This window comes from Maylandia zebra, linkage group LG9 (genome assembly GCF_041146795.1).
Source record: "Maylandia zebra isolate NMK-2024a linkage group LG9, Mzebra_GT3a, whole genome shotgun sequence".
Taxonomy (NCBI): domain Eukaryota; kingdom Metazoa; phylum Chordata; class Actinopteri; order Cichliformes; family Cichlidae; genus Maylandia; species Maylandia zebra.
In genome coordinates this window covers 19,263,553-19,376,562 of record NC_135175.1, presented here as the reverse complement: position 1 = coordinate 19,376,562, position 113,010 = coordinate 19,263,553, and the positions used below count along the sequence as shown (strand labels likewise).

The following is a 113,010-nucleotide window of genomic DNA, read 5'->3' as shown; positions in this document are numbered from 1 at the left end:
TGCTGGTGACTCTGTACGTTTATTTATCTAAAAATACTTGTATTGGAAGGTACACTAGGATAAAGGCGTAACAATTCGTGTTTCACGTTAGGAAATAAGGAAAAGGTTTTACTGTAAACAATTTTAGGTAGCGTGCAACTTTCAAAACTAACTAAAACAGACTAACTTAACTTAATGTTAAAAAAAGAAGAAAAGAAAGAAAAATCTGAAGTTACAACCCAGAAAACACTTAATAAATGTGGGCTGGCAGCCTTTTCTCAACATCTAGCTGTGGTTGAAAAACAGTTTAAAAATGTACATTTGAGGTTGCAGATGTTACCACGATGGTCACACCTTCAACGTTGCCTAAACATCCTTGTTTGACTTGCTTTTAAGTGAAAGTTTGTGTTCAAGAATGGCTTTTTACCATATCTTTATAAGAAGTTTCTTTATAGAATGAATAAGGCAAAGAAACAATCAGCACCTCATTATTGTCTCAACCTCATTCTCTCAGGTCTGTCATACGAGCTAACAGGTCCCTCTGAGCTGACTCACGTATGTAAGAGCATTCCCGAGTTGATGCCGACATCACAGGATCACAGATTCGGAGAGTCCAATGTTAGTTTCATCGTGTCACAAATGAAATAGAATTTAGATGAAAAAAAATGTACATAATGTTTTGTTTGTTTGTGGTTTTGCTTTTTAAACAGGCTGGTTATGTTAGTCTGTGTACTTGGAGGAGACGTGTTGATGACTGTCTTCAGCAGTCACTGTACACAACAATGTACCAAACATATTAATTGTCGTTGTTTTAAAGAATATACATTTAACTCCTTATTTACCTCTATTCTACACTCTACGGTTCAGTTTTTGGTCTAGTAGCACAGTTTTCATCAGGAAGATGACATCGGGATATCAACCATTTTTGGTGAGAATCATTAAAAAGACTATATTATAATTCTGTTATAATTATTAAAATAAATGGAGTCATAGGAGTAAATTTAGCCTTTTATTTGTAAGATGAAGGCTGAGCTATTTATTTAATCCAAGAAAATATGGGCAAGGAACTTAAACAGACATTGAAATTTGGATTGACCAACCAGCAAAGATCAGGCAATGTGATAGGGACGTTAATGGATCTGACCAATCAGCAGTGGCCTGGAGCATTTTGAACTCCGGAGTTTTTCAAGAATTTGGGAAACTGGGTTTTTTACACCTACCACAATTGTGGTCATAGCATCGAAACCAATTGTGGTAAACTGATGAAACCCATGCATTATACAGTTAAATAATTATTATAAATGTTGAGATGGGTGTTGTTAATGCTGGATTTCTAGAAATGAGTGATATTTGTAACATAAAAATGGTGGCACCATATTTGATCGTGTGCCCTGTTTACCTACCATAACAGTGATAGTCCATTTTTAGGCACCCACCAGATACATTTAAGGAGCCATAATTGTGTTATTTACTAACAAAAATACACTATTAAAATATAGACCAGTAAATGGTATATTTGGATGTTTCCTCTAATTTCTATAACACTATACAGTGATCGGATGAGAAATGTAACCAATTTTCAACATTTTCAGACTAGAAAGGGTACAGTGGGATCTTTTTTCTGATGATCTTATAGTTTAACTACTTAAATTGCACATAATGGTGTTTATTTTTACTTAGTGTTATTATTTTAAATTAATTTAGTAATTGGGTATTTGTAATTTATTTAGGAAAAATTGGTCCCATCAGTAGTTATTATGTTGAGAGACACGTATGTGAGGATGCTGTTTGTAGATTACAGCTCAGCATTCAATACCATCGTTCCCTCGAAGCTGGACAGGAAACTGCAGGATCTAGGACTGAGCAGCTCCCTCTGCAGCTGGATCCTTAGCTTCCTGTCTGACAGACGCCAGGTGGTCAGACTGGGCAGCATCACCTCATCCCCCATCACACTGAACACTGGTGCTCCACAGGGGTGTGTACTGAGCCCTCTCCTGTACTCACTCTACACCTACGACTGCACAGCCACTAACAGCTCCAACATCATTGTGAAGTTTGCGGACGACACTACAGTGGTGGGTCTTATCACCAACGGTGATGAGACGGCTTACAGGGAGGAGGTCAGTGCCCTGACCCACTGGTGTCAAGACAACCATCTCACCCTCAACGTCGCAAAGACAAAGGAGTTGATAGTGGACTTCCGGAGGTGCAGAGAAGTACACACCCCCATCACCATCAACGGCGCTGCTGTGGAGAGAGTGAGCAGCTTCCGGTTCCTTGGCGTACACCTGGCTGAGGATCTTACGTGGTCAGTACACACAAACAAAACAGTGAAGAAGGCCCAGCAGCGCCTCTTCTTTCTCAGGAGACTGAAAAGATTCGGCATGAGCCCCCGCATCCTCAGGACCTTCTATCACTGTGCCATTGAGAGCATCCTCACTGGATGCATCACCACCTGGTATGGCAACAGCACCGCCTACAACTGCAAAGCTCTCCAGCGAGTAGTGCGGTGCTCTGAACGGATAATTGGAGGTGAGCTTCCCTCCCTCCAAGACATCTACAGGAAGCGGTGCCTGAGGAAAGCGGGGAGGATCATCAAGGACTCCAGTCACCCCAGCCATAAACTGTTCAGACTGCTTCCATCAGGAAGGAGGTTCTGCAGCATCCGGTCCCGTACCAGCAGACTGAGAGACAGCTTCTTCCACCAGGCCATCAGACTGCTGAACACGTCATAGACACCTCAGCTTCACTACTGGAACTTTAACATTATGCACTCCACACTGTATATAAATGCCACTGTTTTGCACATATTCAACTCTGTATATTTTATATATTTTATTATTATTATTATTATTATTATTTTATTTTATTTTTTTACTATTTAATTTGTAAAAATGTGTATACACACACACACACACACACACACACACACGTAGGAAAATATTTAGTATACACATCCAGAAATGCATACACTATTATATATTGTACATATATTTATTAGTTTCAGGTTGGCCATTCTTGTATTTTGCTCGTTTGTGTTGTTGTGTTTGCACATCTCTGTTGCTTGTGGGGCTCGCACACAAGAATTTCACTCGCATGTGCTGTGCCAGTGTGCCTGCACATGTGATGTGACAATAAAAAGTGATTTGATTTGATTTGATTTGTTGTTGTTTTTTAACTTGTCATATATTTACAATTCCCATGTCAGTGTATTTTGTTTTCAGTAGCTCAACACTTCAGTGTTATTGTTTTCCTTCAATTCTGGCTGGATATTGACAAAAACCTGTTTTTCTTTTGCAGCTGTCTGCTTGGCTCTTTTATGGAAGTCAACCTATCAAGTGCTGTGCCATAAAATAGAACAGCCTGTATTAAGGTGTATACACATGCTCAGTTCAGTAGGTGACCTGAAATGAACTTAAATCTTTGAAGAAAATATCATGTTACCATGATACAGCATGTTACTATGTTACTGCGAGGCAGCTGCCTGTGACTGGTCAGGGCTGTGCTTTAATATGTTTGTTACAGTTTTGGACATTTCCATTGTGAATGAAAAGAAAATGCTCTTAAATAAACGTTACTTTAAATTAATGTGTTTTTCTATGTTTTGTATATACACACTTTTTGGAAAAACGTATACCCTAAAAGGGGCTGAGGAACCATATTATGGTTATTTCACTGAACTAGATTTGCCATAAAAATTAAAATACAATTGGAAAAAGGCACACAAGTAAAAAAAAAAAAGTCATGTAAGATGCTCCAGGGGTGAAATTTTGAATTTCCATGTGTTTCCATGAGTAAACCATAAAGGGTTAAAGATCGTGCTGCCTGTCATGAAAAACATTATTTTATAAGGCTACAATAAAATGAGCACAATATTCTGAGACTGGGAGCTTAGTCCTGCTAAAATAGACTAACAGAGGAAATAAAGTCCAGCATTTTGGACTAATGCCAACTAATCCAGTAGACAACCATTACAGTTTCCACTGATTCCTCGGGGATATTAATCACAGTAGGTATGACTCCCACTAAGTGACTTTTTGAATTACAACGATTGCAAAAGGGAAAGCGAGAGGAAGGGGATTTCGTTTTTGAACAAAGTGGGCTTTTAATATGAAACTAAATAAAAATGACCCCCACCACCACCTTCCTCAGCACATATCCTCCACGCCCCCCTCGCCGGTGCGTGGTGGTGTGGTCCAGGAAGCGCGCCTCTGCTCTCCTCTCCGGCTGAAGTGAATCAGCTGACGAATGGTATCTCCCTCCTCTCCCGGATGGATCGCGCCGCTGAAGCCGGCCAACCCAAGCGTCATACTGGCTGACACCGGAGCAGGTTGCCCACCTCTCGCTCTCCTCCTGCTGGATGTCACACGGACCGAGCCTCAAGTAAAAGATTCCGCTACTCAAAATTAAAAAAAGAGAGAAAGAGAGAGGTTACTTTATTTTTCTTTTCTTTTTCCTTCTTTCGGACAGGAAGCCGCCAGCTTCCCTCTCACCATGGCTTCTAACTTCAACGATATAGTCAAGCAGGGATACGTGAGGATACGGAGTAAGAAACTGGGGGTGAGTACTGTTGCACTTGCTGTATAGCGAGGCGGAGGAGAAACAGAAGGAGGAGGTAGTGTAGGAGGAGGAAGGAAGGAAAGGGAAGAGGACTTCCAGTTGTTTGCAGTCAAGGGCAGCTGGATTAAGAAAGAGGCTTTAATTGCTCCACGGGCAAAGCGTCCTGCTGTGAGCTCTTCAAGAGGGAAAACAGATTAGAGAAGCTCCAGCAGCCGCCAAGTTTCACTCGGTGCTTTCTGCACAAATACTTTGGAGGTGATGGTAAAGTCTGGGTGATTGACAGCCGGTGTCATGTGCCAGGGGTTTGTGAATCATACCCTGTGCTTGTTGTCAGCCATAACTTGGTTTTCTTCCAGAATGTTAGCCTGCAACTAGTCTTATGAATGTATAAGCTCGAAGAAAGGGTAACCAACTTGGTAGATTTAATCAGTAGATTATAGGGATATAAAAAATATGTAACGTTATAGTACGATTAGTCATATGGCATACATTCCTGTGTGTAATAAGGTAATGTTAGTCCCTTTATGGATGATGTATGGTAAAAATAAACACTCTTTCATACAGATGTTAAGATGGGAAATACTTGTTCCTACCTTTATCATACAGCACAGGCTGCGCTGTACTTTACCTCTCTTTCAGCCTTCATGAATTATTCCCAGCAGAATTGAAAAGTCTCATTGAAGTGCGCCTGATTCATTATGATGGCAGCTCCTCAATGCATTGATTAAGGATTTCTATTGAGATACAGAAAGGAGGAAAAATGGCTTGACTGCTTAAATTGAAATGAATGATATAGATTCAATTATGAGTGCCTTATTGTCTGACTCATAAAGCCATCTGCTTTTGTTCATACTTCCAGCTCATTACGCTAACAGAGCGGGCACACTCCCTCTACTCTGATGAAGTGTGATGATGGGGGCTAATGATGTCTGCCTCCCCTCATCATCACCTGGCTTCATCAACACTGTTCTGCCATTGTTTGCTGCTGTTCAGGATATCTTTGATTACTCTTTGATAGTAACAGTCGCTTTACAAGCCGCACGAAACAAATGAAGGCGCGAGACATTTCTCGTTGTTAACATGCAAATCCGCCTGCTCGTACACAGCTCAGTTGACTCAGTGTGTTTATTTCGCGCATATGCTATTAGTCAAATGTGGTCAGAAGATGTGGATAGCCTATGACTTTGCAAAGCAAGTGTGAGGACGCATGCTGTGTTGGCTGAGCTCGTGGTATGGATGCCATATCGCTGCCAGCTCCGCATCTCATCCTGCTGTTTGTGGAGAAAAGCAGTTTGTGTCCTGCTCGCCCACTCCCTCAGCCCTCCACCGCTTGCTGCTGTTTCATCATAGAAAAGTCATGCTGCGATCGCCTCAGAGCACCCTGGTGTGGGAAGATGGAATGCATTTATCTGTCCACGCTAGGGTTAGTTATTCCAGGACAATTCTCATTCGGAAACAGGCAGAACAAAACAACAAGAGCGAGCAGGATCGGGCATCTGTGTGCCTGAATCAACAGGCGATTTTTCTTCTTTTTCTGTTGCATTATTTTAAGTGTTCTTGGGAGGATTTGGAGAGGGATGAAAATGAAAATGTTATTCACAGTTGTCTAGAAATGTAAAAAAAAAAGTTGTTTTGCAGCTTTTCTCAACATAAACCAGAGATTCTATTAAGCTTAATTCATTATTTTTTCAATTTTCTTCCTGTTATCGATGACTCAACACCTCAGTAATGTTTATGTATGTAAAACAGAACACACGAGGAACGTACTGTACAGAGAGTCAGATTAGAAGGGTAAATGAATACACGTATTTGGATAGAGAGATGTATTTATCTCTTTGCTTCTTTGGGTTCTTCATCAATAAAATACAGGCAAATCTACATAATGGACCTCATTTCAGTGCAATTACACACAGCTCTGAAGTAATAAGAATACTTATTTCAGTATTTTGCAGTATTTTTCTTTATTTATATTTACTTCTGTTCACATTTTCTCCAACTGCATTCCTGCTGCAGCTTACCAGAACATGCAGAGCCTTTGTTTTATTTGAGCAAACTGTCTAACAGTTGTTCCACTTAATACTGTCAGACAACACGACAGTGTCTACACATGTGAAGAACTGGGACTGATGCCTTTTAGACATTTTTAGTTATCACTAAGGCAGTTTTCATTGTATTAAAGTATATTCTTGAATGCTAAATGTACAACCCAAATTGCGTCCCCAAAAAGCTGTGTAAAATGTAATTAAAAATGGAGTGCAATGATTTTCAAGTCTCATAAACTCACATTTTATTAAAAACAGAACATAGAGAACATAATTTGAGCTGAGAAAATGTACCATTTTATGAAAAATATAAGGGGGATTTAAATGTGATGGCATCAATGAATCTCAAAAGGTTGGAAAGGGTCGCGTTTACAGCTGTGCAGCGTCCCCTCTACTTTAACCAACAGTCTGCAAAAGTTTGGTAACTTAGGAGAGCAGCTGCTGGACTTTTGCAGTTAAGTTTTCGTCTGATATAAGACTCTACCTGCTCAACAGTCCTGGGTTTTGTTGTTATATTTTTTTCATTTCACGATATGCCAGATGTTTACAACTGGTCTAGGACTGCAGGTAGGTCATTTCATCATCCACACTCTTCTACTACAAAGGTATGCTGTTGTAATACGTGCGGTATGCAGTTTAACATTTTCTTGCTGAAGTATGAAATGCCTTCCCTGAAAGAGATGAGAGCATATGTTGCTCTAAACCTGTATATACCTTTCAGCACGGATGGTGCTTTTCCAGATGTGCCAATGTGTTGCCAAGTCCACAGGCACTAATGCACCTCCATACCATCAGAGATGCAGGCTTTTAAACTGAGCGCTGAACAAGCCAGATGGTCTCTCTTCTCTTTAGTTCATGTTTTCTATGAGCTTTAACCTGCATATATGGATATACACAGTGTTCCTGATCCCATGCAGTGATTTCCATGAAAACACCCTTTGCCGCTTGAGAGACCGAACATCACAGATATTGATTTTCAGCCTTTGCGCACAGAGATTTCTCCAGATTCTTGGACTCTCTTGCTGATATTATGTACTTTACATGATAAGATATTCAAAGTCTTTGCAATTTTAAGTTGAGGAACATCTGAAATTGAGCCACCATCTGTAGATCCAGGCTTTGGTAGATCATGTTACTGACCGATTGCTAAGTAAGCCAGTTACTTTCAAGCTGTTTCTTTTTAGTACCACCTACTTTTCCAGCTTTTTTGAGACGTGTTGTTGCCATCAAACTCAAAATGAGCCAATACTTAAAATGAAAGACTTAAGCATTTGATATGTTTTCTGTGTTCGACTGTGAATAAAATATTTAGTTTATGGGATTTGCACATCATTGCATTCTGTGTCCTAACTATTTTGAATTTGGGGTTGCATAAACATTGGTGAAACAGCCTCTCGAGAATGTTGCTACAGTGAAATCTAAAAGTGGATGTAAATAAGGATCTACTTGGTCAAAAATACTTGACACAAGTTGACAGTTGACAATTTCTGATGCTCAGCTCTGAAAATATATCGAGCCCTGCCTGTCAGCAGGCAGCTTTTTTTTCTTTTTTTTTTTGCGAACTGTCTCTGCTCTGCTTTAAGTCTAAGGTCGGAAAGGTTTCTGGTGTTTTCCTTCTCATGTGATGCTTGTTTAATGTTTTAAGTGCTTTAAAGGTCTCTGAAATATCACATATCAAGACTTTGCATCACAGTTGACCTTCTGGTGCTCCCACATCGGCCTCTATTGTAATGCAGTGCCATTTAAAATGTATTTTACTTTTTTAAATGTTTTTTTTTTTTTATTATTAGAAACAGTCCAGTGGTTGTCCTTATGTGATAGGTGTTAAAGTGGCCACAGCAACACCAACAGCTTTGGCCGAACTCATCAGCATCACTCACTATGATTGGCTCATTTTCAAACCCCATCATGTGTGAAGGTTGAGGCCATGAGGTCAGGTCTGCTTCCTCTCTCGCCCTCTTTTTTTCTTATTGTTTTGGAGGCATTTTTTGTTTTTGTCCATGCACATGAATGTCAACGATTTCCTACATTAGCCAACGTCTTTGTCTCTGTGTTGGCTGAAGAGACAATGGTGCAGTGTTCTTGAATGCACAAGCAGTCGCTCTTTCCTTTCCTTTCTCACATCCCCCCTTCCCCACCTCTCTTCCTCACCTCTAAACCCATTCTCTCACCTCTCAGCTCCCAGTATCTCACCTGTACTCCCCATGCGGAGCAGTGACGCTCTCATCTCCTCTGCGCTATTTTATCTCCCTTGCTCTTTTCTTCCCCTTTATTTGGCTATCTCTCTTACCTTACCCCCTTTCTCCCTCACCTTTCTCTCCTTCACTGGTTTGTAGACAGCTGTGGGGCCGAGCACAAAAGCATCCTATTCATCACCCCGCGCTGCACCCTCCATAACCCCAACAGGCTATTCCCCCTGACACAGTGCAAAGGCACACACACACAGACACACACACCAAGTTGGCTTGGTTCGACATTGAATTGGCACACACATGCACCCGACAAACAAGTAAACAATCTGCTGCCAGAGAACAGTGTGTGGATTCTCAATTAATTTTAATCCTGTGGCTTTGTACCATACAGTATTTTTTATTTTTTTTACAACATGAAAATAAACTAAATCCTTACAAGAGCCAGAAACAAGTGAAGTGCTTCAGTGCAGAGAAAAGCAAAATCTAGCAGCGTCTAAGAAACAGCAGTAGCGATATTTCTGTCATCAAAACAGGTTCTTTGTTTCCTTTCAGTAAAAAACGGCTGATGCTATCAGTGGGATGGACTCCTCTTGAAAGGCTGAATAAGGTGACCTTTGAGTAATTTGTGTGTCAGTCTCAGTACAGTACATGTTTCCCAAGCTTAGGAACACTGCGGTAAATATAAAAGGTCAACTTGTGAATATTTTTCTCCTCCCCTCTGCGTCTGTCCAACTTTACTTTGAGTCTTAGCAAAAGCGGTCAATTTAAGTTTGCTGGAGGTGAGTTTGTCTGCCAGTCTCTGTATTCACAAACATGTTTTGACACTTCAAAGAAGCTGTAGAACAGATCCTGGCTCACAGGTAGTTGGGTAGTACTTTAAGAGGACACAGAGTGCTTCTCACTTCCTTTAAATAGTATTGGTTCTTACCACATGAAAAAAACAACAACAAATGACTTCTTTTTCATAAAACCTTAATTTTCTTTTGTTAGCACTAGATCACATGACTGCATGTTAGGTTAAAGTAGCCGCTCACATTGAACAAGCGTACTGTCATTATCATGTTTTTTTTCCTCTCTACTGAGAGCAGCCAAGGCAAAACAGTTAGCTGGAAGACGATATAAAGCTGCACAGAGCTGAGTGAGTGTAAGGAGTTATAATTCTCTGCGGGTATGTGACAACAAATGACCCCATTCACATTACACATATTCATTCAGTGAGCTGGAATAAGTTCCTGAGATTAAGAGTGCTGTTGGAAATTAAAATCAGCGAGCGTACCTTCGTTGTCCCGGACTGCACAATTGGTCAACTTTCACCTTTAAATTTAAGCACAAATAAAAAGATTGGACCCCGCAAACTAACTTCGATCTTTAAAGCACAAATAATATATAAGCTTTGCTGTTCGTGCACGTCATAATAGCAGTAATAAAATTGAGAGGGACAGCTCTAATGCCATCTAAGTGTATTTTTGAGAGTGCCTTGGTCCAAGCACAGCATTAAATGTCAAAGCAGAAAACACATTAAAAATGCATTATGTCTGGTCCGGAATGAGGAGTGAAAAAACAATCAACCAAAAAGTCTGAATATAAACAAATAATCAGTAAACCAATAATCTGGGCTGCAGACTGAGAGCTTAAGTTATTCATCATCCTAGCACAAGGATATCATTTGTAAAAAGATGAATACAGTCCTGTTTATAGATTTGCAGAAGTGATTTGAGGTCTTAAAATGAGTTTTTTATGAGTGAACCATTTTGCAATCTTGTGCATGCATACAGTTTGTTTTGTTGCAAATAACCCTTTGCGATCTAGAAACTCGAAAAAACAAGCAAACAAGTAACAACTGCCGGAGTTTATTGCGTCTTAGATTTTCACCACCTTTGGTGTTGGTGGGGGGAATTAGATTTCAGTGTTTGATAGAAAAGACAACGGAAAGATTTGTTAGAAACTGACAGAGAGGAATAATTTGTTGTGATTGAACGCATGACATTACATGGAGTAATACTTCCATCAGCCGCACTGGCTCGGGGGTTAGACACTAATCATGAATGCTTACTCATGGGATAAATGTAACATTCGTGAATCCATCCGTATTTGCAACACTGGGCAAGAAACGAAGGCTGGAAATAGAGCTGAACGGGAATTTCCATTCAGAGCTGAAAAGATTAGCAATTTCATTGTTTCGTCCAACAAAAGCAACCTTTTTTTTTTCTTCAAATATAACAAGACACTCTCCAGTTTCACCATCTCACATGTGACGAGCTGCTTTTGGACCATTTTATGCCTGCTTTCTATCAACAGCTGTGATCAGAGGTATTGCATTTTAAGGTTTTCCATCCATCAAATTTAGTACATCTTCTTAAAATGTGGCACAACTGTTTACTTGGTTTTAACAATGAACTAATTATAAGTTGGTCATCCATGTTAAGGCCGTGCTAAAACAAGATTTTTGGCTATGACTCAAAGATTTGTACTCTTGCTACAGCAATATCTCTGAAAATGGTCTAACTGGATAAAATTATGTCCAAAAGGTCAAACATCAACTTACTTTTCTGGCCATCATTCAGAGCCACAACTCAACAGCACAGAAGATTGTGGCCGTATTTCACTTTTGGTTGGGTCTTGAATTAGAGACACTAATCTAAACATATGAAATTCTTTCAAAGTGGTTATATATTAAATCTATAGCTCTGGACAGATATTGATTTGTACTGGCTGGTAGAAGCATATAAGCACAAGGCGAATGGGATTGTGTTTTTCTTTTGGAATAAAATTTCCTCTGTGCTACCAAACCACATCTTTAGTAAAACAAAAACAAATGCTTCGCTTGCAGCTTAAAGTGCACAGGGATAAAGACGCTAACAACACAAACAAAGCACTTTTGCTCTTTTTTTAAACACTTAATATAAAAGAAGAGAAGAGTTGTTACTCTTTAAGTACTCCTCTGGACTCTCTACCCATCTCAGCGTACAGTCACTCCCTCCATTAGCTGTTATCAACGTCCCTCCTTTCTCAGTCGCCGCTGTTTTTGACTTACAAGTGGGTATTTGTGTCCAGTATCAGTGGCCTTTATGTGGAAAGCATGTATTGTGATGGTGTGTGGGTATGTCCCCCTCCCCTTATTGCCACACAAGCACCCACCAAAGCAGAAGCAAAGGAGTGGAGAACAATGTGTCTATTGTCCAAGATGGCACAGCCATTTAAGATAGGATCTTGCCACTTCCATGCACTCACTATTAACAATGACAGGCTGTCCAGAATGGTGGATGTCAGGAGATTTTTCATCCCAGGAACTGTACTTGTCAGTGGAGCGTAGAAAATACACTGTCAGCTGTGTTAGACTTGCAGCAATTGAGACTTCCAAACAACATGGATAAATGTGGCTGAGGTTGTGCAATGAAGTCAGGTTATATCAATTAGCAAATCAGTCATTCTTTACATCCAGTGGGCAAAAATTAGCCGCATTCTGCACTTCGTCTCTGATTGCCAAAGGAAATTGGAGCTGAAGAAGACAGAGGATTTTTAATATGACTAGTTTTGCTTATGATTTTATTTGTGCCTTGTGGGTGCATGCAGCCTACTTTTAGCTCCTCTTTTTTGTGATAGATCATTTTGGACTCAGTGCATTGACTCACAGATATGCAGAGCCATACGTTGTGTGTTCATTTCCATTGGTTTTCATCAGCTTCCTCCATCAGATAAACCCCGAAGACAAATCGCCACCTCTTATTGGCCCTGATGAATTGCGTCTCTAACAAGATATGGGGAACAACAGCCCAACAATCATTATTCATGCTGAAAAATGGGCCTCTATTATATAGTCACGAATAGTCATGAATAAATCTTTGCCAGGACTTCACTTAAATATTTTCACATTATTGATTTCAGTTGTTCCTAATTATCAAAAGAGGTTTTTGTCATGGTAGGGGACGAATGCTATAACTAGTTTGTCATTAAAGCCACTCGAATGATTACGACCAGCAGAAAGGTTTTTTTTGTTACAAATATCCATTATATCAACACTGCTTTTTTTCTGCTACTCCTTTTTTCTCTCTCTATATATATATATGACGTTAGATTGTCTGCTGGACTGTGTCTAGCACTTTAACCCAGACTGAAAAGTCTTCTATATATACTCACCGGAAACTTTATTAGTTACTCCCATTCAGCTGCTTTTTAACGCAAATATATAATCAGCCAATCACATAAGAGCAATTCAATGCAATTAACCATTTAGAAATGGTCAAGATGACCTGCTAAAGTTCAAACTCATCATCAGAATCGGAAATAAAGGTGATTTATGTCTTAAAGTTCTGCATAACTGCACAACTTTGAAACAGATGGGCTTCTACTGTGTGTAGAAGACACACAGTAGAAGATCGTAAAAAAGTTGCCCAGCCTGAGTCTTGATTTCTGCTGCAATATTCAGATTGTAGGGTTAGAATTTGGCATAAACATTATAAAAGCATGAATCAGTGCTGTCTTGTATCAACAGTTCAGGCTGATAGCGTTGGTATAAGAAAGTGGGTGATATTTTCTTGGTGCACTTTTGGTCCCGAAGTGCCTGCTGGCCCATCCCTTTATGACCACAGTGTACCCATCTACTGATGGCTCCTTTCAGCAGGATAATGTGCCCGTCCTCAAAGCTCGAGTCATCTCAAATTGGTTTCTTGAATATGACGAACAGCATAGCTTATGCAAATGTCACCAGATCTCGATCCAACAGAGCACCTTTGGGATGTGGTCGAACAGGAGAGTGTCATCATAGATGTGGAGCCTACAATACAAAACTGTAGTAACTGTTATGCCATCATAGACCGAGATCTCTGAGGAATGTTTCCACCACCCTGTTGAATCTATGCCACAATACTTACTCAATACTACAACACTACAATACTTCTATAATATATTTATAATCGCATGAATTTCCATGAAAATTGCAAATGCATGATCCAGGCATGTTATATACTTTAAAAAAAATATCTATTGTCACAATGAGAGCTGCATTTCTGATTTTGAATGAAGTATTAATTAGCTTTATAACCTTTGCCAACCTTATTCTCTATTGTGGTAAATTAATGCTGCTGTGCAAAGACCATTTAGAAAAAGTCAATGCAATAGAAGCTTAAACCAATCAAGCTAACACGGATAAATATATATTAAATAAATGGCAAACCATCCCATCTACCCATCTATCTTTACCTTAGTGTAAAGACAGCATGTTCCCATCTCTTCTTGGTTTAGTCTATTTAGCGATAATATATCCATTCTAGATCACATCTTTCTTTCAAGTGATACTTTTAGAGAAAATCTCAATAAAGAATAGCAATTTATTGAGATTCTCCTCCAAACTGCCTCAAGTCATGAACAGATTGGATGTTCCTGTAGAATCACTCAATGTGCTGTCATTTAACCCAAGGTATGTCTCTCAGAAGTGTTTTACAAGAGAACGTTGTAGAGATGTCTCAGTGAAATGAATTTTGCTTTAAACTCGAGCTTGTCTTGTGGCTGAAAATAAGAGCTATAATAATCTAATAAAGTGTTCACAGATACATGTATTCCTTAAATAATGGCTATAGTATGTTGCTCCATATCCAAGTCTATTTGATCAGCATCTCTCCCCGAAATTAGAGTGGGACTTTACAGTCCTCTGTAGTAGCTTTTTGCTACTTTGTGCCGATACACTGGAGACTCACCTATAAAACAACAGGCCTAGAGGAATCTGTCATAGCTCCATTAACACTTCTGCTTCAGCCTCCTCTTCTTACCTTCCTCCCCTCATTAATCAACAGACCAGCCCTCGGGGTGCAGCTCTGCAGCTACGCTCACTTTCAGTTTGTGTGTCCGTGCATGTGCGCATTGAGTATGTGGGCATTGTGTTTGCGTGCGTTCGCATGTGTGCATGGGTGACTTCACGTGGCAGCGTGTAAATGGCTAGTATCCAAAGGGAATTTACTGCTAGGTTTGTTAATTTTTGTGTCTGACTAGAAGTCAGAGATCCTGTGTCATCAGTCAGTCATGCTTCTGAAAGTGTTGCCAAATTCAGTTTAGCCATTGCGCGATCTAGAAAGGTTGTTTCAAATCCAATCTTCTGAAATGAGCTGTTAAAAAATGACATTTGTATACACGGATGCAAAAAAGAATCAGATGAAGTTATTCTTGGGGAGAAAAAGACACAGCAACCTTTTATGTTTGAATCACAATCTATAATGAGTTCTTCTCCTGCAGTTACCTTTCATCAGCCTGCTTGCCAAGCACATTCAGTACAGTGTACAGCCAAAGATAGCCTCAGCTGCGTGTGCGTATCTGAGCTAAAGGGCTTGTCTTTGTGTCTGCGTTCTTAATTTAATCACTGTGGCACATAGGTAAACATTATTATGGAGTTCTTTAATAAATATTTAAATATTACACCTGTTTTGCTTCAAATGCAGCCAAATAACCTTGTTGAATAATGAAAATTTTCCCATTCTGTCAAATAACACAATTTTTTTTACATGGCACTAATTGCTGGATGCTCTATTATTAATGCATTGTTCAAATAGCCTTGACCTTAGAGTCTCATGTACACTAAGGAAAAAGGAAGCAGCTCTTGTCACCCAAAGGTGTGGAAGCTCGTTCTTTCCTGTTTATTTGTGGCTGAGTTTGTACACTCTCCTTCCCTCCCTCTTTCTTTCTCAAGGGAGTTCTTTTAATAGTAAGGAGGTGACAGTTTACCTCTCGCTGAGCACCGTGGTGACAGTTTGGTACCTGCCCAGCTCGGCATGAAATGCCTCGACTGCCTTGCCTTCAAAAGCAGCCTGCTCTTAAAATTTGCACTCCCGTTCTAATGAGCCAAAATGACCTCAAGTGTAGGCCAAAGCAATCTGATCCCATTCCTATTAAACAGCTTTAATATTTCCGTGAGAATTATTGTTCAGGGAATGAATTTTGGGTAAGGACTGCCAAGGGAAATGGAGCACACAATAGTAGCCTTGGCAGTAGCACTTTGAGTGGATCATTTAAAGGTCATAATAGAGAAAATAGTGGCTCTTAAGAGTCATAAAACCATAGAAAACATGCAGTTATTGGACCAACTTTAAAGTTAAATATAAAATAAAAGAAAGAAAGGGAAGTTAATGTGTCAAACTCTTGACCCACGATGTACGCTGGCGGATTAGGATTGAAGTAATTTAACAAAAAGTAAGTTTGAAGTTTAGAGCAGGGACTAGGGCGCGCATTAGCTGCTGTTACACCCCCTCCCTATTTATACACATACACCCCCCTCCCTTCCCCTTACGTTCCCAATTGTTCTCTTTCATTTCAGAGAAATGTCTGTTGGGCAAAGTGATAATTGCATTCCTCAATGATTTCATGCTGAGACACAGAGTGACACTGAATCGTAGCCCACTTATTCCAAGGGAGTGTGTTCTTTGGGAGGAAATGAGACAAAAACAATATGACAAACTCCATCGGACCCCGTTCTTTGACATAAAAGTCCGCATTTTCCTCTCTTGCACACGCGCGTTTATTCCCCCCAATGTCCTCTTTGATTTCGCAAACCTAAATGTGGCTGAGTCAAGTTAGTTCCAGCAACACAAATCTCTTGCTTTCTGGTTGTGAGGAAACGGTCGTTGCAGACACAGAGCTCGCTGCTTCCCCGGCTAACCATATCAGAGAAGCAGCCTGAACATCAGTGAGCGAGTACCTCTTTAGAATTAATCCTCGGGGGGAATGAATGCACCAATGCATGAGGATTACTTGCTTTTAGGGCTTCTGATGAAATTCAAATAACAAACGCTTGCACAAAGTGTCCTGGAAAACACTTGGCGTTTCGTAATATCCTGCTAAACATGCAAATATTCGGTGGAACGCTGCACAGTGGTCTGTGCCTCATTTGATTTCACAGTCTTTATTGATATGATAATCAAGTGGTCAGCTAATGGTAATTAAGCTCAATTGGTGGAGTTGGATCATGGTTGTGGGAAAGGGAAAAAAAAGCTGCTTTCATCCCTTTACTTTATATCCTCTTCCCACAACATCTAGTCGGTCACTTCTGAGGCACTGTATTTCTAACAGCCCCTCACCTGTTGGCCTAGATGCTAATTTTGCCGGTCTTGAACCTGGCGGCGACGAGAGCACCAACATACTAAAGTGGAAAATAAGGCTTTGCCTACATTACATCAAGACCTCAGTAGATTTTTGTGCTTTTTCTGCATTCAGCCCATGCCCTCCTTCATTTATGGATTTAGTTCAGTTTAACATTCAGCCTGGCTACTGGATGCATAGCGCTGGACAACTTATTCTAGTGTTATAACAAAAATAACACTGCGTCGTATTGTTGCTCTCTGTCTGCAATAGCCTAAGTAGGCTTGTTGGTGAGGCCCACAGTCAGATTCTTCTTTGTCTGTGTGTTATTGTCTGTGAAAGCTCCAGCCTTGTACATGGATTAAATGGAAATTGTAGTGTGTGTGTGTGTGTGTGTGTGTGTGTGTGTGTGTGTGTGTGTGTGTGTGTGTGTGTGTGTGTGTGTGTGTGTGTGTGTGTGTGTGTGTGTGTGTGCAGAGGATTGCTGACTTAAGCTGTAATACATAAAGAGGTTTGGATGAGGGATGGTTTAAAGAGCAGGCAATAGTCATAATGATGACTTAAAGCAAAATTGGCCCGACAAAAAAATGTTTTACACATGCATGCAAGTCCAGCACTGCTTTGAACGCTATAGCCAACAGTGTCTGCCAACCTCAGTGTCACATTGAAATCAATAGCAGTTAAAATATACGATAGCATAACTTTGCTGCAGCAAGGAAAGCAACATTATAAAACTGTATTGGTAGATTATGGTCTTATGATCACAGTGTAACGCTTTATTATCTGCTTTCTTAATAAAACAGCGTTAAGTCTCCGTGAATCCGCTTGACACAAGCAATGCGTCACCCTGTTTACACCACAGGAACATTTCCCCACTACTTATCTTCACTCTTTCTCATACCTGGGAGAGAAACTTCAATATTGACCCACATCTCCTTCAGAATAATTTGGCTGCTATTTTTGTGCCGTGCTTTAAAAAAAGAAAAAGAAAGGGGGGAAAAAAAAATGCTCTGCAACAGTGGCTCTGACGCCTGAATCCACACAGTGTGTGACATTTTAACTAATGTTGTTCTGCTCAAGGCTGCGCAGCCCAGCATGGGTCAAACATCTCCCTTGTCTCTCTCTCAGTAATAAGAAATCAGCAGTAGAAACACTTTCTCTGCGCCCAACAGTCTTATTTGCATGAGAATTGGAAAGATTTTTTTTACTAAGACTGTTTTCTGGCTTTCTAGGATGTGAAAAACACTAGTGTATGTCAAGTGGCAACCTCTCTTTGGAGTTCCTCGAATAGCCTCTTGAGGCTTGCCCCAAAATTGACTCACTCCTCATAGACTTCCATATTAAAATGTTCAACAGCAACATGTTTTCCAGCCTGATACAGAAATGTTTTTTGGTCTCCATAGCTTTTTTTCTGCCTCATCACTCCTGTAAAAGGTCCACATTTTAATATAACTTACAACATTTTATCATTTTAGATGGTTTTTATTAGTGATGTGGCCACTTTAACTGTCATTTCATCTATTCAGCAGTCTTACTAAAACACTGAGCTGACATTTTCTTTTAATCCAAAGGTACCAGCTTCTTCTTTAAGGTGCTCCCTTTAGGGGATCATCTTCCTCCAGCTCACCCAATCCCTACTGTCCTCCTCTGTCACACCAACCCTCTGCATGTCCTCCTTCACTTCTTCCATGACTCTTCTCTGTGGTCTTTCTCTTTTCCTCCCACCTGGCAGCTCCATTTTTAACACCTTTTGTCCAGTATATCCACTGCCCCCCCCCCCCCCCCCCCCCCTCCCGCACATGTCCAAACCATCTCAGCCTTATCTCTCTGCCTCTGTGTTTGTGACTCCCAACAAAAATCTTCATCTCCATCTTCTGCCTTTTTGTCAGGGCCACCGTTACCAAACTATACATCACAGAAGGTCTCACTAATCTTGTAAACGTTCCCTTTCACTCTTGCTGCTATCCTTCTTTCACAAATCACCCCTGGCACTCATCTCCACCCACTCCACCCTGCCTGCACTCACTTCTTAACCCCTCTTTTGTACTGTCCACTGCTCAGAATGCTTGACCCCAGGTATCTGAACTCATCTACCTTTATTACCTCTGATCTGTGCATCTTCACCTTTCTGCCTGCTTCCTTCTCATCACACACTTCCATCCTGTCTTGTTTCCACTGACTCATTCCTCTTATCTCCAGAGCATACCTTTACCTGTCCATCCTCGCTTCTGCCTGCTCCCAAGTCTCATTGCTGATCATCAGTGTTGTCTGCAAACATCATAGTCCACAGAGACACCATGAATCGGTAAACTATGGATACACTTTGGTAAACAAGCTAGTGAGGCTGTTAGCTGTTAAGTCTCCAGCCTTACTTTCTCATTGAAATGCTGTCAGATCCATATTTGACAAAACTTAGTTGAACAAGGTCAACCAGTTCAACTGATTGTCATCACATATATGTAATAAATCTATAACCAAGCAGCAACTTAGTGGAATTAAGCTTGTGGACATGATTAAAACACCTGCTGAAGCTCAAACTGGGGTTTTCCCGCATAGTCATCTCTAGGGTTTACAGAGAATGATCTGAGGAAAGAAAAAAATATCCAGTGAGTGGCAGTTTTCTGGATAAAGAGGACTTGTTGATGCCAGAGGTCAGTCGAGAATGCTTTGACCTAATAGGAAGACAACAGTGACTCAAATAAGCATTCATTACAGCCAAGCATCTCTGAACACTCAATGCATTGAACCTGCAATTGATTATCATACATTCTTATATAGTTCTATATTGTGTATTTTGTTGTACAGTTATTTTATTTTCAACTTTAATTTATATATTTTATCTTATTCTTCCCAGTTAAATTTACCCTTCATTCTAATTTGTGTTGTACAGTTATTTCATTTTTAACCTTAATTTATATTTTATTCCTTCCTAGTAAATTTACCCTTTTTAATTTTTCATATTTATTTCCTATCTTATTCATAGCCTTTTCCTTTTTTGTTTTCTTTAGGTCACGAGCAGTTGTCCAAGCATTTCACTACATATCGTACTGTGTATGACTGTGTACGTGACAAATAAAAATTTGAATTTGAATTTGAATTTAAACGCAAGTATTGTTGCTGACCATGTCCAAATCCTTTTATGAGCACATTTGGGGTGTTGTGAAATGGGAGATTCACATCAGGGATTTGCAGCTGAGAAACCATCATCAGTGTGATGGTATCATGTCAGTGTGGACCGAATTCTCTGAGGAATTTTCCAGCACCTTGTTGAATCTGTGCTGTGAAGAGTTAAGACAGCTCTGAAGACAACAGTGATTCCAACCCAAGATGTACCTAATAAAGTGACTGTAAATATGTTATGTCTGTGATTCAGATTCTTTTAAACCTTACGTAAAAGAGGTCGCTATCAATAATTGTTCTTAATGTTTTTATCTCAAGTTCTATTTAAAAGTATAATTTATCTTAATGGAAAGCTGCAGCCGGTTGCTGCTGTGGCTCAGGTCTATTCTTTTTCAGCAGCTGCTCTCACCACCCTTCTGCTCTCCCTTGGACTCTCTATTTGCTGCTCTTTTTCTTATTTTTTCTATCGCCAGGCCTTATCCAATTTTCTCCATTGCTCTCTTTTATTACTGTCCATTACATGCTCTTTTAATACCGCCTGCCCTTGCGTTCTTTGTCATATTGGGTAGACGGACCCCTTGCTTTTGGCGAGGAATCAGCTGGAACCTGTTGTCCGTCATATTTCATGCCACATTGTGACTGGGATCCAGTTTTCAGCTATGAATACTCGACTATGAATACTGTGCGTAATAGCACACAGACATGGCCAAGGCTTTAACAAATGAAATAAGAGTTGCTAATACTCTGATATTACATTTTGGGACCAGTTTGGCTCATGAATGTTTGATGAGAATGTCCAATCATGCATAGACAGAAGAAAGAGATGAGGAATGGGAGAGGAGAAATTTAGAAGAGAGGGACAGGCAAGAGACAAATCAGGGGCTTGGAGAGAAAGTGAGGAGGAGAAGTGTGTGTATGTGTGTGTTTGGGATGGAAAGGGGGAAGGTGGGGGGCAGTGATTACTTGCTGCTGAGGTAGCACTGCATTACACATGAGGATTTGGAATGGCCCAGATAAAGTAATCTATGATTAACTGGGGCGCGGCTGGCTTGCCACCCTGCCAACAGCTGTAGTCAGGGGCGAATTACAAAATTATGGGATGTCCAAACATTTCAGATGCGGCGGGAAAAATATTTTGGTACAGGAGGCGAGAAGGTTGGGTGGGATGGGAGTTATGCATGAGGTCAAAGGTGACAGCCAGCGGCTAGAGGAGAGAGTGACAGAGGGCGCGGTGGTGCAATTAAGAGAAATTTTGTTGCAACCTTTGAATTTGGCTGAGAATTGTCAAAATGCCGGAATAGTCCTGGGAGGATTTTGGGAGGGGAGCCGCAGGCCGGGGTCGTGGTCGGAGGAGTGATCGCTGCGATGATTGCTGTAACAACTGTCCGACGGGATAACAAATCAAATTAGAAAGATGGACACCCCAGCACAGACCCTGCCGCCGTCTGAAATTGATTGCTAGCACTAGGAGCTGATATTGCGTGGTCTGGTCTGTCATAGTCCATCAGGCATCATTATCACCGAGGGAACAGTAAACCTTATGCAGAGCTGAATGAGGAGGGAAACTTCATCCACACCATGCTGCTGGCAAATTAGACAGAAAACAACAACACAGACAGAACAGTGCTTTTCCCAATATTTGTTTCTTAATGTGTTCTTATCATTTCAAGGTCAAATATAATTTCTGTTCGGGATGCTGTAGAGCAAAATTTTCCACACCTAAGCTGTGGCTAAATCCGGTCTGTTACTATTATGTCTAAGTGTCGCGGGCCTACCTTGATTGCAGGGCTCTTATGTCTTGTATTGCCTGTAAGTACAGCAGCAATCATCTTTAAATCATAGTTTGTAAGATATGAATCATCAAGAGGGTACAAACCCTGCCCACATTTGTCCCATCTTTCATCGAGTATCTGAGGGATAATAAAAGCATTTGTGCCTCTGAGGTATTACGATCGTGTTTCAGTATTCACTAGTTCTCCCAATCTAACAGTCAGCTATTTTTATTCCGCTGTGTGATTAGTCATTTAGCTGAAGCGAGCTGTCATTGGAAATCATTTTCACGTCTTTAGACAGTTCCTCAGTTCATCCAAATAACGAGTGATTTTGCCTGTGGGGGGAATAGGGTTCATATTTTATTGAGAGGCGAGACAGTTCCTCAATAACGTCACAAGTTTGATAATGTTCCATGAAGTGAATGGACTTTGTGTTCGAGGCCACTTACAGAAAATGTCTGCGGCTCAAAAGATGGCTCATTACTTCGTTCCATGAGGTGTCTGAGCTCTTAAATTCTTTTTCAGGCCTGTCAGTCAGGGCTTTATACACCCCTGCAGCTAAAAATCCTAGCGGATAGGAATCCAAGTTGAACTTTAAGGTATTTATGGCTACATTAAATGTCACTACATCATAAAGCAAAGTTATTTTATAGATAGACAGATCTGTTCTCAGCTTGCCTTTAAACCATGAGGAGTCTGCTTCCATGCGATCACACTTTGGCTCTGGTACTTCTTCCTGTTTCCTCATGCAAATCTCAGTTGTCGTACTCAATTTTGTACATTTATGGGGGTAACAAATCCACAGCTTTGGAGATCCACAGTTTCGGTCCATACCTCGTAATTTAAGTGGGATCCATAGGAGGAAATTAGGAAATGAACCTCATTTTATCACATGCATGATTACTTGATCACAATGAAATCAGTGAAGGAACAAAAAAACAAACCAGACCATACTATTTCCACTCCAGGCTTTACTTGAGGGACCTTTTAAACATAAATGCTTTAACAAGACTATCATCCTTTAACCTGGAGCTACTGACGACTCCAAAAGACTAACCGTCCTCTTCATCCTCCTGCTCTTTGCATCGACTGTTTAAAACAACATGTAGGACACTTAAACTGTCTGTTCCAACACAAAGCTTAACTAGCAGAGTTGTCCCTGCAATTACACAGCTGAAGGGAGTCCTCTCTTTATCTGACTTGGCTGTCACATAATCCCCTTGACGTGTTTGTGTTTACATCCATGAACTGAGTTTCTGCACTTAACTTTTACAACGTCTCTCCGTCACATGGCCAGCTATGTTAGTGAAGTGGGATGGCAGTGTAGCATGGAAAAAGGCAATCACAAGACAAGATTATTGAGGTTTGTATTGCAGGTTCACTAGCATTGCACCCTAAATACAATTCATACCAGCTATGATAGCACAGCTGGTGTGAATTGCATGCTTTGCGGTATGAGTCTCTGCATGTGTCATCATGGCAAAATGTTGTTCTGGAAAACGGATTGCTGCTGGAATTACAGTGGAGGGTTTTTCCTGACTTAGGATGCACCTTTGGGGGTGACAGTAAATGCAGCAGTAAGCATGAGATTGTTTTTAGCAATTGCGCAAATTCAACATAATTCTGTTCCTCTTTTTTTTTATGACAATTTGATAAACAAAAGCCCCATTATACTTAAGTATATGAAACCTCAATTAAAAAGATTTGAACAGTGGTGATTTTCCTGTGGTTCTGACTAAAACCTCTTTAGGGGCGTCAAAAATTCCCATAAGCAGGAAAAAATAAACATGCAGAGGCAGTTAGGAGTTTGGCAGCTGTTTCTATGGCTGTCTGTGGATAGACAGTGTTTTGCAACACTTTATTATTTCTGAAGATTAAAGATGGTTGTAGTCCCTGTAAGTCTTGAGGACACGTCTAATGATGTAGTAGTGACTATTAAGCAGTTTAAAAATGCATTCAGCCTGATGACTCCTCTCACATTATTTAGTGCATTGCTACCAGCTAAGTAGAAAATCTACTATATTTTATTTGTTGAGAGCCTGCAGTGTGGTGAAAATTACACATTTGCTCAAGGTCAATCCTACTAAGCCAGTGCTGTAAAAAGCCATTTTCAAGATATTCTATTATTCATCATTTTTAGCAGAACTGAAATTATGGCTTACCCACTCCACAGCCAATTCACTGCTTCTTTCACAGGTTGCTGAAAGTCATCCTAATCAAAGATCTTGAGCACTTTGAAGCAGGTTGTCATCAACAGTTTGCATGATATCACTCCATGTATTCTTTCCTGAATCCTTATAAGAGGAAGGATACAACTGACTGTTCTTCATGGTAGAAAGCTTACATGGATTAGGAGCTTAGCCTTTCTTTTTGTAGATCCAGACTGTTGCATTATAACTGAAGAGTTTGGCCTTTTTCTTTTGCTTTTTTTTTCATCTGACCTCAAAATATGTGCCTTAACAATGCCCCCATATGTTATTTTTGTTGTCACTTTTTTGAAATGCAACCTCTTTTTGCCTACTCATTGTTACCAACTTAGGAAATGAGAAAAGATCAAGGTCCTGTGGACAAACTCAGTAGGAGAGGTTTTTTCTGACCTTTTTGAACAGATATAAATAGACCTTCTGTTTATTTATACGTATTGTAAGATGGAAAATGCATTTTGTGCAGTGTTCAGTGCTATTGAAAATGAAGAACCTCTCATCAACATGCTCTCATGAACAGCGTTTCTACAATTTGCCATGCAGTTACATGCAATTCAAAAACAAAGTTTTGTTCCATATTTTTGTCTAAATTCATGAGACAACTTGAATTCATTTAAGGGTTTTGGATGTGTCTTTGGAGGACTCTTAGACTCTTAGAGTCAACCTCTGAGATTTCTTTTACTTTTTGGGTAAATTCAAAGTTCTTATAGTTAATAAATTTTTTAGATTTGTTGATGAAATACAATAAAAGTTGGTATGAGGTGATAAATCCATCATTTTGCAATAATTCACATTTAAATATATCTACAAAAGCCTATTTTAAACCAATAATCAAAAGATTTCTATTTGCTTTCTTCTGTTTTTGGTATGTTAATTTATGAATAAAGAGGACAGCTGCACACATACACACATATTACATAAAATCGTGGGCAACTTGTGTTGAAAAAATAATTTTCTTTCATAAATCATTCCAAGATCGTGTTAATGAAGTGTTAAATTTTTAATGACCCAATCTCGTCTGGATTCCAGCGGCCCTTTGGGTTCATCTCGCAGCCCCAAATTTAAATGAATACACAATAAAATGACTGCCTTAAATCTTCATATAAGCCTTTTCATTTTTTTCTGACCTTAGCAGGCTGATGGATATTGGGGTTCACTGAAAGCAGCATTTTGATCAGTGGGTCGTATTAATAAGAGACTACCATACAGGTCTGTATTTAATATATCTGAAAGCATTCTCAAAGCTGCCAATCAAGATTACGGGAAAGGTTCAGACACCAGATTTCAGTTAAGTCCTTGTTGAAGCTGAGGAGGTGCATGATAATTAGACTTGCTCTTTACTCTAATCTGTAAAGCTGAACAAATCTATTAAGACCTCGGTGTGTTCTCAGAATACTGTAAACTAATATGAGGAGAGCCTCTGTTGCTCTGGATATGTAGGCTATTTTCAGTGACATCTGCGCCATGACTACTACTTTACTGACAGGTAGATCTGCTTCTGGGACCCTTCTGAAACGCACCCCAGTGCATCTGGTGGAATAGTAAGCATTGTCTTGAGTGGGCGCGATCAGCTCCGGTGGCTGTGTCAGAATGCACTGCAGCTGTGCCTGGTGTATTTTAGGGTTTACTTACAATTGCAGCAGTTGAAGCCGTTTTATAACACAGATCAGTGAGCCTAAGATGCAGTAAGTGTTTTTGGACATTTGACCCATTTTTTGTTTGTAATTTTGTCTCTGTACACCACCACAGAGGATCTAAAATTAAACAACCAAGATGTGATTGAAGTCCGGACTTTCAACTTTAATTCCAGGGATTTTATAAAAGTACTGCATGAACTGTTCGCGAATTACGGCCATTTTTATAATATAATTCCCTATTTTCAGACGCTCAAAAGTAATTGGACAAACTAACATAACTTTAAAGATAAAGATTCTTTTTAATACTTGGATGAAAATCCTTCCTGGTTCCTCCTTTGAGATGCTCTGCTGGGCTTTTACTATAGTCACCCTGAGTCGCTGCTTGTTTGTGGGTCTTTGACGTCAGTTTTGTATTTAATAACTGAAAAGCATGCTCTGTTGGGTTGAGATCAAATGTCTGACTTGGCCATTAAAGATGATCTAATTTCTTTGCCTTGAAAAACTTTTGGGTTGCTTTTTGCAGCGTGCAATGGGGATCATTGTCCATTTGCACTGTAAAGCGCTGTCCATGGCTGAATGTGAGCAGAGAGTATAGCCCTGCAGACTTCATAACTCATCCTGCTGCATCGCATCATCAACAAAGGCCAGTGGAAGTAGCATATGCCCATACCATGACACTGCCTCCTCCATGTTTGGCAGATATTGTGGCTTGCTTTGGATCATAAGCTGTTTCTCTCCTTCCATACTTTTCTTTTCACATCAATCTGCACAACTAAATCTTTATGGCATCTGTTCAAATACTTTCTAGACCTGCAGAGGTGTTTTTACAATTGCTAGCTCACAGTGGGCTGTCTGATTGTTGGGGTTTTCTCTGAATAACCGTACAATATAAACAGTCTTAAGGTGACTGTTTGGCCTCAATCAAATAAAATTGAACGGATTCGAAAACTGAAATAATTCCTAAAGTTTTTATTAAAAAACAGTTTTAAAAAAAAAAACAGATGGCTTCCTTCACTTACACCGACATGACTGTGTAAGTGAAGGAAGAATGAGGTCTCTCCGGACCTCATTCTCCAAGTTTCAGGAAACGGCTACAGAATGCAAGTTCAAAACTTAGAATAAAGTCCAGATCTTGCATGTGCTTCATTTGTTAACAAATAACAAGGGAACAGGCCTCAGCTGGCCATGAAAATACTTGTCAGTCCAATTACGTTTGAGCCTCTGAAAATAGAGCACTGTGCATAAGAATGGATCTAATTCCTAAACAGTTAATGCTAATTTGTCAGACGCCTTGAATTCAAAGTCTGCACTTCAATCAGATGCTGGTTGTTTGATTTAAAATCCTTGGGGCTGCAGAGGCAAAAATACAAAAATATGGGTCATTGTCCAGAAACTCATGGACTTAACTGTACATTCAGGTCCATAAGGTTTTGGATAATCATAATGAATAGTTTTTATTTTTATCACATTGAACATACAGACTTTATTTTAACATGAATTAATATTCACAGGAAATTTTTTTAACCAAACCTGGAAGTGCTAATGCTTTGAAACTCTCCTAATTTAAAACAAAAATTAATGTATTCAACTTTTTATTTTAAGCCAACATTTCTTGAGTCAGAATTAAATATAAAGCTGAACAAAAGATGAGTTGTTTCGACTAAATTCCTGCATGACTCTTTTTTTTTTTTACAGTGCATAAATTTGCGCCCTGGTGTAGTCATTAGGAGACGTGGTATCTCTGTCAGCAGACGGATGACACACTTGATGTGGCGGCTTCTCTCTGTTTTTAGATTCAGTATTTCGGTGCCTGGATATTAAAACCCAAACAGGTTTTGAGGATTAAAACCGTCTGTTTTACAGCTCAGAATAAGAAAATTGGTACCAAATGTAATCTTGTTGATTTATTCTGTGCCAACAGGCAAGAAACCTAGTTATTGTGTGGTGAATGCCATCGCATGCTGCTTTTTATGATGATAATAAAGCACATTTAGTTGCCATCTTAGACGACGCAAAGAGACAGACTTACAGTTTTATTTTATTGCACATTTTTCCTCCCAAACTTTTACCCCTAAAAGTAAAAATACTCGTTCAGGTTAAACCATCAAGACAATAAAACTGATATTTCCTAGTTATTATTATGCAATAAGTCTAATGGGATTGACTTCCCACCTTCACTGAACAATATGCAGCTTAACCACTTTGTCTCTCGTCACCACTGTGGCAGCACTGTTGCTTCTACCCTTTAAAGGTTTATGTAAGTGAAGCCAGAGTCTCTTTATGAAATAACTCATCATTCTTGCTGATTTGCAATCTCTTTCCTGATTGGAATAAATTGGACTGATTGAAGGCGATGTCATTTCTGAAAGCAAGAAGTAGATTAACTTGTTAAAAGCAAGTGATTTGATGCACAAGTGACTTAACGTCAAGAGTCAATCACAATTATGCTGTCAGTAAGCAATCAGAATAACTGAGGATGAGGAAGCAAAGTTGGCAGTGCTCAAAGCGGCATGCAGTTGCTTATTTGTTATAGGTTTCTGAAAATCTGTGTAGTGCAAGCTTTGCCTATTTTGTGTAATTAGCCTCAGGTATTTAGTGGAGATGGATCTGCTCTAACTAATCGCTAATCAGAGAACAACTCAAAGCAAATCAAGGCTGAATTATTTTCTCTAGAACTGTCTTCATCATTGCATTATTTTTTTTTAAATTCCCTGAAACTGGTTACCGGTAATTGGTTTCTTGTGCCAGGCATTGTATTCCTCACTGTTCTGGCATTAAATGAGTCACACCAAACCAGCAGATAGTCTCATTCACGTCTGTGTAATTACAATCAGTGTAGGAGTGTCTCTGAATAAGACCCACCAGCAGCACCAGAGAATAGGACTGCCTTGACAAAGCATTGACATCTGTGGAACAGGCAAAATCCATTCATACCCCCTAATTCTTATTTTGCAGGAGCTATCTCACTGAGCTTGCTTTTGTGCTGGTATAATTACTTAATCTGAGCACTCCTAGGGTGAATTACTTTGTGTGCAGAAAGCAAGCACCATTGCTTTGATTCAAGCTCCCAAAGGGGAATTGAGTCTAGTTTTAATTTTACTGTTTTAAAGTTGCAAATGAATGTCCATTGTCAAAAGAGACTCACATATGTGTTTGTGCTTCTCTCCAAGCCGCAGCATATTTTTGATTTTCATCGTCATTATTATGGAAATAAATACAGTATGTCCCGTTTAGAGTAATATTTAACCCCTCCTTTGTTTCCTCACTTCTTTAAAGGATTTTATGGATGGTGTAGGGAATGATCCACAGTGCATTAGTGCAGAGTGTGTAGTGTGCTGTTTTCTGTTGTTTGCTGTTTATAATGGGCCTGTGCAACACTTAACTAGAATGGAGGCCCATCAAGGCAGACTGATAAGGACCTAGGGATCCACCATAGTCAATTACTGCAAAGTGCCAAGTTCAACTCAGCGGGCCTTTTATGAAGTACACCAGCTAAGTAAACAAATTAATCGTACGGCTGTGGTTCCCCAATCCAACCATGCGACCCAGGGCAATCATACATCAGACAGAGTGAGCGGCTGTCTCCACCAGGAAGGGTCCTACTATTAAAGATAGGCAACCACATAGGACTCATTAGCTATTGGCCATCGCACTTGTTTTGCTTCTCGACCGCACTGTTCTCTTTTAATAGCTTTTAACACCCCGAAACTGCCTTTGTATGAAGATGGAGGTGATGTTTAAGAATTCTGCCATTTCCAAATGCCTTGTCAGCACAGCAATGCCGATAAAACAAAGTAATTAGAAAAACATTGTCCTGCTAAAATCTACCGTTAAAGGAAAAAGAAATATTTTTGTGTGTATGTATATATATATATATATGTGTGTGTGTGTGTGTGTGTGTGTGTGTGTGTGTATATATATGTATATATATACACACACACACACACACACACACACATATATATATATATATATATATATATATATATATATATATATATATATATATATATTAGGGGTGCAACGATACACAAAATTCACGGTTCGGTTCGATACTTTGGTGTCACGGTTCGATATTTTTTCGATACAAAAAAATGTTCATGCCTTTTTAATTTGTCATTTATTAAAATTATAAATATATATTTTAACTCAAAAGTACAGTTTTTAAATTTAACCCTAACCCTTGTGCGCGTTTTTTATTTTGACAGCGAATGCGCACCTGCGGACCACTTATGTGCACCCCTGGTTATTTAGCTCGTCATATTGCAGCCACAGAAATTCTTTTGTCCATGAAACCATAAAGCTGCACTTTCTTTTTGCCTTATAGTCTCATTTGTCATAACTTCTCCGTTTTGTGGTAAGCTTTTCTTTGGCTGTCACTTCTTCACCCCGACCTGTCTTATTTGGCTCAGCAGAACTAAAATATATATACTGCTACTTTTACACACGGACTCACATAAGCTCAGCGATTCTCTGCGCGATCAACCTCTCACATGTTTAAGCTTGCTGCGGGAGATTTCACTTGTCATGTTTGCATAGTAAGCTAACGATTAATAAGACGATGTCAGAGGAATTGGTGCACAAATTATCATCACTCACAGATCAGTGCTGTCATTGCAAAGTGAAAGCAAAAAAACAAGCGCAAATTCAAACGCGATTTCAATATGTCACATATTGACAGTGGCTCACCGATGCCAATGACATAATTACCCAGCTACATTTCTGAAAGAATGCAAAAGCATCGACATATATTTTTCCTACAATAGCCCGACGGGCACGGCAGAGAGATTTTTGTAGCCCGACTGGAAAGATCGCTAGCTCCGGGACGTCGGGCTAGCGATTTTGCAAGCCCTGTATCTGATTGAGGAATCACTCATCTTTGGAAAAGAGAGTTTATTACAGAGAAATGTCTCTTTCCAAAATAAAAGCTATACTATCCGCTTCTTCTGGGCTATATTCTCAGCAGCATAAGGAGAATCACGTGCTAACAGCTGTCTAAATGACTCGGCTAAAGTTAGTAGCATGCTTGTTGTTTTTGTCTTTGCACTAGGATGATGTCGGCGTAAATGTGCAGTCATATTCGTTGTGTTCCCACTAGTGCTTTCAGGTTAATCTCGTTGAAATGACCTTAACGCCACAACACGGCAAATCTCCGTTAACGAGCTACCGCCGATCGCCCCGTGCATGGGGCTAGACGGCCAACACGTTAACGAGCTAACTGCGCTAACACACTAGTTCACACCAATGTAATTAAGCATTGCATGGCACATCCAACATACTGTTTTACTTTAGTCCATGACTCGCTTACCTTCAGGGTCATACGTCACATGAAAACCAAAATAATTCCAAACGCCAGATCTGAATGAGGGTGAGAGAGGTCCATCTTGCAAGGAGAGCTTAACTTCTGTCTCGCTAGCTTGCCCTGCGCTCTTCCTCCTGACTATGCTGTCTGTGTTGAGCGCTCAGTGGATCTGCGCTCGACAGTGCAGCCTAGGCGGAGTAGTCGAACGCAGATTCACTGAGCGCTCAACACAGACAGCATCGTCAGAAGGAAAGTTGATAAAATAAATTACAAATGTTGTATTGTTCGATACATATGCGTACCGAACCGAAAGCACTGTATCGAACGGTTCAATATCGATACGAATATCGTTGCACCCCTAATATATATATATATATGCATGAATCTGTGTTTTGTGTTCAAATGAAGCAAAGAAGCAGTTTAAAAAGTTCAATATACACTATAAAACCAAAAGCATTCAGTCACCCATCCAGATCATTGAATTCAGGTGTTCCAATCACTTCCATGGCCACAGGTGTATAAAGTCGCACAATCAGATATCGTCGTGTTGGCGTTGTTCCTAGATCAACATAGTAAATGTTGTTCCAGGATCAACACTGCAAGTGACCAATCAGAATGTTGTGACGTCATACTTTTGCGACTTTGGGAAAAACCGCCGTAAAACAAAAAACTACTTAAGCTGCGTGAAACCGCCTCTGTCCGCCGATCAACGGACCCTAACCCTTTAATAAACGCTAAGCAGAATTGATATTGTCCTTGCAACATTGGAATTTCATAAATGCACGAATGGCTTGGCGCACCAAAGAATAACGTCACAACAATGTGATTGGTCACTTGCAATGTTGATCCTGCAACAACATTTACTATGTCGTTCCAGGAACAACACCAACACGACTATATCAGATCATCCGTATAAAGTCAAAGACCTAGGCATGCAGACTGCTTCTACAAACATTTGTGAAAGACTGGGTCGCTCTGAGGACCTCTGTGAATTCCAGTGTGGTTCCATGATTGCAACAAGTTCAGTCGTGAAATGTTCTCTCTACTAAATATTCCACAGTCAGCTGTTAGTGGTATTATAACAAAGTGGAGGTGACTGGGAATGATAGCAACTCAGTCATAAAGTGGTAGGCCACGTAAAATCAGAGAGTTTGCAGAGGTCACCAACTTTCTGCAGAGCCATTCACCACAGATCTCCAAACCTTATGTAGCCTTCACATTAGTTTCATGTCTGGAATGTGTTTATGGTCAAATAAACATGCTCCTAAACCTTATGAAGCTGTTATATCTGCAAAGGATGGGACGACATCATATTAAACCCTATGGATTATGAATGAGATGACACTCAAGTTCATGCGTATGGAACCATTGCTTGAGGTGCAGACTGGCAGTAAATACCATAGACCAGGGGTGGCCAACTCCAGGCCTCATGAGCCGGTGTCCTGCAGGTTTTAGATAACACCCTGGGTCAACACACCTGAATCAGGCCTCTGGAGAACTTCAAGACATGTTGAGGAGGTAATTTAGGCATTTAAATCAGCTGTGATGGATCAAGGACGCATCTAAAACCTGCAGGATGCTGGTGTTCCGAGAAACCGTCCTACTCTTGCAAATTGTCCTACCTGTATTATAATTTGACTTTTGACTAATCCAAACCCTAACCATAAGAAATATTCACAATGGGTTAAAAAAATGATGTAAATTTGGGGTTTGTGTTACGCGCATGCACAGCGTATGTGCAGAAACAACGGGTAGGACGGTTTGTGAGGGAGGATAGATTCCCAGAACACCGGCTCTCGAGGCCTGGAGTTGGTCACCCCTGCCCGAGAGGGTTACCTATGCACTATCTAGTTGGACAATCTAATTCAGGGGTGGGGCACTCCAGGCCTCAAGGGCTGTAGTCCTGCAGGTTTTAGATAACACCCTGGGTCAACATACCTGAAACAAATGATTAGTTCATTACCAGGCCTCTGGAGAACTTCAGGACATGTTGAGGAGGTAATTTAGACATTTACCAGCTGTGTTTTAGACGCATCTAAAACCTGCAGGACGCCGGCTCTCGAGGCCTGGAGTTGGCCACTGGTGACATAGAGGGTTACCTATACACTATGTAGTTGGACAATCTAGTTGCAACCAGCAGCTAGCTTCAAGGAATAAACACCAAGCAAATGGCCTGTAGTGTGGATGCACGTTTAAACAAAAAAATATATAAAAATAATTAAAAAAAAACCCCATCAAGTAAAGCAAGGAAATATCAGGACGATATATACATTTTAAGTTATTTTGTTTTCCCTCAAACACAGTTATTTACCCAAGACTTTCTTTCTTCGCTATCTTATTGATGACAGCTGATGAACTACTACAACTTTAGTCTTTCCATTATTGGAACCAACTCAAAATGAGACTTTTAAATCATAGTTAAACACTTTTAGAGCCTCTTGGAGTGAGAAAATATAAGGTTAGTAGTCAGATCCCAGGTCCCAGCTTCCATAGATAATGACTGTTGCTTTTCAGCCCCCTCCACCCCCAGTAATCACTATAATGCACAGTCATCTCCTACACCAGAGAGGGCCACAGTACATGTCTCTGCATGAGAATATTGGCCCAAAGTTATCTGCAATTGCAATCACATTACACCAAGTTTAAACTAAGTTATAAAATTGCAATGCTTAAACAGCAGTTTGCAAACTCTAAGGAACACAAGTTATTTGTTGAGTTTGAAGTGTTTCGAATACATTATTGTTTATTTCAAGTTCTGCAACAATATGTGTTTGTGTAGGCACAAAATCTAAAGTAAAGCTTTAGCGCTGGCAGTTTTAGGCCATATTTGGCTTATTGATAATAAATAAATAAGCACAGCAGAGCACCACAGAGAAAATCTATTCATAATTGGATGAAAATATTCAGAATCTTGGATTTCAAAAAGGATTTTCGATTCCACCAAAACATTTTAATTTGATTTTCATTTCCCTCACATATTTATCCGCACAGCACCTTTGACAGCTTAGGCATCAGGACACTCATTTCTTAAATTATTACCTTTTCCCATTATTTCCCCCCCATGAGTAATTATCTTGGTTATTTAACAGTTTTTATCTGCTTTTATCCCCATCTGCTCTCTGCTCTGCTGTGAAAAGGTTATGTCACCAAACTGTGCGCCCAACAGGATTTAGCAACATTTTAATCTGAATCTGACGACAGCTGGATGGATGTTGTTTTCTGCCGGCGGTCATAAATCTGATCCAAACCACACCTTCGTAATCCCAGCGCAGCAGGTTTGGAGTGTTTACAGTGAGATTATGTAACCTTTCGAAGAACAACTCACAAATTCCTCCTACTCATTTCATAAACAGCCTTTTAGCTTAACTCAGCACACCTCGCAGTTTTGCTGCTGTAGTCTGGCATGACTTTAGATAGATACTACTATTGTTACTCTACATTTCAGCATCTTTATCTGATGCAGAAAGTTGAATACCCTTATTTAACAAGTAATAAGAAGATATATTTTTACAGGATTATATTTTTCATATATTTTTCAATAGATCGTCATGAATGTTTATTGCTATGACATAAAAAGTGCTCAGGGGCATTTAAAATATTGTTCTTCAGAGGAATGCAGATAATCTTACCATCAACATGAAGCTAATTAGATGTTTCCCAATGCTGCATCTCATCGGTAATTTGCTTGAGGATTGAGAATAACAGATCCTTAAATGTAGCAGGTCCAATGTCTGAATGTCCTCTGTACCCATAAAATATCAACATTACAAATCCAAGGCATGCACTTACTGGAGTTGCCACTGATCCAAGTGAAATCTTAATTTACGCAGTGGAAAAACTGCTAGCAACCTGTGTGGTCCTTTCACTCGGAGTGACCCCAGCGAAGGTCACAGGTTAAAGTTGTTCTTCATACCACAAGTGCTACTGTGTTGAGGTGTTTGACCTCATTTTGATCCTTTCATTCTCAAATAAAATAACATTTCCCAGAATTCATAGTGGTTAAGTATTCAGCAATCAGTGTAAGGATCAGTGTTATTGATTTTTTGTCAGCGCTTTCCAATTTTAAATTTGATGAATGAGCCCTGAGGTCAATCTATTTTTCCTTATATAATATCCACAGCTTCACTAATATATTTATTCACTTTGCTTGGACGTTTTGCTGGTTTTGGGATTTTTTTTATTGGCATTAACAGTATGTTTTGATTCCAGGATGATAGCTCATCTTGCTAATTTTTCTATCTAGTTGATTTTATTCTGGTCTGACTTTCATATGATGGTGTAGTTTTATATCTGCGGTTACCATAATATTTGTTGTCTGTTGTCAGATCTTCCGGAGGTGTTGGCTGGTGTTCAAGAAAGCCTCGAGTAAAGGACCCCGGCGGTTAGAGAAGTACCCAGATGAGAAGGCAGCCTACTTCAGGAGCTTCCACAAGGTAAACAAATGACTCAAAAACATCACTAACATCATTCCTTTTTTATTAACTGTTTGTCTTGATGTCTTCTTTAGTAGATAAAATGATTATTGAGTACTAGATCAACATAATTGATTGTGATTTTGATCCTATGGCTGTGACTAATACGAGTTGTGATCATCTATCAGTTACTTCTTGATTAATCTGTCCATCACCCTATGAAATGACAACCTCATATTCCCAGCCCAGTGTAATGTCTTAGGTTAAGACAAGGAGTTCAAAATATTTAAAATAATATGTTAAAATTGATCAGGGAATTTTAACATTTCTGATTAAAAGAGGAAATAAATAATCCATCTTCTTAGCTGTGGGGATTAGGATTACTTTTTCATATGAAAATCTGTGGCCTTATCTGTGGCTCAAAAAGGATTTTCTTTAAATCTGAAGATGTTTAAAACATCATTAAATAAATTTTGTAGAGACGCACCGATTGCAGTTTTCTCAACAGAATTAGGTTTCTGATTTTCCTCCAAGTTTGACCTGCTGATAACATTTTTTGCTGATTCCACCTTTACCTGACAGATTTTACTGAACAAAACCAGGTGCAACAGATTCATGTAGCACATTTTAGATACATTGTTTTCCAATATGTTTATCTCCATAATCTTTCTCATTACTGCTTTGATCCTTTCCTCTTTGAGGCTGCCGGCTTGTGGTTTGGGAAACACAACGGTTCACTTTAGCTAATTTTGGGCCTCCACTCGCTTCCACGCTAACAAAGTGGCATGTGGCCATGAGTGTGTTCTTTTCTGTTCTATTGTATGACACATTATGAACAAAACAAGTACTCAATAGTCACTCTGAACAACGTAACATATTACATTGTATTTATTTACACAGTGCTGACTTTTTGTGTGCTGGACCAGTACCACGCTGTGGTATTCCCAGTGTTGGAGAGAAAATTCTCATTGTGGGTGGTGAGGTTTAAGGATGCCAATGTCACTCAGTTCATTGGTCGATCATGATAATGCAGCATGTAGTGACCGCATTACCGTGAAATTAGGAATCAATATTCATAATCTCCAGAGTATGATTCGTGATGATTTAGTAACACCCTGACCTTTCGTCTAATGTAATCATTAGACATCACTTTGTATTTGACTCTACTGAAGTCGATGAAACTGTAGCCTCTATAGAAAACCATATATGCAACACCCAGTGGGTATTTAAGGTCATTAGAGGACCTTGAAACTAAAAGTTTGTCCGATCTTTGTCCTCTTGAATCCCAAAAGAAGATTAAACCTGCTGTGTGACTCCTCATGTAGCAGCCTAAGGTACTGTCTAAATGCTGATGACATTGGCATGCAGAGCACAATTACAAGACGGCAGCCGAGTTTCATTTTGCAGGTTGGCCAATTGGTGGAATTAATTTGCTTCAGCTGATAAAATCTGATGGAAGTGGTCCCCCAGTAAAAATGAGATGTCAGGAACTGTCCTCTTAAAATCCTCCTGTCCTCTTCAAACTACAGAAACAAATGTTCTGGTAAAAGTCTCATGTGAACTGATTTTCAAGATATATGTATATTTTTTTCAATTTCCAGCACGACTTCTAAGAAAAGTATCTGCTGCTTATCTTTTAAGAGTATATTACTCACAAGGTGCTTTTTACACTGAATAAAAAGATTATGGAATATGGTTGTGCACAACTGTGCCTTGTTTTCATCTTGATGTATTAAGTTCTGTCCATTGGCCTCAGATGATGAAGTTAAGGATCTATTAAGACACAGTTTGTAACTTTATCTTGTCCTTTGGGGCCTTTTTCCTCCCTTCAGAAAGTAATAATCCAGAGTATAATATCTCACTCCCTGCTTCTTAAGCCCTTTTGAAATACTCCAATTATGGCTCATTATCATGGTGAGTGGAGACGATGTTAAAGGAGTAGCACTGTGAACTATGTTTTATCATAATGAGGGGAGATAACTGCAGATAATAGGGGACTGTGACATCAGTTTCTCATAAGGCAATATGTTTGAGAGAAGATTTATTACTCTTTACTACTTGTGATTGTGAGTCAGCTGTGAGATTTTTCATTTTTGGTAGAATTTAACATTTTTTTCCACATTCCTGTCTGAGAAAGCTTGTATACAAGCTAGGTAGGTGTTTTTGATCCATTTCCTTAGCTCGCTTTGCTGCTACAGTATCAGCCATGTATTGTGAATGAAACATCTCTATGCCTACTGCATCATGCTGTCACATGGGGCATCCTGTGTGGCTGTAACTCCCCTCCCAGAGGGATCTCATACACCCAGTGCTGGAGTGAGCGATGAGTGCACACATGCACCAGTGTGCCTGGTAATGCATCGCCACAAAGATCAAGAAAGGTCCCGTCTGAGGGCTTCATTCAACGCTGCAGTGCTTTGGGGGGAAATAGGCTGCACTGGTGGCTGATTTACACAATCAACACAAAGGAGATTGGCTTTTTTTCCCTTTCTTTCTCCATTCCCTCTTCTCTCTCCCACTCGTCTCCCTCTCCCTGTGCAGTTTTTGCTGTCTGAGGAGCACTGGTCCACGCAGTAAAAAGTCCCTGAATATTTTTAGCTCTCTGAAAAGTTGTTCTCCTTTGTGCTACATTTCCTGAGCTCTCCTGAGGTCCTGACAGGAGCAGTTAACATGAAATGATGGAGCTGTAGCTAAATGCCTAATTTGTACACATGGATGTGGAACTAACCAGCAAAGCAGGGAGAGCTGAGCAGACTGAGCCTCACTAGTGCAGCTGGTTGTTCCTCCAATTTGGTCAAAATAGCAAAAATTATTGTACAAACTATGTTGCACTTTTATACAAAAGCCGTATGACTAAATTCATATTTTATGTCTGTTAAATCAGAACCAGATCTCATCTGAACAAAATCCTGTAGCATGTGTGGGTAGGGCGTAAAGTTTAAGCTCGCTATGAAACTCCATAATCAAGATTTGCTTAATCATCCGTTATCAGGGCGGATGTCAAATTGTTGAATCTCAGCTCCTGTGCATAGCAAATGGGGAAGGGAGCAAATACCACAAGATGATCTTTTTGTAGTCAAATGTCTTGGGCCACACATCCTTTCTTTATATTTTACTTCCAAGGAGCCAGCCGTTCTTGTATTGAGCACTAGTTCTCCAAGGTATCTGAAGGTGGTTTTTTTTTTTTTAGCTTAAACTATGAAAAATGCAACACATAGCATGCTATGAAAGGGATAAAATTGTATGTTTACACCATCAAGTTGTTTTCCAAAGAGCTATTAGCTAAAAACCTAGCATATTTGTCAGCATGGCATGCAGTTTTTTCTTTTAAAATGTAGGGAAAGTGGACAAGAGGACAACAAAAGAAGTGGCAGATCTAAAAATCTATTGACAGAAGATGAACTGAAAATCTTGTCCTTAAGAAACCGCAAAAAAATAGAGTAAAGATCTGACGCAGGACCTGAGAGATGCTCTGGACCTTCAGTTGATCCATATACTATTACCCAAGGTCTCATCAGAAGTGGTCTCAGTAGAAGGGTCCTTGACAATGAGTAAAAAATGAGAAAAGCTGACCTAAACACACAAGGGAACACTATCTGTCATGGATTGGGCTCCCCAGAGGCAGAACCTCAAAGCCCAAGGAGGTATTTCTGAAGACTACCTAAAGAAATCACAATAATGTTTCAGACTGTGTTGATCAAAGGTGGTCATAACAAATATTGACTGTCAAGCTTGTTAGACCTGCATAAACTCTTATTTTTGTCTTATATTTTTATTTTGCTGCAAATGTTTCAATAAATCACAGCATCAGTTGTTCATTTTTCTAGCAAAATATAAAGAAATGAGGGGTGGCTCAAATGACTAACAGTCTTCCCTGTTTTGCACAGTACTGTATATTCAGGTGGATGAGGACTTGAAGATCAAGTACATGTTTAGAATAAGAATTTATTTTTTAGAGCAATGTACAACTGCAACACAGTTTACATTAATAATCTCACTTTGGACACTGCAGAAAGAGAGCCAACAGTAATATATTCAACCAGCCAACATTGGTTACTTTATTGTTTATTATTTTCACAATAGGAAACTGCTGCTTTAGATTATAGCAGAAACACTGTAAAATTACAGTTCCATGCTGGAAAACCAATAAACAGTACTTTACTGTGATTTAACAGGAGAGATCGTTAGCCGCTAGAAGACGAAGCCACTTGATGGAGAACAGCTGTTCTACTCTAACACTGGCACTTGTAAAACTAGCTTTTAACCCCATGTCGACCGCTGTTAGATGGAATTCTGTTAAATTTAGTTCACAGTTCAACTTCAAAATACCTGCAAACCTAATTGCATTCTCTTTAACCTCAGCCGCTCTTTACGTTTCATGCTAATTAGCAAACATGAGCATGCTAGTAGGCTAATCTACTTAGAGAAGATGGTACCTTTTATTTAGCATACAAGTTAGATTACACTGAGCCACTAGTATGACTTGGGTTCCAGTTTTCCAAACATGAGATTTCTCTTCCACCTCATGTCTGCTATGCATGAAAGCTAAACATGAATAAAGATGAAGAGGAAAGAATGGGAGAGGAAATAGGTCTCATCAGAAATGATTCACTATGCTTGGACTAAAGCACCTCAGGCTGGGAATGCACCCAAATCTCTCATTTCACACACGCATCACACAGATAAAGACTAAAACATGCGCAGTTACACACTAAACACAAACAGGGAAAGAAAGAGATGAGAGGCTGGTGACATTCACTGCTTAGAAATTCCCAGCGTTGACGCTTACTTTGTGTCAGTTATGAATTGCCTGCCCGAGGACAAATTCATACCGTATCTCATATGAAATATTTAGATACCATCTTTGAGAGGGGATAAGAAAAATAAACAAACGGGACAAAAAACAAAGCACTTCTTATCTTTCAGTATTGTAGCCTCTGATTTACTTCTTCATCTGTTGTATTTCCAGTTGAAGTTCAATATTTCGGGGCAAATGCATTAAATCTAATATTATCAAACAGAAATCTCAAGTCCACATATCCTGTGTGTGTCTAAGGTCTGGTCCCTTAACTTTTAACAGTCAAGCTGTACTATACAGGGAGCCCAGCTAATTCATTCCCAACAGTCTGGCAAACTGCCCACAGTTAGCACACAATGGACTACACTAATGTAATGGGTCTTATCTACTAGGCAGAGTGAACACAGAGAAGACTGTTGAACAAAATGGCCTGTAAATGCGGTTTATATTTAATTAAATGTAATCTTCTCTTTTTTTCATTTGCTCAATCAATCTCCTGGTAAAGTGATTTAGATGCTTATGATCGCGCTCCTGTCTATTGACTGGAAGGGCAGCTTTGAGGAGATGAACAATAGATGTGCTGTGTATACCGAAAGAGCACCGGGTCATGTTTATTCATAGGGGAGCCTTTAAAATAAATAACATACTTACATTTTACACATCACGCTGCAGCAGGCTTTATGATGCAGGAAGCTGACACTGCGTGTGATTTCTTTCTGTTTTAAGATACTTTTTGTAATCAGCCGAATAACTACTTCTGTTTATGTATCCCTTAAGATCACCCCCATCGCCCTTTTTTGTTTTGTTTTGTTTTAATTCACCCCTTTAATGCTAAGCCTCTAACTGCTATTGCAATTTCAGCAAAGCTGTGCAAGGCTGCAATTAAACCATGCTGCTGCAGCTGCTGCTGGTAGCTGTGTTCATTCAAGGCAATATCCTCCTGCCACACTCTCTTTTTAGATCACTGAGCTCCATAACATCAAGAACATTACCCGGATGCCACGGGAGACAAAAAAGCATGCTGTGGCGATCATCTTCTGTGACGACACGTCCAAGACATTCGCCTGCGAATCAGGTAAAAATCAAAATTACTATTTTTTTTTTCTCTAGCCACTTCGGAGCAAGGACAGCACCAATTTCAAGTGTCATTTCTTATAAATACGCCGGTAGGTGTAAGGTGAGGACTGGCGGCGTGTTTCTTTTGAAAAGTTTGACGAGAAGTGGAAGGAGAGTGAGAAGTGAGAGGTTGAAGGAGAAAGACAAATAGAATGAGTGAGATGAGGGAGGCAGCGGAGAACTGGAGTTTAGCCAAGTGATGCTCATTTGCCGCTATATTAAGAAGTGGGAGGATCTGTTCTGAAATATTGATTTTCATAGTGCAGGTATGAAAACTGATATCGGGCATAATTTGCGGCGTGTTTCAACTCAATTATAGACTGTAACAATACAGATTGTTTCTAATACGTGGATAGACAGCAAAGAAGCCTCTGGATCTGCACACGGATGTGTTTTTTGTGCAAAGCTGAAAGCAGAGGGTTAGGTAAGGTGGATGCACCTTACTTAACATCTTAACTCTACTCTTGCAGGTGTGCATTTGGAAATATTCGCATATGACATGGAGAGTTGTGAACTCATATCTTAACTCTCTCCTCTGCTAGATCAGTCCTCTCACACCACCGTATGAGTGTCTTTTTCCCCTTTTTTGACCATCAACCTTCCACATCTGATATCCTTCATTTCTCTTGCATCACATGATATCCACAAGTGTTAAATTTGTGGAAATTAGCAAAAATGTGGCATCCTGTAAATAAGAGGTTCAGGTTGTATCAGATTTAAATTTGGCATGCTGCCTATTTTCTACAGTGCAACAACAGTGAGTGTATGGATTTAAAAACTGGCATTTTTAAAGTGCAGTCATTTCTTAACCCTTGGGGATCCCTAAAAAAGACATCCACCTTGGTCCCTAATGGACATAAATGTCCATTCCCCAAAAAGTGCAATAAAAATATTATATATTAATATTTTTTTCCACTTTAAATTGGTCAGTCTTTTAAAACTACTTCTCCCTGAAATATTCATATAAAGTTTTAATTATATTTTCGTTGTTTTAACCCTTTAAATCCCAGTTTTACTTCATGAGCGCCCTGTTTTTTTAGCCCCCAAAAACAAAAAAACTCAATATTTAAAAAAAATAACATTTGAAGTAATATTTGATTGTTATTATAATTAGGCCTTTAGATGGGTCAAAGATTGGCACCAAAATTCATTTTGACCTGCCATTATTTTTTTTGCAGGAGCACATTAAAAAATGCATGCCTAAGGACAATTCCCCAAAAAGTGCAATAAAAATATTAAATATTAATTTTTTTTTTCACTTTAAATTGGTCAGTCTTTTAAAACTACTTCTCCCTGAAATATTCATATAAAGTTTTAATTATATTTTCGTTGTTTTAACCCTTTAAGGCATTCATACAAATGTGCCAATAATTGGATGTTCACTGTTTTTTAAAAGCAAAGAGAAAAAGCAGATAATTAGGTCTCATGAAGCTCTCTTGATATTTTAGTTTTTTAAAAATAACCATTTTATGCCTCCATCTAAGCAGTACCGTGTTGTTTGGTGTGCTGTTGAGGAAACACGGGATGGAACAAAGGAAAAATCATTTAAAATTCCTGACAGCTTTGGGTGCATCTGACAAATATGCACATAAGGAGAGATGAGCATGACCTGAAGAGATGAGAATCCTGTCAAGTGTGCCAACTCTTTAAATTCCACAGCCGAATGGGGCCTGACAGCACGTATACAAGTGGATATACATTTTGCATTTGTCTGGATAACGGCACCTTCTCCCGAAACAGGAAATACAAAGAAAGCTCGACTGTCTTTTGATTTGATTCTCACATATACTGTCACTCCAGCTTCATCTTGCCAGCACATCCATCCTTTTCCACAGCACACCTCCACACTGAGACATCCTCCCGCAACATCTCTTCATGCATGGCACATGGAGTTGCGAGGTTGCTTCTGTGCTGATGAACTGTTTGCTTAGCTGATTTTCCACTCACTGGCCTTAAAAAGTGTGGGAGTTTAGAGGCCAAGAAGGCCATGGCAACTGAATGAGAAAAGCTGAATCTGGGGAGGCATGAGGAAAGAGCTCAAATTCAGAGCTGCTGGTGCTGCCTGTAAATGTGTGGCTCCAAAGTTTCTCTTTTTTGTATGTGTGAATGAAGCGCTCCAGGCAGCAGCAGACCTTTCCTTCACCCTGCAGAGTAATGTAGATCTGTCCCATTGACAATGCTTGTCAGAGCTGAGCTGACAAACAGGTTGTCTTGCAATGGCGGCAAATACGCCAGGAAGACACGCCAATGTTCTCTCGCATTTTACACGAGTGCATGAGGATTTTTTCGTAAGCAAACACAGAAACATGGTAGAATTCCCACACTTGCACATGTGTCTCTGTACACATGAGTGGCCATAGTTACAAATCCCAGTGCTCTCCAGGGCCAGGGAGCTTCAGAAAGATAAACAACTCTGGCGTTTGCCTCATTTCGCACTTCAGTGACTTTCACCAAACGTTCATGTAAGACAATTGGAAATCTTCTGCACTGTAAACACAATTTTTCTGACTTAACAGGAAGGAAAATTGGTATTCACACGTAACACACTGCCACACAGACTTCCAGATTTGATTCATGAAATCATTTGTTTCCACTTAGCCTTAAATTAAAAAATCTGTCTCACAATAAATGTTCTGCTTCGTTTCTGACTTTCATCCGTAGCAGGCGCAACTTCTTCCACGCAGCTCATTTCCTTAATCCAAGATTGTTGTTTTGGAAGGAAACAATAATTGTCCTAATTCCCTAAATTTCTCAAAATTAGCCAACAATGCTCATTCACTGTGGCTCTATGTTACTAAACATAAATTTGGAAGTTAAAGCCCCAACACAAGACTCGTAACCCCGTGTGCCCCCAAAGGTGTCCTGCTAAGGCACCTTTGGAGACTATTAATACCACCTATACATTAAATATGAATACAGCTGGTTAGCTCACCTCATTACAGCATTTCAGGGAGTTATTGGATCAGATGATTCTGTGTAAAACCTCAGCGGCACTTAAAGCGGTACCTTAATTTGCTTTCTGTAGGAATGAAATAAAAAAGAAATGGTAAAAAAAGAGCCCTCAAATCTTAACTTCAGCATTTTGGATACATTCTTAATTTCTCATTGAGAGAGGGAGTAACAAGGGTTTGGAAAAAATAATAATGTCACGTTACTAAGGTGCTCATGTGCACACTTGTAAAGAGAGACGAGATCCTGGAGTTGCATTTCAATCAAATCCAAACATTTTGCACTTTAAAGGACTGTTTATGTAGGAATATAGAAGATGAATGTTGCATGTATAAAACAATGAAATGGAACAAAAAGCAGCAATTATTCCTTTAGTGGAAATTAAAATACCACGAGGGAAAAAGTCATTTACTCTGTGGCTCTGGACCTGCTGCGTCTCTGATTCACTCCTCCAGCCAATTGTTGTTCCTTGTGAGTCATGCATCCACTTAACCTGCTAAACACAACCCAATCAGAGGCACTGCAGGGCGGTCCATTAGCCTTTTCAAAGTAAAAGCCATCTGATGTGTTACACATTCATGCTAATTTTGACAACCTTATTTTGGAAAATGCAAAATGATTGTAAACTGCCTTTCTACACTAAATATGACTCTATAGCCAGGTTATATGTTTGATTGCTTATTGTGGTGGAAACATCCACCCTAACTATGTCTGAAGGGAAAGAGAGTATAAAACTTAAAAAAAAAAAGTTGAATTAATGTATTTCCTTTCCAGCTAACAAGCAAAATTCCTTCTCCAATTTGGGAAATAGCTTATTGATTACCTGAGTAGATTATCGCTAGTTTCAGATTTACTCTGGCCATATTGTTTTAGCTGTGCTACTTATATTTTATAGCCTTAGAGCTGAGTATTGGCAGATAATGGAGGAGAAACCCCGTCTTCATCTGGACAGAATCCACTGCCTTTTTTAATCTGCACCAAATCAATCAGACTGATCCCCCCCCCCCCCCCCTTTCACTGTTTGCTGTACTGTTGCCTTGTGCATGTAACGCATTACTCCTGAAATTCCATGGATGGTTTATTTCGTATGTGTAACATGTACAGTATGTGTTGTCGTGTATGTGTGTGGTTAATGGTGGACATTCCTTTATGCTGTGCTACTGTGTGCAGAGCTGGATGCAGAGGAATGGTGTAAGCTGCTGTGCATGGAGTGCCTGGGCAGCCGTCTCAATGACATCAGCCTGGGAGAGCCAGACCTGTTAGCAGCGGGGGTGCAGCGGGAGCAGAACGGTGAGTGCCCAATTAGTCCCTGCTAACACGGGGCTAACACAGACAGCCATTCAGGGTCAATCTCGCTCACTCAGCCTGCCACCGAGCAGTTAGCTGATGCAGTCCAGGCCTTTATGTGTTAAAGCAACTAAGACCTCAGAGGGTTAGGTGAATGGAGAACAGCCGCTGTCCAATTAGGCCGGACTAATAATGGCCTTTTTCTTTTTTTTGCCAATACCTGATTCGATGTCCCATGTTACAGCCCATACTTACATTAGCACACACAAGGGTTCAACTTAAGACTTCAGAAGAATGTGTGTGTGTGTGTGTGTGTGTGTGTGTGTGTGTGTGTGTGTGTGTGTGTGTGTGTGTGTGTGTGAGCGTGAGCACAGGTCAGTCACAGGCTGCGGCCGGGGCTCTGTTCCAGGCCTAATGAGAAGTGCTGTGCATCACTGGCTTCCCTCATAATGAAGCTTGTCACAGAGATGGATGAGATTATGGCTCCTAAAGCCATGTGAAAAAAATCTGCCTCCCCACATATTCCACTTACAGGAAATGAAAATGGAAAAGAGAGGAGACAACAGGGCTCTGCTATCACAGTGGAACTCATTCCCTGTGTAATTTGTAAAGTCGTGGAGGAAATCGAAAAGGCAACAGGCAAAAACGAGCAGTTTAAAGTCGAAAAAAGGGGGCGAGGAATTGAAAAGAACCTGCCGTCATTTCGACCCATTACATCCCGTTGCGGCTGCAGAGTGAAATTGTACTCCTCAACATGAACTTGGCTTCATTCGTTTACGGTATCAATACGAAACGTTTTGACTGTGCCGGGAGTGGGGAGCCAGTTGAACTGTAACACTCGCTCTCTCTTCAGCTGTGGCAGAAATCCTGCTGTTTGTTGCTCCTACAAAGCTTTCAGCAAAGTGTTATGGAGATTAACTGAACTCGTACCTCTCCGCTGCCTCTTTGAGTGAATGAAACAAAAGGCTTTAGCCTGCAATTTCAATTAGTAGCCCTCCCCAAACAGCAGGGGCTGATAATTAGATCAGAGTTCATTTTCACTGTCCCTAAAAATACGCCACACCATGACACTGCCATTCTCTATCCACTGCAGACTCATGGCTTATTTTGAATCATTAAGTGTAATTAGTGAGAACTAATTTAGATCATGGAGGACTCCCCCCCCCACACTGTCTCTCTGACTCTCTCTGTCTGCCTGCCTCAGAGAAATGCTTTAATATGAATGGGCAGATCTGGCTCACTGATTCCGGTGCAGCTCACTGGATGGCCGGTTAGACCCACTGCAGTTGAAGTCAGTAAAGTACTGCTTAAAATGCCTTCTGCATCGTAGTTTTTCTCTACTTCTGCGATAGAAGCCATGTTCAGTAACCTTGCAATATTTCAATAATAATAATTCATAACCTTTTTAAAATTTAAACAAAACCGCAGCCCCCGACTAGTCACCTCATGTGGCTTATATTTTATCCACCCTCTAAAGCACCATTTGCTGTTGCGAATGACACAACCCACATCTACGCTCAGTTAAACCGCACTCTTCGCTGTGGGATCCCACCTTCAAGTAAGTCTGCTGTGAATTGTTTCAGAACGCTTCAACGTGTACCTAATGCCCACCCCCAACCTGGACATCTACGGGGAGTGCACCATGCAGATCACTCATGAAAACATCTATCTGTGGGACATTCACAACGCTCGCCTCAAACTCGTCATGTGGCCCCTCAGCTCCTTGCGCAGATACGGCAGAGACTCCACCTGGTTCACTTTCGAGTCCGGAAGGTGCGTGTGTGCGTACGTGCATGCAAATATTTCATGCCTGCTGTTGTCTTACGTGTGATTGAAATGTTAGCAGTGGGAGTGAAAAACTTAGTTTTGGAAAGGTTATAAAAACTTCAACAAAGCAACTTCGGATATCCGAAACATCCCAGGATATCAGCATTTGCCACAGAGCCCTTCAGGCGACGATGTGACAGGTGCCTCTGTGAGCGTGTGTCTGTGTTTGTGTACTGTATCTACTCACGCATGTGTTTATGTGTTTGACTCCAGCGGGCTATTATAGTGTCTCTCTCTCTGTAACTGAACAGTCAGCCATGCATATTTGTAGATCAGCAATCTGAGAGTGAGCGCGATCAAAGTGGGTCTCTGTGTGTGTGTTCCTGGCGCAGGATGTGTGACACAGGAGAGGGTTTGTTCACGTTCCAGACGCGGGAGGGGGAGATGATCTACCAGCGGGTCCACTCGGCCACGCTGGCCATTGCCCAGCAGCATGAGAGGATGATGGAGGAGATGGAGAAGAGCTCCCAGGTACATTTGTGCTTTTTTTTTTTCTCTCTCTCTTCCGTTGTTTATCTTATATCCACCAGCCACACTTGATAAGCCCGACAACTGCCTTCTTGTACCGCCAGCATAACAAGCGGCTAATAATCAATGCTGGTATCAACATGAAGTTGTTGTCGAAATAATTACGTATCACTAACATAGTGAGCTTCGCTTTCTGTAGTTAAAGCATCCTGCTGAAATTGATGCCAGAAGAAACACAAAGACTCCATCTGTGCACACACTTAGACACATATTACTGTAATTTAATAAAACACCTTTCTTCCTCTGGTATTTCTGCAGCTCTTTCCCTGCCTGTTTGAGGCTGATCTGAGGAGCATTTCATTGAGGCTTTTTGCAGAAAGCAGGCAATAGGTCATGATTTTCACACACACAACACACATTTCTCTCTAGGTACTGTATTGCCGCTTTGGACCAGGAGCCCTCTGACACCCCGCCGTCTTGGCCTCGGTTTCCTCCTTCCACCACAACATCATCCCGTGTGTTTCTTCCTTCCTCCCATCCTCCCTGCTATCGTCTGTATTCTTTATTTATGTAGGCCTGCCTAGTGTTTGATGAGCCTTGACCATATGGTCATGCTCCTGGACCCCACCATTTGGGAACTTTTCCAAATGCAGCTACCCTTAGCTCTATAAAATGTACGCTCAGCAACAGAAAACTGACCGCTCATGTAGCAGAATGGGGGAAATGGCATGTTTACTGCTGGGTAAATCCATATTTTTTTCAACACTTAATGTATTTCAAGCTGCTTTTTCTAGACGGGAGTCTTTGGTTTCATGTTGAACGCAAAAATATAAAACGCATCATTCCCTGGCAAAACAACACGGGGACCCCGAACGAGTGTTCATCTCACCCATCACGCAGCCATTCATAGCAGAAACATGCCATTCAGTCTCTAATATGCTGTATTACCCATGCTGTTTGTTTACTGACTATGCAGAGCAATATCACCTGTTGTGAGCGACTGACTGAGAGTGACAGAAAAGTGAGAGACACTGTATGCGTTCTCTGTCTGTTCCAGAGCCACTCCAGAGAGACGCTAACTAAGTCCATCTCCCTGCCACGCAGCGCCTACTGGCAGCACATCACGCGTCAGACCAGCGTGGGGGATCTGTACAGCTACCAAGGTACAAACAAGAAGTCACTAATTGTCATATGCACGGGTTGGGGTTTTGGCTCACCGGCAAGACTGAAAAACTGCTAATGAGGATTACACGACAGTTATGGCTTTAGCTTTTACCTCTGTGTATTTCAGCACTATATACTTTTACAAATATGTACTTTTTAAAGAAATTACTGTTTGTGTCTCGTGCATTGGCTGGTAGTTGCATTTATCTCATGTCTGGCATGCAAACTCAGCCTTATCTGATGCACATCTGATAAGCTTGAGTTCAAGAAAATGAAAGCAGATGAGTTCCACTCTGTGTAAGCACCAATGTTTATAGTCACAAACTCAACACAAGCGGGTGAGCTCTCTCCGCTTTGCTATTAAGATCTTTGGTAAAATGTTAGGCTCCTGTTGAGTTTAATCATACAGAAAAATTAGCCAACAATAATGGAAAATATCCAGATTTAGGTTCAAATTTGTCTTAAGGTAGTCAGATCATAATCTAAGCTATGAATAAATGTATTTATTTTTTTATATCTAGAGGAAATTCACAACCATATTCATCTCAAAGCGTGTCCTTTTGTCTTAAACAACAACTTACAAGTCGAGCTAGGAGTTTCTGTCTCCTGAGTCTGAGCTGGGAGCTGAGACTCTTCCTGTTTTCTTAATGACACAAATTATTTTTTATCGCATAATCACGAATTGCCTGCGCGCTATTGTTCTTGTCCGTATCTAATACATAAATGAGACTAGGTTGTAAAGAGAATGTGCACCCTTAGGATAATGGCATCAGCTAAAGCTAATTGGATTCAGGAGTGAAATCAATGAAACATGATATATGGTGTGAATCAGGGATATTAGAGACTTTTGATCTTAAATAGCAAATTTTTTTATGAAGCTGGGGAATGTTACAAAGTTATCTTCTTTCTTCCACTCAAACAAAGTCAGTACAAATGGATATAATTTAGCTCTTTAGCTTCTCTCTAGAAGTGGATGCCTAAATAGATAACTTCAAAAGCTCAGAGACTTAAAAAAAGAAGCCCAAAAAAGGCTTTAGGTTAACATCTCTGTTCCACTTTGTGAATCTGCCGTATGCAAATCAAGCGGAAAGACTGCACGGTGTCCTTGGCAGAACGCAACAGAGCAAGTTGCTTAAAAAAGAACATCACTGCACACCTTAAGTTGCCACAAAGCTCCTTCATGCTGTACTGCACCTGAAAAATCTTTTGTGTGCTAATTAAACTAAGGTTAAATTGTTTGGGAAGAACACGTTGCACTATGTATAGCATGAAAAGGCCCTGCATGCCAACATGAAAACATCAAAAGGTGAACTGAAGCGAAAGGGGGGCATCGCGATTTGGATCTTCTTTGTCGCCTCGGGGATTGGACGGCTCGCCGTCATTGTGCGGAAAATGAATTCTCGAGTTTGTGAAGGTATCCTCCAGGATAATGTCATGTTGGCTGACCAGCTGAGGCTCGGGAGAAGAAGAAGCTGGGCGATGCAGTACAAACATTAAAGCAAATCTACTACAGGCTAAAATGTAACCCAGTGCACATACGCCCAGGAGAGCGGCTCACACCTGAATATTGAGAACACTCGATTGATTCTACATATGGATCTGATTATTCACCCATTCTCAGTTGATTCCTGTTCAATATTCTGTGCTTGGAAAAGAAAAAAAAAAAATAGGCCTACGCAGGTTTTCAGTGTCAACCCAACTGTTGTGTTATCTCAGTCTAGAAACACAGCAGGAAAAAAAAGGCTTTGTGACTCACTCCATTGCCACGAGTTTGACGTGACTGTTTTGGGATGCGCAGCTGTCGGAAAAACACGGCGGCATTGATTAAAAAGGAATCGGCGAGCTTGGAGGTTTCCGGTGGATTTGACTATTTGGAACCTGTTCTTGATTTCCATCCCCGTTCACACCCTCCTAAGAATTTGACTGATGTTCTGAGCTCTCTGAGGATGTCTTTTTCTTTGATAACTAAAAGCAGAGACGCACAAGCATATCTAAATTACAGTATAAAAGACAAGAATGATTTGTGAAAGAAAGCACATTCGTGTTTGCGCACGTGTGCGAGTAAGCGAGAGCGTCTCGAACCGAGTGCATTAATAATGCAGCAGGTGGTCCGTATGCGTCCAAGCTCAGCCCTGTTTGTCCTCTGTGTGAACTTAATGTACACGTATACTTCAGAAGGAGTAAGAGAGTGTGTGTATGTGTGTGTGTTTAATGTCTAGATGTAGACCAGAGGCAGAAAGGTGATTAGTGAGCTGATGCGATTATGCTCTGTCCGTGGTATTAGTTGATTAGTAGACTTATCTGAGGATTATGGGCCTTTTGGCTTTCACTGATAGAGCTAAACAGAAAGCCAGGCTAAGATGGAAGTCGCTCTGACGTCATAATTTTCTTTTGAAAAGCTAAGGCTGGGGTGTTTTTTTTTCTCTTTTTTTCATTATCATTTAATTGTGGCCGATAAGCTTAAAAGCAAAACGCAAGTCTTCCATTCCAAACATCAACATGTTTTTACTCATATACACTAAACGGAGAAGCTTCCACCTTGGGGTCATTATTTATAAGCTCAGTCACTGTAAAGTCTCCTTTTAAACTCTTCCTCTCCAAACTCTGGTGAGCAGAGGAGCTTCTCTCTCATCCATCACCTTGGCATATCCACTGGTCCTCCCACACTTTCTCTGCATGTCGGTCCACGTTTGGAACAACCCTCCACCTTCTCCTGCTCGTGCACATTCTGCTGTGCTATTATCTCTCCACCCTTTCCATGAATAAATTGAATGCATCAGTGTGTTTGAGGACGTTTGAGGTCTCGTCAGGCGAAGAGGACAACGAGGTTGTTCTGGGGAGTGACGGGAGTTTAAGTCCTGTTGCGACATGGGATGTTTGGGATGTCGGACGGGGCGGGGTGGCGATTCGCTTAACATGGCTGTAAGACATGGATGAGGACGGCCTCGCACATTAATTGCATTGATTCCTTATTGGCAGGCCTGCACCTCCCTGGAGGTCAAAGCATCCTTTCATTGACATGTTCCAAATTTGTTCAACTGGTTTTAACAATTGATTGCTACAGCCAGGTAACAAATTAAAGGAAAAATCAACATACAGTGTATAAGTAATTTGTTAGGTGACCCACTGACTCTCATGAAGGTCTCTGGAAGTCAGCTGGAGGAATGAACATCATTTTTCCTGAATCGCCCGTAAATGTTCAGCTGGATTAAGATCTGATAACTGTGAAGCCATAACATCTTTATGCTCATCACACCTGCTGTCCACTCTCTACATAGCTGGGTATAAATGTGTTCAAGCTTAGCAGCTTCATAATGATTTGATGCACTGACCCTTCTCTCTTGAAAATATTTACTCTCAAGACACATTTTGGAGCGACTGTTGACCCCCAAAATCTGAATGAAGCTGCAAACCATAATTCAGGGATAAATAATTTAAATCTTTACCACATCCAGTGGGATATTTATGATTATTTGGAACTTTAATTTGTCATTTGTTATCTATGAAATCATTTTACCAAAAAAAGAGTTTTTTACTAATAAAACTGGAAAAACTTTGAAGTGCAGGAAAAAATATTTATTAACATGTTGAGCACTTAAAAAAAAAAAAAAAAAACCCAGTCACTGCACTCTTTGTCCCAGTGAATCAAATTAAAACTAGCCTGTACTTTTGTAACATATAGCAGTCGAATAGAAAAAGTGATGATAAAAAGGCTGGTTTCAGTTTAGTTTAAATTCTAGTTACTGATAAAGCGTGCTGGTAATCGTTTTTTTTATGTCCTTGTTAGATCTGTGCCGTAGGCATGCCCTCTTTAAACCCCACGCTTTGACCAAATATAAACCTAGCTAGAAATGTAATCACATGTTGCTATCGACGACAGGTATAAAAGCGGCGATACCAGTGGACTACATCATAGGCTCTATATATAGAGTGTAATTCAGGCATAAGCAGCAGCAGTAAAGGAAACAGGTCTGTCCACTGATAAATCATCTGTTTTCCTCCATGACCTTTTGAACTTGGAATCCATAAGTAGATGGACTCAGTACTACACATGTATGTGTATACATCCAGCGTTACTGAGGTTCAGCAAATTTAAAACAATAATGCACTGAGTGATAGACCCAGAATGCAACGCACGTTTTAGTAACAAAAACAAAATCAGTGTGAAAAATCCACATTTTTTTTCCCCATTGGAAAGAACCATTTTAAGTGATGATGAATTAAAGGAAAATGTTTTTAGAAATTCTGTTCTTCGGTACCATAGTCGTATCAGAGAAATGGAGATGGGCACAAGAACTCCAGATGTGAGACCCCTGGAAGAAACCATGCTGGAAAAATGCCCCACAACAGGATTACAGAGCCACCAAATCCATTCATGGGGGGATCAGAACAAAACTGTCTTTGATTTGTTAACAAAATTCTTACTAAAAGAGGCCACTGCAGCAGACATGGCATCCACTACTTTGAGTAATCTGTTTTCAACCATCTATTCAACAGCTAAACACACAGCTTAGCTTGGTTGCGTCTTTATAAACAAAGGTTTGAATATGAATATGCAAAATACGGAACACGATTTATGATCCATATATATAACATGTAATCAGACTCTGATTGCATGCAAGGAACCAACCCTGTTGTTTCCCTGAATGCAGAAGAGCAAAGCAACAGTTAAATTTTCCATAATAACATCTTGAAACCTTTGGGGGGTTTCTTGCTTTTTTTTTTTTTTAAAGAATTATCTGCGTTCATGAACAATGGACAAGATATCTTGGCCGTGATATCTGCTGGCTACACCGGAAGCTCTGAAATGCTGGCACTCGTTCCAAGGGACTGAGTCATCAGACAATAGCCAATGGGTTCCCAGATTGCAGCTGACTCATTATGTAGTTATCACTGTTAATTAACAATATTTTTAAAAATCAGACTAAGTTGAAATCGGTGCCTAAAAATATCTTAGAAGCTCAAAACAGTCTGTCTTTCAGTACACAGACAGATTTAAACACCCTCAGTAGACATGGCTGCAGGTTGTGAGTTTTTCTTTTTTTAATAATTATGCTATTAGCTCCCAGAATAATAATTTGGATCCTAATATAGGTAGGAAGTCAGATTCTTGGACCATGATACAGCTGGCTGTGTCTGCTTCCTGGCTGTATCACTCTGTGCATGATGAATATCCAATCAGCACAGTCAATTTGCTGAGTCATGCTCGGGCTGCTTTCAAATACCCTGCGGGTCCGGTGGAATAATTAAGGAACACAGTCCCCCCCCCCCCCCCCCCCCCCGCTGAGGTTTATTCACCTATTTGTTTATTTCTTTGTGTCAGTAAATGTGTGGACTTGGCAGTAAAAGTAGTGTCACTCTTTTATTCAAATATATTTAACATCTGCTTTTTACTGAGCTGGAATTGTCTCAAAAACACATCCCAAAAGCCTTGTTTGCTGTAACTGACAAAGATAATGCTAAAATGCATCTTGTTTAAAAGGAAAGAGAGCTTTTCATCCGTTTTCAACTAAATCCAGCCCCATCAAAGCATTCAGCTTTTTTAAATATGACCTTAGATTGGTGTTTTCATCTTCACAAGATACGTCATACTGAGACAGGTTATGGTTTATACCGCTGGTTTACTCTCTTTACTCTAATGTTATTCACTCTTTTGGGTTTCGGTGAAACTGCCGTGTCCTCCGAGTTTGCTGATGCAGAGGAAGTGCACTTTAAAGTTTCCGAGTTGAAAAAAAGCGAGGCGCCACACCTGTCGGAAATGGTTCAATTACCAACTCTAATACTGGGAAGGAAAGGGACGGGGATGCTTGTGTTTTGGCGTGTTCCCATTTTTGTGTGCGTGCGCGCGCATGTTTCGCCTGCACGCCGTCTTTCTCTCTCTCACGCCTGCATTTTATTGTGCTCTGTAGTTTAGTGATGTAGCATTAGCAATTCTAATGAAATAGAGAGCTGTACCCAGTTTGATCGGCCGGGTGCGATGCGAGGGGATTTTTTCCGAGAGGTAGCAAGTATCAAAGGGACAAGACGATAACCCCGTCTTATCTGCAACAGGCAACATGAAGTATTGTAGATGTATAGTAAATGCAAAAACTGAACCCCATGAAAAATTTATTGCAGGTAAAAGTTAGTTTCTTTCTTCTTGGTGGACGTCACCGCACATTATATGAATCAAAGCTTAAGTTAGCGACCTAGTCTCTAGGCTGGATCAGATTGATATTTTATCACTTACAGCCTGTCGTTACCCCAGCGGCTTTTTACTGCCCAGGAGACGCAGCCGTGCATGTTTGTGGTACGTTCAGCCCGGGTTTCTCTGGTTACAGCTGTTTCTAGGATGCCATCTGCGTTGTTGCACTTTAAGGAAAGAAGGTGGAGAAAGGTGCATGCGTGTGTCCACACACACGTGAAAAACGGCCTCTGTATCCGGCTCTGCTATTCTGTCAGTGTGTGAGAGGGCCCTCCCCCGCCTGTACTGTCTGCTCCGGCCCAGCAGCTGCCACCCCAGGCCAGATAGAATGACATGACCTTCCCTGGTAATGAAAAGGCACTGACAAATCACTGTCTGCTTCTCACAGGGATAGACGAAGAGAGGAGATGCTGACACCATCATCACTCTCAGTGCTTTTTATTATTATTATTTTATTTATTTATCTTGTAAGAGTGTCTGCTTTACGAAAGCGTGGCTCTCGTCAGGGGTCTGGCACCGCACAACAAACACCACTGTTTACCACTGAGGAGATAATGAGATCCACTTTGCCCTCTCTGTCTGCTCTGGGCTCCCTGCCGCCCCCCACCTTTTTTTTTCCCTCACCCAGTCTAAATTGGCCTTGGTTGAGGAGAAGGATTGTCTTGGCAAAGATGTGAAAAGGATATGCCTGGTTGCGCACCAGTCGTTGCAGCAATCTATTAAGTACAACGCTGAGGAAAGACAAAGTGCACCCCCCTCCACCCCCTCATTTTAAAACTTGCAGTGGGTTTTTTTCCCCCCTTTTCCTACAGCATGGACACTGTTACATTTAAATCCTTAAGCTAGAGCCTTATGCTATTCTTTTCCTTCATTTCAGGGAGTGGTGGAAAGGAAAGACTAGCAGACAGAGGTGTGTATGTATGACTCACCTGTTATGGCTGATGCTGTGTTGGTCTCATCCTCACACCCACACAGGCCCCTCTGTGCTTCCTCCTGCAAGCTGTTCCCTGAACTCGCACAGGAAAAATGCCTTTTCTGTGTTTTCCCTTCTCAGTATCTTTCTTTAACTTGTGCATCTTTTCTTTTTTACATGCCTCCATTTTTTTAAAACAAGACTTCTGTCTCTGTGGTACTGATGTACGCTCACAATTGACATTGATTGCCAGGTTGACTGGGTCATGTTTTATATTCCGCGTTGTGGTGAAGTGGCAGCGTGTCTGATCCCAGTTCCCTTTGGGTACCATGATATCTGGTGCTGCTGGCTGTGCGCGTGGGTTCTGGTATGTGTGTGTTCTCTGTATAACAAATGGTTTGCACAGCTTAAAGTCATATCTGCTAAGAAGCATTTCAGCACCAATAACAGTTGTAAGAATCACGACTTTATCCATGCCCCTTGGGAATATTAAAAGAACAATCAAATTTTAATTTGTTAATCAAATTTCAATTAGCCTGCATAGGTGAATCTGAAATGCCTGAAAAATATTGACAGCAGCAACTTCTCCCAGCTGGCTATGTTAGCTGGCCCCGTGTATGCTGTAGGTTAGAGTTGATTACAGCGTTGTGTTAGGTTTCGCACCTCCTGCAATATTGATCATTGGCCACTTCCTCCTTGTTTGGTGCATGATCAGCAGCTTGCCAGCCACTTTATCCCCAACCTACCTCCGTGTGCACGTCTCCAAACCGCATTCTAATATATTATTAATGGCCCCGCGGTTGCACAAGAACAGCACTCCACCCACAAGTATCCATTACTCACTTTCAGTGCATTTTACCAACACAAACTGCACAACAAATTGGGCCAGTTAATTTAAATTAAGGTGGAGAGGGAGATGGCAGGGGACAGAGAGAGACGACAGCAGTCGAGGAGGATGAGAGGGCCGAATGAAGTTGTTTATCTGAGATGAAAGGTTGCTTTTATGTCACATCTGTTACTATTATACCTGTTAGGGTTTATAGATTTTGTATATCTGAAAAGGACCTTCAACTTCATCAAAGGGCTTTAAAAGATTGTTTTAGCAAAATTGAGAAGCGTCGTTCTTTAATCTCCATAAAGATATTTCCATGGACAGTAGCTAAGCAACAGTTGCACTATGACTATATAGTTTAAGAAACAATACTGTGTTGCAGTGGAGTTCCAGATAAATGAAGCAGATCGGCTAATTTTACTCCTCTTAACAAAAAAGAGGAAATAGAGAGGGAAAAAAAAGTGCTCACTTGAAGCTTTTCTTTCTCCCTCTCAAAGGAACGGGCCTGATGATGACTTTCATCCCGAGAGCACAGACCTTCCCCAGCTTTCTGTCTGATGAGCCTGAACAGGAGGAGAGCCAGCACCAGCGAGAGGCGCCGTCGCCCTCTAGTGGCTGTGAATCTAGTTGCAGCCTGAGACCCCTTCAATGACAGAGAATTGCTCCATCGACACTGGACTGAACACTTTACCCACTGCTTTAGAGAGGATGTAGAAATATGTATAGCGACATGTGTAATATATCATTTTATGGTGATAACTTACAGACAGTAGTGTCAACTGTAGAGCGATCGGTATGCGAAAAAATGATCTCGAGGAGGATTGTACCTATTTTTTTGTGCGACGTGCGACAGCCGAAGTAGCTTCAAAGATTGTACCAAAAGGAAGAAAAAAAAATCCTTTAACTGTCGTTTTCAAGTGTTTTATGTTGTCATTATCCTTTTAAAGCCAGCATGATTCTCCCCATCCCTGTTTTAAAGCACTACATCATACCTTACAAAACCTAAAAGCTACTAACACACCACAGCCCGCTGTAAACCAGTGTCAACTTTTATTACAAAACTCCTGAAATGCCATCAGGCTCGCTCCATTGATGTGCAGCCTCAGCAACCAATTCATGAGAAATTCCACCAGTTTTGACTCAAAATACTCCCACACTCGCTGCTTTGACCTTTTTTTTTTTTTTCTTCTCAAGAATGTGAAACTGATCAATGCCTTACACGAAAGACGCTCGATGCTGACGCCAGTGATGGATCAGCTAAAGTCCTGAATGAATACAACTGGCAAAGGGAAATAGTCATTCAGATATGTGCTTGAAGGATGTAGTAATGGACCGTCATGTCAGAAATGATCCAATGTAACCTTCGCACAGCATCTGCTTTAAAACTGCCAACCTTACCTTTTCACCAGAGCAATTTGATTTTAATAGCCACCAAGCACGTCGTCGTCCAGTTCCTCTGAGGACTGGTTCATTTGCAAAAAGGTGTAAAGAGAGCGACCTGAGGGAGTAAGCTACGCAGAGCAGAGGTGATATTGGCATTTTGGGTCCAGGATGTGCTCTGTGGCAATTAAACATCATAACTACTTTTCATTCAACTTAATAACACAGTTTAATTTTGGGGAAAATAGATTAAAATCAGTGCATTTCTTTGAGAACATATACTTTGTTATAAAGTTACTCTACTGCCTGGCACTCCCATTTCACAAGCTCAGAAATCAATCTTCCAACTTCAGTATATTTGTCCAAAGCTTATAAAAGTCTGTTTTGCTTAAAAATGTTGGTATCACGTTGTCTCAACTTCAAACAAAGTTAGCTAAAATAATGATAAAAACTAGACTTTTGAAAAGAATTAAAAGTAGCTGAAATGGTTTTGTGAACTCATAGTTTTACTATTTGTTAGTTCAGTAAAAGCTTTGATGGATATGTTTATTGAGACTTTGAATGGCTACATGATGGTGAACAGCTGCCTTCAAAAAATGGGGTTTTGTTATACCTATATCGATTTTTCTTAAATCTTGCCTTTCACATATTCCCGACACACACTGGTAATTAAAAAGACTAAAGGTCAAACCGAAACAAATGTACCCTAAACTACAGTGAAACATTCTCCGACAATAAAAACTGAACTGAAACAAGTAAACCCACTCTTAGCTCTATGAAGGAAACTGATTTTGTGTATCAGCACATTATTTCTTTTTTCATGGGTTTTTTTTTTTTGGTACAGAGGAAATGAAACAATGTAACAAGTTTGAAACAGTGAGGCTAATGTTTTTTGTTTCCAGGCTTTGTGATTGGCTGATGGCTTTGGAAACAGATCTACTCTTTTAAAGAAGACAAAAACAAAAAAACGCCCACGCAGTTTCAAACCCAGCAGCCTAACAACTAACTACCCCTGCTAGTTCCCTGCAGCCCCCTTTTTCCATCCGCTTCCATTCCTCTCTGTAGCATGACGGAAACACTGCTGTGATTATGGTTTCTGCATCGTCCTCCTTGAGTAAGAAGTGCCTTCCGACACACAGACCGTGGATTGTGAGATCTAACCAAAGCAACGTCTTTGGGTTTTGAGTTTACCATTGCTGACCGGAAAGTTTACTTGGAATCTTCAAAACCGCTTTGCCACATTTCCTTTTTTCCCGGCTGTGAAATGCCATGTAACAGCATCAATACCGAGTATAACCTGTTAGCCGTGGGTGGCAATCACTAGACCCGAATTCATCTCTAAATATTTGTGGTGGTGTTTTTCATACATCAAAATTATGACTTTTTTTTTTCTTGTTCATTCTCCAATACTGAAATTACAGCATTTTGTGGGTTAATCACAAAAGTTTCCAATGACAATCAGTTTTAGGCAACATGGGAGTCTCTCAGTGTCAAATGTAATCATTTTTAAAGGTGGGTTGTGTTTTTGTTGTTTGTTTTTTGGCACTGATGCTCTTTTGTCTTGGTTTTACATTTGAACAGTTTCTAAAGTACAAGCGCTTATTTTGTGTTTCGCTGTCGTCACTTTATTTTGTGCAAAATATTATATTAAAAAAAGAAAAACCGCAATCATGTAATTAATTTTATTAATTTAAGCCACAGATGATTGTTAGCCTGCATCACAGAGTCCACTGATACAGTTGCTGGCCACATTTAACTAAGCTGTTGTATAACTGAGTTGAGTCTTAGCTCCAGTATAGTAGTTCCATTGCACTGGCAGCTGTACTGAGAGGACTGGAGAAACTTCTAGTTGATTGTGTTTGTCATTTGCCGTTTTATTTTCGTTCACTGTAGCTATTCACTTGTTTGTAGAAGTGTCATGAAAAGTTGTTATCATTACTATATGATTGTGTTTGTGTCTGCCATGTTTTGTTCTCATAGATTATAATAGCACTTTTAATACATGAGTGTAGGCCTACAGTTTTCACTAAATGTACATATGTAATGTTTTTGATGATTAAAAAAAAAGGTAATAAATTCAATGTTCTGCCATGTATCAGATTTTTTTTGCCCTTTATGCCATCAGGATTCTCATTAGGTACATGAGAATCCTGTACTTTTTATTCTTTACGCTTTAGTTAAGCTTTAGAGGAAAACAATATTGTAATGGGGAAAGTTTTGCAATAACACACAAGAGGAGTACAGTCATGTGAAAAAGAAAGCACCCCCTCTTTCAGTTCTAAGGTTTTACGTAGGAGGGATTAAAAAAAATCAGGTGGTACATAACAGGTCTTAAATTCGGGTAAATGCAACCTCAGATGAATCAGAAGGCACTGCATGTTACCCTGGCATATGTGTTGTTATTCATTCGATAATGGCTGAGCCAAATTCAGAAGCAGCGTGCGGAAAAAAAAAAAAGAAAAAAAAAAAAAGTACAAGCTTACTGCTTCCACAAGAATTATGAGGTTCAGTAACAGTGATCATCGGGAACTGCGAACCTCTATGAAAGCTGATGTTTTACTATTTAGCTAAGGACAAAAGACGTCAGTCATTTTCTTAGGGTTATATTTCCAGACAATTTAAAGTCCATGATTCTGCAGCGAGAAAGATGATTCACAACAAGACTGCATGTCCCAGCAAATTCACCACGAGGTCAGGCTGTGCAGCGCTCACTGACACTGCACCCAAGAGCTACCTCTCAGACTCTACAGACCTCAGTTTATACATTAAATGTTAAAGTTCATTCCAACAAGACGGATGTGTGGCTTGTTTACAGGGAGTGCAGAATGATTAGGCAAATGAGTATTTTGTCTACATCATCCTCTTCATGCATGCTGTCTTACTCCAAGCTGTATAGGCTCGAAAGCCTACTACCAATTAAGCATATTAGGTGATGTGCATCTCTGTAATGAGAAGGGGTGTGGTCTAATGACATCAACACCCTATATCAGGTGTGCATAATTATTAGGCAACGTCCTTTCCTTTGGCAAAATGGGTCAAAAGAAGGACTTGACAGGCTCAGAAAAGTCAAAAATAGTGAGATATCTTGCAGAGGGATGCAGCAGTCTCAAAATTGCAAAGCTTCTGAAGCGTGATCATCGAACAATCAAGCATTTCATTCAAAATAGTCAACAGGGTCGCAAGAAGCGTGTGGAAAAACCAAGGCGCAAAATAACTGCCCATGAACTGAGAAAAGTCAAGCGTGCAGCTGCCAAGATGCCACTTGCCACCAGTTTGGCCATATTTCAGAGCTGCAACATCACTGGAGTGCCCAAAAGCACAAGGTGTGCAATACTCAGAGACATGGCCAAGGTAAGAAAGGCTGAAAGACGACCACCACTGAACAAGACACACAAGCTGAAACGTCAAGACTGGGCCAAGAAATATCTCAAGACTGGTTTTTCTAAGGTTTTATGGACTGATGACATGAGAGTGAGTCTTGATGGGCCAGATGGATGGGCCCGTGGCTGGATTGGTAAAGGGCAGAGAGCTCCAGTCCTACTCAGACGCCAGCAAGGTGGAGGTGGAGTACTGGTTTGGGCTGGTATCATCAAAGATGAGCTTGTGGGGCCTTTTCGGGTTGAGGATGGAGTCAAGCTCAACTCCCAGTCCTACTGCCAGTTTCTGGAAGACACCTTCTTCAAGCAGTGGTACAGGAAGAAGTCTGCATCCTTCAAGAAAAACATGATTTTCATGCAGGACAATGCTCCATCACACGCGTCCAAGTACTCCACAGCGTGGCTGGCAAGAACGGGTATAAAAGAAGAAAAACTGACATGGCCACCTTGTTCACCTGATCTGAACCCCATTGAGAACCTGTGGTCCATCATCAAATGTGAGATTTACAAGGAGGGAAAACAGTACACCTCTCTGAACAGTGTCTGGGAGGCTGTGGTTGCTGCTGCACGCAATGTTGATGGTGAACAGATCAAAACACTGACAGAATCCATGGATGGCAGGCTTTTGAGTGTCCTTGTAAAGAAAGGTGGCTATATTGGTCGCTGATTTGTTTTTGTTTTGTTTTTGAATGTCAGAAATGTATATTTGTGAATGTGGAGATGTTATATTGGTTTCACTGGTAAAAATAAATAATTGAAATGGGTATATATTTGTTTTTTGTTAAGTTGCCTAATAATTATGCACAGTAATAGTCACCTGCACACACAGATATCCCCCTAAAATAGCTAAAACTAAAAACAAACTAAAAACTACTTCCAAAAACATTCAGCTTTGATATTAATGAGTTTTTTGGGTTCATTGAGAACATGGTTGTTGTTCAATAATAACATTATTCCTCAAAAATACAACTTGCCTAATAATTCTGCACTCCCTGTAGAAGGGATGCCAGAAGAAAGCCTCTCCTGTTTAAAAGGAGCATGGCAGCACTGCAAGCTTGGATCTAAACAAGCCGAAGGACTGTGGACAGATGAGACCAGCATATCAGCACACCTCATACCAACTGTCAGACGCAGTGGAGGGCTAATGATTTAGGCTCGTTTTGAGTCAACTATGAACTCTTCTGTATACCAAAGAGTGTAGAGTCAAATGTGAAGCCATCTGTCTGACAGTTGGACAAACTAGGTCATGCAACAGGACAATGATCCCAACTACAGCAGCAAATCTACAACACAATGGTGGAAAAAGTAACAAATCAACATGTTGCAAAGGCCGAGTCAAAGTCCTCAACCTGGTTGAAATGCTGTGTTGGGACCTTAAACTAGCCGTCCATAAACAAATGCCTTCTTTATAATGAAGAGCGAAAATTACCCCACAGTGAGAGATGAACAAAAACAGTGTTTTCACACTTTCTGCAGTTTCGTTCAGATGAAAAACACGAGCCCCTTACTCTACTTTTTAACATTGTTTCTGTGCATGCTGTGCTAAAAGCCAGAAAGCGCCTCTTCAGATCATTAGTGGCTTTGCGGGTGGTGGTTAACACACTCTTCTTTGACTTACGCTTTCAAGCTGAGGTTTCAGATAGAAGCAAACACCTCATTCTTTGCATCTGTCATTTTGGTTCACAAACAGATGTACGGCACATTTCTTATCTTGGCTGTTTCATATGGTGGTTTGACAGATCGTTTTGTGTTTCTTTTTCAGAGAGCCAACACTAAAAAGTAAGCAAAGGGTTAGACACTGAAGTTACAAATTTTATTTAGAACGTAACCTAAATTTGACAGATTACAATGAAAATGTCACCAACGGGAAAGAAAAATCCACCTGCAGTAAATTATATACAGGCGTTCAAATTTGCAGACATCTCGCAAATTGTCTGATGAAATCGAACAGACTCTGCAGTCACTCGCCGCTTTGCAAAATGCTGGATTTTTATGCGGGCTGCTTTCCTTTTTAGATCATCACGGCTCATCTTTTGCCCACGTGTCACCTGGTACCTCTTTGTGGGTTACAGGAAATGATTTGATTTCTTAGAAACGACTACAGTCATCGATGATTCTGTCCAATTAGTCTACAAACTCAACTACACCTAACACAGGAAAACAAAAGGAAGCAGAGGCAGTGACACAGTTTTATTCGTACCACATGAAATCGTTTACAGTCACACACAACAGTTTCAGTATGGTTGGTCACGCTCGCGTCATCTTTAGTGCCATCCCAGAAAGTACAGCTGCAGATTCTTGAATTGGAAGCGAATTGAAAGCAAAAAACAAACTGATTATATTGTCCCTTTATGCTCCACATTTGTCTTGTTCTTAGCGGAATAGCCCGCATATCCATTACTGCCTCTGCCACTGCCTCCACTTCTATGGAGATAAATGAATTAGATTACACAAACAGCACACGGCTTAACAGTGCTACAGCATCATAAACCCTAAATATTGATTTACGAAAGCAAGCTCGGAAAAACTCTGGAAACAAAACAATAAATACAGCTTGGAAAACTTTTGACAGCTTATCATAAAATCATTTTTACAACAGGAGAACAACGACAGGAACAAACACTCATCAATAAACAGCAGGCACACAAAGTCTGAGCAGCTACAAAGTAAGCACAGGATTAGCTAATTAGAGCTTAGCTCCTGCGCGCAGAGTGTGATGTAACTAGAATGCAGCCATCCCAGACACAGAGCCCGTTGGGGTAAGTAACGGTCTCAAGTGATGGTACAGTGCTGAGTGACTGCTTTTCTCTTCCGTTAGATGATTAGACACCATTGTCAATCCCTGAATGGAAACCAGGAGGGATGAAAGTAAAAAGGAGGGCAATTACAAAGGCTTTTGTCAGTCGTTTTACTCGGGGGTTAGAGAAGTAAAAAGAACGATTACACGGCCCTTTGTCTTGTCTTCTGCGTGATTGTTACTGTCAAATACTGTTATGGCCAAAACAAATATTTCCTCAACAGTAATTATGCAGTACATACTACATTTAATTAGAGCGAGCAAGGCTGGACCCAAACAGCCCCTGTCAGCGTTCTGACTCGCAGATAAGCACCAACTTGTTAGCTCATTTGAAACCACGGCGTGAATGCTAATCAGTGTCAGCGTGATCCACACATATAATTACAAGATATCAAATAAATTATTTGTTCATGTCAACACAGGTGGATTTCTTCTTTTTTTCTCAGATAAACTTTGATGCGCTTTGTTTGTGAAAGGCTGGAAGGCGCACGCACACAAAGCTGTGACAGATCGACATCATCCAGTACCTCGCATTCGTGGGTGTGTTTATTTATTACACTGTCGTTGGTGCGATGTGGTTTTCATGGATCGGACGGTCTGTACGTTGGCATAAACGGGACAGTTTCTGATCTGTCTGGACTTCTTTATCCTGGGACACATGGGGATGTTCTCATAGAAGTTTGGCTGTGAGGATGTGAGGAAGTGAATGTTAATGCTTTTTAAGCCATTACACCAAAACAGGCAGTAGAGGTGAAGCAGCTTGGCAAAATGTAGTTACTTTTTCCACCAATATGGGCTCACGCTAATAAATAACACATTCATATTATATCAAAAATGTGTAAAAAGATCAGCTAATTATTAAAGAGCTTGTGTATTTATTTACATCAAATAATCAAACTCAGCACATCAATACTGTAATAACATTTTAACAAGCTGCTTGTCTTCAAAGACACTTTCAGTTAACATTGAAGTTAATTAGTATTAGTTAAATGAGTGGGCGGTGCCATTAGCTGAGATTAGCTGTAAAGGGTGATGGTTTTGTAATTAAGTGCAAGTCTGATGAGAAGGTACGGGAGTGCCTTAAAGGTGTCGAGAGTAAAGAGGAGAGTAGATAAAATGAACGTGGCGATGCCTACCTGTCTCTGGGATGGATGCAGTTTCACTCTGTACTCCTTTCTCTTGTTCCTCTTTCTGCAGGGTTTTCAGACAAAAAGGATTTTCATTACTGTTCAAAAAAAACAAACTTAACTGCGCTGCATCAGAAGATTTCCAAGATAGTAATGATATTTTCTTATGAACACATTTCTTCAAGGAGCACAGGTTTAAACACTTAAAGAGTGACATTTGATAGGCATGTATGGAGCTTGAGATGGAAGCATGCTCCCTGCTAAACATCAGTGTGTCAGCGTTATCACACTATGAGCTGAACCATCGGTGTTCCCTCCGTACTTATCTGTGTTTATTGACAGAGCACCCCTTACTTTAGTTTGCTGATATCTTACCTGTGCCTCATTACTGCTATGATGATGGCAATAAGTAGACAGAGTCCAGCAGCTCCAACCCCGATGTAAATGTACATCATGTATAACGACAGGCTGAACCAACCTGGTTATGTGTAGGAGCGAGAAAAACAGAAGAAACAAAAATCAAACAGGGAACAAAACAGTGTGAAAATTTGTTTTCTGAATAATTCTATGTTATACAGCAGTGTCTGATTAGTGTTTTCAATTGGTTCCATGACACACATATGGTGCAACCAGTGCTTTTTCAGATACGCAGTGACAGAGCTCGGACTTTTAGCCACAAACCTCTGTGGCTTCAGCGCACTGAGCAGCTGTGAATGTGCGAGTGACATCACATGCTTTGTTTTCTTTAATTTCATTATCATCGCTGGCCTTATTTACTTCCATCCACTTCTTAATGTCAATTCACAACTAATTTAAACAATCACAGACACACACACAGCTGAATGTATGCATGTCTTCAACTTCATGGTGCCTGCTTCGTACCTGAAGCCACAGTGGTGAGCTGCACGGTGGTAGTTTGCTGTCCTGCATCGGTGTTAAAAGTACAGCGGTAGAAACCGTTGTCTTCCTGTGTCACGTCAGTCAAGTGCAGACTCATATCCAGGCTGTCCTCACAGCTGACCCGGCCCCTGTCGCTGTAGTCCTCCGCCACCAGGCCTTCCTCCACCTTCTTGCACACTCCAACAATGGTCCACGACTGGCCGTGCAGCATCCTCTCCAATATGACCTGGTTAACGGTGCCATTATGCTGATAGTTACATCTGATGGTCAGGTTGCTGTTCTGCTCTACTAGCAGCTTTTCGTTTGAAACGGCCTCCTGTGTGGGAGTGGGCTCTGTGGGGTCTTCCTCTGGTGGCTCATCTGTAAGCGAAAGAAAGAAATCTAATAATATGTGATGGAAACTACAGTATGGCACCTTTCTAGGTTTCATATTTCACCATTTTTAATCACTAAGCGGGGGAGGTGGGAATGATACTAGACAGCTCAGAACATGCGCTTTCTGCCATATTTACCTAAATCCTCCACCTGAATGTGCCGGGTCCAGGGTCCCCGAGGGAAGGTCTGAACAGAGCACTCGTAAAGCCCGATATCCTGATGGGTAACGTTCTTTATGGAAATACTGCCATCCATGGGACCGTTCTTCAGGAACTCCACTCTCCCATCGAAACGATGTGATAAAACCACTCCAAAATCAGGGTGGAAAACAGCCACTGGATTTTTTTCTGACCTTTTTGTCCAAGACACCATGCTGAGGTTGCCATCCCAGGGGCACAAGCAATGCAGAACCATCCCCTCCTCCAGCCTAACTGTAGCAGGCACTCTCTGCTGGACAGCAACTGGACAAAGGCATTGTTTTTTCTGTTGTTAACATATGAGTCATGACACAACACAGATAACAAAATAGCCATGAAGCTACAAAATTACACATTTTTAAGAAGGAAGGAATAAATCTAACGTTCATACAGTTTATTCTATAATAGTTTTCCTTTACTGGCAGAGAACCTCTATCGGGTTTACACATACACAATGAGAGCCCTCTACTTGAAGAGCAATTCAAAACTCTGAGATCATCCCTCGGCCTATGGTAATTAGGCTAATTTAAGCCAGAACACATAAAAACAGCTGACAATTGCTGGTGATCAAGCCTCCAAGTTTTTCAAAGCCTTTTATCTGAGCTGAATGACAATTTGTCTCAAATCCAGTGAAGCCCTTGGGAGAGCCAAGTCTGGAATAATAATGTCTAGAAAGACTTATGATTACAGGCTTATCGACTTTAAATAAGAATGAAAAGTTACATTTTGTTTGTTTTTTAATGATTTAGATATCAGAAAATGATTTTGTTAGATTACTTTAAAACAGCCTTAAAGCCATCAGTTTTAAAATTGTTAGTAAAAGTATTTGTTACAGCACTTTTTCCAATTAAAAAACAAACACTGCAAATTCAAAGAAATATATTTGAATTAAAAAATAAAACCCATACCTTTAAGAAAAGGGAGAAAGATAAGTACCACGAAGTACCAGCAGTCCTTTTGTACAGCTTCCATCTTGCCCCACAGAGGGAGAATGAAAGCTGCATTGATGAGACGAGTGGAGGCACCCAGGCTACACTTCCTGCTAGCACTTGAAGCACTTGAGCTACTGGGGCGCACTTCATGATAGCCCACTGTTTACTCCTTCCACACAGAGGAGCACTTTATCACCAGGACTGGGATTGGATGGCAAACTTGTGACATAATACTGCTTGGTGGCTTTCATGATGAAGTTTTTCTAGAGCAATATCTAAGTATAATTTAAAAATCAAAATCCATAACATATTACAAACTTGAAACTGAAAGAGGAACACATGCCCTGACTCAGTTTCCTGTGAACACCAAAGATTTCTTCCCTGTGTTTCTGGAATACTTTGTGACGATTTTCACCAGTAAGCCAAACGTGGCACAGTGTGGAAAAGCACCTTACCACCACTGCCACCACCACAAACGGTGAACTGAAAACACCAGTGGTCTCAAAATGAAAATGTATCAACTGGAATCAGACCAAACACGACAAGCTAAGATTTTTTTAATATAATTCACATTTTACAGATGGAAACGTGGTACAAAAATCCATAAAAAACAAACACCGTTCAAGTATTTAGCAGCTGAGAAATGTTTTCAAGGCACTCCAGTAGGTAGGTGTTCATGTGTTCCTGGTTGCTGTCTGCATCTGCATTTTACAAATAAATAAATAAGAAGTAAGCACAAACAGTGGAATGTGGAAAACCTTCAAATGTACAAATTTGGTACAGAGACAGACCCTAATACGAAACAAAATTCATGCCTACCCTTCTTTGCGATGGTATGAGCCTTCTCAATTCTCAATCTAACAGAAGGACACTTCAAAGCAGTCTTGGCCTTTGAGAGAAAATGAGGAACAGATTATAAAGAGGATAGTAGTTTGTTTTTTTCATAATCAGGAGATTAAAAAACATTGATCATCTTGGATGAAAGTGAGAGAACAGTGAGGCAAATCTCTCTTACAGGCAGACAATCAAGCAGGCAGAGGATTTCATTTGCCACGGATCAGCCATAAACTCAAATACCAGCCATAAAAGCACTAAAATAAAAGTTTTAGTACTAGGATGTGTGTGTGTTTGTACCCTCTGATTGTTATGGAGCAATGCCCAAATTGCAGAAGCTCCCATACAGCGGGTCTCCATCACTTTACTTTCGAGGCAGGATAGCAGCACCTTCATGGCTTTGTCTGAAAGAAATAAAGACGCGCAGATCGTTATGGGGGACTCGCAACTCAATAAGACTTGAAAATGACTTTTTTTGGACACATGCTAGATGCAGGAAGTCTCTTCAGTGCCATAAAAATGAAGAAAAGACCTCAACGAGCTCCAGCTAAAAGAGAGCCCAGAAAAACACAGCTGTAAGCAACACGCTATAAAATGGAGAAAAAAAACAACAACCTTGTTCTACAATGGAAAATTCGCTCCACTCACACTCGTCTCCAGGCGTGCAACAGCTGGAACTTATTCTATATGACATCCGTACCAGCAAAGGAGATCCACCAAAAGATAAGAGGTGGTGGACGTTTGAATCAGTATATAAACATAAAGACTTTGATTCACTGTATAGGACTCTAATGAAGTCACTGTAGGGGGTTGAAAAGAAATAAATAATAATACAAATAGTTATGACATACATAAACAATTACTATGTTTAATAAAGTGCTCATCATTTTTACCCGATTCAACTACCAACGCTGTGGAAAGTCCCAAACCGACAGAGGTTTCAGATACCTGGGGAAAAACTTGCTGTTTTCTTAATGTAAACAGATTAATCACGAAGTCAAGAAAAGTTCAGGATAATTGTTTTCTAAAGTTTTACAGGGTAAACAACATGAAGCTGATCAAGTGTTTACAATGAGCGCAATCGTGCCATCTGATTTTTCCACCCGGCACATCTGGACTGATCTAATGTGGGAACTCTGAACAGAGCTGTGGAAATGGTACTCTAAGCTTTGTAAGGTTGGTCTGCTTATTTTCCAACTGACTTTGAATCAAGATTCCAAAAAGACAACGTGCTCAAACAAAGATGAAGAAGACATAAAGGCAACAAGTTCTGGACCCAAACCTGGAGCATGCAGAGAGCAGGCGCCTGGTTCGGTCATTGAATTCAGCCTTGTTGTATTCAAAACACATCTGGAAAACCTGACAGACTTTTTTTTCCCCACTTCAACCACAACTCACTGAAACTTAGAGGAGAGTAACATAGCGAGAACATATTAATCACCGGATTACTGGCTGTGCATCATCTGCTTTTACAGTACAGGTCCCACAGCATTATTGCAATCAAAGTTTCCTTGAAAGTCTCAGTAGCCTCTGCTCAGTAATTTTAATAGCACATATTTTCTATTAAACGAAGGCTGTTGTAAGCTAGTCTAGACCCTGAAATTAACTTTAACTTAACAGGAAAAGAGTTTATTTCATGTGCAGTGAAGTGAACAAAGGAGAAACGTTTTTTTCCTCCTCTGCTATTATCTGAGTGGCATATCTCGCAGCAACATTAGTCATAAGTCCGTAACTTATTTAATCTTGCTGATTTTCGACCAAGCAATGAGATTTTTTTTTTGCTCATTTTCTCTATTGTGATTGATGGAAATCTTGCTGTATGCAAAACACAGGAAACATGATCTTTCCACAGGAAACCAGATATACGGTCACATAGTTTTTGCACCTGGTCCCACAACTCCCACCTGCAGCGTGCACTGCATGGGGGACACGATCGGTCTTTCATTCTCACAGACTTCCTTCGCTTTCATCTCTGTGTTGTAGAATCACTGATAGTCAGATCTCTGTTGTATTCAGCCCACATTTCCAAACATAAACTTAAAAGGGCTTAATATATTTTTGGTAGCTTAAATTCTCAAAGCTGTTACTGATACCACTCAAGTCTCCATTCTCAATTCAGAAGCTCTGCATCACAGTAATATAATATGTGCACTACACCTAGTATATACGATACTATTCATACTGTGTGTACTTTCAAATGTCACTTTCTGTTTGGTTTCAGTTTAGCAGTCCTGACAATATATCCCAGTCCAAGCGTGCCAAAGTTTGGCACACACGAGTCTGTTTTGTTTTGATTATTTTTTTGCACATGATGTAAAACTAAGCAAATAAACACCGTGAGAGTATTAAATAAAGACCAGACTGTTCATTTTCAGTACATTTGATATGTTGCAAACTTTTAAAACAAAGCAATGGTAAGTGGTATGTTTTATTTTCCCTTCTTACAATCTGAGTCAGTGAAGCCTAAGCAACTACAGTGGGGCAAAAAAGTATTTAGTCAGCCACCGATTGTGCAAGTTCCCCCACTTAAAATGATGACAGAGGTCAGTAATTTGCACCAGAGGTACACTTCAACTGTGAGAGACAGAATGTGAAAAAAAAATCCATGAATCCACATGGTAGGATTTGTAAAGAATTTATTCGTAAATCAGGGTGGAAAATAAGTATTTGGTCAATAACAAAAATACAACTCAATACTTTGTAACATAACCTTTGTTGGCAATAACAGAGGTCAAACGTTTACTATAGGTCTTTACCAGGTTTGCACACACAGTAGCTGGTATTTTGGCCCATTCCTCCATGCAGATCTTCTCGAGAGCAGTGATGTTTTGGGGCTGTCGCCGAGCAACACGGACTTTCAACTCCCGCCACAGATTTTCTATGGGGTTGAGGTCTGGAGACTGGCTAGGCCACTCCAGGACTTTCAAATGCTTCTTACGGAGCCACTCCTTTGTTGCCCGGGCGGTGTGTTTTGGATCATTGTCATGTTGGAAGACCCAGCCTCGTTTCATCTTCAAAGTTCTCACTGATGGAAGGAGGTTTTGGCTCAAAATCTCACGATACATGGCCCCATTCATTCTGTCCTTAACACGGATCAGTCGTCCTGTCCCCTTGGCAGAAAAACAGCCCCATAGCATGATGTTTCCACCCCCATGCTTCACAGTAGGTATGGTGTTCTTGGGATGCAACTCAGTATTCTTCTTCCTCCAAACACGACGAGTTGAGTTTATACCAAAAAGTTCTACTTTGGTTTCATCTGACCACATGACATTCTCCCAATCCTCTGCTGTATCATCCATGTGCTCTCTGGCAAACTTCAGACGGGCCTGGACATGCACTGGCTTCAGCAGCGGAACACGTCTGGCACTGCGGGATTTGATTCCCTGCCGTTGTAGTGTGTTACTGATGGTGACCTTTGTTACTTTGGTCCCAGCTCTCTGCAGGTCATTCACCAGGTCCCCCCGTGTGGTTCTGGGATCTTTGCTCACCGTTCTCATGATCATTTTGACCCCACGGGATGAGATCTTGCGTGGAGCCCCAGATCGAGGGAGATTATCAGTGGTCTTGTATGTCTTCCATTTTCTGATGATTGCTCCCACAGTTGATTTTTTCACACCAAGCTGCTTGCCTATTGTAGATTCACTCTTCCCAGTCTGATGCAGGTCTACAATACTTTTCCTGGTGTCCTTCGAAAGCTCTTTGGTCTTGGCCATGGTGGAGTTTGGAGTCTGACTGTTTGAGGCTGTGGACAGGTGTCTTTTATACAGATGATGAGTTCAAACAGGTGCCATTCATACAGGTAACGAGTGGGGGACAGAAAAGCTTCTTACAGAAGACGTTACAGGTCTGTGAGAGCCAGAGATTTTCCTTGTTTGAGGTGACCAAATACTTATTTTCCACCCTAATTTACGAATAAATTCTTTACAAATCCTACCATGTGGATTCATGGATTTTTTTTTCACATTCTGTCTCTCACAGTTGAAGTGTACCTCTGGTGCAAATTACTGACCTCTGTCATCATTTTAAGTGGGGGAACTTGCACAATCGGTGGCTGACTAAATACTTTTTTGCCCCACTGTAACGTGTGGGCCCATTAAGCTTTTGCAACTCTACAGATAGGTTTGTTTAAAAAGGAAAATCTGATTTAAATTTAATGATCACTCTTTTACAAGTTTGAGGTTCATGCACAGAAGTGCAAATAATGAGACCTGGACAGAGCAACTTAAAAACATTAGACCACTACAAGAGATCCACAAGTTCATAAGAAGATGACCTGGAAAGGGTAACTCTGGGTAAACTGAAAATCGGGAATGTTTTGTTTTGCATTTTATAGTTGCAGTTAAAGAACTTTATGATGGTAGCACAGAAGTAAGAGAAACTGATCTAAGATGGCTTACTGATGCAAATGGGCTACCACCAGAAAGCACATACCTTAGGTGCACCACAAGTCCCTCTGTGGTTGATGACTTTTACGAAGAGTGAACAAAGTGACTCAGCAGGGAACATTTAGCTGCACTGAATTTTTTCCTAATCACTGACTTGCATTGTGGACACACAATGCTGACAAATCTGCTTACTGAACTTCCCCTTTTGATCTTTTATTTCTTTTTTTCATATCCCTGAGTGCGATTCCTAAATGTAATCCTTGCTTAACTTCCATACCATTGGCAATGATGTGTGACTTGTTGGCAGGGCAGAAGCAGAGGTTCTGAAGGGTGAGCAGCGCGTGCCGTCGATGTGGTGCCAAGTCTGCCAGCAGTTCCAGCGCTCCGGTCAGCCTGAGGATACTCTGCTGGCCGTCCTCTGTGAATGAGAGACTGGCCAGCAGTCTCAGCCATAGGCCCAGAAGGCTCCAACCACTACTTACAGACGTGGCTTTAACACCAGCAGCCTTGGGCACCGGTACTGACAAGAAGGCTTGAAGGAAGTTATTCTGAGAATCACAGAAATGAAACAAGAGTGAACAGAGATTAAAGTTTCAGTCATGACAACAGTGAAAGAGTTTTAGAGAGGGCAAGAGCGAGATTTCCTAACATCATTTTTTAACCTTTTTCATTTTAATCTGCTACTTGTCTTGCCCACTAATTCTATGTACATAATGTCTCTTACCTTCTGCAGGAGACATCTGCAGTCACGGGACATGACTAGGTTAGCCAAGAGGGAGAAAGCCAGATTCTGGATGATGCTGTTATCTGGGGCAAGCGCTGAAGCCAGCTTCATGACAGAGTGCATCAGTGAGCTAGTGGAGGAGCTTTTAGATCCTGGTACAAGGCCAGGGCCACTGCCACAAAGAGAACTGCATGCTGGGAACAGAAAAAGGAAAATGGCTTTATTAATCTGCTTATATTCATTTATATTTATAAGAACATTAAAATAAAACATTATTTTGCCCTTTGTGGATGTCTGGATCTACATCACACACGCACAAAATCAAATACACATAAAATCACATGCCTGTACTACACTGAAATCTTGTGTCTGGACTGGAATCACAACTTCTCTCGCCAATTTCAGCATTAAAAAAAGTCAAACACACATACAGTGAAACCAATTTTTTCTTGTTGTTGGAAGTACTCTCTGGGTTTTTTTTTTTGTTTACCTTAATGCTGGCTAGCTCGCCAGACAGCAGCACTAGTAGCTGCATAAACAGGCCTTGTCTTGCACGGCTGTCTGCCCACCACACCTAAACATCTCCACGCGGCTGCATGGAGAGCTTACTTTGGTGTAAAGACAGTCTAGCTAAATGACCAAAATGATGGAGACAAGTGGAACTTGTGCACCAATACAGAACATAACATATATGTGAAGGAAGAAGTGCTGACAGGCACAAGTTAAGAGCCAGGAAAAACAAAATATGATGAAAAAAAAGAGTCCTGAAGTAACTTTAAGCCTTTCACAGGTGAAATCGGAGAGTTTCAGAAACACTTTTGAAAAGCACTTCATTTATTTAATATTCAGTCACCACGGAAATACTCGAGTGATGACAATTAGGCTCGTTTGACTCTGGGTGGGAAGTAAATCATGTAGCTACAATTCTACTAAGAAGGCACATTCACATCAGCATAACTGACATGACTAATTGGCATGGATGTACATTACACACAAAATACAGAAATTAACAAGCTTAAGTTGAAGAGAATTCACGAGGCAGCCTGAAACTGACTGACATTTCTTGTTGGAGAAAATGACAGCTTGATGGTTTTGCTAATCCTGGATTGGAAACAGGCATATGCTGATCTTAGCCTGCGGTTATCTCAATACCTGTCAAGAAACCTGGTGTGTCATAAAACTGACAAGGGGGATCTGCTTTAATAAGTAACCGTTTCTCTGATACGAGTCAGCTGCCGATTAATTATTTTGCAGCCATGCAACATATACTTCAAAAGGAGAGATCCCTACATGTAAGTGGAGAAAAAAAAAAGATTTTCATTTGTTTTACTTTCTGTGTGTCTGAGGGAGCAAGTTTTGGGCTGCTCCAAAAATATCTGTGGAAAATATGTGTGGCACAGATGAAAACAACAATCTGACTCGAACTAGCAGCGTTAACAAAGCTTTGGATGAAGGAGGTAGACTGGAGATGAAAGGTTCAGCAGAAATGTAGCGGTCTCGGGAGACCGAGTGGTAGCCTGAGGGTGTATGGTGTAATACTGAGCCTGGCTGCATGCAGGCTGAACACAACCTGCTGTTCAGTTAACCTTTAGGGAAATACTGTGCCCGACTTCACTGCTTTCTGGTGCTTCACAGCTTGAGCTTATGGGGGGTCTAAAGCGAGGGAGTTTAGATCAGAGCGTGCACACGCACCCACTGAGGAACTGATGCCAATCAAATAGAGATATGCATACGCACGCACGCACAGATGCACACAATTTTAGAAACCTTCATAAGTGTTGCACACAACGCCCCCCCCTCCACACACACACACCACCAATGATGAAACTGATTTCTAAGCCAGTCGCACACGCATGCATGCACACAAACACATCAAAGGTACCACAGGCTGTTTATCAAAGTACATTTTCCCAACCGTTTCCTTCCTATAAATCTTTCAATTTTTCCACTCAAAAAGGTTTTTTTTTCTCTTTTTCTTGCACGTCTTTTTGGTTTCCACATACATGGTTCTTACATTTGCATGATGGAATACTGGTACCTCGAGCAGCACAGAGATGCTCTGTTCCTCCCCACATCATACTCTAAAACTGGCTGCTCTGCATACAGCGAGACAGCTGTGCAGCCTGAACTCTGGATGCCACACTGTGCCTATTGTGAGTGGCAAGCAAGAAGGCACTGGGTCTTATACAGTTGAGATGCAATGCAGCTCTGTGGTTATTAGAGAGAACAATGGGACTCTCAGTGCAAAGTGTGTATGACTCAGTCAGATTGCCAACTACAGACAGAGGCGATGGGCAGGCACGGGCCAGGCACAATGCCTACACAAACACACAAGCATACACACACACACACAGAGGCAAACATAAACACACAAACATGCAGACCTGTTGTGCAGTTGGCCGTGTAAACGCACAGAAGCTCCAGAACCGCCTCCATAGTTGCGTCGTCCAATAGGAGCCAAGGCCAAAGGGCATTGAGCGCCTGTGTTAGGTGAGCATCTGTGGCAACCACCTACAAACGCAAACAGATTTTACACACACGCGCATGATTTATACAACAGCTCCAACAAAGATGACAGTAATCAACTTAAAATGCCTCAATATTTTCCTAAGCGTGCAGGAAACGCACACAAGGCGGAGACTGATGGCAGGGTAAACACTGCAGTGGAGCCTTCATGGCTTTTTAGTCTGAGCTAACCGACAGTGACTGAAAGGCCACTTCGAAAATGAAAACCAGCTAAAAAGCCTCATAAGTAATGACATTATAGGGTGCGAGAAGCTAAACTTGCTGAGATGTTAGCTGAGCCGTGTGCATTTAGGCAAATTTCATTCACAGAACAGCGCCGGTACTCTGGGGTTGCATTAAAAACCAATTAGCAGTGGGGAATTAAAAGGTAGGCACAGAGGCTTACTTTGCATTCATCATTGCAATAAAGAGCACTCCGCAGGATCTCCACAGTCAGCTTGACTTCCTTCAAATAGCCCTCTTCCTGATAATATGGGAAAACAAAAATAATAAAGTCCAATAGGCTTCATTTTCCAAATTTAAAAACACTCTTTACCGCAGTCATTAAAAGCTTATAAGAACAGTAAGCAGACTTTCTGCTGACAAGTACAACCCATATTCATAACATTTACCCAAAAACTCATTCGTGTTCAATTCAGTTTGTTATTCTATCCAAAGGGAAAAGAAATGCTGAGATTGGAAATTTCCAGCCAGTCTGTGCTCACCTTTTTGCGGTGGGAAGCCTTGCTGGGCCGGACTGACTCCAAGTGGAGCTGGGTATGAGTTTGCTTCAGCTGCTCCACACAGGTGTCAATTAAACCAGCTAGAACACAAGACAATCCGAGGTTCACACTCGGTTAAACTATCACCAAGATACCACGTTTCTACTGTTATTCAAGCACTTTTTAACACAATCACAAAAATCGCTCAAAAACAGGTTTGCTTCAAAGATGAACTTTTAGGGACACGGTTTAAAAAGATAGATGAACATAAAGAAACCAGAGTAAATGACAGGTGATAATCTAACTCCAGCCTGACGTTTGGGGGATTACCTTTAACTGCATAGTTTTGAGCTGTGGGGCTGCAGGCTAGCAGTGTCATCAGAGCTCTAGCTGTAAGCTTCTTTAAAGGGTCCTGAGTGGTCCTCTTCTCAAAGCTCTGGCAGCAGAAGTTGAAGCAGGACAGTGATTGCGCCGCACAGTAACACACTTTCAAATTCAAACTTTTTTACATAACATTGACCAAAAGCATGTAACTCGATTTTTTGTTCCAAAATAATTCCTAGTGAACACAAAGCTAGCTAACAACACAGCTGATTACTTTAGAGACCATCAACCCATCATACCTGTAATAAGAGCTCACACAGCTCGCTGGCTGAGGGACTATTCAGGACATCTGAGAGAGATCTGACATACTTTGAGTTAGAGGTTGTGACCTCTTGACTGCGGCTCTTTGTTTCCTCTGTGAAAACTGTACAGAGAAACTGCAGAGCCACCGTGTGAAGGAGAGGCTGCGCAAACCTCTCATTTACGCACACCGATAACGTTCCTGTAGACACACGGGGAAAATGAGAGTAAAAAACTGCAACCCTGTGATAGCTAAATATTTTTTCATGAATGAGGTAGTAGGTGCGAGAAGTAAGCACACTAATTATTTGAATGGCACCAAGATATCGTGAACATGTAAACTCAAAACTACACGCACAAAGGCTCAGCATTATTTCACTGGACTCATCAGACTTCCCTGCTGCGCCATTAATCACACAAGAAGACAAGTAGGGGTAGTATGAGGACAGGATGCAATTATCGTATCGTAGCATCTGTTCAGGAAAGTTAATACAAATAGTAATGATGCAAAAAGCATGTTAAAAAGACAGAATTGATTTTTTTCTGCATCAGATTTAAGGCTGCACAATTACACCTAAAATGCTAATCCTGATTATTTAGTCAGTTACTGCAATCAACATAATTACACCTAATCACGGTTATCAGTCTTTTATGATGTAAGACCGCATTTCATCAAGCAAGAGCTTGTGTCTTAAACCTCAGTGGGCTGTTTAAATCAAATGGAATACATAATTTCACAATAGTATATAATTGTGCAATATGAGAAGTGATCAATATTACAATATAAAATTCTGTAGTCCAAATTGCAGTTATTACATTACTCTACCCCCCTAGTTTTGCTCGCATACTGAGCCGAGCAACCTGCGTACCTGCAAACGCTCGCCAGTGTCTCCCCAGCGCAGCACAGACAGATGGGTGCGCTGCTGAGCCGTCCCTCTTCACCAGAGTAGCCAGGAGCATAAACACGTCTACCCAGCACATACAAACCACGTCCCGGGTACCTGCGTCTGAGGAGGGAAAGGGTGAGTCACAAATTTTCTGACACAAGACAGCCACAAAGAGACACACAGAGTGCACTACAGGGCATGCTGCAAGAAGAGTGGGACCAATGTCCAAAAAGGACTTGATTTTGAAGAACTGTTTAGGTTTTTTGGGGGGGAGGGGGGAGTCACCAATGATGGCATACATACAAATTTTGGAAAACAGTCTAAATCATTGTTTCCTTTAAATATAATATGATTTTCTAACCTAAACCATTAGTATCCAGCATGAGCACAGCCACCAGAGAAGACAACAGCTTCTTCAGGAAGTCCATCTGTCCAATCGGCTCCTCGCTCACTGTGACATATGACTGCAGGAGTTTTGAAAAGCTGGACAGGAACTGAAGTATGGTGACAAACTAGAAAGGAAAAATAATGCAGATATTTATTGAACAGTTAAAATTAAAAAAAAAAAAAAATCATATGATTAAAAACATGTCCAAAACAATGGTATGTTTTGAATATGAGCTTGTTTAGTATTCCACCCACACTGAAATCTGGAGATGCTCTTAGATAACCTCGTGCTGCACTCAAATGCACTGTTTTGCTTTGTTTTTTCAAACCAGCCCACAGTTTTTTGTGGTAAGATATAATAATAATAGAAATGTTAAAAACGTTGGAAAAATTTCTTTAGATGCATCTAACGCAGTAATCCTCACCTGGCGTTTGATGTCCTCTCTCTCTCCTGGAAGGATGTTTGGCGTCTTCAGCTCAGTCAGACACTTTTCAACGGAGCCAAGAGCCACCAGACTGAAGAAGAAAATAAACATGATGGAGAAAGTGTGTGCTTGCAAGGAACCAGCTAGAGGGGGATTAAGGCTACAATTAACGCAAATTCTGTAGTCAAATATGCACACTTTTATTTAAATGGTGAAAAAAAACGGTGCAGGAATGCAAGGTGTAGTTTTTGTATCTGTATTTTATGGTTTTTGTGTTTACAAGGACAAAAACTTTCTGCTTTTGTTTTTTTTACAAGTCTTTCCCTTAAATGATTATTTGCTTAAAAGCGCAAACACTTAAATCAATGCTTGCTTAAGATGATAATACATCAAGGGTGGTTGAGCTGGTGTTCATGTGGACTCAGCATGTGACCTCTTACCTGGCCAGAGCTTGAAGGAGCTGGTTATGTCGGATGGCAGTGAGGGTGAAGTCTGGCAGGATGGCCAGCAGGTTGGTCAGCAGGCCGCAGTGGGCCGTCAGGAGGTCAGGCGTTACCTTGACAACGGGTTCCACGGCCAAGGGCTCGCCCTGTCGGGAGTCCTGCGAGGTAATAGAGTTGCTGGTGTCTGTGTCGCTCTGGCCTGCGAGACACATCAATAGAGGGCTAACAGACACACTTCCTGAAAAAGGGTTCACATATTGTAAATCACGTCTCTGTCTCTGGCTACCAACCACTGACCACATAATCAAAAGCAGTAAACCAAAGAAAAGCTGCACTACTTTCTCAGCTGTGTATTTAGGATGCTCACATAAACACAAAACTTGGTTTAGTTTAAGACAATCAGTAGCCATATTGAGAGCCGCTGTTTCAGAAGGGAAAAAATAAAAGGTTTATGCAGTACTAAGAAGTAAACACACAGTTTTACTGAGGCTGTTATCCACAGACATTTCTCATTTCAGTACCTTGAGCCATCAGTCTGCTGACAGGGGTATCTTGTGTCATACTCAGTGGGGAGGGAGCCTTTGGGGAGTGTGGCCTTGAATCTCTTATCTATAATGGACAACATTAAGATGTGAGGATCCATTTAACTTTAATGCAGCGGTTCATTTATTGGTATGCATATTGCTGCGCTGACCACAGTGCTAGAGGTGGAGAGAGAGCTGGAGGGTCTGCTGGAGTTGACTGTGGGTGCTGGTGGGTTGCGTCCCGAAAGCCACAGAGAATTCTCAGAATCTACACAAGCATATAAACAAAACAACAGATACAGATTACAGCAGTGTTATAAGAAAATGTAGGGGGAAAAAGGGAAGAAAATCAATAATGAAAGTCAGTGTGGATGTGTACTGCTGGAACAAATCCACATTATCAGGCTTGAAGAGAGTAATTAAGGAAAATCAAAAGAATTAGCTTACCCGATGAGGCGCTCTCCTGAAGTCTTGGGCCACAGTGAGAGCCAACACGAGGCTGGATGTAGAAAGTGTACCTGCCACAGTAACAACTGGAGGCAGAGAGACCCACATGCTGGAAATACTGACAGTGATAGAGCAGAGCCTGCAGTGCTGGAAGACCCACCAAAGACACCCCAGACACTTCATCGCGAACACACGGGTGCTGGACGATGAGAGGGCGACAGGAGAATAGATGTTTCAGTATTTAATGCAAACATTATATTTTTATGATGCAATTATGATTCCCATTGAAATTTACAAATTAAAAACAAAGAAATCAAAGAGAGTTGAAGAAAAGGACAAAGTGTAGAGGCTGAGGGCATTCGTTAAGTTGCGCCACTGATGTAAGACATTTCATTCATTTTACAAATGTCACTTCATAGCTACAGGATGACATTTTGTGTCCTAGTTTTATTTTGTTTTTGGATCTTTCTTTTCTTTTCATATAGCCCCTGCACAGCTAGGCAGCAAGTGTAACCGTTTCTGCTTTCTTTTTTTTGCACTTGGCCTGCTTTGTACTTTGCAATGTTGTGCGCATCAGATTTAGTAAACAACAAGCTTTGCTTTTATAAGATAAGAACACACGATACCTTCTTCTTTTTTTTTTTCAATTTCTGACTTACAGCTCCCTTGATGAGTAATGGCATGCTGAATTAGTTTGATGTTTTGACAGATTTAAATGTGATTTTTGGGGGGGTTTAGTGCTGGAAGCCTGCACCCTCAGTACAGCTTCAGTTCTAGCAACACCCCTGAACCCTGCAGGGCTTAACTAGAGAGGAGAGGATGGTTTGGAATGGAAAGGAGGGACAGAGAGGGGATATAAAGAGAGAAAAACCAAATGAGAGAGAAAGTGAAAACAGTTCATGGTCTATAAAAGCTTTTTAACTGGCTGGCAGATCTGCCGACCTGCCAGTGGGAGTCCTTGGCCTCCTCTGCGTTGGCAGGCATAGGCATCACCAGCAAGTTCTGCAGGATAAATGCAGCCTAGACACACAAACAATTTAAAAAAAAAAAAAAAAAAAAAAAAAAAAAAAAAAAAAAAGGACACACACACACACACACACACACACACACACACACACACACACACACACACACACACACACACAGTCAACTTAAACTAAATCAGCAACAGTGCCATCTGCCTTTATTTGGCTGGTAATACATTCAAGTCCAGACTCATTTTCTGACCACTCATTAGGTGAAAATGAAATTTGCTTTCCTTCCACTGAGACATATATACTCTGCAACTCATAGTTTACCTATCACTAATCATCTCTGCATGTTCTATATATTCACCCAAGAGTCCTCAGGTTAAACCATTAGTGATAATAATCAATAACCCAGAATATTTCTGGCTTTAACAGTCAACACAGTTGCAGTTCAAACACTGTACCTCTCTGCGGACCATGCTGCTCTCCTGTTGATCCAAGAGGATGTTGAGCAATGTGCCCCACAGGCCTCCACTTATGTTCTGACAGCTGGCACACAGAGCCTGGCACCCGCTGGGCATCGAGGATAGAGCTGCACCCAAACTCAAACTGGCAAATCTCACCTGACATGAAAGAATAAACCCACGTTTGAAACGAGGAAGAGAGAACACTGAGATGAAGCTTTGTTAAAGAAAAAACAAAACAAAAACATGACATGTTAATGTTATGGTACACATCTAATGCAATAAATGTGAATTTGGTCATGGTGGTTTTTATTTTTACTATAATATCATACTGACATTTAAACTGAAAACATAGTCTTCTTTGTCAAGGGAGCCTCTTAGACTGACTTGTGTGGGAAGTCATTTTTGAGCAGTGCATTTGGTACGACTAGCTGTCATGTACTTCCTTTATGCCTGTGAGCTCTTGTGCAACTGTTACAGGGTTCTTCCCCCGCCCCAGAAGCCAAACATCTAAAGCTTTATTTTAAAAACAGACAGGGTTTACAAAAAATGAAGGTGAAAAATCAAATGTAAACTCAACTCCTTTACTCTCTTACAGCAAATTCATATATTGAAGTATAAACACTAAATAAACATAGCCCAAAAAGTAAGGACATTTGTGTTTGGTTGATTATTTCGTTGTTGTAACAGTGCTACTTGGCAATAAATTACATAGTTGTCCAATAAACAACACCAATTAAGAGTCAGTAACAGAATAAGCTGTTTGGAAAGTTTTTATTGGGCATAACGCTGCTGCTCAAACCACAAATGCATTTTCCGTACCATTTAAAGCGACATAAACACGCCTTCCAACAATATTAGGATTTATTTCCAACAAACAAATAATCAACCGAACACAGTAAACATAGTTTTCGTGTTATGTTTGCATATAAAAGTGGCGCTCATTACCTCTTGATCTCGGTCCACCCATAACGGGATCAACCATGCTAAACCCAGCTGAGAGGAACTGGCTTCCTCGGCAGCTGCTTCATTCCCCAAAGACCACTGTGGAATCATGTCCTAGTGCAGGAAAAAAAAAAAACACTTCGGTTTTACTCCAACGTCTTTTAATAATTTGCAGAAAAGTGTTCACTAACTATAAACACAGTAGGATCTCAATTCTAGAGCATGTTTTCTGCTGTATACTGCAGTATGTTGACACTTGCCTTGTCCTTGTTTTCAGACATCATCTCATGAGACAAGTGAAGCAAGCAGATGACTGCATTCTTGGTAACACCTTTCCCCATGAACGACAAGGAGTTGCCACCCCACTCAACGTAAAATGAGGATATCACCTGGGTAGATAACAGAATATATTGGAAATATTATATCCTTATGTGCCAATTAAGATTATGACACTATCTATCTATCTAAAAAGACATAGATACAGTGCAGAGGTCGTTCATATTTGGTATGTAGTTGTTATCCAATGCTACACCTACTTTCAGTGTGAACACCAAAGGCACAGTCAGTTGAGCAAACAGAGTAGTTGCTTCTGTGTTAATGCAAACTGTATGCTTGTCATGCAGCCCAATGCATCCAAATGAAAATTAAATACAGCTGAGACTAATTATTTTTGCTTTGGTGTGCCATCAGGATGTGTGGTTGCACATATGAGCAGATGAAGAGAGAGAGGAGCCCAAGGCTTGCTGAGATTTGGGCCTCTACTTTGCCAGGAGGAGGTGGGGGAGGAGTCAACGAGGTGATCTATAGCAGGTGAGAGGCGGGCGAAAAGGTTAAAAAGCCGACGATGAAAGAGGACGATATCGGAATCTGAGAGACCGAAGCTGCCATTACAAATCCTAACTGCAAAAGCAAATTAACCTTCAGTCTCCATTAAATGTTAATTTATGTCAATAAAAGCTGCCCCCCAAATAACAAACAAAAGGCTGTTCCCGTGTGAACAGAGCTGTCTGTTCCTTGGGGGTCTTCATTTCAAAGCAAAACTAAATGTGGACACCTCTGTGCTCTGGACTGCTGTGCAAGCTGGTCTACACTGAGTTACGCTATTGTTTTATGGACCGTTGAACAGCTGAACAGATGGAATAGGCAAGGTTGATTAATCTCATCAGCATCTTCACAGTGTGGCGTGTCTAATCAATGAATGTTTTTTACCTTTTGTTATTCATGTCCCGTAACCACATTTTTGCTTAATTTTAATTAATTCCACAGAAAGTACTCTGTTTGCCTTTTTCTTCATTTCTGTAGGCATTCTCGTATCTGATGAGAGGGGAAAAGCTTCGGCACTTGCCAATGCAGCGCACGAGCATATGCGCACACACTGTGCAGACAAAGAACTTGACACTCATGCCACATGCAAATACAAACTGATGGACAAACACATACCTCTAATAACCCACTGAGATACTTGGAGCAAAGGGAGCTGGGCTCCAGGTCAGGGCAGTGGGAGCTCCAGCCAGGCTGGGCAGTCACGCTGATCATGCCCTGCAGTGTCCTCTCCAGGCTGGGAAGGCCATAAAAACGCGGTGCATCAGACACCCGCAGGCTCTGAAGCAAACGGACGGCCAGCTGGCTCTTGAAGGGGCCGGCTAATGCCAAACATAGCCTGGACAGACAGGAAAGGAGAGAACGAGAAAGACAGAAGCGAGCAAATCAGACAGAAAAAGGCAAAAAAGGCAGAAAAAGAGCGATAAAGACTGAATTATTTATACCTAGCACTACAAAAAGGTATTTTGTGTAAAATATGGCTGAATGTTTTGGTAAGGCAAAAAATGCCTCAGCTGTAGTGGAGAAAAAGTATTTGATATGTTAGAAGCAGATAAATCTCAATGATACGCATCACGTTATAATGTAAAAAGGAAAAAAAACATCTAACCTGTCCAATGTAATTACAAAGTTGTGTTTTACTTAAAAGTTCAAATTATTTAATCTAAAAAAAAAAAAAAAAAAGAACCACTGGCTGTCATATGTGACTTCACCAAAGGAAGCCACAAGTGTGTCTGTGAAAACCTACCTGTCAGTGGTGTGTGATAGGCAGCGGAGTAAGGTTTTAAAGAAGTGGGTGAGCTCTCTCTGCAGTCTTTGGCTCACATGGTTCTTCACTTCTTGATGCTCCCCTGTGCTCTGAGTTGAGGTCTGGTTCTCCACACCAAGCAGCAAATTCAGCAGAGACACAGCATCCTGGAAGATACGGATACTGTTGAATTGTACGTAATTATTTTAAATTCACCCCCATAATTTGTGCATTCCTAGCTAGTAGTGTTGAGTGTATTTACTTTAGTTATAGAGGTTTTAAACTGAAGGGAGAAAAGAAAAACTGACTTATGGAGTATTATGGAGAGAAGGGCGAGAAGTGTATGCAAGCAACCACCTCCTTCTCTCCCTAAAAAACCTGCCTCTGCAATGCCAAACAGCAGAATTTCATACTGAGCAGTGCACACAGAGTGGGTAGTTAATCCAAGTCTATGAAGTGACAGATGTTCCTGAAACAGCTCAGTAATTACAGAAAAAGTCAGAGCAGCACTGCTCACCCCTGCCAGGCATTCAGTGTGAGTCTTCGTTAGCTGCCAGGGGAGGAATTATTGTTTACACACACATTAATGAGAAAGCCAAGGTGAAACTGATTAAATCCTAAAAGCAGCACTGAAAAAGTGAGATGATTTTTCTGTTAAGGTATAAAAAAATTAAAAAAAACTATGAATGTGACTTTGTTTTAAGGAAATAAGGAAATAATCTCTGCCACAGGCCTGAGGTAGAAAGCTACGAAACCATTTTCAGTTATGAAAAAGTAATATGGTTGTGCGACGGTGTGTGTGTTTGTGTGTGAGTGATTTATCCATGCTTTGATTGCATATTTATAGCTTTCTGCTTCTAACCAGATTACCAGCTAATGGAAACACATACACACATATTTTAATGGTACTAACAAGGTGAGCTATGGTGTGACACATAAATAAGATGAGTAAGGTATGTATGGATAAGATGGCCACTAGTTTAATGGGAAACTAGAGTGCTCAATGAATCCATAACTAAAATAATGTGTACACGCTGTGCCAAAAAACTAGGAACTAACTAAAGTAAAATGGCTGGACATTAGTAAGATAAGATAAGATACCTTTATTAGTCCCACAAGGGGAAATTTCATGTTAAGGCTGCCGACATACTGCACGCAATGGCGGTGCCATCTTACCCTCCGACCATACATACATTACACAAAAACATCACATGGGGAAGACAGGTCAGAGAGGTATAACAATGGCAAATGCACCACATGAGGAAAGATAAGGAGAAAAAAAAAAAACTCCCCCCAGACTGAGCTCCACTCTTAATACACCAGAGAAACACACAACAAGCTCAGGGATGGGTAAAGGATGAGAGACAGCCAATGTAGACAGTACATCCGGGCCTGCAGCCTATGCGCTGGTCTCCTTGATCCACCGTCAGCATCGGAAGGGAATAAGTGTCGAAGGCGTTTGGAGGAGGAGGGGGGGGGAGTGTACATCAGCATGTGCATATATGTCTGTATGTGTACGTGTGTGCGTGTCCAGAGTTCAGCTGAGACAGTGTCCTTCGCCCTGCCAGGCTAAGTAAACAGTAATCACTACAAACTCTGTAGCTGTCTGTGTTTGAACCATGCTAAACAGCATAGCTCCTGTTAAATGAAATGAAACTATAATGATTTTTTTTTTTAAAGTGAGGTTTTTCTTTCACACATGTCATGATGTGTACCTGGTTGAGAAGTAGCTCCAGTATCCAGCGCAGGTCCTCGTCCTCTGAGTCGGCCGCAAATTCAGTGTGAATCTGCGTGAAGTAGGCATTCAAAAATGCAATGATGCCCACCAGCAACCTTTCATCCTCAACACAGGCTGGGCGCACCTGGAGAAACCTGCAGGGAGGAAGAGGAGGAGAAAGAGACAACATTAGAAGAAAAACCATGGTTGAGAAGGATAATAACATTGATTGAATAACACTGATCAGATCAGAGAAATAACTGACATATGTGAGTTTGTGTTTATGGAGACTTATTCCAAAATGTCTTCATTGTTACTGAAGTATTACATTTCATTCATCACTTTTTAGTACCTTGTTGCGTCCTCCTTTTGTCTTCAGACCTACTTTAATTCTCCTTCTTCGTGGCACAAATTTATCAAGGTGCTGGAACCATTCCTCAGAGATTTCGGTCCATACTGACATGCTACCATTACACAGCTACTGCAGATTTGTTGGCCTCACCAGCAATGACCCTCAGGTAGGCTGTGGTGTTTAAATTATGCTCAGCTGGTACTAAGTGATCCATAGTGTGCCAAGAAAAAAAGATATGCTTTACACTATTACACCACCAGCAACATGAACACTTCAGCCATATCTCTGTGACTAAATGCACTGGATTACCATCATGTGATTGGCTGATTAGATATTTGCGTTCATAAGCAGATGAACACGTGTACCTAATAAAGTGTCAGATGAGTGTCTATGTCTCACTCAGTTTTGCTAAATACCCATTTCCAAAAAAACTGAGAACCTGTGTAAATATAAATAAACACAATGCTTCCAGCTTATTCAGATCCTAAATTAAGGGAGAATAGTTCAAAAAACATTTATACAATGTTGAAAAAATACATGTTTATTTTGAATTGGATGTCACCCACTCATTCGGCTAAGCTTATATCTGTGTTGCATCACCATTTCTTTCAACAACACTCTGTAGGTGTTTAGGAATTGAGGACACCAGTTGCTGTAGTTCTGAGAGCACAATGTTTTTCCATTTTTGCATTCTTAGGATTTGAGCAGACCAACATTTCAGGGCTTTCTTTGTCATATTTTCGGTTTCATAATGTGCCAAATGTGTTGAATGGATGACAAGTCTGAGCTGCAGGCAAGTCAAATTAGCACTCTTACTACAGAGTCATGCTGTTATAATGCATTCACAAATGTCACTTGGCATTGTTTTGCTGAAATAAGCAAGTTGAAAAAGACATTGTCTGAATGGAAGCGTACGCTGCTCGCAGACCTGAATATATTGTTCAGGTCTGTGCTCAGTTTTTGCCTGTGCTACAACATAAAGTGCATTTTTTAAAAGTATAAACATTTCACATCTCATTTTCCATATTTGACATATTGCCTATACCGAATTTTAATCCTTGAATTCTATCTTTATTTACATTTTACACACAGGATTACATTTACTGGTTATGGTAACAGTGTGAGAAAAGTTCATAAATCCTTGATTATAATTATCTAGTGTACCTGGTCACTGCAGCCTGCCAGCTGAGGGAGTGAAGGGTCTCCCTGCATCTGTAGGTGGGAATGTGTGGGAATGCCAGCCTGTCAATCAACAGGTAGATGCTGAGCCTGGAGAGAGCAGAGGCCACAGAACTGTGCCCTGATGCGGTGACGATGGCCTGGATACAATCCTGCAGCGCAGTGGGAAGGTGCACTGCCTTCAGCCACAAAACTTGTGTTTCTGACAGCTTTAAGTCGGGATGGAATCTAAGGGGAATACAATGTTAATGGTTTAAAAATGTATATATTCCAAATTAAAGCGCATGACTACTGATGAGCTGGCAAGTTTATTGCTTAAGCAGCAGCCTCAGAATCACTAATGACTGCATTAACAGTCATATTTGATCACCAGTCTAGTGGGATGAGACATTTATGATTCATCAGAAGTTTTGAGAATTTCTTACAACTGATTAAAGCAGAGGTAGCCATGTTTTTTTCGAGTGTGGTAACAAAAAAACAACAATATCTGAAGCTGATCGCTTTGATACATAGCTATACTTCACATAAACACTAAGTACAAAGAAGACACCCGTCTATTTTATTGACTAATCAATCTTAAACAAGTGCTGTTTTCCCCAGTCACAGCATTGTGTGAAATTCAGTTTAAGATGGACTAATCCATCCATGGTGTGCTTCAAACATCTGTGCTGTAATCAAGCTGGCTGAATTTGGGAGAGACACTCTCATTTGTTTGAATTAGGTCACATTAGAAGTAAATGAAGACAGATGAAACACAAGATGGCAAGGCTGAATCTAAAACTTCACCGCAATGCTCTACAACAGGGAATGTTTTAAAAGAGTGATATCTATAACTCAAAGCCTTTTCTCAAAAAAGAAAAAAAAAAATCCTGTCACAGAATTATTGCTCAGGTAAGTTTCTTTGGCAGTCTACTAGACTACTTTGCTTGACACAGAAACATTCATCTACCATGGTGTCCAATCTCTAATTTAATCCTAATTTTTAAACACAAAAAAAGAACACACATGAAACGCATTAGTACAATGGCCACACCTAACATTTGCACATATACAGTTGGAAATATGAAGGAGCTTACTCGCTGACATCTCTAGCAATGCCACAAAGCTCCTGAAGGAGGTTATCTATCCCAGAATGCCACGCAGTGTTCCAGGCCACCTGTAGGGCTTGGCGGGCAGGGTTAAGAGTTTGGAGGTCAGACGAAGGCACCAGTACGCAGCGGTACGGACTAACAGCATGATGAGTTGCTGCCTGAAATGGAACGTTGTACCTTGAAGAAAGATTAAAAACAAAACTGTGAATATTGTCTGTCAAGTGTTTTAATGACAGGGAAGTAAAAAAAGTGGCAACGAAGCACAAGGCAATATTTAACACTGCTGCTGACCTCCAGAAGTTTATGAAGGTCTTACCTGCGTGTTACTGCCAATGGCAGGGAGAATGGTGTGACGCTCACTTCTGTGGTGGACGTGTCAGACCTGATGACAGAAAAAGAGCACTGCAGTATTAAAAGGATGAACATTAACGCATGCACAAATGGAAATTTAAAGAGAGGAAAATTATGCTCACCATAAGTCAGTGCTGGCGATCTCATCAAATAGCAGTAAACTCATCAGAACAGCAATCTCACTTCCATCGCTTTTGTTCTCCTTCAATATGAACGATGCTATAATGAAGACCAAAATAGGCAATTTACATAACAATGACATCCAGAACTTTATCACTTGAGTCCATAAGAAGATTACAGAAGTAATAGTGAAGTAGTAGTTTATATTGCAAGAATTTATTTGCAAAAATAAACTTGCAAACACTTTTCTTATTAAATGTAAGACTCCACTGAATTTAAAATGTGGTTATGTTTAAAACACTGCATATCTTTTGCATGAATAAATTTCAATAAAGCTCTATTTTCTGTCTAGACCTGACTAAAACCATTACGCAAATATACATAAAATCACTTGAATTAAATGTCTTTTAATTTATAAACCAAGTTACATTTTAGCTCAAATTTATGCAACAAATATTAGAGCTGCTGTATATATTACCAACTACTATTAAGACTAAGCTGTTAAAAGTGCACTGCTGCCGAGCCGAGCTCTGTGGCAACAAGTTGCATCATACTAATATGCTACTTACTACAGTGTGACAGCATGGTTAAAAGCTATGCATCAGTGGATGACTTGAGAATATGGCCCCGAGCTACTCGACACAATGTGTGTAGCTGTTATTTAATGAGTTGTCTTGTGAATGTACCCCTGAGCAGTGTGAGGAGCAGGAGCTGCCGCTGTGCCAGGCTGTGCCTCAGAGATGGATCAGCGTACACCAGCTTTCTCAGGATACATACACAAGGCTCCAGTAGACAATCAAACCTCTGGGGAAAACAGCAACATACTCACTCGGTGTTTAATTGCAAGGAAAACACAAACAAAGCCACACGCTGCCAGTCGGCCTCGCCTTGTTCTGCCTCTCACAAATGCACAGGATTTCTTTAGTGTCAGCTCGCATAAGCTATACCTAAATTCTGTGACTGTGAAGGTTGCAGGCAAGGGAGGTTGGGAACAAATACAAGTCATTCTCTGTAGCCCTGTTACTCCACATCCATGTAGCGAGACATGTTGGACGATTACCCTCGGCAGTTTCTGATTAAAAGCCTGGGAATGGTCAGCAGACTGCATCAACTACAGGCCAGAAATCACTGCTGACCAGGGCCTGTCTGACAATATTTATACACGCCATTTCATCCTTCTATCATTCACGGCTCAGTGGTTTTCCTGCATCCACACATGAACTCACGTGAACACATAAACATGGACATATACATAAACGAGACAACATGTGACTTTATATATTTGGGTTATTGAGTTTCAATAGTAACTGTTTCAGTAAGCATCTACAGTCTGTTTCTTCTATTTACCTTGTTGCCATTTACACACTCCATAATTACAGAAAGGACTTTATCTGTTATTCCAAGGTTCTTTAGTACTGGGTGCATTGCTGTGTCTAAAGGGAAAGAAAGAAAACCGTTCAATATATGTCAAAACACACACACACAGTAAAGTATTGGGAAACAACAAACACTGGTGCCCTTACTACAAATTGTAGTTTTAACACAGCGTTTTGTGTATCACAGACTTTTATAATTGATTTACATTTTAGTGAATGCAGTTTTTGCAAAGCTTTTTCTGGGAGTAATAAGACATTCAAATCATCAATTATCCAGATGTAAATTAACATCTCTAAATCCTTGTATTATCACATTCTAAAACTGGCCTGGATGTGCCACCAAAGTCAGTGTTTCCCAATAAAAAAATCATTTCAATAAAAATAAAAAGCATTTTTTTCTGAAGCGAAGCATTCTCACAGTGGAATAGCAGTGTATCTGAAAACCACCAGGGTTTTATTCATTACAAACCTAAGGAACAAGTTCTGTCATTTTGCAGGGAAGTTCCAACTTTTGAGAGCTGACAATAAGGAACTAAATCTGTCTAACTTTTGCAAAACATTATTTGCTGTTTGATAAGCTGAGGATTCATCTTTTCTATGAGCATTCGTTTCATTCCAGCTCAGTGTGACAGTTTCTGATGCTGTTTCGCTGCTCTCATCTGCTCTCAGTGGCACCATGCATGTGTCTTCCAAACTCCAATACATGTGTTTGTGTAACAGACACACACGGAGCAGAGGAGCTGATGACAATTTACCAAGTTACTGTAAGTAAAACTTGCAAAGAATAACATTTTATTCTGTGCAAATGGTCAGCTGACGATGACAGTTTTTTGAGATAATGTGGATTGCTGAATATAGCCCATGCTTTTTCCCCCTCTCTCGCTTGAAAGAGCTGAATGTAGACAGTACATTTCCTTCTGTATAATAATATACAGAAGGAAACGAATAACAATCTATTAGTTATTAATCTTTGGCTCTCTTCCACAGTGTGTCTCTTCCCTCACCCTCATCCGGTCGCAGATGGCCGATCCTCCCTGAGTCTGGTTCTAACTGAGGTTTCTTACTCTTAAAAGGGAGTTTTTCCTTCCCACTGTCACCAAGTGCTTGCTCTTGGGTCATCTAATTGTTTGGGTTTTCTCGATATCATTGAATTCTCTTCACCTTATAATATAATGCACCATGAGGTGACCGTTGTGATTCAGAGCTACATAAATAAAAAATTAAATTTTGCATTGAACTGTATAGACAGAAAACTTGTTGTTGGGGCTCACAGATGTAGATTGGAGCAGGCATCCAAATGGTGAAGCAGCAATATTAGCACAATTCACATGTCAAATAAGACAAATCGGTGCATTAAATGTGTGAGTTATACATATGTGCAAAGTATATGTAGAGGGTGGAGCATAGCCTACACGAGTGATTGATGTCACTTGGCGTTCTTCTGTTGCTCTGCAATTTAGCTGCCAAAACACTAGTCAGCAGTGGAGTTTTCCTCCAGATGATTAAAAAAAGATGGCATAAGAAGTAGCTTGAGTAGTAACTTAGGATTAAATGGCAGTAATGAACGGGCCAATCAAAGTCATCGTAACTACATGTTGACACAACTCACATTCCTATAGTAGTGCACGTTAGATCATAGTTTAAGTTATGGCGTTGAGTTTTAAAAAGGTCTGCGATTAAGACATACCCATGATGCAGATTCAATGCAAGAGCACAAATCTTAAGCTACTTAAGACATGAAGGGATTACTATAATTGAAAAAAAAGAAGCTTCTAAATATGTAATTTTGAGGAAAAAGACAATGACAGAAGGATCTTAAAATATACTTTTATGTAGTCTAATCTAATATTAAGCAACTTGCAAAGGAAGGCTGATAAGTTGCTTTTACAAGCTTTAACCTGCCAGAACAAATATTTAACTTGGAAAAATATTAAAATCAGACAAAAGATGAGTTTATAATACTACTATAAATATAGCTTTTACAGATATCTCACCTTGTAGCACCACAGAAAGCTGTTCTGCAGCTGACCTTTTCAAGGTGATATCAACCATGTCTGAGTAGAGGATACTAAACAGCTTCTCAACAGATTCCACCTAAGACATAAAATAAACACATAGGTAAGCACTTACTTTTATTAGTGCACACATCAGTTTTGTGCTATGTATGCAGGATTATACCTTTAAAACAGACTTCTTGCTGGTATCAAGTGTGATGTCTAAAGGGTTTTTAAGGCAGAAGAGGTTGGGGAGCGAGGCAATCATTTGTTGATCCAGTTTTGGCCGGGCTGTATTTGAATCGTCGCTTCCAGTGAGGTGGGGCAGGAATTGCTGCACTGCTGCTATTCTCACACTGTTAATAATGAATAATGAAAGAATATAAGCAGGTGTGGTTAAGGACTTATAATTGCTGCAAAACAACCTAATTCATGCGGCGAAGCAAAAAAAACAAAACAAAAAAACATTTACAGTTTGATTTTTCAAACAACAACTCAAGAAATAGCTGGCAGTGAAGGCGGCAGCTCTATTACTTGCTGCCAGAATTTACCAGGGCTTCTCTGGTGTTGATTTCCATTTCTATCAATATTCATAGATTGGGACCGGATGAGAAAGTGTTTTACACAGGCCTCGAAGAGCATTTGGTTGACATGACAAGCACCTGACAGCAACACAGAGGCCTAATATACCCACCACAAGTTGGAGAGTACATTTTCAGGCTCTTGAGTGTTTGTCTGGCTAACAAATAATCCCGAGAACCGACGTCAAAATCATCAAACAACTCCACGAAAGGAAAACGGAAAAAAGAAAAGAAACATGCCAGACATCCAAGTATACTCATCACAGGCACAAACACACACATTTCTGATATGCACACAATTCCGGGCAGGCACAAAATGCTCAAACGAGCACAGAGAGAAACAACAAGAAAGAGCAACAAAGGAAAGACCCAGAGAAGAGACTCACGCGGGCTGCTTAGTGAAAAGGAGTCGCAGTGCCGCCTTTAGTTTGGCTGTACTTGGGAACACACTGTCTCTTGCCATGTCCGACATGTCACTTATCAGCAGGACGCAGTTTCCCAGTGACTCCTCGGTGCTGGCGTAACCCTGCCGCACACAGACACACAAACACACACAATTCTCAAGACTGCCTTGGCAGACAATAAAGCAAACAATGGGGAATTCCAGCAAAGCGGTGCAAAAGTAAATAAAATATGCATCACTTTGATTACGGGTGGTTTCGTTTTGTCTCTTGTTGACATGGTGGGCCCATCTCTGAATGGCCTTCTTGAATTAAATCACACTTGACAGCCTAGTCAAAGCCTCATGTTTATTCATGAAGAATTTCCTGGCTTTCTGTTCCCTGGAACTGAACAATTAATAAAAAGTTTTTGTTTCTCTTCCCCCTCCACTCAAAAAGGAAACAATATAACAGAATATGTAAATGAGAAAATAACCAAATTTTTCTCACTGGCAGCTCAATGCACAGTCTTTGTGGTCCAAGAGTGCTAATATTGCACTTTTGATCATAGCTGTTCTCATTGTAGGCAACATACACCCATTCTTCCCTTCCATAAATATTGTTTAATAAGCTCCAATGAGATGTGCGCTTTATGAGCTCTGCAGTGCAAATACTACTGAGCCTCTGAAGAGATTACAACACCTGTAATATGGGCATGACCGGGTAAAGTGCCTCATTGAATCTGTCCCAGGCTGATGCTGTCATCATCAATCGTCCCTTGAGCAGGAATAGCAGGATATCCTTGGCAAGAGCATTCACCTATAGATCACAGGTAAAGTGCTGAGTTCACAAAGGCATTGCTGATAAAACATCTACTAACAAGTACTCCATGTGACAACTTTGAAATGTCTGAATAATTACACAGGTTTAGCATGTAATGTCCAAACCCCCTCCACAAACCCCTCTGCTTTTAATCTCATGATTACCTGTGAGTGACTGTACTCCATTATCAGAATGAGCTCTCTCAAAGGTCTAAAACTTGAAAGGTATAAGTAGCAGAGGTGGGACCAAGTCATTGTTTTGCAAGTCTCAAGTAAGTCTCAAGTCTTTATCCTCAAGTCTCAAGTCAAGTCTCAAGTAATGTCAGGCAAGTCAGAGTCGAGTCTCAAGTCACTGGTGTAAAAGTCCGAGTCAAGTCACAAGTCTGAAACTTTGAATTTCAAGTCCTTTCGAGTCTTTAAAAAAAAAACAACGAAAAAATAATGTTGCAGTTATATGCTAAATGTAAATATTAGACCATGTAATTTTAAATCTGTGTTTTTCTCAACACATGACAAAAGTGAACGTAGAAAATATACACAAATTGTGAAATTGCACCTCTTTAAAATGCAGCTCAATTAAACCTAGCTCCAATAATAATTTTCACCGACAGTTCTGAGATAAGCTGCATGTTATTCTTGGATGCGGTTGTAGGACCGGCTTTAAAATCACATGACAAAAATATCATACACATTAAAAAAAACTGTATCACCAACGTAGCCTGGACAACATTTGCTAGTTAGATGAAGTCAGCTATCTCATTGTAGCATATTTATATGCATATTTATAATCATACGGTTCTTGGAGTGAGTGCATACACTCATGAAGTTTAGTAACTTCAGGTCACTGCAACAAGCCCAGGTACAGTTTACCGACGGATGGGTGCAGGACCTTGAAATGCACCGTGTAGAACGAAAGACCATCGTACGTATCATAAGTTTACCAGTCTCACAAATTGTCGTCATAAATACACATTCATTAACCGTTTATTAATAGGACCTTTGAGCTCAACGGTAATTAATTAGTAGTGGAAATAATTTCTGGTACCCATCACAGAAATGTAGCAGTGACAACAATATTGTATGCTGTAATCGTACTGGGCAATTAGTGATACAAAAAACCTGTTTTATCCTGTGAATAAAAGTATATGTTTTTGTCAATGTACCATAATAACAGAAGCGAAACGCAATATTGTGTCAGGACAATTCACTATTTATGCACAATAAATAAAGGAGCATAGCGCGACAATTTCTGTTCAGCGCCAGACTTGCTTGTAACCTATATCACTAATTATGTTATGAAAATGACGCATTAACTACAACAGCAGACTGACCTTCGTGTAAATGCTTGGAGCAGACTAACCTGTGAGCTGGAGGGTTCTGGGACGTTATATTTGGTCTTAGAATGGCTGCAATCCAGACCATCCGTCGCGTCTTTATTACTTCGGAAACATGGCTCGAACAATTTCTCTTCAACGACGTAATCCGATAACAACCGATCTCTTTACCCGTCGGCTTCCCGTGGCTGTCATGCGACCGGCTATTGCAGTTAATAATACAACAGCTTCTTGCCATTTTTGTGTTTCTTTTTATCGCTGTGTAACTGATTTTAATTGAAAGCCTGCGTGCGCTAGTACCGCTTGCCACGAGTTCCCAGAATCCTTTGCGGTTCTACCCGTGAATGACGTCACATTTTCAATCTCTATATAATATGCATGTTAAATTTTATATTTGGGGTAAAATATCAAGTCTTTTCAAGTAAACCGGTTCAAGTCCAATTCAAGTCCCAAGTCATTGGTGTAAAAGTCCAAGTCAAGTCACAAGTCTTAGAACATTTTTTCAAGTCAAGTCTAAAGTCATAAAATTAATGACTCGAGTCTGACTCGAGTCCAAGTCATGTGACTCGAGTCCACACCTCTGATAAGTAGTACATTTACCTTTTGTGCCGAATCTTGGAGTCCAAAGGTGCTTATTTCATAGAGCACCCTGTGGTGGAGAAGGAAGCTAACTCCAGCACATGCCCCTGGTTCCTGACGTGTCGCATTCTGGATGCCAAGGCAGTCCTAGGGGTATATGTAATCACACCAGAGCACATCATAAATTCTCACTATTCTCACTTGTGCTCGCATATAAGAGTTTCAATTCACTTTAAATGTAGAAACTCACTCTAGTCAGTAATTGGCAAAATGAAAAGAAAGACTGATTTCAAATGTCAAGTGGGTTTTTTATAGTGGCCTGTCAAAGAGCTGTGACTCATCCATCTTCATCCCACTTATTTACATATGGGTGCCCCACTAAACAGGCTCACATTAAGGCTATATCACACTCATATATTTTAACCATGACCCTCCGCACTCATCCAAACAATGACTGTCTATATAAGATGGCTTGCTCTAACCTTGACCAGGTTTAAAGTGCATTCATATGTTTCTGTCTTGACGGGCAGTAAAGGATGGGCCAGCAGCTTGAGGAGGAGTTTCTGGCTCTCCGTTTGGAGGAGGGGACTGGGCTGTTCAAACTTCCACCTATAAGAAGATAATCAAATGGATTTTAACTAACTTCGTTAGCAAAAAAAAAAGTCATTACTATGACTGACTTCAGATCTGATGTCTTACAGATAAGAGCAAATGTGAACACATTCTTTGATGATAGGCAAGTGCTGGTGAAATGGAAGGCCATCTATGGCTTGGTCTGCCAGCTCCACTAACTCCAGCCAATTCTTCTCCCCCTTGAGAAAAAAAAATACAATGTTTAATTAACAGTCAAGTAGTGATGAGATACAGTCTGAAAAGACTTCACTATAGTCATATATAATCATATACTTTGTTCAGGGATAACATTATGACCACCTGCCTAACACTGTATTGGTCCCCATTTTGCTGCTAAAACGGCTCTGACCCATTGAGGCATGGACTCCGCTAGACCTCTGAAGGTGTGTTGTGGAATCTGGCACCAGGTCTGATCCACTTCCATGGATCAGATGTCTTTGTCTAGCACATCCCACAGAGGTTTGATTGGCATCTGCACAATTTTTAGGTCAAGTCAACACCTCGAACGTGTTGTTGTGTTTCTAAAACTATTCCCGAACCGTTTTTGTTTTGTAACAGGGCGCACCATCCTGCAGAAAGAGGCCTATGGGAATATGGGGTAACACCATTTTCACGAAAGGCTATACGTTGTCTGGACCTGAGGTAGGTGGTGCATTTAGAAGTAACTTCCACATGGTTGCCAGGACACGAGGTTTTCGTAGCAGTATACTGCCCAAACCATGACACTGCCTCCATCGGCTTGCCTTCTTCTCATAGTGTATTCTGGTGCCAGGTGTTCCCCAGGCACATCCTAAGATGCACCCGGCCAGCCATGTGACGGGAAAGAAAATGTGATTCATCAAACCAGCCAATCTTCTTGAATTGCTCCAGCCTTTGCTCCCCACGTGCATCAATGAGCCGTGGCCACCCATGACCTTGTCCCTGGTTCAGCACTATTCTTCGTTGGACGACTTTTGATAGACACTGACCACTGCAGACAGACATATATAGCTACAGTTTTGGAGATGCTCTGACGTGTTGCCTAGCCATCACAATTTGATCCTTACACTCAAATCCCTACGCTTGCCCATTTTTCCTGCTTCTAATACATCACCTTTGAGATAATCACGTTTACTCACGTCACCTGTCAGTTGTCATATTGTTATGCCTGATCAGTGTGTAGTGTATCCATATATATATACGTATAAAGGATGCCTAGTATTTGTATTTGATGTGGTGATTATACCTCCGCTTGTGCTTCCCTGAGAAAGATGCAAGTGGATTCCATCCAGAGGGCAGCTCGGGTCACCCTCCTGTAGATTTCATGGCTGTCCGAGTTCACCTGCTCCAAGTAGGCCACTGCTGTCTCTTGCATGCTGGGTAACAAACTTCCCAATGATGTGTCCAAGCATAAGTGGAAAAGAGCTGTTGCAGTGTTTTCTGGGAGATTGTCACTAGCCTGTGTGATGTTCATAGAATGATTAACTTTCAAATGGAAAACAGTAACTGAATCAAAGTGATTCTGTCACACAAGCACACACACCTTCTCGGGTGGGAGGATGGTCTGTAGGAGTTTAATGGTAAATATGGCAGCGCCTATGTAGGCTATTCTATGGTGAACCTGAGAATTGTTGGGAATATCCACTGAACAGCTGTGGTGATAGCTCAGTATATCCCCCAGTAGCTCCATGCAGGTTTGCAGCTTCTCTTTCTAAAATAAACACAAGCAAAAATGTAGACAAACACACACACTGCCACACAAACGCACCAATACGTGCACATGTACTCGCACTGTGTGAATGTTCACACACACTCAAGACACAGCTTCTGGCTGCGAGCCAAGAGAAAAATTGTTCGTTCCAGGGGTTAGGAATTGAATGTAATCAGATTTCAGGGTTATTTTGGGACGAGATACAGATCCACCCTATCTCTGTATGAATAAATTGGAACAATCTATTCTCAGCCACTTTGTTCTGGGTGTAAAAATTGTTCAATGGAAGATGAACACCAGCAGGGGGCAGTACATGCCCTCTGCATTGCTGAGGCGGGCATGAACAGTTTGGTCCATTCCCACAGGAAAAACCTAGAGGTTTGGCACACAAAAGCTGCTCTCCACATAAAGATGACAAAATAGTTCTCAGGCTGCAAGGCTCTGGGCATGTATTAAACAGCAGAGGGCCACAGGGGCCTGGACTTGACAAGTGTGTAAATCCCCCTGCAGAGGAACATACCCTTTAAAACAGCCATGCAAGATAACAAATGATTCTGCATGGTAAAAAAAAATACACCTGTTTAACACAATCTATTGTGCGGACTTTATGCATGTAATAAATGAAGACATTTACTAGCCCTGCAATTCTGTGCTGGGATAAACCCAAGGGTACAGATGGGAAGTTTGCATGTATGCAAGAAGTTCTTTATAACCAGCAGAAAGCCTCTGTAACCTTTATATAACACATAACGCTCAATCACGTGCCCGCAGTTCTCTTTGACAGTCGAGTACCGTATGCCTGTGTGTCTGTGGCAAATTGTCTGGTGGCCAAGTCAGTTCCCCTTTTCACTGAAGTGTCTATTCATCTACATAAGAGGCTGTCATGAGTTGTGTTGACTTGCCAGCTCCATCCCCGCCAGGCTGCGATCGTCCCAGACCAGCTCACAAACGCTGTCCCCAAGCAGGAGGACAGCGTCACACAGCAGCTCCAGAACGCGATGGAAAGCATGCAAACCTTCTGAGAAACAGCAGAGTGAGAGAGAAAACAAAGCAAGAGCGGAAGAAATGTTTTGACGTGATCAAATAACAATGGAGAGAATCCAGTCAATGTAGAGAAACAGGTGAGGGAATCTTAAGTTCAAAAAATTAAAACAAACAAACAATTGAGACTGAGATTATTGATTAATGGCTTAAAAAATAGTTTTACCACTCATATTTGACCAAATAAGATCATTTGAAAAAGACAAGCATACTGACACTTACCTGTCTTAAGCAGTGGTATGGCACACTCCATAGAGGCAACAGTAAACTGAGCCAAAGTGAGCTGCCGTAACTGCAACTCCAACACATCTTCTACACCCAGATCAGGAAGCTCCACATGGGCCACATCTGCAGGTGAATGGGCCATCTGTCTGGGGGCCTGGACTGCTCCTCCACTTCTGTGTGAGCTGCCACTGGATGAATTGCACACAGACGAAAAGACAACTGTAAATTTGTGATCTGTTCTTGGACCATTCAAATGCAAGGAGTGACGTATCCGCTGTATAGGGATGGAACATAAAAATGAATATGCCATCACATGAATCAAACCTGATTTTTAAACACTACAGACCGGCCGCTAGAGGGCTCCTAGTGTTTTCATATTTAGAAGAACATCCTTCACAGTCTTTCTTTTCTTTCACACTGCTTTATCGTCTTGTGTGGGCTGCTGGCGTCACTAGTGATTTTGTCATTATCAAAGCCGCAGAAAACCCTACTGTGCACAAATTCTCAAAGAAATGTAAGACTCACTTCTTAAGCCTAATGAAAAGAATCGAAAATGTTGAATCACGTCAAGAATATCATTTCTACAAGCAAAGTAGAATGACTAACGTAATACCACGCACGCCTCAGAAGTGTGACAAAAAGCTAAAGGGAGTCTCTACTCTAGGAGCCAATATGATTACTAACATCTATGCAAACAATACCTTAAACAAGAAAAGATACACAAAAAGAGACACATTTTTATTGTTTTTTTTTTAAGTATATATTTCAAACATACAGTCATGTCGATTTCATATGCGTACCTATTAGAAGCTGCGTCTCCATCTTGACCATCTCCTCTGGCTCTCTGGCTTGTGCGTCCCACTAAAGAAGGCCGGGGAGAGCACTCGGACCCAGGAGAGGAGGCCCCCGAATGCTGGGTCCCCAGAACCTCCTGGGTGTAGGAGAAGGACGAGTTCTGAGAAACTGGATCTACGCACCCACAAATAAATAAAACAAATAAGTTAAATGCTTTGATATTTGTTAGACATTGATTTGTGAATATAAAAATTAGGAATTCACGTTGTGGAAGCAATATGTTCTAGATCAGTTTTAGACTTGAGTTACAAGAAAAATACAGCTGATTAACAGAGGTGATAGATACCAGGTAGTGATTTACTTATATAAGCATGCAAAAATAGCTGAAAAATCACCACATAGATGACAGTGGAAGATACTGATATCATTATTTAAAAACAAGTAAAAAGGGCACGCTACCTTGTTTCGCAGAGTAGAAGCTTGGGTCTTGATGAAAGCGCAGCCGCCTTCTTAATCCCACACAAAGCTGCCGGAGACAGGAAAGAGCCGACAAGTAGATGTAGCCTGACTCCTCTTTACCTGGACCCAGCCTCAATAGGGACAGAAGGCTCTGCAAATGGAACGGGACATTAACGGCATAACAGATTACATTACTGCTAAGGTGTTCAGTGGATGAACACCTTGTAATATCCAATAAAGGTTTATTGCAAATGTGTAAAAACTGCATATTAGTCAATTTACAAAGCTACGCCGAGACAAACACACTGTATACCAGACTTAAAGTCAAGACTGACAGAAAAGCCGTAATAAAGTTCACTGGATAAAAAGGGCAAATGGAATTGAATTATTGAAGCAGCAATTTGTTCAGAGTTCAGATTCCCTGCCCTCTGAAGCTAATGATGTCATGTATCTAAATTCAAGCCTTTTAATTTTGCTTAATGGCTGCAGTAGCTCGAAAGAGGACCAAGTAAAGCCACAAGAAGTACTTTTCTGTAATCGTTTCTTTTTTGGTGATGACACTGCTGGGTGACAGTATGTTAATGCTACCGTGAGACTGATGTAATTTAATGCACCACTTTATTAGCAAAATAGTAATGTTCACTGTGGCTCATCAGGGCAAAATGATGTCTCCCCCAAAACTCTTTTTATGCCAGTGAAACAAAAGAGCTCACAGAACTGATGTGCTTTGTTACCAAGATGACAGTGGGGAGATACATCACACGGTGTTGCTCGCTTTAAAAGAAATGGAGACGGAGTATGTATAGCTGTACAAAGTGGAAACTCATTGCAGACTTGAGTATTACGACCCCATGGATCAGCTGCCAGCAGAAGCCAGCAAGGGCCATCGAGGGCGACAACTGTTCAAAGGCTGTGCCTGACAGCGTCCTGTTATACAGAAACTCTGCTGCTCAAGGAGGCCTTTGAGGGAAGAAGCAAAATGTTCTACCAAGGACTTTCACACCTTGCAAGAGGTACATCATGACAAAACTACATCCTAGCAGCAATCTAGTACCTGCTCAACCAAAGTAAGCCTTCGGGAGCCTCACAGCCTCCTACAAGATCAGGGACGCAGAATTATAAATGGATGCTTTGTTCAAGGACATTATTTGACAGGTTATTATTTTGACAGTGGTTGGAGTGACCATCCTATAAATCCGCTATGAGCTGGTCACGCTAGCCACTCAAAACAGCGCACTGCATCTAATCGATGTGAATACCATTTGGCTAGAAAATAAAACCAGACTCTGATTTTTTGATTGGCATCTTCAACTTCATTTCTTAGGAAACCGACAGTGAATAAAGCATTTTCAAACCAAGCGAGAGCAGCGTTTGTATTCAGTACAGAGATCGTTTCTGAACATAAGCACTACACATGATGGTTGCTAAAAATCATAGAGTCTATAAAATAAAAACAGTGAGAGCTCTTCTAATGCCCTGATAATTAAATAATGGAAATTGCAATCACTACAGCATTGTCTCTTTCTGGTCGAGTGTGAACATTCTCTTTGTTAAAAAAAAATAAAAAACAAAACAAACAAACAAAAAAACTACAAACCCCCCAGCATAAATGTAGAGACAATAGACATGTGTACACAATAACAGTGAAAAAACACCCAGATTCAATACCTTTACAATGCCCGGCCTTTGCAGAAAGATCTCAGCAGGAAAGTCTTGCATAATGACATCACACAGAAGTTCACAAGTCGTTCGCACTAGGTTGGGATTGCTGCTCCCCAAGGAACTGTTTCAAAAGAACCACAACAGAGTTATTTTTAGTCTCACACGCTTGTGGAGTTGATTAATACAAAGAATTTCAGCAGTAAAGAACAACACAAATACTATGCAATGTATAGAACTGGGCATCAAATAAAAACAGGTTTGAATTCAGAAATGGTTGAAAAACAAAGCTAATTATAATACAATTAAACTGGGTGAAAAGTGTAATATGCTACTACTTAAAGACATGCATTTGTCTCTTACTTCTCATTGGAAGAAAGTATGTGCCTGTCTGTGTTTGTCAAAGTCAGCCATGGAAACACAGAAAACTTCAGACATCTCACAGATTCGTGCTCTATATAACACAGAGGGATAAAGCATGAGTCCTTTAAGGAAACAAAAATATCATGCATAAAACATTAGAGAAAGATTTTTTTCAAGCAAAAGGTACCTGCTATCTTGTGAGGCGGTATATCCATATTATTTGGCATGCTCTTGTGGAAATAACCCATTTTAGGCAAATCCTCTTGAGCTGAAACAACAGAGACACGAGACTTGTAGCTGGGATAATATCTCCGTACAAGAAAGTTTAAAGCAGTTTGGTAATATAGACCATTTCAACCAAACTGCCTCTAATATCATATTGTGAAAATTTAGTATTTTATGAATGACAGATGCTAAAGTTAAACAAATAATTGGCCTAACATTGAACACCTTTTGAAGATGTACTACGTGGTCCATGTGAATAGACAACTACGCGACTGGGGAGGAGTTCTGGTAGGTGGAACAGCTGGTCCAGGGTTCCATCAATGACAGCTCGCAGGCTGGGCTCCACGTTAGGAGACAGTTGGGTGAGAAAGTCCACCGCCCCAACGTCTCGCAGCATCTGGGCTGCACTTGGATGCTCCAAGACACAATAGTGCATAATCAGAAAACTGGAAATTATATGTCTTGGTTTGATATTGTGTAAATTTTATACAGGTGACATAAGGTTTTGGAATCATGCGGTGAAAATCAGAACAAAAGTAAATCCTTCATTAATTATGCATTTTAAGCCTGGTTAGCTTTTGGAAAAAGAAAAAAATACTGAAGCTAAGGCCAAAATTACATTTAAAGTTCACGAGTGTAATTTGCCATCTGGCAGACTGCTCTTCTCTACCTACAATTCTTGATTTATTCACCTTGCGTTGCATCTATTATCAGTATACTTCTTATCTACCTTTGATAAGGTTAAAAGCAATTCAAGGGCCTCTTCCTTCATTGGCACCTCGGGGAAATTGAACCACTCCAGAAGATACACAAACAGCATCTTCTCCTGGACAATATCATGGACGGAAATCAGGGAAAGATCCAGCTTGCATAAGATGCTCTTCAATGCTCGCGCTCTTATCTCCACCAGAGAGTGACCTGAAAGTTATGAGAAATCAAAAATATTAAACAGGGGAAAAATTGGAGCAGAGTTAGCAAAGGCAGCTAAGGTTCCCTGACTCGGGGTTCCTTTACAAAGTTAAACAGTTTCATGATAATTTAAGTGCTGTTATTCCAAACAATGACAGCCACATATAAAAGTTGAGAGGGAGCTGCTATTGTTAGCGGCTAACGGGTTTTGTCATCATTAGTTAAAGTAAGCTATAGTCAGCTTCTTGCGCGGTATTTTCCTAGCTAACAGTTCAACGCACCCATTTTCCTTATAATGGAAGATAAATCCATGCTCGGTGTCAAGTTATGATAAGTTCTCCTGTGTTAAAGTTAAGTAAAAGCTTCGACCGAGGTTTGTACATCTGCTGAGCTGTTGTTCGCCAGCGTCATGTCAACAACGTCTGTTTTCAACTACCGCGCCAGCGTCACTCCACTTCCTGTGCAGGTCAGGACCGGGTGCGTTTACTTGAAGCAACGGTGTAGGAAAACTGATACACTGCAGAATTAAAGCTCTATTTTATTTTACATTAACACAAGTTACCTTGGAGGAAATATTTCAACTAACTTAAAGTAAAATATTCGTATATCACATAATCATAATATAACATAATAACATTTTCATTCATTTAAAATAAATACGCCACTAAAGGGTCAAAAGAATCCCGAGGGACCATAAATTATCAGCAGCTGCAAAAAAATAAATAAACACCTTAAAAGTAATAAGAATAAATCGACCTGAGACAAACAGTGTGTCTTTTAACTGTATAGAAAGTAGACTTACATTCAGACAGTGACAAAAAAGTTAAAGTTTATTTATAATGAAAAGGGTAAGATTAATGTATTGAAGCAAGGGTTTGTTGAAAGTTGATATTCCCTGGCCTTTGAAGATAGTGGCATCATGTTTCTAACAAGCCCCAGTGGTCATACGTGGCAGGGATCCATCTATTTTTCTTTATAGTAGTGAAACTTGCGGTGTTATAGTTATAGTCAGAATTTTATATACATTCATCATGGCCATGAATGTCAAAATAATGTTGGTCTTTTAATGATTTCTGTGAACTGTTCTTTTTCCAGGGTGAAATTATTTCACAGCATACATATTTGATAGCTTTAAACAACAAGAATTGAGTGGACAAGTTTGAATTTATTTTGAATTTTTTCTCATTCAAACTGGGTCAGTAGTAGACATACAGGCTCAAATATATACACAATAAATACATTCACTTAAACCTTTTAATAAGTTGTAATAAGTTGTGCTAACTTCTCATTAGTGATCAAGCATGACTGAAATTTGCAGTTGCATACACAGACAGGACAAATGTCTTCTAGAGAAGTGTTTTATGCTTAGATGAGACAAAGATTGAGCCACAGTAGCAAGAGGCTTTCAAACTTACAAGCACTGTACCAAATGTCAAACTCGGTGGTGTTAGCATCATGCTCTCGGCTCTGGTACATTGCACAAAATGAATAAAATAATGAAGGACGGGCACTGTCTCTAAATTCTTCAACTTCACATCAGTTCAGCAGCTAGATGGTTGAAACCTGGATATTGTTGGGTGTTCCAACAGGACAATGATCCCAAACACACTTCAGAACTGGTTTTGGAATGGATAAAGCCGGCTAAAATTAAGCTTTTGGAGTGGACTTTCCAAAACCCCAATCTCAACCTCCTATTGAAAAGTTGTGGAATATGCTTAAAAGGGTACCAGGAAATCAACTAATATAAATGAACTTTACCAATTCTACTAACAAGAGCAGTCGAATATAAAACCAGAATTAGACCAGAAGTTGGTTAAAAGCTATCAAAAGCATCTGGTCGAGGTGCAACTTGTTAAGGGACATTTAGCAAAATATCAGATGGGATGTATGTATATATTTGAGCCTGTATGTATATTTTGATCAGTGTGGATTAGAGAAAATCATAAATAAATTCAAACTAAAAGCTGAAACCTGCCATGAAATTCAAGCCTATGGCGAGTTGAGATACATTTCTAACCACAACTGTATTTTGCCCTCCCCTCTAATCTTACCAACACTGATAACAAAAGTCCTGAAACCATTTTAGTAGAGGGACCTGAGACCTGCTTAGGAGATGCATGCACTGTAAATCACAGGCGATCAACAAATGTCTGTCTCTTGTCGGCATCTTGTTTGTCATGACCCATGTGATGTGCAGTTTGGTTACAGACCACTCTCATTTGATGTTTTGAAAGTTTCCAGCATCTGCAGTGTTTCAAGGCATCTCTCAAAAACTCTGAAAGGCTGTTGCATTGCTGACATACTGAATAAATTAAATCTTAACAGCATCTATGTTATCCTGTCATTAAACACAGATGCTCTCAAAAATCAAAGTTGATGTGATTCACCTCTTAACACGACTACAGGTGTAAATTATTTTCATATTCCAGCTGTAGAAGCTCTCACACTCGAGATGGGACGTGGATGTGATCCGCAGACAGGGTGATAATTAACAGACTTCGCAAATGATAATTTGATATCCTAATAATATAATCACACAGCTTTTGCAAATTCCAGGAGGATTTAAACCCATAATTAATTTAGCCAGATACTATAGGGCATGTTTTACTATCATATTAATGCATTAAACATTAAAATGGATATAAAGTCTAATCCAAGACTCTTTTTAAAAATTTCATCACATACACTCAAAAAAATGAATGAGGTGGATTGTTCAGTGTATATTAATTATTTATTTTCATTTTACTTAAAATATATGTTTTTGTTAAGTTAACATATGTTTTTCTAATCAAGTCTACGTAATTGTGTCTATTATTCAACGTACATAATACTAATGTGTTACTTGATCGCATAACATTTAAGTTGTCAATTAGGATCGATATACCTTGTATATCCACAAGGTGGCAGTAATGCAAAAACAGTTGTAATGAAACCGCGCAGAACAAGAAGGTTTCACGGCTTGTGCCTGCTCATGCGCAAGACTTCAAATTTAACTGAAAAAGGCTGTTTTGGCGCCAAGCTGCTGTTTCTTTGAGAGGTAAGACCACTTTTTTCTTTGACTATGTTGTGTAGTATCTATATGTCCAGCATGGTTATATTTTGCGTTTGTCTTACAAGACATGTTATATCGTTTGCGTGTGCTTGTTTTACATTAGTTTTACTGGGTCCTGGACATGCTTATTTTGTGGACTGTGTAAGAAACATTTTTATTGTTTTTTGTTTTATTAAGGGATTAGCTACAGGGGTTCATGGGGTTATTCTTTCAAGGGGTTATTTTTCCATTTGCTTTCTTGGGATTCCTTTTCTGTAATCCGAGAGTCGGAAATATCGAATAGGATAGCAAGGATAGCATAAAGTGACATTTAAAATCCAAAAAGTCAAGGGCGAAAGCCACTGTGACACCATTGTTCTGCTCTATCAGTAATCTGTATTATGTAAAAATGGTCTGTAAATACAGCATGTTTCCTAGCGGAGTTATACATATCAATGTAGTTATAAATTACAGTTTGTGAAAGTACACACTTAATTTTTTTAATAAAATTATTCAAGACATATGAGTGGACAGACAATGGAGGTCGACAGACCTGGTGATAATTGCTTCTATAGAAAGTTAGCACATGGCAGTGTCAATCTCTTGCTTTTCTTCTGAGTAGTATTTTATTTAGTTGTAATTCAAACAATAATTTGCTTCTTGAAATTAAGGAATTAATTTTTTTTTCTTTATAAATCTCAGATCCTGCCTTTACCTGCTCCCTCCTATACTGATGTGGTGTATGTGGTATTGCTGAGCTTGTATGTGGTATGTGAACTGTTATACTTTTAAAAACAAAACTGTTTTATAAGTTAAGTTTTCTTTTGTGACCCATCCCATGCCCCTGTTATTTCTTCTCCACATCTGAACCATGGTTGCAGTTCAAGGGCCTGAGGCATGAAATTCTTTTCAGATCAGCTGTGATCAATATTTTTTGGAACTTGATAAATAACAATAAAAGCTGTAATGGCTCCATTAGCATTTTGTGTAAATGTTTGTGTTAAAATTATAGCTTTAATGAGGTCTTACTACATTAGTTTTAGTTTGTATATGTGTACATATAGTATGTATATTTACAGTACAGTATGTTGTGTTTGTTGACATATTTTCAGGTGGAAGCAGAATATGTGAGGATTACTACTGCTGCACATGTTCCAAGGCTTTTTACACAACTTGACCAATACACTGACCAGCTCATAAAAGTCTTCAAGAAAAAAGGAGGCGTTGCAGGGAAGAAAATTAGACAAACTTTGGCCCCAGCCACACAGGTGCGTTATTCTGTTGGTAGCAAAATATTATGGCTAATAAGATCATTTTCAAATTTAAACAGCTAGTGTATGGTAGCTGCACAGTGCACTTACATTTATATTAAGCAAGACAAAGTTTGGTACTCAAAACGTTGGAAAATTTAAATTACCTAAACATATGTAAAATCTGATCCCTTGATTTAGGTTAAACCAGAAGTGAATGTTTTTATGTTATGTTTTGAATGCAAAAAAGATGATGTATTAGTTTGTCTTTACCTCCATTATGGACATATATAATGTGGTGGAAACCCTGCCCAACAGGTTAACTATTCATGTCCATGTGATGATTAGTTGGTCTTGTGTACATGTCTATCTGTGCAGTGGATATGTCATTCATTTTGCGTATAATGTGAGTTTCTGTCATCCTAAAGTATATCTGTTTTCTCTTCCTGTATCTCTGCCACTCTCTACAGAAGGAAACCATTGAAAAGGGGAGGGAGTGTGTCCTCAGGGCACTACCTTTTTACCTGAATGAAGACCCAAGCATCCTCTTCAAAGAATAATTGGTTGGTAATTTTAGTTTAGTTTTTTATCTGTATTAAACCAAATTTTGAATAACTAATGTTGTTGCATGTTGTTGTTGTTGTAATTTGCATGGAACCTGTTTAAATGTTTTGGGAAATCTTCTTGTATACCCAAACTATTTATATTTATCGTTGAATCTGTAGTCTGAAATAGTGGCACACTGGGGTGCATGTTCCTAATATTGTGTTTACGTCATTAAAGGGTAGCTTTGGCCCTTTTTCTTTCTTTTTTTAAAACTGGATGCCATTTTTCTATGTTTTTGTGTCTAAGCTACAGCTGTTCAGAGGGAGCTGGAACAAATTACCCTTGCTATCTTTACCATCGAAAGAGCTGATGCCAGCACTCCTCCAGCCGATGTGGGTATAACCATCTAGTGTGTCCTGCATGACCTGGAAGACCTGGCCTCTGCATGTGCACTCTTAATGGGTGGGATATATGCACTGAATCTCAGTTAACCTCAAGACTGAAAGCTAAGAGACAATCAAAAGCATTGAGATTTAAAGGATTTAATTGAGAGATGATACTGCACCAGAAATGTTGAAGGGTGGTGTGTATATTAGCGTTCAAGGCATATTGTTATGAGGTGGAAATATGTTCATATTCAGTTTGTGTTACATTGTGTGCATTGTAAAGGTAATTGCAATACATACTAAAAATAAGGGTAAGTTAGGAGGTTGATCTGATATCCTCGTGTTGGTGTTGTTCCCAGATCATCATACTAAATGTTGTTCCAGGATCAACATTGCAAGTGACCAATCAGAATGTTGTGACGTCATACTTTTGCGACTTCGGGAAAAACCGGCGTAAAACAAAAAACTGTACTTAAGCTGCGTGAAACCGCCTCTGTCCGCCGATCAACTGACCCTAACCCTAACCGTAACCCTTTAATAAACAGTAAGCAGAATTGATATTGTCCTTGCAACATTGGAATTTCATAAATGCACGAATGGCTTGGAATAGAATAACGTCACAACAATGTGATTGGTCACTTGCAATGTTGAACCTGGAACAACATTTTCATGATGGTCTGGGAACAACACCAACACGAGGATATCAGATCATCCAAGTTGGGAATGCAGGATGAATGTATATTTTGTGGACTTTTAAAGACGAACAATTGTTTCCATGTTAAAATGTTTCCATCTGAAGTTTTTTGCCCAAACACTGGTAAAATAAATGTTGACAGTGGCGAGTGTTAAATGGTTACTGCTGTGCTGTTGCAAAAAAACTGAACGCTGACAAGCTGTTTTATTGTTAGACCATAATGTTGGCATGTTTTGTTAAAGTTTTATTTGGGATGGTGATGTAATTTTCTTTGATTGCTAATATCAGTGGACTATTTGTTGTTGTTGTTGTTGTTGTTGTTGTTGTTGTATAAATTTTTTTTAAATTGTGGCTGTTGAGGTGGACACTTCACTTTGCATTGTTAAAGGAAAGCACTTCATTGGCATTGTGTTACTGGACTGACCCTAAGCAATCATTGCAAATAGCAACTTTGCTATCCATTTTAGACACTAAAAGAAAAAAAACACTCACAGACCTTACTAGCATCACATGTGCATAACTCAAGTGTCATCTTATCAATGTGTTATGTGATCTTCAATGCGTTTTTCTCTTCTATTTCTGGTAGATACAGACATTTAATTTAAAGTCTTGATGTTGCATCTGTCTACATACTGTTAATTACTAACCCTAATGAGCTGTTGTATTTTATTTTGGACTGGGTTTACACAAATGCTCACTGAATGTGTTGGCAATAAAATAAATTTTAAAAAATAAGTTGGATGTACTTAATTCATTTGTGTGGAACCTGTTGACAAAATAGATTTATGTAAAACTAATTAATAAAGCACAAGGTGGCTGAAAATATAATATTTGAATTAATCTAACTTAAATTTAACATTTTACTGCCACAAATAAGAAATGTGTTGAAGTAACTAATCTAAACTATCTAACCTGAAAATATATCATCTATGTTCATACAACATAACTTGATTTAGTTAGTCTTAAATATGTCTTGTTAATCTTAAGTAGTTTTTTTAAATTAGATGAACTAAAGATTTTTGCTTTAAACTAACATAATTCAATTTCGTGGAACCTGTTGACAAAATAATTTTAATTAAAGTCAACGTTTCATTTTTTTGAGTGTATAGATTCTTCTCAGCTTGCTTCAAATGTATATACAACATTTTATTCCATCAGTCTTTGCCAACATCAAATACAGCTTTATTGCTCCAGAGAGCCACGTATGAAACATACAAGGTAAGCCAGATATTCTAATCTAAGGTGATGTTTCATAGCTGTACTATTAAATGCAAAATCCTACTTTTATACATCTATTCAATTTTGAATGCATTTGTTGTTGTTGAGAACCTTTGCATCTTGACCAGAATTGAAAACAATGCTTTGTGGGTTGGAACAGAGCTTGTCTGCACAACATGAGTCATATTGATGGGCTTGCCAGAGGGTCCATTGACCTGTGGAGGTTAAAAAATTTATTCCAGTTCTCTCAGCCTCTGATATAGTACACAGGACAGAGTTTTTATGAATGTTTCTGACATTCTACAGATGTACAATGAGAATACAAAGTGAGAATTCTGACATCCGAGCAGCTGAGGTGGTCTTCTTTTACCTGGAAGAAAAATACATTGCCCTAGGTCAGACTAGGAGTTTTCAGTAGCTGTTGAGTATTCACCAAAGAGTACATCACTTCATTGTTTGACAACCACGCTGTGTCTTGGATCACTTGTTAACACCAGCTCCAGACAGGAAAGAAAACAGAAAAACAGAATAATTGAAAACATGGGGTAAGGTGAAAACATGGTGTTATTCATTATCCCGTTTGTTTGTCATGAACTCTGTTTTTCCCTCTGATATTTACACAAAATCTCCCTATTTGGTGTTTTGTACTCCCATCTTTTAATTTATATTTAACCCTCCTGATATTTCAACCATAAGAAATAATCATAATAGCAAAATAATAATTATAGGAAAATTAATTTCTTCTCAGAGCATTA

The 113,010-nt window shown here is 40.3% G+C and overlaps 3 protein-coding genes and 1 long non-coding RNA gene across 8 annotated transcripts; 2 read left to right on the top strand and 2 right to left on the bottom strand.

Moving 5' to 3' along the window:
- The first annotated feature begins 4,097 nt into the window (after positions 1-4,097).
- Positions 4,098-60,292, top strand: dok6 (docking protein 6). 2 transcript variants are annotated; one of them, XM_076888117.1, is made up of 10 exons: positions 4,098-4,362; positions 4,450-4,539; positions 35,195-35,302; positions 41,040-41,154; positions 45,315-45,434; positions 47,015-47,204; positions 47,591-47,729; positions 48,784-48,889; positions 55,952-55,984; positions 57,317-60,292. In XM_076888117.1, exons 1-10 carry the CDS (start codon positions 4,228-4,230, stop codon positions 57,469-57,471), a joined length of 1,191 nt encoding a protein of 396 aa, XP_076744232.1. In that variant the 5' UTR covers positions 4,098-4,227; the 3' UTR covers positions 57,472-60,292. The 2 variants fall into 2 exon arrangements, with proteins under 2 accessions (XP_076744232.1, XP_014269647.1); XM_014414161.4 differs by lacking the exon at positions 55,952-55,984 and having other exon boundaries at positions 4,106-4,362.
- Positions 60,293-63,749: 3,457 nt separating this feature from the next.
- On the bottom strand, positions 63,750-68,213 carry cd226 (CD226 molecule). Of its 3 annotated transcripts, none has more exons than XM_004546603.4 (6): positions 67,881-68,213; positions 66,913-67,236; positions 66,383-66,760; positions 65,876-65,978; positions 65,510-65,564; positions 63,750-65,057 (listed from the first exon to the last, which is right to left on the bottom strand). In XM_004546603.4, the coding sequence occupies exons 1-6, from the start codon at positions 67,942-67,944 to the stop codon at positions 64,920-64,922; spliced, it is 1,062 nt and encodes a 353-aa protein (XP_004546660.1). In that variant the 5' UTR covers positions 67,945-68,213; the 3' UTR covers positions 63,750-64,919. The 3 variants fall into 3 exon arrangements, with proteins under 3 accessions (XP_004546660.1, XP_076744231.1, XP_004546661.1); XM_076888116.1 differs by having other exon boundaries at positions 63,750-63,997; positions 67,881-68,211; XM_004546604.3 differs by having other exon boundaries at positions 63,750-64,000; positions 67,881-68,210.
- A 232-nt stretch (positions 68,214-68,445) lies between these two features.
- rttn (rotatin) lies at positions 68,446-105,565 on the bottom strand. The gene is made up of 49 exons (XM_004546600.3): positions 105,412-105,565; positions 104,952-105,139; positions 104,447-104,636; positions 104,184-104,264; positions 103,997-104,087; positions 103,643-103,757; positions 101,975-102,125; positions 101,521-101,689; positions 100,718-100,908; positions 100,357-100,472; positions 99,287-99,454; positions 98,990-99,202; positions 97,831-97,943; positions 97,614-97,740; positions 97,153-97,278; positions 95,100-95,216; positions 94,404-94,543; positions 93,621-93,792; positions 93,437-93,536; positions 91,414-91,499; positions 90,753-90,870; positions 90,069-90,165; positions 89,912-89,977; positions 89,581-89,772; positions 88,490-88,732; positions 86,972-87,128; positions 85,257-85,423; positions 84,629-84,848; positions 83,449-83,577; positions 83,192-83,302; positions 82,244-82,402; positions 81,754-81,831; positions 80,812-81,010; positions 80,535-80,632; positions 80,362-80,449; positions 79,838-80,039; positions 79,398-79,488; positions 78,947-79,097; positions 78,568-78,705; positions 77,698-77,900; positions 77,405-77,510; positions 77,078-77,175; positions 76,759-76,836; positions 76,232-76,358; positions 73,848-74,041; positions 73,401-73,671; positions 69,039-69,142; positions 68,724-68,793; positions 68,446-68,605 (listed from the first exon to the last, which is right to left on the bottom strand). The coding sequence occupies exons 1-49, from the start codon at positions 105,440-105,442 to the stop codon at positions 68,526-68,528; spliced, it is 6,720 nt and encodes a 2,239-aa protein (XP_004546657.3). The 5' UTR covers positions 105,443-105,565; the 3' UTR covers positions 68,446-68,525.
- Positions 105,566-108,009: 2,444 nt separating this feature from the next.
- LOC112430578 (uncharacterized) lies at positions 108,010-111,846 on the top strand. Of its 2 annotated transcripts, none has more exons than XR_013100115.1 (5): positions 108,010-108,323; positions 108,864-108,929; positions 109,274-109,429; positions 109,882-109,974; positions 110,264-111,846. It is a non-coding gene; the product is annotated as an uncharacterized LOC112430578 (long non-coding RNA). The 2 variants fall into 2 exon arrangements; XR_003022083.2 differs by having other exon boundaries at positions 108,017-108,167.
- Positions 111,847-113,010: the final 1,164 nt, after the last annotated feature.

What these genes read in the sequence shown, in the direction of transcription:
- dok6 (XM_076888117.1), top strand. Translation starts at nt 4,228, where the DNA reads ATGGTATCTCCCTCCTCTCCCGGATGGATCGCGCCGCTGAAGCCGGCC. An exon ending in ACTTCAGGAGCTTCCACAAG is followed by an intron (nt 35,303 to 41,039) that starts GTAAACAAATGA and finishes CTCTCTTTTTAG; the next exon opens with ATCACTGAGCTCCATAACAT. An exon ending in GGAAAGACTAGCAGACAGAG is followed by an intron (nt 55,985 to 57,316) that starts GTGTGTATGTAT and finishes TCCCTCTCAAAG; the next exon opens with GAACGGGCCTGATGATGACT.
- cd226 (XM_004546603.4), bottom strand. Translation starts at nt 67,944, where the DNA reads ATGGAAGCTGTACAAAAGGACTGCTGGTACTTCGTGGTACTTATCTTT. An exon ending in CTTTCTCCCTTTTCTTAAAG is followed by an intron (nt 67,237 to 67,880) that starts GTATGGGTTTTA and finishes GCCTTTGTCCAG; the next exon opens with TTGCTGTCCAGCAGAGAGTG. An exon ending in TGCATCCATCCCAGAGACAG is followed by an intron (nt 65,058 to 65,509) that starts GTAGGCATCGCC and finishes ACATCCTCACAG; the next exon opens with CCAAACTTCTATGAGAACAT.
- rttn (XM_004546600.3), bottom strand. Translation starts at nt 105,442, where the DNA reads ATGGATTTATCTTCCATTATAAGGAAAATGG. An exon ending in AAAGGCCGGGCATTGTAAAG is followed by an intron (nt 102,126 to 103,642) that starts GTATTGAATCTG and finishes TTCCATTTGCAG; the next exon opens with AGCCTTCTGTCCCTATTGAG. An exon ending in ACACTGGCGAGCGTTTGCAG is followed by an intron (nt 77,901 to 78,567) that starts GTACGCAGGTTG and finishes GTGTGTCTACAG; the next exon opens with GAACGTTATCGGTGTGCGTA.